At 44.8% G+C, this 120,529-nt stretch overlaps 2 protein-coding genes across 5 annotated transcripts; one reads left to right on the top strand and one right to left on the bottom strand.

The window, feature by feature from the left end:
- Nucleotides 1–36,533: 36,533 nt before the first annotated feature.
- On the top strand, nucleotides 36,534–88,976 carry Lin9 (lin-9 DREAM MuvB core complex component). 4 transcript variants are annotated; one of them, XM_037211186.1, is made up of 16 exons: nucleotides 36,717–36,780; nucleotides 37,357–37,495; nucleotides 44,016–44,048; nucleotides 47,034–47,128; nucleotides 48,016–48,120; nucleotides 56,311–56,444; nucleotides 58,182–58,307; nucleotides 62,658–62,815; nucleotides 67,168–67,301; nucleotides 68,434–68,553; nucleotides 68,803–68,904; nucleotides 74,766–74,846; nucleotides 81,491–81,616; nucleotides 86,537–86,716; nucleotides 86,841–86,938; nucleotides 87,529–88,976. In XM_037211186.1, exons 4-16 carry the CDS (start codon nucleotides 47,126–47,128, stop codon nucleotides 87,632–87,634), a joined length of 1,473 nt encoding a protein of 490 aa, XP_037067081.1. In that variant the 5' UTR covers nucleotides 36,717–36,780; nucleotides 37,357–37,495; nucleotides 44,016–44,048; nucleotides 47,034–47,125; the 3' UTR covers nucleotides 87,635–88,976. The 4 variants fall into 4 exon arrangements, with proteins under 4 accessions (XP_028721276.1, XP_037067081.1, XP_037067082.1 ...); XM_028865443.1 differs by lacking the exon at nucleotides 37,357–37,495 and having other exon boundaries at nucleotides 36,534–36,780; XM_037211187.1 differs by lacking the exon at nucleotides 47,034–47,128.
- A 5,263-nt stretch (nucleotides 88,977–94,239) lies between these two features.
- On the bottom strand, nucleotides 94,240–97,284 carry Mixl1 (Mix paired-like homeobox). Its single transcript, XM_028865601.2, has 2 exons — nucleotides 96,892–97,284; nucleotides 94,240–94,965 (listed from the first exon to the last, which is right to left on the bottom strand). Exons 1-2 carry the CDS (start codon nucleotides 97,282–97,284, stop codon nucleotides 94,660–94,662), a joined length of 699 nt encoding a protein of 232 aa, XP_028721434.1. The 3' UTR covers nucleotides 94,240–94,659.
- Nucleotides 97,285–120,529: the final 23,245 nt, after the last annotated feature.

The following is a 120,529-nucleotide window of genomic DNA, read 5'->3' as shown; positions in this document are numbered from 1 at the left end:
TCATACAGATAAAAAGTTTAAAAATCAAGTATGAGCTGTACCATGAAAGAGGAGGTGTAAGTACCAATTACAGAGGTAAGGCTGGGGCACCCACTCGGGGGCGTCGACTGCGGTTCTTAGTCAAAGAGCAAACTACCTGAGGAGGCGTCCTGGTGACCAGTGACTAGTGAGTATATATATATATATACAACTCTGCAGGATCCCGCTCCTCTCTGGTGGCAGAAATGGTCATCGGAACCAGAGGCTCCGACATGAACGTTAGTCTTCTAAGTCAGCCAGATCTGGCATCCATCTGAGTTGTCTTGAGAATATGATCACTGATCCCTGTGAAGTGTTCAGCTCCTCATCTATGGCAAGGACTGAACACTTAAAGACCATTACTGCTGAGGCCCAGAGAATGGTATTGTCCGTGTCTGAATGCAAACAGGAAGCTCCAGGTAAGAAAGAAACTAGAAAATAGGACCTGGATCTAGCTGCACATTTCCAGTCTCCATGAACCCCACCATGACCCTGGCTTTCCTTCCAGAATTGCTGTCTGTTCTGTCTCCCCTCTTGACCACGAAGCAGCAGGCCTCTGGCTCTTCCCCTGAGAGGCCCAGCCCCACATCCAGGCAGGCTCTCTGGGGCTTAGAATAGCCCAGCTGCTGTTTCAGCAGATGGCCAGGCTAATTTTAGCCATGTGCTGCTACTCACCCAGGGACCAGGCTGGGCTGTCTAGATTTGAATAAGCCAGCATGCAACTTTGGTTTACAGCCAGTAATAGAGCTTTGAGTTGTGATCTGTCTGCCTAGCAGTTGATAGGAATTTCAGAAACATCATTTTTCAGGATTTTGTTCTGAACTAAGAGTTCAAGCTATGAAGCCAGCAGATGGTCAGATCAGTAGAGTGCTAACGGATGGTAAGCAGCGGTGACCGCCTGGTGCTGCCTTCCTGGTGGTATCAACATCCCAAGGACACCCGGTGCTCGTTGCTCTCTTGATGAAAATGAAAAAGGAGCCAGCCATCCTGAACTGTCCCCTGGGCGGCTTCTGGATGAGCCACATCTGGAAGCTTCGGAAAGACTGCCTTCCCATAAGACATTGGAGCTCTCACAGGTGGTGCTTGGTGGCAACCTAACATGGAGTTGGCAGATCCAGACGTTTAGACTTGGTAACAGGCTGGATCGGAAGAGTTAGTTGAGAACTTGTATTTCCCAAAGTGCTTTTTTTTTTTTTTTTTTTTTTTTTTTTTTTTTTTTCATTCTTGTCACTATTTATCTTAGGGCTTCTGTTGCTGTGAAGAGACATTATAACCATGGCAACTTGGTTTTGTTGGGGTTTTTTTGTTTGAGTTTTTTCTTTGTGTGTTTGTTTTCAAGACAGAGTTTCTCTATGTAACTGCCCTGGTTGTCCTGGAACTAGCTCTGTAGACCAGGCTGGCCTCAAACTCAGAAACCCACCTGCCTCTGCCTCCTGAGTGCTTGAGATGAAAGGCCTATGCCACAGTGCTCTGTAACGGCAACTCTTACAAAGGAAAATATTTAATTGTGGCTCACTTACAGTTCAGAGGTTCAGTCCATTATCGTCATAGTGGGAAGCAAGGCAGTGTACAGGCAGACACGGTGCTGGAGAAGGAACTGAGAGTTTTACATCTTGACCTGCAGGCAACAGGAAGTGATCTAAGTAACACACTGAGCGAAGCTTGAGCAAAGGAGATCTCCAAGTCCACCCCACCCCCACCCCCGTGACACACTTCCTCCAACAAGGCCACACCTACCCAACAACAAGGCCACACCTCCTAATAGTGCACTCCCTTTAGGGGACATTTTCTTTCAAACCACCACACCCCTGTCTTAGTTACTTTTCTCTTTACTGTGACAAAACATGCTGATACCAGCAACTGGAGCGGGCCACGGGTGGGGAGTGAGTCAAACTTGGTTCCTCCACAAGAACAAGGACTCTGGTCTTGAACCATCTCGGCAGCCCCAGAAAGGGTTTATTTTAAGGTTCAGTCTGTCAAGGCAGCAGGAGCCTGAAGCAGCTGGTCACATTGCATCTGCAATCAGGAAGAAGAGGTCAGTGAGTGCCTGTGCTCAGCTCAGTTTTTGTACAGTTCAGGATCTTAGCCCAGGGAATGGTGCCATCCACGGTATTCTTCCCAGCTCAGTTAACTTGTCAGGATAATCCCTAACAGGCATAACCAGAGGTCTGTCTTCTCCGTTATTCCAGATCAGTGGTTCTCGGTGTGTGAGTCGCAACCCACTGAGGTTGAAAGATCATTTCACAGGGGTCGCCTAAGACCACCAGAAAATAGATATTTATATTATGATTCATAACAGCAAAATTAGATGAAGCAGCAATGATAATTTTCTGGGGGGTCACCACAACCTGAGGAACTGTATTAAAGGGTCTCAGCATTATGAAGGTTGAGAACCACAGGTCTACATCTATCTCATTAATTGTGGAGGCCCAAATTACTCAGGGTTCGAGAATCTGAGCTTGCTTTACCCAGCAGGGCTGCATAAGGGGATGATTTGACCATGGGCATGGTTACCAGGTGTTTGGAAGGGTCTACACGTGGCTGTGCAGTATGCTTTGATCTAGCAAGGGGGAGGTCTTTTGCCCCTCCCCCTTAGCATTGCTATAAAAAAAAAGCCCTTTTGAATAGACAGAAGAGGCTGTTGGGTATTGACTTGGACTGTTATATAGACTTCAGGGTAGCTAACAAGCCAGGCCCTGATCTTGGGCTGTCAGTTGAACTTTGGGACTGGTATTAGAACTGACTTTTTGAACTTTTGCAAACCTCAGAAATGGGACAGTTTTGATTTCACCTATGTATTCTATCAACTGTGATGAATTGTTTTGTATATGCATATATGCTTTATTAACTGTTGTGGTTCATGAATTGTTTTGTGTAAAAAATGGGCCGGGTGGTGGTGGCACATGCCTTTAATCCCAGCACTCGGGAGGCAGAGGCAGGTGGATCTCTGTGAGTTTGAGGCCAGCCTGGTCTACGGAGTGAATTCCAGGAAAGGCGCAAAGCTACACAGAGAAACCGTGTCTTGAAAAAAAAAAAATGGAACTGTTTTGTGTAGAAATGGAGAAGTTTGGGCTTTTTCTAACCAGGCTCAAGATGAACCTTAAAAAAATTATAAAGAATGGGGCTGGAGAGATGGCTCAGAGGTTAAGGGCACTGACTGCTCTTCCAGAGGTTCTGAGTTCAATTCCCAGCAACCACATGGTGGCTCACAACCATCTGTAACAAGATCTAGTGCCTTCTTCTGGCCTGCAGTCACATATGCTGTATACATAATAAATAAATAAATCTTAAAAAAAATTATAAAGAAAAGGGAGAATTAATATTCATGTCTCTTTAAATTCTTTAAAAAGAAATATATTTTCTTGTCCCTTGAGTGGATTAATGTTAACTTGTGATAATGTACCTTAGGTTTTGTTAGTAAGAAATGCAAAAAGTTCTATTAAGAAATTGCTTTTGGATATTTGTTGAAGTTTATAAAGTGAAAATAGTTCTATTGAGAGTTTGCTTTGGGATGTAAGTTTATAAGAATTGTAATTGTGTATAATAATATTCATGCTAAAATTATGTTAACCTGATGATATTGATAAACCATGGTTTGGTGATACTAAGGGAGTTTTTAGGTTTGATGCGGTTGCATCAGGAGTTTACTGATTTATTTGATGCAGTTGCATCAAGAGTTTATTGATTTAAAAAATAGCTTGGCACAGCTGAGGCTGCTATAGACATCTTAGACCCATTCAAAAAGGACATTCCATCTTGGTCATCCTCTATTCCTTTACTGGGGGGTGTGACAGCCATAGAGATTGCTGTGCTTGTTCCAGCTACTTGCAAGCTGATTCAGAGCTGCAGAAAGTTAAGCTCTGTACTCCTACTTGAGATTTATATTATTAAGAAGGGGGAATTTGTGGAGGCCCAAATTATTCAGGGTCTGAGGATCTGAGCTTGCTTTACCCAGCAGGGCGGTATAAGGGGGTGATTTGACCACGGGCATGGTTACCAGGTGTTTGGAAGGGTCCTCACTTGGGCTGTATGGTGTGCTTTGATCTTGCAAGGGGAGGTCTTTTGTCCCACCCCTTGGCATTGTTATAAAAAGCCCTTTTGAATAAACGGAAGAGACCTTGGTCCAGGTCCTCCTAAAGCTATCCCATGTTTCTTTCTTCTCATCGGCTAGATCCCTCTTTCTATCTAATACTGCCTTATCCCCTCTTTCCTCCTCCTGAGAACCCTAAAAAATGGGGGAAAGGTAGGAGCTGGACTCCCACAGTCCCCCATAATCAAGTTGACAACTGAGATTAGCTCTCACACCCCCTGATCCATAACTTTTCCTGGGAAGGGTGTGAACAGACACCTATTCGTCCCAGATAGGGTACCATCAATAGACCAAAGAAACCACCCACGCCTCGCTTAGTGAACAGCCTGGGTCACTCACAGTAGTATAAGGGGTTACTAAGGAGAAAAGGCAGCTGCATCACCAACCCCGCCCCCCAGCATGGGCGATAGCCCATGACAGCTGCATCCCAGAAGCTCTGCTCACAGCTTGCAGGCTGTTGGCCCTCAGAGCAATAAATTGCCACTTATAACCCTGGGGGCGGAAGGGGACTGGTGAATCTGACCACTTTCAGGAAGTCCTAGGTGTCATATGTTTCATTGCCTGAGTCTTATGGGCCTGCCTCCAGGAAGGAATCTTTCAATTCAGAGGAAATAGCTATACAACATCACACACACACACACACACACACACACACACACACACACTTTCAATTCAGAGAAATAGCTATACAACATCACACACACACACACACACTTTCAATTCAGAGGAAATAGCTATACAACATCACACACACACACACACACACACTTTCAATTCAGAGGAAATAGCTATACAACATATACAACATCACACACACACACACACACACACACACACACACACTAAAAGAAGACAGCAATTCACACAGTCCCTTCGCAGAAAAAGGGTAGCCCATCTTGGTCTGACCTGCTATTGGCATTTCTTTGCATTGATTGGTCATGAAGAGAAGCTCAGGACCAGAGAGAAGGCACAGTAAGGTACTTAGGCTTCCTAAAAAGAGTCTGTGAACCTTAGATGGTGCCTGTGTGGCCTTCAGAGAGCCAACCTGTTAACTCTGCTACTTTCTGCTGCTGTCAGGAAGCCCAGCTAACACCTGCTTTAGCAGGACACATAGCCTCCCTCTGTCAAGGAGACAACTGCAGGACTTGTTAATGATGCTTCTCTGTGTTCCTCCCATCATGGCTGCAGACTCCCAGCACCACCATCCCGCGGCAGGTAGCGCCTCCCCATGCTATCTACTAATCCACACACACCTCCTTGACTAAGGTTGGGACCACATGCCGTGCTCCATCTATAGAGAGTGCCTAGCATTTCCAGCCTGATTAGAGGAGGTGGCTGTCTCAGCAAAAAGCCAGACGTGGAGAGGGGCAGTCTGTGCCACGCTCCGGGGAGAATGCAGAAGTTGAGCAATGCAGGGCTCTTCCCATGGGATCCTTAGCGCTCTGCCCGACCCTTGGTGTCCATGAGCTCAAGGACTTGATGGCCACAGCTGCAGATCATTGCTAAGCCTCCTTAGCTGCTCCACTCTTCTGTGACTTTGTGGAGAAAGATGTAAACCAGTACTGAAATAGAAGCTGTTGCCCAGAATAGTTTAAATGGCAGCTCTTAGTGCTAATCTCACAGGCCCGGTCACGCCTCCGTGACTGCAGAGGTCACGTTGGGCACACAGGACAGCCGAGCTTCTGCCTTCCTCTTCCTCTTGTGTTTCCACTGTGGATTTGTGTCTTTGTCCAAAGGTCGGTTCTAACCTTGCTTCTCTGGGGATAAACGATTTGTCTGAGCAGTTACAGGACTTCATTGATCCTGGCAGTGGCCCCATGGCTTCTTCACGTCAGCAGCCACAGTGGCACTCAGGACCTGAGGACCTGCCACAACTGGTAGTGACTATCTGTGACGTGATTTCCCCACAGACAACAGCCAAGGTCATCTCTCAACGGTTCTGGTTAGTGGAAATACATAAAATATCTCAACCAAAGAGACAGAGACCTGACAACATGTCCTGTCTGCATTGTATTGAATAAGCACACATCTCACACCAGTCTTTAGAATTAGCAATTAAACTTTGTCCTGCCACCAGAAGGAAACTAAAGCCTTTAATTCTTCCCCTTGGTTCCCCGTGGTGACCCTTCTAAGACTCAACTCAAGCCCAGTGTTCACCCCCTCAACAATTTAAATGTTCATTCCAGAGAGCTTATCTATTTAATGGCTGTTGTGGTGGGAGTGAGCAGGATTTGATTGGTTGGATGGTTGGTTGGTTGGTTGGTTAGTTGGTTAGTTGGTTTGAGAAAGGGTCTAATACAGTGCTTCTCAACCTTCCTAATGCTGCTACTGTTTAATACAGCTCATGTTGTGGTGATTCCCCCCAGCATAAAATTATTTCATTGCTACTTCAGAACTGTAGTGTTGCTATTGTTATGAATTGTGATACCAATGTCTGACAGGCAGGATATCTGATATGTGACCCCAGGTTTAGAACCACGAGTCTAATGTGTCCCAGGATGACCCCAAACTCATTGTGCAGCTAATGACGACCTGAGGCCCCTGCTCCTCCTGCCTGTACCTCCCAAGTGCTGGGATTTCAGACCCATTTGTGCCACGCTGGGAGTCAAACCCAGGGCCTCGTGCATGTGAGGCAGCCACTCGACACCCCATCTTCAGCACTCTGATTGGCATTGCCATCTCTCCCTTCACAGGCTAGATGCCAGAGTCACTGGCTTACCCAGGGTCCTGCTCTTCCCCACTGTTGGAAAAAGAGACAGTTTCCTTCTTTATTTCTCAGCCTCTCTTCCCATGGTATTCAGCTTTCCATCCCCGTGACAAATTCCTGTGGCATAAAACCAAAATATTTTGCCTCACAGTTTTAAGAGTCTCAGACCCAATTTGAGTGACCTGTTTTTCTGAGCCTCTGGTGAGGGCCATCACGGTCACGGCGTGTGGCACACTGCTTACCACATGGGCCCCAGAAAGCAAGAAAATGACAATGGGAAGAGCAAGAGCAGAGGCCTGCGGCCCCATGAAGGGCACGTCTTGCCATGACCTAAGGAACTCCCACTGTGCCACCACGCCTGGTGGAACCCACCTCTTAAGGATCCACAAGCTCCCAGCATCACCAGCTGGCGAGTGGGTCTTCCCTCTGGGAGCCTTTGGAGACGGGGTCCAGGCTCTCACCATAGCACTAAGGCTGGAGAGCGGGCTCAGTGGTTGGGAGCACTGGCTGCTCTCCAGAAGACCTGGTGTGATTCCCAGCACTGACTTGGCAGTTCTCAACTGTCTTAGTTAGGGCTTCTATTGCTTCGATGAAACGCCATGACCAAAGAGCAAGTTGGGGAGGAAAGGGCTTATTAGACTTATACTTCAGCATTTCTGTTCACCACTGAAGGAGTCAGGACAGGAACTCAAAACAGGGCAGGATCCTGGAGGCAGGAGCTGATGCAGAGGCCATGAATGGCTGGCTTGCTGGCTCATGGCTTGCTTTTTTTTTTTTTTTTTTTTTTTTTTTTTGGTTTTTTGAGACAGGGCTTCTCTGTGTAGCTTTGTGCCTTTCCTGGAACTCACTCTGTAGACCAGGCTGGCCTCGAACTCACAGAGATCCACCTGCCTCTGCCTCCCGAGTGCTGCTCAGCCTGCTTTCTTATAAAACCCAGGACCAGCAGCCCAGAAATGGTACCACTCACAATGGGCTGGGCCCTCCCCCATTGATCACTAATTGAGAAATTGCCTTACAGCTGGATCTCATGGAGGCATTTCCTCACCTGAAGCTCCTTCCTCTGATGACTCTAGCTTGTGTCAAGTTGACACACAGAACCAGCCAGTACAACAAACATCTGTAACTCTAGTTCCACGAGACCCAGTTCCCTTCCGTCGTCAGCAGGCACCAGACACGCATGTGGTTCAGATATACATGTAGGCAAAACACTCATATCCATAAAATAACAAATATTTTTAAAGGATTAAGGAAAAGCAGAAGAATGAGGTGTGTGGACAGCAGAGGGTGAACAAACAGAGGACTCTGCGTGGGGAAAACAACCAGGTCAGGCTAGAGGTCACCACAGAGGAACCGCAAGCCCAAACGGGAAGAAGAAAAGGTCCAGGCCTCTCAGTGATCCCAGCTGGAAGGTTGCTGGAGCGTGTTACAGTTTGAGGCCCAAGGAGGCCCTGGGAGGCCAGCTGGAAGCAGTTCTTCCTGGAATGAGTATGGAGAGAGCAGGTCTCAGAAGCTGTGGGGCCCCGAGAACTCAATCCCTGAGTGAGAACAAATTCTACCTGCAGCCAGAGCTTGGAGCCCTGTGCTGGGCCCTCACTCGACCCCTCTCTACTCTCCTGCGGCTCGCTCACAGCTCACAGCGGTCTATAGGAGTGCTGTGGTTCTCGTGAGTGTGCCCAGTGGGGGCACACTCATTACTGTGCACTTTGAGATGGCATGCCCTTTAAGGGTAAGGTAAAGCCTTGTGGCACTTTGAATGACCCCCATAGGCTCATAGATTTAAATACTTGGTCACCAGGGAGTGGCACTATTTGAAAGGATTAGGGGGTGTGGCTTTGTTTGGAGGAAGGATGTCACTAGGGGTGGGTTTTGAAGTTTCAAAAACTCCATTCCGGGCTGGAGAGGTGGCTCAGAGGTTAAGAGCACTGGCTGTTCTTCCAGAGGTCCTGAGTTCAATTCCCAGCAACCACATGGTGGCTCACAGCCATCTGTAATGAGATCTGGTGCCCTCTTCTGGCCTGCAGTCATACATGCTGCATACATAATAAATAAATAAATCTTAAAAAACACAAAAAAACAAAAACTCCATTCCAAGCCCAGTCTCTGCCAGGCAGTGGTGGCACACACCTTTAATCCCAGCACTTGGGAGGCAGAGGCAGGCGGATCTCGGTGAGTTTGAAGCCAGCCTGAGCTACAGAGTGAGTTCCAGAACAGCCATAGCTACACAGAGAAACCTTGTTAAAAGAACAAACAAACCAAGCCCAGACTCCTTCCCTTCCTGCTGCCTGGGGATCTGGCTGTAGAACTCTTAGCTCCTCCTCCAGCACCATGGCTGCCTGCATGCCGCCATTTTCCCTGCTATGATGACAGTGGACTAAACCTCTAAACTGTAAGGCAGCCCTAATGAAATGCTTTCCTTTATAAGAGTTGCCATGGTCATGGTGTCTCTTCACAGTACTAGAACACAGACCAAGACAAGCCTAGATGAGAGAATTTAGACCACTGGAGACATGTCCTAGAAAGGCTATTGGGCCTTTTGCTACTACTCCCCAGAAACCCCAGCTTTCTCTCCATCTCTGCCACCCCAAGGTGAGCAGCTCCATGGCCACATTCTCCCACAGCAATACCCTGTTTTATCGCAGACCAAAAAACAATGAGGCCAATGGACTGAAACCAACGGCCAAAATAAACCTTTCTCTTTTTTTAGCATTTATTTTTGTGTCTGTGTCTGTGTGGGGGCATATGCATACGTTTACGTGGGTGCCTGCAGAATCTAGAAGAGGGCATTGCATCCACTGGAGCTGAAGTTAAAGGCAGTTATGAGCTGTCTGATGTGGCTTCTGGGAATTGAACCCAGGTCCTCTGGAAGAGCCATAAGTGCTCTTAACTGCTGAGCCACCTCTCCAGCCCTGAAATTTCCTGATTATACTCCATTTCAGATATCTTGGTAATGGAAAGCTGGCTAGCACGTCTCTTGTCCTGGCCATCTCCGGGAGTTGCCATACCAGCGTGGCTCTGCTCTAATTCCTCCTTACAAAGCATGTTGACTGCCATGCCTTTGCAAGGGCCCCTTCATCACCAGCTGAGGTATCAAATGAATTGAATTAAATGTTTTAGATAGATGCAGCTTATTGAACAAATTATACTTCGATTAAGTTCATTAGGAGTGGGGGTAGGGGTACAACCCAAGACCTCACACATGCTAAACACTTTCTACCAAGCTACATCTTGGCCTCAGTAAAGTGGTCTGGAGATAATACCTAAGCAAGGCTCTTCACATGCTAGGGAGGTGCTCTGCCCCTGAGCTACACCCCAGCTCCGAATGAAGTTAATTTTAAATGCCAATCAAAGCAGGAAGGAAGGGAGGGAGGGAGGAAGGAAGGAAGGAAGGAAGGAAGGAGGGAAGGAGGGAGGGAGGGAAGGAAGGAAGGAAGGAAGGAAAGAAGGAAGGAAAGAAGGAAGGAAGGAAGAAGGAAGGAAGGAAGGAAGGAAGAAAGAAAGAAAGAAAGAAAGAAAGAAAGAAAGAAAGAAAGAAAGAAAGAAAGAAAGAAAGAAAGAAAGAAAAAGAAAGAAAGAAAGAAACTTGCCTCTCGGTGATAAAAGCCAGAGCTACAATGTCCTGGAGACTGAGTTGGATTCTGAAAAGTGAGTTAAGAGAAGTCAGTCATTAAAAGAAAGGAACCCAGCAGGTTTCCAGGGAAGCCAAGAGAAGACTCTGCATGCCCTACTCCCTTCCAGGAAGAACAGGACAGATACTTTATCGCCTGCCTTTTAGTTTGTTTACTTTTTCAAAATTACATTTGTTTGTGTGTGTGTGTGTGATGGGCACGCATGCCATGGCACACAAGTGGAGGTCAGAGGTAACTTGCTGGAGTCCGTTCTCCCCTTCCACTGTGCGAGTGGAGGATCGGATTCAGGTCAGGACAGGCAGCAAGTGCCTTCACCTGCTGAGCCACCCACAAACCCCAGCACTGACCTTTCTGCTTCCACAGATCTGGCCTTTCCTGTTTCTTGTCTTTGGATTCCCAACATGTCTACAAGTTGGTCCTAAAACTCCCAGTCGCAGGGTGGTCTGATAACCAATCAAGAGCCCGTCACAGCACGTGCGGCCTGAGGACCCACGTCATGCTCTCCATCTGAAATCCTGTCCCATTTCTGCTGGGTAGGAAGAAGGATGTGCTGCTGGACCTTTGGGGACCCTGTGTATATGAGGGATCACTTGACAAGCTCACCTTCCACCCCTACTCGCTGGCTCCAGGAAAGGGACAGTGACCGATGGAATTTATGATGACCGTCTGAGATCAGACCACAGCCTCTGCAGATAGGCAACTGCCTAGAGAAAAGCAATGGAGTACTCACAGATGAGCCTGAAGTGAGCACCTGATTCCGCTCTGTGAATCCAGGCAAGTAGGACGGCCCCAGATGCCTCTGCCAAGCAAGCCCAGGGCTGGCACAAACTAAGAAGATCGCAGTGACTCTCCTTACTCCTTGCTGTAATTTGGGTCCAGAGTGGTCCCCAAAGGCCCATATGCCAAAGATGTGAGGTGTAATCCCCTATTGGTGGGGCCGTGGGGGTGGGGGTGGAGCCTTAAGGAACTGGGACCTGCTGAAAGGAAGTATGTCACTGCAGGCACCCTTGAAAGAGGATCATGGTCCTTGGCATGCCTTGTGCACCCTCATGCTCTCTCTGTCTCTGTCTCTATGTCTCTGACTCTCTGTCTCTGTCTCTCTGTCTCTGTCTCTGTGTGTGTTAGTTTGAATGAGAATAACCCCCATAGGCTCATATGTTTGAATGATTGGTCCTCAGTTGGTGGAACTGTTTGGGAAGATTTCAGAGGTATGGCCTTGTTGGAAGAGGTGTGTCATTGGTAGTGGTGGGCTGTTGTGGAATATTATTTTAACTAGGCAAAGATCTGTTCCATTTGTTTCTGCTGCATTTGTTTAATTATATAAAGATGTGCTGCATCTGTTTCATCTTGCCTGCCTAAGGCACCTGATTGGTCTAATAAAAAACTGAATGGCCAATAGCTGGGCAGAGAAAGGATGGGCAGGGCTGGCAAGGAGAGAGGATAAATAGGAGGAGAAAGTTAGGGTCGGGAGAAGAAAGGAGGAGGAGAAAGAGAGAAAGAGGAGGAGGAGAGGAGGAGGAGAGGAGGAGAGAAGGAGGAGGAGAAGAAAGGAGGAGGAGAGAGAGGAGGAGGAGGAGGAGGAGGAGAGGAGGAGGAGGAGAGAGGAGGAGAGGAGGAGGAGGAGAGGAGGAGGAGGAGGAGAGAGGAGGAGGAGAGGAGGAGGAGAGGAGGAGGAGGAGAGGAGGAGGAGGAGAGGAGGAGGGAGATGCCCAGGGCCAGAAGCCAGGCAGCTGCCAGCCAACCAGATATAGAGACAGCAAGAAAGTAAGAAAAGGTAAAAAGCCCTGAGGCAAAAGGTAGATAAAGAGAAACAGGTTAATTTAAGTTAAAAGAGCTAGCCAGAAACGTGCCTAAGCTAGGCCAAGCATTCATAATTACTAAGTCTCCGTGTCATGATTTGGGAGCTGGCTGGTGGCCTAAAGAAAAAGCCTGGCACAGTGGGCTCTGAGGTTAAAAACTCACCATTTCCAGTTATCTTGCTCCTTCTCTGCCACATGCTTGTGAATCAGATGTGAGCTCTCGGCGACTGCTTCAGTCCCGTGCCCGCCTGCTGCCACGGCCCGCACCACGATCACCAACCCCCTGAAACGGTAAGCCAAGCCCCCAATCAACACTCTCTTCTCTAAGTTATGTGAAGAGACACCACCTCGGTTATGGTATTTCTTCACAGCAGCAGGAAAGTAACTCAGGCCCTCACGCTCTCCTTCCTGGCTGCCATGAAGTGAACCAGTGTCTGCTACATTCCCCAAGTACAGTTTCTCTGTCAGGGCTGAAAGCCTGAGGTATCTGGGAAGAGGGAACCCAAAAATGGTTGACAAAACATTTGACTTCCCTTAGACTGGCCTGTGGGGGTCTGTGGAGCGTTTTCCTGGTTAATGATTGATGGAGGAGGGCCCCGGCCACTGTGGGTGGTGTAAAGAAGCAGGCCAGGTGAGCCATGGAGAGCAAGCCAATAGGCAGTGTTATTCTCTGGTTCTGCTCCAGTTCCTGCCTCCAGGCTCTGCCTTGAGTTCCTGCCTTGGCTTTCTTCAAGATGAAATAAACCTTTCTTCCTCCAGCTGATTTTGGTCAACGTTTTGTCAAAGCAACAGAAAGCAAACTAGGACCTTGCCTGTCGTTACTTTTACAGCAGCTGTGAGGAGAAAGACAGAGGGAAAGAAGGAAAAAGGAGGAGGGAAAGGAAGAAAGATGTCGCCACAATAGTGGGAGGAAGTGCCAACAAACTCTTTCTCAACTCCTCTTCTCCCTCTTCTCCTCCCCTCCCAATCAAACTGCTCTCTTCCTCCTCCTCTCTCCTCCTTCTCCTCCTCCTCCTCCTCTTCCTCCTCCTCTTCTTCCTCCTCCTCTTCCTCCTCTTCTTCTCTCTTCCTCCTCCTCTTCTTCCTCCTCCTCTCTCTCCTCCTCTTCCTCCCTCTCCTCTTCCTCCTCTGCCCTCCTCCCCACCTCCTCCATTTTCTTCTTCATTTTCTTTTTTTTCTGAGACAGGGCTTCTCTGTGTAGCCCTGGCTGTCCTGGAACTCATTCTGTAGATCAGGCTGGCCTCGAAATCAGAGATCCACCTGCCTCTGCCTCTCAAGTGCTGGGATTAAAGGCATGTGCCACCATGCCCAGCTCAAACTTTTCTTCTTTTTCAGTTGACTGCCTCAGGTATTTTGTTACAGTAACAACAACAAAACCCTGTTTAATTTTCTCCCTTATACTTTGAAGTTCAGGGACCCTGCATGGCTAGGAAAGTGAACAGGAGCCGGACTGTAGGGACATGCATAATGGCTTTTCCAGTTGTGAAGCCCTGGACATCTTGCTGGACCTCTCTGTGTTTCATAGTCTCCATCTGTAAAATGGGAACAACAAATGGTACCTGATTCGTAAGCAGCTCTGAATACTTAAAAGATAGAGTTTATCTTGGTGGGTTTCTTTTTTTCTTATTTAATAGATGTGAAGTACTTAGATTAGTTACTAACTTATTCTACCACAATGGCAAGGGTTCGTGCCTTGGAAAGTCCGACCAGCAGCACTAAGATGTCCTCTGCCCCTTCCCAAACATTCAGCTTGTGCTGCTGTCCTGGCCAGCCTGACAAGCTCTCCCCTGAGCTGCCTCAAACTGGTTTAACCTTTAAGCTTTTATATTTATTTATTTTGAAGCACTTGGAATTAAATCTAGAGTCTCACACATGAGTATTTTACTGCTGAGCTACACACCCAACCCCTTTTAAAGATTTATTTTTATTTCATATGTATGAGAGTGATTTGCTTGTGTGTGTGTGTGTGTGTGTGTATATATATATACATATATATATATATATACATATATATATATTCCACATGCATGCAGTGCCCAAGGAGGCCAGAAGAGGGCATCAGATACCTTGGAATTGGAATTACTGACAGTTATGAGCCACCATGTAGGTGCTGAGGACAGACCATGAAGAACAGCCACTAAGCAGCCATTCTCCAGCCCCAACTCCCAGGTCACTTGGTTGCTGCTGTTTCACATGCATTCCAAGACAGACTCTCACTAAGTGCACAGGCTGGCCTCGAAGTAACCTTCTAGCTCAGGCTGCCCTACCCTTTCAAACACTGCACTTAACAGTTAACAAACACTGTTACACAAACTGACCTGATTAAAATTGAAGGTTTAGAATCAGTTTAATAGAGTGTATTCTAAGAAAGTCTGGCACTGAGGAAGTGGCTCGGTGGTTAAAAGTATGTACTGTTCCTCAAAGGACACATGTGAGTTCAGTTTCCAGCATCCACATCAGGCGGTTCACAACTGCCTGTAACTCCAGCTCCTGGGGGACCTCTCTCCTCTGGTCTCTGAGGGTACCTGCACTCATATGCACAGATCTACACACACTTAAAACTAATCAAAATCATAAAAAAAAAAAAACCTGGAGCTAGGTAGAATGATACACATGTATAATCTTAGCACATAGAAGGCTGAGACAAGGGGATTGCTATGAGGTCCAGGGCAGCCTGTCTAAAAAATAAGTAACTAAATAGGTAGATAAATAAATAAATAGACAGACAGACAGATAGATAGATAAATCCTGGGACCAGCAAGATGTCTCAGGTGCTTACCCACAAGTCTGGCAAGATGAGTTCAATCCCCAGGACCACATGGGAGAGGGAGGGAATGAACTCCAGAGAGTTGTTCTCAAACCTCTCTCTGTCTCTCTCTCTCTCTCTCTCTCTCTCTCTCTCTCTCTCTCTCTCTCTCTCTCTCTCTCTCTCACACACACACACACACACACACACACACACAGAGTGACTAGATAGCTAGATAGAATTTTTAATTCTTGGGCTGGAAAGATTGATCAGTAGTTAAGAGCATGTACTTTTTTTTTCCCAGAGGACCTGAGTTTGGTTTCTAGCACCCACACTGGGTGTCTCCAAACTGCCTAGAACTCCAGCTCCAGGAGGTGTGATGCCATCTTCTAGACTCCATCTGTGCTCACAGGTGCACAGACACTCCACCCCTGTGCCACATATATACAGAGCTAAAAAGAAAGCAAATCTTGGTTTTGTTTTGTTAAAAAAAAAAAAAAAAAAAAAAGAGTCTATATTGGTACTGGGGATGTGGCTCGGTGCCGAGTGCTTTCCTAGCACGTGTGACACCCTGGTTTTTAATCCCAGTACAAAAAAACAAAACAAAACAAAACACCACCTCATCCATAATCCCAGCATTGGGGAGGCTGAGGTAGAAAGATCTATTCAAAACCAATCTAGGCTACATAATGGGAAAAAAACCTGTATTATATAGCACAATAAAAATCTGTGAGGAAAAGAAATTAAATATAAATGCACAAAAAGGAAGCCCCAAAATGTATGGCTGCAATCTCATCTCTAGGTTAACTGAAAAGGGATTATTCTTTTTTGTTTGTTTTTGAGACAGGGTCTTACTATGTAGCCCTGGCTATCCTGGAACTCCCTATGTAGACCAGGCTGGCCTCGAGTTCACAGAAATCCACTTGCCTCTGCCTCCCGAATGCTGGGATTAAAGGTGTGCACCACTAAGCCTGGCCAAGAACGTTATTGTTTAGATGCTGGGACGAGGTCCACAGCCTTGGACTTGAAGGACACATACTTCCTCTCTGAGCTCCCCTCCCCCCACCCCACCCCCATCTTCTGAGTAATTCTCATTCTTTGGGTTTTCGTATTTTTCCACAATAAGCCCAAATAAGTGGGTGATGAAACAATAAATCTCTGTAGTACAACCGAGAGGCGTTTCCTGCCACGCTCCCTGTGCTGGCACTACAGAAAAGCATCGGTCTTGGGTTCCTTCACTGCTTCCTTACTCTTGCCCGGTTACTCCCAGGAATAGGTACGTGTTGGGGAAAGGCTCCTCGGTCAGGGCTGAGGTGGGCAAGCCTGGTGGGCCCCAATCATCCCCAGGAAGTTCAGAGGCTCTACGCAGAGACGTAGAACTCTTTGCCTGAGAGGATCCTGTTGGCTTCAGTTTCTAAGGACATTGCGTGTGCCTTGTTCCTGATCTGGTATAGTTACTTTTGTCGAGATAAAGGGATACTCGCTCTTCTGCCTGAATCACTTGCAGAAGACAGTATCCTTCCCGACTGGGAAGTTGTGTTTTATGGGGCGAAGTCCAGTTGGCCGGAGGCGGACTGCTAGGGCGGGACGGTGAGTCCTGTGGCTGATTAGAGATGAGGGTGGAGGAATCATGAAGGGCTGAAGAGGCTGCTGTGGCTTCTGGAATGCACAGGGAATGTTTGCTCCGACCTGGCTGCCTGCTCTCTGTGACAATTAGTGGGAAAACCTATTGATTTGCTTTTCATAGCAGAAAGAAAGCGGGAAGGGGGTGGGGGGAGCTGGACCTATTCCTCCATCTTCCAGGGGCAGCAGAGAAGGGCGGCCAGGCTCAGAAGCCGCTGCAGTACACAGAGGACTCGGCCTGAGCAGAGAAGCAGTCAGGAGAGTGCCCTTAGCACCACCTACTCATATTACAAATCTTTCATCTTACATGAGCCCTGAGATGGCTCCCTTACGGCCCAGATCTTCCCTGGAGGCTGTTGTTAAACCCTGTTCACCTACCCTGGCCTGGCGCATGGCCCTGCCATCCCAGCCCTGGCCTTTTTCCAGAAGAAAACTGCAAGATGCCAGTAGGGTAAAAGGTCTGAACCCACCTCTGGGTTTGAAAACCTACCGGAAACACCCACCAACCCCTGAGCTCGAAATACCACCGATCCCTGTGCTTGGCTTGAAATCTCACCAATCTTCACCTTGGAACACACGCACACGCACACGCACACGCACACGCACACGCGCACACACACACACACACACCGCCCCAAGAAACTCTACATAAGCCTGTCAGGGCTTAGTTCCATGCTGCTTGTCACCCAAGCAGAGGTAGCCACCCTCTTATCTTGACCAAATAAATCTCTCGTGTGAGGTTGTTCTGCAGTTTGACTGTTTATGTGTTATTCCTTGGCTTTTTTTTTTTTTTTTTTGGAGCTGAGGCTCGAACCCAGGGCCTTGCTAGGCAAGCGCTCTACCACTGAGCTAAATCCCCAGCCTTCCTTGGCTCTCTAATGCCAGGATACCTTTCCTCTCAGAGCTGTAACCCTTACAGTGCCTGCGCTGCATTTCAGGATTGGGGTGGGGAGGGGCTCACAGTTAATTCTCCACAGCGCCTTCCCGCCACAGGCACGGGCATCACCCCTTCTGAGACGTGGAAGCCACTTCACATGCAGAAGCCTTCCATGCGTTTCCTCATCTCTGTTGCCCAGGCTGGCCGCCAATTACAGTTCTTCCGATTCTGCCTCCTGAATGCTGTGACTGAAGTCATAGACCGCCATGCCTGATCTCTCACTGTGTTTGTTTGTTTGTTTTCCTCGAGCTGTGCACCAAACCCAGGGCCTTGTTCTCACTAGGCAAGCTTTATATCTGTGAACTAATCCTTCATCCTTCATCCTTCTTTTCTTTTTTTTTTTTTTTTTGAGACAGGGTTTCTCTGTGTAGCTTTGCACCTTTCCTGGGACTCACTTGGTAGTCCAGGCTGGCCTCGAACTCACAGAGATCCGCCTGCCTCTGCCTCCCGAGTGCTGGGATTAAAGGCGTGCGCCACCACTGCCCGGCCCTTTTTTTTTTTTTTTTTTTTTTTTTTTTTTTTTAAGTTTTGATTTGGTTTGGTTTTTTGAGACAGGGTTTCTATGTAACGACCCTGGCTGTCCTAGAACTGGCTCTGTGGCCTCTGTAGACCAGGCTGGCCTCTAACTCACAGAGATCCTCCTGCCTCTGCCTTCTGAGGGCTAGGATTAAAGGTGTGGGCCACCACAACCTACTTTGTTTTGCATGTGTTTGTGCATGGTGAGCTGCAGGTAGGTGCTGGGAACTGAACCCAGATCTTCTGCAAGAGCAGTAGTACTCTTAAGCGTTGAGCCATGTCTTTCAGCCCCTAGTTTTTCTTTTATATTTTATTTTTATTTATTTATTTTTAATATGCTTTGGTGTTTTGCCCCTGGAACTGGAGTTACAGTCAGTTGTGAGCTGCTCTGTGGATGCTGGGAACTGAACTCAGGACCTCTGGAAGAACAGTCAGTGCTCTTAACCTCTGAGCCATCTCTCCAGCCCTGTTTTTGTTTTGTTTTGAGACAGGATCTCATTATGTAGTTGTGGCTGTCCTGGAACTCACTATGTAGATCAGCCTGGCCTCAAACTCACTATGTAGATCAGGCTGGCCTCAAACTCACAGAGATCTACCTGCTTCTGCTGGAATTAAAGGCATGTACCATTATACCCTGCCTGGACCCTCTCTTTTGTTTTATTTTATTTAGATTTATTTATGTGTATGAATGTGTGTGTGTGTGTGTGTGTGTGTGTGTGTGTGTGTGTGTGCCATATATGTGCCCCGTGTCAAGTGAAGGTCAGAAGAGGCCATCAAGTTGGGAGGTGGTGGCGCACACCTTTAATCCCAGTACTTGGGAGGCAGAGGCAGGCGGACCTCTGAGAGTTTGAGGCCAGCCTGGTCTACAGAGTGAGTTTCAGGACAGCCAGGGCTACATAGAGAAACCCTGTCTCAGAGGGAAAAAAAAAATCTTGGGCCCAATGTCACTGACAAACAAAAACCCAGCTTCTCCTTTCCTTTCTTTCTTTCTTTCTTTCTTCCTTCCTTCCTTCCTTCCTTCCTTCCTTCCTTCCTTCCTTCCTTCCTTCCTTCCTTCCTTCCTTTCTTTCTTTCTTTCTTTCTTTCTTTCTCTTTGGTTCTTGGCAAGGTCTTGTGTAGTCCAGGCCGGCTGCAAACTTGTTATGTAGCTGAAAATGACCTTAAGCTCCTGATCCTCTCAGCTCCACCTCCCAAGTTCAGGGTTTACAGGTGTGCTCCACCACACCGAGGTTTTCATTGCTAGTGACTGAACCCAGGGACTCATGCGTGCTAGGCAGGAGCCCTGCTCACGGAGTTAGTCCCTGGCCCTCAGTGTACTTTCCTTGACCCCACCCCACCCCCATGTGTCTGTTTCCACAAGTACTAAACAGAACATCACTGTATTTCACTAGCTGACACTTTCAGAGCATCTGACAATCAGCTCTGTCAGGCCCCAGCTCTCGCTCACCCCTCTCTCCCCAAATTCTCAGAGGCCACGAACATGCTTGAAAAGAGTTCTACCTAGTGGTGTTATTGGGAGGTACTGGGCCCTTCAGGGGGATCCAAAGCCCAATTCTACTGCACAAACATACATGCAGGCAATAAACTCAAACACATAAAAGATTTTTTTTTTTTCTGAGACAGGGTTTCTCTGTGTAGCCCTGGCTGTCCTGAACTCACTCTGTAGACCAGGGTGGCCCCAAACTCAGATCTGCCTGCTTCTCTCTCCCTAGTGCTAAGATTAAACCATATCTGGTTTCAAACACATAATTAAAAAAAAAAAAAGTTTGGGAGCCTCTGGGGCCAGAGAGATGGTTCAGCGGTTAAGAGCACTGGCTGCTCTTCCGGAGAACCTGGGTTCAATTCCCAGCAATCACATGACCACTCACAACTGTAACTCCAGTTCCAGGGGATCTGACACCCTCACACAGACATACATACAGGCAAAACACCAATGCACATAAAATAAATTATATTTTTAGGAAGGATGAAAAAGAGGAAGAGAAGCAGAAGAGAAGAAGTTGCTTTAGTAGTGGGACCTCCTGAAAGGCTCTTAGACCACCGAGGGACATGCCCAGAGAGGATCTGGGACCCTGGTCTTTCTGCTCTGGTTTGAGTTGTGAACAGTGTGCTCTGATACTTTCCCATTGTGCCATTGCAACCCTCGGCAGGAACCCAAACTAACAGAACCATCTGACCTTGGATTCGAACCTCTGAACTATGAGCCCAGTGATGATCTCTTCACTTCCTGAACAGCCTTTGTCAGGTATTTTGTTATAGTAACAGAAAGCCAACACACTGAGGCTAAAGAAATGTTTAGGATTTCCTTCGTGGAGTTAGAGGAGTTCCACCCATCCTCGTGGACCAGTTCCTTGAAAGGCTCTTCCGTCCCTGCTAAAATCCAGCATCTTTTCATTGTTTCTGGAAACAGGCCCAGCTGTGTTCCTTCTAAAGCTAGCCATTGTAGGTCATAACTACTTGCCAGAAACAAATTTTAAAAAATGCAAAAGGAGGGCCACAAAGTGTGGAACCGTCGTCTTTGGCAGAACTTCGCCAAGGAACATGAACGAAATACTGAATGGCTGTGAAGTCTGTCCCATAGGAGACCCTTGTGTGCCCATTGACTGGATAGCATTGCTGCTCTTGTTTGCTGAGGATGTGTGTACTAGCTGCACTGTGAGAAGGGGGTAAAGAAAGTTCTTTAACTACTATGAAGAATTAACTGTATATTTAAATTGTTCTTTAATTTTTTTTAAGATTTATTTATTTATTGTGTATACAATGTTCTGGCATGTATGCCTGCAGGCCAGAAGAGGGCACCAGATCTCATTACAGATGGTTGTGAGCCACCATATGGTTGGTGGTAATTGAACTCAGGAACCTGAAGAGCAGCCGATCTCTTAACCTCTGAGCCATCTCTCCAGCCCTTAAATTTTTCTTGAATTATATTTGTGTGTATGTGCCACAGCATGTAGAAATGGTTCTCTATTAGGTGGGTCTCTGGGACCAAGCAGGTCATCAGGCTTGACAGGCAGCGGGAGCTTTTACCCACCAAGTCATCTCACTGGCCAAAAAAAAAAAAAAAAAAAATTGTGTAATTTCTTAAAATATATGTTTAGAAGCTGGGAGGTGGTGGCGCACGCCTTTAATTCCAGCACTTGGGAGGCAGAGGCAGGTGGAGCTCTGTGAGTTCAAGGCCAGTCTGGTCTACCAAGTGAGTTCCAGGAAAGGCTCAAAAGCTACACAGAGAAACCCTGTCTTGAAAAAACAAAAAGTTTAGAAACAACCTTATAGATCATCACTATGCTGAATGCCAATATATGAGTGTGTGTATATAATTTGCTCATTTGGTTCGAACATAACTACCAAAATAAAACTATTTGGTTTTTGTTTTCTAAAAAGTGATAAAAATGTAGTTTTCACAGTTAGGTTTCTATTTCTGTGATAAAACTCCATGACCAAAAGCACCTTGGGGAGGAAAGGGTTTATTTGCCTTACATATCCCAGTCATAGTCTGCTGAAGGAAGTAATTTGGGAACTGAAGCAGAGCCATGGAGGAACGCTGCTTGCTGGCTGGCCCCCATGGGCTTCCACAGCCTGGTTTATGCATGCCATGCAGGACCACCTGCTCATGGGTGGCACCACTTACAGGAGGCTGGGCTCTTACATCAATCGTTAACCAACGAACTGCCCTACAGGCTTGCCTATAGGCCAATCTGATAGAGGCGTTTTCTCAGTTAATGTTCCCTCTTCCCAGCTATGTCTAGGCTGTGTCAAGGTGACCAAGACCAACCAGGACAGTAATCTAGTGATATAACTTGTCTGTGAGTGTCACCCTTACAACGGGTTTTAAACATCCAAAAATAGTTGTGCAGTTCTTTGTCATTCTTTTGTCCTTTGTTCAGAGTATAGCATCCTGACAGGCACAATCCTGTCTATTTTTAAATTCCTCCAGCTTCTGTGTCCACTTAATGAATTTGTGCATTGCAAAATAATGTCCAGCCAAGGGCCAAAATCTGGCCTGCCCCTCCCAAGTCATGCCCTGGGCCTGGCTGCAGTATGGACTTTCCCTATTTTATCTCAACTATGAAGCTTCGTTTCCCTCTTGTTCCCATCTGGACACTGTGGAACCCCACACATTTTTTTTTTCAAGGCACCGTTTCTCTGCATAGTCTTGACTATCCTGGAACTTGCTCTGGAGCCCAGGCTGGCCTCAGACTCAGAGATCTGCCTGCCTCTGCCTCCTGAGTGCTGGGATTGAAGGTGTGCACCCCAGAATAATGTTCTGATTTTATCTCTGTTGCTGGGATAAAATATCCTGACATGCCCACAGGCCAACTTGATCTAGATAATACTTTTACAGAGACCTCTTCAAGGAGATTCTAGGTTGTGTTAAGTTGATGATTAAAACTAACCAACCTGGGGCTGGAGAGATGGCTCAGTGGTTGGGAGTGCTGGCTGCTCTTTCACAGGATCCGGGTTCAAGTCCCAGCACCCACATGGCAGCTCACGACTGTCTATAATTCCTGTTTCTGGGGATCTGATACCCTCCCATAGCCATACATGCAGGTAGAACACCATCGTACATAAAATACAAATAAATAATTTTAAAAAGTTAGAAAACAGACTAACCAACACAAATACGTGTGACTGATTGCATGATTTTACAAGTGATAAGAAACTTGTGTATATAGCTAGGCGGTGGTGACACATGCCTTTAGTCCCAGCCCTCCAGAGGCAGAGGCAGGCAGATCTCTGCATCCCCATGCTCAGCTCTTGCTCTTTGTGTGTGTCTCTGGGGACAAAGGAAAGTTCCAGTGACTTCATTTGCCCTTTAACCTTCTTATAATCGCTCTAACCCACAGGCCCTTGAAGGAAATTACTCCAACTGCTGAGTTCCACCTGAGGGAATCAGGAAGTGGCCAGCAAGTGTGTCAACAGACCCACAGTGAACCAGACTTTGGTCAAGATTCGAATCATTGTCTTCCTCCTCCACTCCACTCACCCCAGAGCTAATGGGAACTTGTGATGGCTCCAGGTTCATGACTCTTGGTGTCAACTCAGACCTGTGTCTCAGCAGTTCTTGAAACATCTTAGGTTTCCCTTTGCTCTAAGTGGGTCCCTCTGGGGAATAACCAGGAATCATTCCAGTGTGTGCTGTCACAATGTCACAGTCGTCCTTCTTGGGTCCTGGCTAGCTCTTCAGTGAGTTCCAGATCTGAAAGTTGGCTCAGGTCCCAGAACTGGACATGGGATCATGACTTTTTATTGGGGTGACTGCCCTCGGCCTACTGTTTCTCCACTTTTGCCTCCCCTTGGCGACAGATGTGACAACAGCCTTGCGGCTTCTCCTGTTTCCCCCAGAGACGTCCTGTTCTACTAACCATTTCTGTCTTCAAATGTTTCTGTGAATCAATTTCCACTGGCTTTCTCTAAAAGCCTGCAGGCAGATCTCTGTGAGTTCGAGGCCAGCCTCATCTACATAGTAAGTTCCAGGACAGCCAGAGCTACGTAGTGAGACCCTGTCTCAAAAAACAACATTATTGTTGTTGTTATTATCATGGTTATGTTTCTGCTGTGCCATACAAGCAGAAGTCAGAGCAGAATCTTTGTGACATCCAAATAGCATATCTTGTGATCCTCCACAGGTAACAAGTTAGCACCCTCTCCTTTAGGAAATCTTCTGCATTACAGAATATGTCCACAACAGCCTGTCCATCTCCCAGAGGCTTTTTATCTTTTCCTTTATCACCTGCACAGAAATTCAAGAATTTCCACTTAGCTTAGCACTGTGGCTCCCACCTGTGATTTTAGCACTTGGGAGTCTGAGGCAGGAGAACTGCCTCAAGTTCAAGGCTAACCTTGAAACCTTGTCTTAAATTTTTTTTCCCCAACTTTATCCATTGGCTGTGACTTCTTCCAAGCTTTTGCGGATTCCCTTGAGATCCTTGTCGGGGCACAGACTTCTATACCCCAAAGAAAGAATGCAAGCCGGGGGATTCATCCAGTGTTATACTCTTGTCTTTTTGATCAAGAGCCCTGAAGATCTAATCCCAAGTGTACTCTCCTGGTCCTGCCAGTGTTGGCTAGGGGTGTGTTTGTGTGTGTGTGTGCGCGCGCGTGCGCGCATGTGTACACTTGTGTAGGGGCAGAGGCCAACCTAGAGCATTGTTCCTCACGTCCTTAGGTGCTTTCTACCTTTCTTTTGAGACAGGGTCTCTCCTGGCCTGGAGTTCACCACCTGGGGAAGGTGGGCTGGCCAGTGAGCCCAGGAATTCACTCATCTCTGCCTCCATTGTGCTAGGACTCTGTGGGCACTGGGGTTGGACTCAGGTTCCCATACTTGCATGGGAAACATTTTTATCAGCCGAGCAATCTCCTTAGCCCTCCTAGGGAATTCATTTTATATATCCATTTATTTTTAATTATAGTAAGTGTGCATGTTTATGGTGTACCTGGTGACATTTCAATGCATGGGATACAGTGTGCAATGGTTGACTCAGGGTCCTTGGCATATCTGTCACCTCAGATATTATCATTTCTTTGTGTTAGGAATTGTTAACTCTCCTAGTGCTGTGATAAAATACCATGACCCATGAAGCTTCTAGAAGGAAAGGCTTGTGAGGGGCTTACAGTCCTCGAGGAACGGGAGTCCATCACCATCATGGGGGGGGCGGAGCGTGCCAGCAGGCAGGCATGGCTCTGGAACAGCCACTGAGAGCTCACAAGCAGGAGGCCAAGAGAGTGCACTGGGGATGGTGGGGGGCTTTTGAAGCCTCAAAGCCCACCCCTGTGATTCACTTCCCCTAATAAGGCCACGCCTCCTAATCCTTCCCAGGCAGTTCTTCTCATGGGGACCAAGTATTTAAAAATAGGACCCTACGAGGGGACATTTTCATTTAAACCACCATAGGAATGTTTGAGATCCCCTCTACTAGTCAACTGTTATCAACCACAGATACCGCCTATGGATCTGCACCCCTGAACCCATTAGCCAACCCCCTTCCTCCTGCTTTTCCTTGAACCCTTCCTTAACTTTGATGACAACTATTCTCTTCTATGAGACCAACTTTTTGTTCTTACATATAAGTGAGAACATGTGGCATTTATCTGTTTGTGCCCAACTACTTCATGTAACGCCAAGTCCAATTCTTTTTGTTTTGCTTTGAGATGGTGTCTTGTTTTGTAGCTTGGGCTATCCTGGAGCTCTTTGTGTGGCCTCAAATTCAACTGAGATTACATGTATGCTTCGCATCACTAGGCTATAAGGTAATTCTTGAAGCTGCAGGTCTGATTTATCAGGCCCAACACATCTTCCAGGCAGGTCATGCTGGGATGTAATCCTGGCCATCAGTCTAGTAGCCAAGAGAAGAAGGAGGAGATGCTCCTGAAGGGGACCCCAGCCGTTTGTCAGAGCCCCCTTGCAGGGGAAAATATTGGATATTACACCAACCTCCAGTTCTGCAGGGCTGGATCTATCGGGGGATTTCCCACCCCATGACACTTCCCTCTTCATGAGTCAAGGTCGTAGGGCTTCTAAGCAGGACTCAGCATAGCACACTTGTCTTGACTGAGTACTTACTCAGTTTCTAGATCTCAGTCCTGAGTTTGCTGCTCAGTGGGGACCACTCTTCATGGAGGCGTCAAGGGCCTCCTCATAAAGCTAACAAAGGGATCTTGGCTCTGCGCTCAGCTTTTAGGTGCCTTCCTTGTTTCCACATAGGATGCAGATGCTGCTCAGAATGACCTGCTCACCCCTCTGTCCTTTCATTATTATCGTTGTTATTATTATTATTATTATTATTATTTTAGGAAAGGATTTCTCTGTGTAATCCTGGAACTCACCCTGTAGACCAGGCTGGCCTTGAATTCAGGGATCTGCCTGCCCCTCCTCCCAGCCCCCAGTGCTGGATTAAAGGCGTGTGTCACTGGGCCCTGCTACTTTTCTTAATTTCTTCTTCTTTTTTTTTTTTTTTTGGTTTTTCAAGACAGGGTTTCTCTGTGTAGCTTTGCGCCTTTCCTGGAACTCACTTTGGAGAACAGGCTGGCCTCGAACTCACGGAGATCCGCCTGCCTCTGCCTCCCGAGTGCTGGGATTAAAGGCGTGCGCCACCACCGCCCGGCCTTAATCTCTTAATCTTATTATTTTAATGTATATAAATGTCCTGCCTTGCATGTCTGCCTGTGCACCATGTGCATGGCTGGTACCTATGGAGGTCAGAAGAAAGTGTTAGATCCTCCTCGACTAGAGTTACAGACGATCATGAGCCTCCCTGTGGGTGCTGGGAATCAAACCCAGGCCCTCTACAAGAGCAGCAAGTGCTTTTAACCACAGACTAAGCTCTCCAGCCCTCTCCATTGTCCCTTGAAGCACTGTTTCTCTATCTTGCAATGCCTTCCCCTCCCAGGACACCACTATGGAGTATTAGGCAGTCTGTACCAAGCATCCTCGGTCCCCATGTCCTTGCTGGCCAGATATAGGAGGTATCAGTCCTTTTGGGTCAGTTTCTCTGAGGTGCAGACGGTGAAGGAAACAGACATGTAGACAAGTGGAGGTAATACTTCTGAAGGACAGAGCAGAGGACAGTCAGACTAGGAAGCAGGCCTGACACCCGCAGAGGCAATAGGAAGAGGGGCAGAGGGCACCGGCAATGAGGTGGCTTCCTAAGGAAGTCCTGCCAGGCAGCCGAGGCTGTTAATCACGCCTTACTCACCTTTTGCGTTATGCCGAAAAAGCTCACTGATTTAAATTCCCAGTTCACCTCTTACAGGCGGAGAATCCAGCAGTGCTAGCAGAGATTCAGTAATAAAGAGACTGAGGTCTCGGGTACAGGCTCCGCAGTCTCCCTGTGACTGGGTTCCACAGGGAGCATAGTAGTTGCAGGTCTTGAACCATCATGGGTGCACATTTGATACCTGTTTGTCTCCCTTAGGCTGAGCTATGGAATGCATGGGCATATTCCATCTCCTGAGAGAAGCCTTGCTTGTTGACTGCTTCTGGGCGTCACCAAAGAAACATGTGTTAAACAGTGCTAACAGGCAGATTCATCCTGACCCCAAATGATCCACAGAGTGATGGCCATAGAGCATCATTTGATGTATTCCATAGGGATGGCCCAGGGAGCCATAGATTAGTGTGCAGCCGGTCCAGGTCATGTCGTACAGAAGTCCCGGAGCACAGACTGCCTATCACAACTGTCACGAGAGGCAGGCCTGACTCTACTAGCGCGCTGCTCAGTTACTGGCTCCAGGCAGCCAGGAAGAGCATGGCAGGGAGCAGACGGACACTGTGGCAGATTTGACCAGGGTGGGGCATTGGGAGGTGGGCAGCAGTTGGAAGCTAGCAGCTAAATGCATCCCTCACAGCTGGAAATCTCCATGGCTATGGAAACCTATTTCAGCAAAAGCTTTTTAAAAGACCTGCCTCCCATGCTGGGCATGGTGGTGGCTCATGCCTGGTAATCCCAGCTCTTGGAGGAGTAGAAGAGGAGGCTCAGGCATTCAAGGCCACGCCTGAGCTACCTGAGACCCTGCCTCAGAAACAAATAAATATACAGCCCGGGGAGAGGGCCTGTCACTTACGTGCCTGCTTCACAAGCATAAGGACCTAAGTTTGATTCCCGGAACCCACTGTAAAAAGAAAAAAAAGATGGGTTCGAGAGACAGCTCAGCTTAAGAGCACTGGCTGCTCTTCCAGAGGTCCTGAGTTCAATTCCCAGCAACCACATGGTGGCTCACAGCCATTTCTAGTGGGATCTGATGTCCTCTTCTGACATGCAGGCAGAGCAAAAGAAAAAGAAAGAAAGAGAGAAGGGAGGAAGGAAGGAAGAAAGGAAGGAAGGAAAGAAGGAAGGAAAGAAAGAAAGAGAAGAAAGAGAGAAAGAGAAGAAAAGAAAGAAAGAAAGAAAAAAAGCTGGGCATAGTGCCACTCACTTATTCCTGGGGACCTGTGGCCAGCCAGTCTGGCCTAATCATTGAGGTGCAGTCCAATGAGAGGCCGTCTCAAAAAAGAAAAATCCACCAAGGTAGATGGCGCCCATGAAGAAAGGACATCACAAGTGGTCCTCCACACACACACATGCATATAAGAACATGCACATATGTGTGTACACACACACACACATAAAACACCCTATGGACTTGTGTGGATCTTGTTGCTCCTTCTCGTCTTACCTCTTGCCATTCCTCGTTTTCAGCTCTCTAGCCACACTCAAGCACTTAAAGTGTCTGGAATGGAAGCCATGGCCTTCTCACTGCTGGGCCTTGGCATTTGACCCTCTGCCAGTAACATTTCTCTGTCTGCTTCCTCCTGGTCCTTTCTACTTGTCCTTTGTGGTTCAGTTTGAGACCGCTCTCTGGAAAGTCTCACTTCCCCTTCCCCACCACTAATGGAGGTCAGGCCATGCTACCCTCAAATAGGACACCTTTGGCATTGGAGAGCATCGCAGAAACCCTCCCACCTCTCCCAGCCCTTCACCCCGAAGCAGATGACAAGACTTCCATTCTCGAAAGGCTTTTGCTGTCCTCACAGGAAAGGTGTATTCTCATCTCTGAGGACAGGGGACCCAGATGGGAGTCAGAACAGGTGGCTTCTTCGAGAGTCCCCTGCCTAGAATACCACTGGGTCCTGACTGCTTAATCCAATCTTATTTCTCTTCTCCATCAAACCTCACTTAAAATCCACACGGCTACCTGTTTCCTTGGGTCTTCATTTCCTTATGAAGACTTCTATTTATATAAACTTCAGTGAATTTCTCTTTTGTCTTATTATTCTATTCTTCTCATAGAAGGGACTCTTGTGTTACAGAAGGCCTCGGCCAGGAACCCTGAGAAGTGTGAGAAGAAGTTCTTATTTCCACTCCCTGGTGACCGGACTTGAAATACCACTTTGTACATGCCAAGCACATACTCTACTGCTGAGCCATGCTTACAGACCCAGAGAAATACGTTTTCTTCCCTTACATCACCCATTCTATGCTAGAACGCATCTTGTCCTCAGCCCGGGGCAGTACTGCAATTGCCTGTAGAGTGTGCCTGTCTCAATTGGGCTACGAAGGGCAGGCACTATTTCACACGGGATTCTACAGCCCTAGTACCTGCTGCATGATAGGTTTTTAACGAGCACTTGCCAACCAACTACTGGGTAATTACGTTGAATACTGGGGCTAAAAAGGGACTAAAATTCATGGCTATCCAACTCTTTTTTTATTACTTCTGTGAATGTGTACATGTGTGGATAGCATAGCACACATGTGGAGGTCAGAGGACAACTTTGGAAGTCATTTCTCTTCTTCTTCCATGTGGGTCCCAGGGATTGAACTCGCGTCATCAGGATTGGTAGCAAGCACCTTTACAGGCTGAATCTTCTTGTTGGCCCCATGACTGTCCAACTTTCTTTTTCTGTTTTTGTTTGTTTTAAGGTTTGAGCTTTACATTCCTACCCCTCTTCCCGCCCAGTTGCTCCCTCTGTCTCCTGGTCCATCAAGGTGTGAGACGTCTGAAGCCACACACTCCTGCTGCCATGATTGGCAAGAATTTTGCCATGACTTACCAGCCACGATGGCCTGTACCCTCAAATCCTTCCTGCCTTAGGTTTTATGTGGCCCTGGCTATCCTGGGACTCACTCTGTAGACCAGGCTAGCCTCAACTCACAGAGATCCTCCTGCCTCTGCCTCCAGAGTGCTGGGATCAAAGGTCTGCACCACTATGTGCAGAGATTATCCAGCTCTTAACGATATCTTCTAGGATACTTTCCTCATTGTTGTGACCAAATTTCTGGCAAGGAGCAGCTTAAGCAGGAAGGCGTTGAGGGTACAGTCCACACTGGCTGGGAAGCCATGGCAAAATTCTTGCCAGTCATAGCAGCAGGAGCAGTGTGTGGCTTCAGATGTCCCACGTCTTGGTGGACCAGGAGACCGAGGGAGAGACTGGGCTGGAAGTGAAGCAGGAATGTGAGAACAAAGACCGTTCTTTGGGAATCCACTTCCTCCAGCTCAGCCTTACCTCCTGAAGGTTCCAGTCATCCAGGGCCATGTGTTCAAATACATGAGCCTTACATATCCTGAAGGGAATACCTTGGTGGGTTCAAGTCTACTGTGCTGAACTGTCCAGTCTTTCATTTGGATGAAGACTCTGCCTTGGGTATCTCTCCTGGTATGCTGTCTTCATTGATATACTTTTTTCCTTTTCTTTCTTTCTTTTTTTTTTTCTGAGACAGGTTTTCTCAGTGTAGTTTTGGTGCCTGTCCTGGATCTCGCTTTGTAGACCAGCCTGGCCTCGAACTCAGAGATCCACCTGGCTCTGCCTCCTGAGTGCTGAGATTAAAGGTATGTGACACCACCACCCGGCTCACTGAAATTCTTTGATGCATTTAGAAATTGACTCAGTGTTGTTTGTGTGTGGCAAGGCTGTCCCTCTACATTCTTTCAAACAGAATACCTATCTAACTTTTCACAGTCTATTTATTACCCAGAGTGTATTACCCTGAAGAAAGAGGTTGTGGCCACTCCATGTCTTGGATCCATCATGAAGACAGAAAAACATCCATAATTAACCAAGATGCACCAATGCTAAGAATAATGTTTTTAGAAGCAGTGTCTTGGAAAATAGTACTTCGTCCCTTCTGGGCGCAAGTTAAGAAAGCAGGACATAGGAAAGAGTGGGAGGGAGCTGGGTTGTGAGCCAAGAGTTTTAGATCTCATTTAATTCTCACTCTAGCCCTAGGAGATAGGCTAACACACACTCTCTCTCCGTGTGTGTGTGTGTGTGTGTGTGTGTGTGTGTGTGTGTGTGTATGTATGTATGTGTGTACACACACACATATATATTTGATGATCTAGAGTCACTTTTTAAATGACATGAATTCCTATAAACCTGTGCTCCTGTGCCATAGCATTCCATGGGGATGAGAGGACAACTTGTGGGATTTGGTTCTCGCCTCCCACCATATGGGTCCTAGGGATTGACTTTGGTTACCAGGTTTGGAGGCAAGTGCCTTTACCTGATGAGTCATCTCACCAGCATTCCTGGAGTCCCAATCATTAAAAAAAAATAGATGTTACGAATCCAGTTTGCCTTCTCCTGTAGCCACTTGGGTCCAACAGGAAAAGCAGCGTCTCATTCCAGCGGGGTTTCCAGACGAGGAAGTGAGGTGTGTGACAGGAGAGACAGGCGGAAGGGAGCAGTTCGATGTCAGCCTTCTGCTGAGCCGTCATCCCACACGGCCCTGGGGAGCATCTCTTTCGTCTATTATCTTTGGTTTTGGAGAAGAAATTTGGTACAACTGACTACCAGAGATTTGAAATTGAGATGCATCCTAAGTTCTGGGCCACTGGATCTTGAGTATTTCCCAAAGAAAGGACCATTTTGTTAAAGGCTTGATCCTCAGAATTGCAATACAGCAGTGGTTCTCAATCTGTGGGTTGTGACTCCTTGGCATGTCAAATGACAGAAAGCTGATTAACATGGGGGGGGGGAAGTTTTCCAGGAACAGTTTCATTACTATATAATTCACATAGCATACAATTCACCTACTTAAATAGTCTACCAAATGGTTTTTAGTAGATGTGTGGTTCTGCAGCCATTACAATTTTGGAACTTTTCATCACCTCCAAAGAAATCCTATACCTTTTACTGGTTACTCATTTCCAACTCAGCCCTAGCAGCTGCTGGCCTCTTCTAATCTGCTTTTCTCTTTTTATAGATTTGCCTATTCTGGACATTTCCCACTGATAGAACCACACAATTCGTTCTTTTGAGACAGGCTTCTTTCGTTTAGTATATTTTTGATGTTCATGCACATTGTGGTATTTATCAGTACGTTTCTTTTATAGCTGAACATTATTCCATTTTATAGATATACTGTTGGGGATTTAGCTCAGTGGTAGAGCGCTTGCCTAGCAAGTGCAAGGTCCTGGGTTCAGTCCTCAGCTCCGACAAAAGAAAAAAAAAAAAAAAAAAAAAAAAAAAAAAAGCCTTTCTTCATAGTTATACTTTTTTTTTGAGATAGATTTTTTTTGGGGGGGTCTTATTATGTAGCCCTGGCTTGCCTGGAGCTTACTATGTAGACCAGGCTATCCTAAAACTCAAGAGGTCTGCCTGCCTCTGCCTCCACTCCCATTCCCAATGCTGGGAAGGTGTGAACTACAATGCCCAGCATTGTTGCCTTTTTAAAAATGGTTTTTATTTTTAATTATGTGTATGTGTGAGGGGAAGGATGTGCATGAGTACAGTTGCCCTTGAGGTTAGGAGAGTGTCAAAGTCTCCATAACTGGAGGTACAGGTGATTGTGAGTTGATCGGGGTGCTGGGACATGAACTCAGGTTTTCTGCAAGGGTTCTATGTACTTTTTAACCTTGGAGCTATTTCTCTGGCCCCTTTTGTTCTTGTTCCAGAGGGTCTCAAGTAGCCCAGTAACCTTGAACTTGCTGTGAAGATTGGCCTTGAGCTCTTGATACACTTTCAAGTGTTAGGATTACAGGTGTATGCCACCACCCCTCACCAAGAGACTGTCATCATGCTTGCTTATATTTTAAAGCTTTTTTTTTTATGTAGAAAGGCTGCATATACAGACATAAAGAAAATAAAAACTACTCTCTAAAGGTAGCTACTATCTAGAAGCAGCCACTATTATTAACACGCGTGTCTCTTCATTCTGGATATAATCTATGCATATATGCTTGGCAAATGGAATTTTACTTTGTGTGAAGGATAGAGGACAATTTGTGGGGGTCAGTTCTCTTTTCCACCATGTGGGTTCTAGGGAACTGATTCAAGTCATTAGTTTTGGCAGCAAGCATGTTTACCTGATGAGCCATCCTGTCAGTTCTATGGTATATTCTTGTGTGTGTGAGTGAGTATGTGTTCATGTTTGTTTTTTTGTAATGCTGGGGATAGAAGCCAGGGACTCACCTATAATTCCCCAGCTTTATCTCGGTGTTTTTGTTTTTTAACAATTTAGTGTGTCACCCCCCCCACCCCCCGCCACATGGGATTTATAAAGGCATGCACCACCACCACCCGGCCGATTTAGTGTTCTTATCCAAACTTTACTGGTTTTGTTGTTGTTTGAGACAGGGTCTCACTATGTAGTCATGGCTGGCCTGGAACTCACTATATAGTCCAGATTGGCCTCAAACTCACAAAGATCTGCCTGCCTTTGCCTCCCAAGTGTTGGTGGCAGACTTCTGGGAAGACATGAACAAATCTCTCTTCACCCTAAATAGGGAATAAATGACAGACCAAAGCATGATACCACCAAAGTCCAACTTGGTGAACAACTATGTTTCATTGGAGTTACTTACAGGGCTTAAATGACTCAAAGACAACTGCACACTGTTGTGGAATATTCCTTTACACTATGTGAAGATGTGTCACTGTGGTTGGTTTAATAAAAAGCTAAATGGTCAATAGCTAGGCAGGAGGTATAGACAAGACTTCTGGACAGACAGAGCTCTGGGAAGAAAAAAGCGGTGTCACCAGCCAGACGTTGAGGAAGCAGGATGGGCAGTGCCGAGTAAAGGTAACTGAGCCACGTAAAAGAATGTAGATGAAAAGATATGGGTTAATTCAAGTTATAGGAGCTAACGGGACAAACCTAAGCTAAATCCAAGCTTTCATAATTAATCTGTGTCATTTTTTTTGTGTGAGCTGGTGGCCCAAAGAAAAGTCCATATATAGCACACTGCTGTCTGCAGGCAACCCAACAGGTTGCAGAATCCTTTCCGAGTGGCTCAGTTGGTCTGAGCCTCTTCCAGGCAGCTCAGCTGTCTTTGTTCCTTCTATGCAGTTCTTGGCTCTCTTCTTCCAGGCTGCTCTGGCGGCTCTGTGTCTGCTGAACTTGACTCTGCTTCTTTAAGGCAGCTGGGCTTAGCTGAAAGTGACTCTCAGAAGTCTTTACTCTTCAGATGCTTTGCGGGAGGGATCGGTCTAGTGAAGCTAGTCAGTTTCAGGGACTTCCTGAAACTTGTTTTGTTTTTTCCAGACAAGGTTTCTCTCTGTAGCCTTGGCTGTCCTGGAACTCTGCAGACCAGGCGGGCCTGAAACTCAGAGATCCATCTACCTCTGCCTCTCTAGTGCTGGGATTAAAGGTGTGCGCCACCAACATTCAGCTCTGGAACTATTTTGAGTTGGTAACTTCCTTAAGGAGCTTTCCTGCAGTATTTCATCTCCCTGTGGAATCTCCTGTTGTTTCACCTCCCTGAAGACATCTTAAGACATTTCCCTCTAAAATGGAAGGTTTTACTCTCAGGTAACTGCTACACACAGTGGAGTGTTGGGATTAAAGGAGTACACAATCAAGCCCAACGTGTGTGTGTTTTAAAGTAAACAACTTATAAAGTCATGTTATTTAAGTTGTAATACACAATTGAAGGCAATTTATCATATGGTTCATGTTCTATGGGTAGAATGATGGGTGTCCCCTTCAAAACTCATATCAAAATCTAATCCCTCATGCAACACTATTAAGAAGCTCTGGCCCAAAAATGAGATTTGCACCCTTACAGAGTTCGGTGTTGAAGGGGTACACTTGTTCTCCTGTTTCAGAAAGAGAACACATCCTGCCCTCCTGGAGATGTAACAGTAAGGTGGGCATCCTGGAAGGAGAAAGCAGCCCTCACCAATATTAGTACAACCACCTTGAAATTTCCAGAATCCAGAACCACGAGAAATGAATTTCCTTTTTTTTTTTTTTTTTGGTTTCTGAGACAGGGTTTCTCTGTGTAGTTTTGGTGCCTGTCCTGGATCTCACTCTGTAGACCTGGCTAGCCTCAAACTCAGAGATCTGCCTGGCTCTGCCTCCTGAGTGCTGGGATTAAAGGCATGGGCCACCACTGCCCAGCTGTGAAATAAATTTCTGTTGTTAGAAATTACCAAGTCACAGCCAGGACTGCTTCACAGAGAAGCCCTGTCTCAAAAAAACAAAAAACAAAACAAAAAAAAGTTACCAAGTCACAGGCACTTTGTCATAGCAGCATAAACGGATTAAGCTTGACCTCATTTTTAAATTGATGAAGACACCCATGTCCCAAGAAGGACCGGTTTATTCCACCTGTTAGAAACCGACATTCAGAAGGTCAGGTGGGGTCAGACGACCTAGAAGGCAAGGCTACTTTGTTAAAGCTGGTCTTTTACTTTCTGCCCACCTCCTCTCTCAGTCACCCATGATGCTTCCTCTTCCCAAGTCTTCTTTTCCCTCACCTCTTGAGAGCCGGATTCCATCCTGCCCCTCCCTCCACCCTACATTTGGCAGTTGGTACCATCTAAAGTGGTGGCCGTAGCAGCTAGCTTAACTGTTGGGTGAAGGAGCCCTTGTAAGGTCTTTCGACTCATTAAGACAGTTGTTTTTGCCCGCATCTTACAGCGAAGAATTTGAAGCACAAGAAGTAAGCTTGCCTGGGAGGATACACACAGCAGCCCGAGTTCCACCCTCAACTTCCACAGCCAGTAGAGCAGACACCTGCTGCCCTTTTCCTGACCCAGAACTCTCCTCTCCATTGGTTCTCGTCTTTCTCCAGCCTGCCTCTCACGTTTTTGTTCTAGAACAGAAATGAAAACCTGCCATCCCTACTCCCTAAAACCCCACTTTCTGGCTCTTGCCAAGTCCAACTGAGCCTGGGCAGGCCTGTCTAGATCTGTTCTCACCTCACAGCACCGCACCATCCTGTAACTTTTCAGTCCTTGGAATTCACCCATCCACCCGGTTTTCCTTGAAATGCTTGCCTGCTCCCTTCTCCGAGCACCCCCACCCCTCCTCAGAAAGTCGTGGAGAGCAGCCCCGGGAGCTCGACCACGCTCGTTAAAGGAACTGTCGGGAAAGCGGCCGTGGTTTTAATACTGTCAAAGTGTTACAGATGGGAACCGTGGCGTCTGAGCCCCGGGCGTCTCCCAGGATGGGAGGAATTCTCCACTTTCATTACATGTGGCTAGTGTCACTCGGATCTTCCCCAAGCATCCTTAGTCACCGTGAGGCTCCCGGCTCGCTCCCGGTCCCGGGGGTGGACAGGCACCCAAGAGAGGATGCAGGACACTTGGCTAGCCGTCACTTGGCCTACACCAACTTGGTGACCTCTCAAGGTCTCCTCCCGGCCGCTCGCGGCTCGAGGTTCCCGCAAGGATCGCCCGGGACCCCGCGCGGGTCCGGGAGCGGCAGGCGAAGGAAGAAGCGGGCGCCGCGGCCTGGGCGCTTGCGGGGTGGGGTAGGGACGGCGGGCGGGCGGGACGGAGGCGCCCGAGAAACGGCGGTCCGGGGAGCCGCGTGCACACGTTACTTCGGGCAGAGCCCCCTCCGTGCACAGCCACCAGGAAACCCGGGTCCCGTCCGCTCGCCCGCCCGCCCGCCGTCCGGGCCTCCCTCCCGCTCCCCCCAGGAAACAAAAACAGCCTGCAGTTCCCGCAGCCGCAGCGCGGGCCGCGCGCCGGGAGCGAGCGCCGGCGAGCGCATCGGGGCTGGCGCCGCGCCCCCCGCGCTCGGCCCTCCGGGGCCTCTCGGCGCGGCCTCCCCTGCCCTCGTCGCAGCCCGGTCCCGGGTGGAGGAGCCGCCCCGGAGGGCCCCCCTCCGGGGCAGGCTCGGGCGGAGCCGGGGCGGCCTGGCGGGAGCAGGCGCCGCGGGCCGCGAGCTCCTCATTCGAACCTCCCTCGCAGACAGTCTCCGCCCCACAATGCACCGGGGCGGGCAGCCTTTGAAAAAGCGGCGCGGCTCGTTCAAGATGGCGGAGCTCGACCAGTTGCCTGACGAGAGTAAGTAGCGCCGCGGAGCAGCCCTCCTTCCCGCCGGCGGCCCGTCCCGAGGTCGCGCCGGCCGCCGGCTCCGGTGGCCGGGCAGGTGGGGTGGTGGATGCCAGCCCACCGCGGTCCCCCCCTCCACCCCACCCCCCTCCACGGTCTTCCTCCTCGGGCGCTGCTGCTGCTGCCGCCGCGTCGCCGCCTTTGTTATGGTGTCTGTTTCTGGGGTTGTGCGAGCGCCAGCGCCGGAAACCGAAAGCCCGGGAGTCCAGCCTGTCCCGACGGAGTCGGCGGCTGCTCGCCCGGAGCGACTGCGGTCCCCGGCTGAGGTGGGCGAAGAGCGGGCCCCCCGGTTGCGGGGCGCCGTCCTCACTGCCCGCCCGGTTATGTAACTCGCCGGTCGGGGGCCGGGAGGGCTCGGGCTGGGCACCTCGGACACAGCCCCTCTCCGTGCCCGGGCCTCTGGTCGGATCCTGTGACAGCTCCTGCTTCTGCTGGCACTTGGTGATCGCTCCCCGCACCCCCCGGGTCCATCCTGGAAGTGTTTCCTTCCGTGTCACACTGGGTTGGCCCCTTCCCTTGGGACTACAGGTGGCCGTGGACCTTTCCGGAGATGATCCAGCTTGGCTCCAGGCTTGAGGTCGCTCCGTTCCCAGACTTGCTTCTTAGTGGATGTGTCTTAAGAGTGTGGGCTGTCTTGACGCGAGGATGTGAGCACCGCGGCATACATGTATGTTCCTCTGCCTGATGATCCTCACTCTTGTGCTTTGCCTCACTTAACCTTCTTTACTCCACCCCGAAAACAGGATGTTCACCTGTGTGCAGTCAGCAAAAAGCACCAGTTCTGCAACCTAAGGTCAAGGGGAACAATTTTGTAATTTTCATATTGCACAAACTATTAAAAAGACAGATGTTTTATTTACAAAATGGTCTCGAATCAACACGCTCTATGTAGTGTGTATTTGTAGCACTTGGTCAGAGTATACGACAAAAGATTTGCGGGCAGGGTGGTGCACACCTTTGATCCCAGCATCAGGAGGCAGAGGCAGGTGGATCTCCGAGTTCGAGGCTGGCCTGATTTAGAGAGCTAGTTCCAGGACAGCCAGAGCTACACAGAGAACCCTCCTCAGAAAAGCAAAACAAAAACAAAACTGAGCAGTCTGTATTTAGAATGACTGTATTATTTTTATAACATAGGATTATTTTGTTTTTAACCATTTGGAGTTCCCCAACAGGAAGTCAGGCCAGAGAAACCCTATCTCAAAAAGCCAAGTAAAAGCTCTATCTCTGTTCAGCGTATCTGTGCACAAGGCAAATGCACTTTTAAAGGAGGATCCAAGGTACTCCTAATTCTGTTTTCTTTGAGCTCATGCCTTCCTTAGTATACTGTTGTCAAAAGTTGAGGTTGCCAAGCTGATGAAGACTTGTATTCAAAGTGTTTCTGTTTTAACTTTGGTTTGGACCAGTGCTAAGTCTCAAAAGAACTTTCTCAGTGATGGAATACTCACACTCCTGGTGTCCAGCAGGGTAACCACTGGTCACATGTAGCTATGGCACACTCCACATGTGACCAGAGTGGCAGAGGTGCTGGGTTTTATTTTTACTTAATCTTGACTTATATTCAAATAGCTAGTGATTACTGTGTTGATAGGCCATATCTATAGACCATCTAGGAGTTTTATTGTTCTTGTTTGGAGAATATGGTTAATTGTTACTTAGGATGCTTGCAAATCAAGATAAGCCTAATAAGCAGAATGTCACCTTCCATCTGAAGAAATGTTTCTAAGCTGGGCACAGTGACATGTGTGTTACTCTCACACATGTGTGCTGAGACAAAAGGATAGCTCCAAGTTGGGGGCCAGCCTGGGCTGTATTGTCAGGTTTTTCATCTTCAGTGACAAGTGTGATTCCATACCACTGTGTACCTTCTCAGGGGCTGTCTCACTTGCAGTCACACATTTGTTGGTGTGATTATTTGGTCAGCAGCCCACCGGAGCAGAGCCACTTAGGTTTTTGTCTCAGGCCTGCTGCGATGGTTAATTTTGATAGCTTGACTGGATTGAGAAATACCTTGGAGACTAGTAAAGCACACTCTAGGTGTGTCTGTGCGCATACCTTCAGGAGAAAAGTTTTTCCTATTGTTGTTCTTTGTGCACACTTGAGGCTTATATCGAGGTTCAGATATCAGCTACACAGTTAGACTAGACTATGTATAACCTAATCGTTTATAGTACCATATAATGTCTCTGGTACTTCGTTGGGGGAGGTGTGTGCGCATGTGTCTTCTTTAGCTAAGCTACAGCTTTGTCAAAAGCAGGAATTGCATATTTGATTTGTTATACAATGACACAAACAGACTTAAAGACTTGGCTAAAATGGAACTGAATGAGGAATAATATTATTAACTAAAATAGAGCATGATCTTGGAAAGTGAAAGTAATTTCAGTTTGCTATGAAAAACACAAAGTTATTTTTTTTTAAATCCAATTTAGTTAAGAGAGCTATATAGTACATTAGTTAATAGCCCCAGTAACATCATAGCATCAATAATAAAAACTATCATTTTCTGAGTACTTACTGTGACCAGGTGTTTAAAAAAAAAAACCTCTAGCGCTCCTTCTCTCCCTCCCTTCCTCCCTCCCTCTCTTTCCCTCTCCTTCTCTCCCTCTCATATATATGTGTGTGTGTGTGTGTGTGTGTGTGTGTATTTGTTTTTGCTTTCTGCTCATTTGATCTTTCTTTCAGTTGATGTAAGTACATGATTTTTACATGTGGGCACAATCCTTGCTCGAAGCTTCTGTTCTTGAACTCTTGCTATTTCACATCTCCTCTTAGATGTTGCAGAGGGATCATGAGACTTAAAGAGATTCAAAATGTATCTCAGAATTCCACCCTAGCACATAGGTGCTTCCGGTAGCTCCTGTCTTAGAGGATGGTTACTCATGGTTACATTGTGTATTCGTTCCTGTGACTGAGCAGAAACCTAGTTATCTTTTCACTTTTCTTCTCACTTCCCATATTTAAGCATTTACCAAGTCTTGGAGCTTTTACCTCCTGTATGTGTCTCAATTGTTACTTTTTGCCATCGCCTAGCCCAGGCTGTCACCATTTCAGTAACCCACTCCCTCCCCATATATGGAGGTCAGAGGGATCCTTTCAGAGCAGAAGCCTCTTTCTCCTATTATCTTGCATTTTAATCCTGAGGCAGAGTCTCTGTATATATTATCCAGGCTGGCCTGATTCAGTTTGTAGACCATGCTGATCTTGAACTTGGAGCAGTCCTACTTCTGTGTCCTGATTGCTAGGATTGCAGGTGTGTGCCATCATTCCTAGCCATCCTGTTGTTTAAAACTTTTTAGTGGCCAGCTCTAAGACCCCATGTTTCCTGGCTGCTTCCACTTCCCCGTGTATTTTGTGCCTCTTATTCTATCTCTGAGTTAGTTGGGCTGTTTTCATCCCTGTGCCACCAAGCTCCCTTTTCCCTGGGTCTTTGCATGTGCCCTTCTCCAGGCTGCTCCCCTCCCTCCACTCCCAGTTAATTTCTGCTTACTCTTTAGAATGCCTTGTTGAGATTTTAAACATATATTTATTTTTGTTATTTTTTATTATGTGTATATGTGTGTCTGCATGAGGGTATGTGCACGTGTATGGGATGCGTGTAGAAACCAGAGGCATTGGATGCCCCTAGAGTTGGAGTTTATAAGCATTTGTGGGCCGCCCAACGTGGTTGCTAGGAACCAAACTCCAGTCTTCTGAAGAGCAGAAATTACTCTTAACTGCTGAGCCATCACCTCTGCAGCCCCCAATTTAAGATTTTGTGGTTATTTTTTGTCGTCTGTGGCAAGTATGTCTTCTTGAAGTGTTTCCATACCACTGTGTAACTTCTCAGGCTCGCTCACTTGTAGTCACACATTTGTTGGTGTGATTATTATTTGGTCAGCAGCCCACCGAGCAGAACCACTTAATGCTTTTCCCTCATGCCTGCTGTGATGGTTAATTTTGATAGCTTGATTGGATTGAGAAATACCTAGGAGCTCAGTAAAGCACACCTGTGTGTCTGTGCGCATACCTTCAAAACCAATTAGATCATGAGGCTCTGACCTAATAAATGGACTCATCTCTTGGTGGAGTCATATGATAGCATTATTGTAGGTGGGGAAAGGTAGGAGGTGGGGCCTAGTTGGAGAAAGTAGGTGTGTGTGGGGGTCTGCCTTTGGTAGTTATGTGTTACCCTGGCATCTTCCTGTCTTCCCTTTTCTTCCTGGCCATCACATCAGTCCTCTGCTTTTCCATACCCTCTGTACTATGATGAAGTGAACGAACCTTCCGGAACCTTGAGCAAAATCAACCTTCCCAACTTGAAGTCGTTTAGTCAGATATTGCTGTCACAGTAATTGAGAATAACTAGGAATACACCTGCACCCCCCCCTAAGCAAACCCCTGCTTTCCTCTTTCTATTCAACTCCCCTCCCCCAGCACAGTGGCCATTTTCTTCATCAGATACTCAATCTAAACTCATTTCTCTGGGCCTTTTTTTTTGGGGGGGGGGCTAGGTTTCTTCTGCTTGGCCTCCCATGTTGTGACCTGCTTTTTGGGGTGGTGTGGGGGTTCTTCCTGATTTTATGGCTAGTTCTTTTCAGATGTTGTCTCCCTGGAAGCTTTCCCTAACTCCTGTTTCAATTCTTTATAGTAACTGTCCTGAAGTATAATTTTTGTTCTATGTAGTTACTTGTTGTGTGTCTCTCTCTACCAGAATTCAGACTCGTGCGAGTGGAGGCTTTCGGTGGTGGCCTCAGCTCTCAAACTGCCTATGGCAAGCATTCAGTAAATACTGGTTGAACGTTGAATAAATGGAACTGGTTAGAGCAGGATTCTAACAACCACATTCACCTGTAAAATTCATGTTTTTAAACTGATGAGTAATTTGGTCAGTTAATGTAATGTGAGCCCATATGTTGTATACATTGTCCTAAGCACTTTTGCTTATATTTACTTATTTTCTCTCTGAAGAAACAACAGCACAGTGAGCTGAGAACCTTTTGGAAAATAATATAGCATGGGAATAGCAGAGTTAAGATCTACACAGTAGTCAGACTCAATGTTCTAGACTTAGGCTCTCTGCTTAAAAGATTATTTTTACTTATCTATCTATCGTTCGCTCGTTCATTTGTTTTCTGAAACAGGGATTCTCTGTGTAGCCCTGGCTGTCCTGGAACTCAGTCTGTAGATCAGGCTGGCCTCGAATTCACAGAGATCCTCCTGCCTCTGCCTCCTGAGTGCTGGGATTGAAGGCGCGCACCACCATGCCCGGCAAAAGATTTATTTTTAAGCGTGGGTTGGGGGAGTATGTGCATGTGAATGTAGGTGCTCACAGAAGCCGGAGGCTTCAGATCCCCTGGAGCTGGAGTCACAGATGACTATGAGCTGCCCAACCCAGGTGCGGAAACTGAACTCGGTTCCTGTGCAAGAGCAGCACAGACAGACTCTTAGCTGCACAGCCATCTGCTGTTGCTATCATACCGCCTCTTAGAACAGTGTAGAGGAAGTCAGAATCCTCAAGGTAGGGTTCCCACTTTTGGGGACAGAAATGGGTGCCCGTGTGACTTAGACCTCCTTCTCAGGACCTGTTCAAACCCTTTCAGAGGAGCTAGTTCATACAGAGTTTGTCCTCCCACGCTCCTCCTCCTGTCATCTGCTTCCCTTTGTCTGTAGCTCATTGTCTCCTGGCTGTACTTGTTTGTCCCCTAACTTCCAGAAGGCGGGGACTTTGACTTAGTTCCTTGCTGTGGTGTCTACTGCCTGAGCAGGAGCTACCGCTCAGCACGTACTATCTATATCTATATCTATATCTATCTATCTATCTATATCTATCTATCTATCTATCTATCTATCTATCTATCTATCTATCTATCTATCTATATACCCATGTTTTCCTGGCATGGACTGTATTTTCCTTGATGTCTGTCCACCTTACTGTTTCTTGGGTGTATTTCATTTGAAGCTTGCTAGTAAAATTTGTATTTGTTTATTTGTGTTACTAGGGATTGAACGTAGTAGGCAAGTACTCTCCCCAGCTGTGTCCCCAGCACTTCTAGCAAAGTTTTATGGCTTTCTCCCTCTACTCCCTTACCCATGATTAATGGCCTTTGAATATAAAACCTCAAAACTCTTCTCCCTATTGAATCTACTACTTCTACCACTCATAGAACCTGCCTTCACTGTCACAGAAGCTGTAGCTCTGTGATCTCCTAAAGAGTTTTCTTAATAATAGATTCTGCGTGTAGGAGGAGCTCCCTAGTTATTCTATTATAATTTCATCTAGTGACTCCCTCACATTTATGCTAGTCCCCCTTGGGTGTTCAGAATTCCATTGTCCTGTATAGACTTTTAAGTATTGTATATACCTGCATTCTAGACTTTCAAGGGACTCGTTTTTGGCTATGACAGTCTCTGGATCATGTTTATTTTCCGTTTTCTCTGTTCTATTACCTCTTCTGATTTTTGTTCTGATAATGTGAGTGTTCTTTCTCCTTTCCTCTAGTGCTAGAGCACTTTTGAATGAGGATGCAAAACTACGCCTGCTCCTACTCATTTCTTCCTTCCTTTCTTTCTTCCTTCCTTCCTTCTTCCTTTCTTCCTTTCCCTTTCTTCCTTTCCCTTCCTTCCTTCCTTTCCCTTCCTTCCTTTCTTTTTTCCCCAGAGCTGGGGACTGAACCCAGGGCCTTGTGCTTGCTAGGCAAGCGCTCTACCACTGAGCTAAATCCCCAACCCCTTTTTTCTTCTTTTTCTACATTTTTCTCTCATAGAATGACTTCCAGTCATTGACACAGTTTCCGCAGGCTGGCCGAGTCTCTGAAGCTCTTAGCTGGAGTGCCAGACTCCTTACTCCTTTCCTTTCCCAGACAGGGCCAGGCTGTCCTCTGCCCTCATGGGCTGGGATTTCAGACCTGAACTCACCCCCAGGCCGGCTCGGCTGCTGGCTTTGCATATCCAGCCATCATGTCGAGCTCAAGATTGCTCAGACCAAGTGGAACACTCTTATACCTAAACCAAGTTCTTCAACTTTGATTATGAAATATTTATTAATTTAGTTTAGTTTGCTTGTTTTATTGTTGAGACAAGGTCTCACTGTGTAGCCTTGGCTGGCCTGGAACTCACCATATAGACCAGGGTGGCCTGAAATTCACAGAGTTCTACCTTTGAAGGATACATCACCATGCCCAGCTGATTTGTTTTATTTTTAATTTCAGGCTCTTCAGCAAAAGCCCTTGTCAGTTTAAAAGGTAAGAACTATGCTTTTTCTAGATATGTATAACAATTTGGATATATTTTTCTTTTCCTTCTGTTATATGTGACTCATTGCATACACTTAAGTATTAACTTTTCGGTGATAATTTTAAATTCATTTGCTTTTAGAAAATTTATCTTTATTTGCTAGTAATTAAGAAAAATTTTCTACCCGGGCAGTGGTGGTGCAAGCCTTTAATCTCAGCACTCAGGAGGCAGAGCCAGGCGGATCTCTGTGAGTTCGAGGCCAGCCTGGGCTACCAAGTGAGTTCCAGGAAAGGCTGTCTTGGGGGGGGAAAAAAAAGAAAAAAAAGAAAGCAAAGAAAAATTTCCTAAAATTTTAATTTCCTAAAATTATTGCTTAAAGAATATCATTTGTGTGTGTGGTTTTTTTTGTTTGTTTTTGTTTTTAGATGCCTTGGCACTCACTATGTAGACCAGGCTGGCCTAGAACTCACAGAGATCCACCTGCCTCTTCTTACTTTTTAAAGTGACTTGCTTAAAGAATCTCTTAATTAGAGCTGGGTGAAGCTCAGCTGTAGGGTGCTTGTCTGAGCTCTTTGGTATCACTACTGTAAAAACATTCAAGAAAACTGTGCTGAGCTTACATGAATGTTGATTCCCCCTCCCCCCCTTTCCTTCCTCCCTTTCTTTTAAGGGTGTTGCATGTTCTCTGAACTAAAAGAATGAGGTTTTCTGCAAAGGGAGGAGGAGGTGGTGCTGGCAACCTGGACCTTAAGGACCTTCTGCCTCAGCCTCCATCTGACTTACATTTTTGTGGTTTGTTTTTATTTATTTTTGTGGGTTTGTTTTTTTGAGACAGGGTCTCACTATATATAGCCCTGACCGACCTAGAGCTCAGTATATAGACCAGATTAGCCTCAAACTTGGGTAATCTTGCGTCTGCCTCTCGAGTACTAGGATTATAAGAATGTACCACAATAGCAGGCCTCCTTAGTTAATTTTGTCTTTTGAAACAGGATCTCATAGCCTAGGTTGACCTGAAGATCCTTATGTAGCTGAGGCTGGTCTTGAACTACTAATCCTCCTGCCCCAAGCTTCCTAGTGCTAGGATTACAGACCACCACCACACCTGCTCCAACTAACATATTTCTTAGGGAAAAAAATTAGAGAAGGCTGGTAAGCAACTATAGGAAAATAAGAACCATCCTATATATATTAACCTCAGTTTTATTGTATCTATATTTAAACATATGTCTGCATCTAAACCTGATTCTTTACAAAAGTTAAACTCATTCTTCTTTATTTCATATATCTAATAATTTAATTGATAGGGCTTTTCCTGATTTTTGCACAACTCTAAAGACATTTCTTTGAATTAAGATCAGCCAAGCATAGTAGCTCATGCCTGTAATCCCAGCTATTTTAGAAGCTAAGGCAGGAGGATTGCTGTGACTGAGGTCATTCTGGGCCGAGGAATGTACCATACCATACTAGATTAATTTTCCTATGTCATGTTTCACATATTGAAGCAAAAATCATTTAGAAAAGTCCCCTAGGTGTGTAGCCCATGCTGCAGTCTCAGTGTTGGGACACACAGAGCAAAAGGATCTCTGCAGATTCAAGGACAACCTCGCTCCATAGTGAATTCCAGGCCACCCAGGGAAACACAGTAAGAGCTTGTCTCAAACAAAACAAACAGAATTAGAAGGTTTTTATTCTTTATTTTCCATTATCCTACTTTTGGTTAGAATTTTACTTAGAATTTTAATTACTTAGCTGTTGAAAAATAAAATCATGAAATCTGCAGGCACATGTATAGAACTAGAAAAAAATAATCCTGAGTAAGGCATCTCAGACCCAGAGAGAAAATGATGTGCATTTGCTTATATGTGAATGTTAGCTATTAAGTCAATGATAAGCTACAATCCATAGAATCATAGGTTTAGGTATAGAGGAGTAAGGGACTGGAGGGACAGATCTAAATGAAATTGTCAAGCAATGGAGGAGACAAAGCCCCAACTGATCATCTTTTGTCACCAAATGAAGTTTCTTATAAAAAAAAAAATAAGAAATTATTCTTAACAGAGTAAAAGAATTATTAAAAACAAAGCTAAAACCAAATCCTGTATGTTTCATATAGAAATGTAATACTTTTAAGATGCATTGTTTTATCATATTGTTAAAAGAATAGACAGAAAACACAGGTGAGGTTTTTGGTATTGTTTTTTAATTTTTTTTAAAAAAATGTAATTGTATATGGCTGGAGAGATGGCTCAGTGATCAGGAGAACTGGCTGTTCTTCCAGAGGACCCCAGCTTAGCTCCTAGCACCTACATGAGAGCTCAGCAGTCGACTGTAATTCCAGGTCTGAAGGATCTGACGGCTGCCTTTGGCCTCTGCAGGCGCTAGGCATTCTTGTGGTGCACAGAAATACAGGCAGGCAAAACACCATGCACATCAAATAATAGGATTTTTTAAAAAATGTATGTGTCAGTGTGTTTGTGAGTGTGGATGTGTGCTCCAGAGTGTTTAATGGAGGTCAGAGGACAACTTTCAGGAGTCAGTTGTCTCCTTCCACTGTGGGTTCTAGGGATCGAACTCAGACTCAGGTCGTCAGGTAGCTCTCTGCAAGTGCCTTTCACCTAAGCGTCTCTCTGGCCTGAGATGTTTCTTTTGTTTCTAGTAAACCAAGATTATTACAGTCACATTGTAACTTTTTCACATTAATATATACTTCATGTAGTTAATTATTTTCTTTTATTTTATGTGCATTGTTATTTTGCTTACTTGGAGGTCTGTGTGAGGGTGTCAGATCCCCTGGAACTGGAGTTACACACAGTTGTGAGCTGCCATGTGGGTGCTGGGAATTGAACCCGGGTCTTCTAGAAGAGCAGCCAGTGCTCCATCTCTCCAGCCCCCCATATATTTACTACTACTACTACTAAAGGGTAGTGTTCATGATAGAAAGTCCTTTGAACTAACCTTAAATTTTTATTAGTATTAATTATTCATTACAGAGGGAAGTTTATCTAACACATGGAATGAAAAGTACAGTTCTTTACAGAAAACGCCTGTTTGGAAAGGCAGGAATGCGGGCCCTGCTGTAGAAATGGTAAGGAGAGCTTTCCTGTAAGCTAGAGGAATTCTCACTGAATTGTATGGTTGTGGTGTATAAGTTCACATTGTACAAAAATATTTTTGCAAGTCCTCCCCCCCAACTATAGGTATTTTCATTTTAACCTGTCATTGAGCAGTATCCGATTTGATTTAGATAAATTATCTGTAACCAGATTATCTGGCCACCGTTAAGCATTTGTAGCACACACGCATGCACACACACATTTTATTTATTATCATTATTATTATATTTTTTTTACAGACAGTCTGACTATGAGGCCCTGACTGACCCAGTACTCACTATGTAGACCAGATTGGCCTCTGACTCACAGAGAACTGCCTGCCTCTGCCCCTGGCTCCTGAATGCTGGGATAGTATTATATACTTTTGCTACTTAGGGGTTTTTAGTTCTAAAGATAGTTATCAGTTATCTCATATGTATTATGGATTTTTATTTACAGTTAGAAATCTGACAAACTTTTGACATCAGATCTAGTATGATACCAAAACCATTTAGGCATGTGCTCCTCACGTGGTTTAATGCCCTTGTCTAACCCTCTGCAGCAGACATGTAGTAGCAACTTAATATTAACCAACATAATTTGAGTTGGAATTCCAGAACATACTTTCCTGTCTTCACCATGCAAGGTTGCCAGTGTGCTACAGAGATGTGGGTTCTAGTTTTAGGTTTATCATTATTGTAGAAATATATATTTAAGTACTTTGCTAATTTAAGATGTTTATTTTAGCTTTGTATGCTTTGTGCTACTCATTTATAGTCCTATACTGCTGATAATCTATAGAGTTAGCTGTGTTTTCCAGATCTAATTTGCATTTGGAACAAAAACAAGAAGCATTCATTAAACTAAAATTTTATCATAGCCTTTCAGAAATTCAAAAAGAAGTCGACTCTTTTCTGATGAGGATGACAGACAAATAAATACAAAGTCACCTAAAAGAAACCAGAGAGTCGCAATGATTCCACAGGTATGTGTGTGTTGATATTTGTTTCATGGGAAGGATGTGAATAATTGTACAGTGTGATTAAAGTTCGTATTTATCTGTTACATTTTGAATAGCATTCTTTAAGTCAGTATTGCTGCTCAGCAATTATTTTTACTAACCTAGGAGAGTCAGTGTTTTATTGATTTACTTAAACTGGATGGGAAGCCAGTTGTGATTCTATAAACATGAAGACAGTGGACAGTAAGTAAAATAGAGTCAGTAATAGGCATTCAGTTTTGAGTTTTGTACCAAAATAAATGAGAGGGAAATGTCCAACTTTATTAAGAGAGATATGTTGAAGACTTTCCAGGAGAGGAAACAATGTATGAAATAGGATTTCCTTTTTGTATTTTTTATTTATTATTTTTGGGGAGGGGTGCTGTGGATCAAACCTAGGGTGTCTCATATGCTAGGCAAATACTCTTCCACTGAGTTATTTTATTTTGTTTTATTTATCCTGTTTTATTTTTGACTCTTAAAAAGTTCTGGCTGGTGAGATGCTCAGGGTAAAGACTCTTGCCACCAAGCCCGAGAACCTGAGTTCTGTCACTGGAGCTCAGCATAGCAGAAGAAGAGAGCCGACACCTGCAGGTTGTCCTCTGACCTCCATGTGCACAATGGCGCAGCGCACTCTCTCTCTCTCAAAAAGTAAACACATGTAATCCAAAAAATCTAAAGTCACGATGGGCATGTAATAAAGGAATGAGACTTAGCTAAGAAAATGTGACCTTTAATAGTAATGTGGTTTTTCCCAGACCAGCTTTATAACTTCTGATATAACTCCTGTTATTCTTTCATTATTTTCCCTAAAGTGTTATAAAACAAGATTTCAGTACAATGCTTAGAACTCAGCATTTAGCCTAGGCTGGCCTCAGCCTCACTCAGTCTTTTTTGCTTCAGACTCCCAAGTACTGGGATTACAGGAGTGTACCACTATGACCAACTTCGTTATGATGATTATAATGATAAAATATCTGTTTTATAGAATGAACAAAATGCATCTTGAACTTTTAAAACTTAAGGACAAATGTACATAAGTACCTGATAAGCAAATAAAACATGATTTCATTGAAAGTAAAATGCAATGTGTTGGTTTGGTAGGTGTTAGACACATGTCAATTGGATTAAAAAAAAAAAAGTTAAGGGGGCTCAGTGGTTAAGAGCACTGACTGTTCTTCCAGAGGACCGATTTCAATTCCTAGCACCCACATGGCAGCTCATACCTATCTGTAACTCCAAGATCTGAGTCTTCACACAGACATACATACAGGCAAAACACCAATGCACATAAAATAAAAATAGTTTGTGTAAAAAAATAGCTAAATATCAGTTGTTAGGCTTTGTCAAAGCTGTGTTACTGTAATGGTCTGGATGAGTCACAAATATTAACAGAAAGTTTGGTCTTTATGACGGAGCTGTCCTGACCCAGCTCTAACCATGCCTGCTTTCCAGGCACATCTTCTAGGACTGATTTACATCTTTTCCACTTCTGAGCAATTAGAACCAAGAACACTGGACAAATAAAAGATGTGACATCCTTAAATATGTAAAAAGTTTTTATGCCCAAGTTTTCTTCCTTAGTGCTAACAGCCTTAGTGTATCATTGTCATTTATGTGATATAGCTTATCTCTTTCCCTTTCTAGTCATTGCCTCTAAATCTTCATCTTGTCTGTCTGGTTTTGTTGTTGTTTGGGGCGGGGGGTCGGGGGGTGCCTTTTGTGTTTTTCTGGTGCTGAGGACTGAACCCAGCAGGGCTTTGTATTCCTAGGCAAGTGCTCTATCACCAAGCTTAGTTTGTCTATGTGTTTACTTAAAGAACACAGTCCACAGCTGAAAAAGTATTAAGATCCAACATTTATTGAGTATTTACTATGTATCAGGTGCTGTCCTAAGCGTTTCATGTATATGACTTTGATGTAATTTTTAACCTTCATGAAATAGATACAGTTATATTACTCCCCACTTTACAGATGAAGGAACAGATATGGAGAAGTTAAATTATCTTGCTCAAAGTCACAGAGCTAGTAAGTACGGCTAACACTTAAATGGTAGGCAGCCTGTCTCCAGTGTCTTGCTTTCTTGAAAAAGCAGCTTTATTGAGACATCATCTGCTTACTATGCAATTTATCTAATTAGCGTGTACATTTTAAAAGGCTGGGGGCACAGCTCAGTGGTGGGGCTCTTGCATAGTCTTCTCAAGGCCCAGGGTTGGATCCCCAGCATTATGACAACAAAATTATATACTTCATTGGTTTGTAATATTTTGTAGTTACATGTTCATCACCACAAATTTAGAACATTTTTATTGCTCCTGATTTTGTAATAAACCCTTAGAGGTATAATTGATACAACGTAAGTATTTACATATAAAATTTAGAACATGCAGCTGGGCAGTGGTGGCACATGCTTTTAATCCTAGCACTTGGGAGGCAGAGGCAGGCAGATCTCTGAGTTCAAGACCAGCCTGGTCTACAATGCGAGTTCCAGGCCAGCCTGGACTGTTACACCGAGAAACCCTGTGGAGGGTGGGGAGGAGAAATTGGAACATGCTATATAATCTGTAGGTAAGATTTGTAATAATTTATATTTCCACTAACAGTCTGAATATATTTTTCTCACACTCAAAGAGATTTGTTTTTTTAGATTTATTTTATGTATATGAGCATTCTATCTGCATGGATGCTTTCATGGTAGAAAAGGGCATCAGATCCCACTATAGATGGTTGTGAGCCACCATGTGGTTGTGGGAATTGCACTCAGGACCTCTGGAGAACAGCCAGCGCTCTTGACTTCTGAGCCACCTCTCCAGCCCAAGATCCCCACCCCCCAAAGAAACAGCAGTTTGTAGTTGGACTTTCTTTTGTGTTGGAGCCATTCGTAGTCTGGACTTTCTTTTGTGGGACCATCAGCTCCCCAATAATGACATGGAGACTTATTATTAATCATGAAAGCTTGGCCTTTAGCTTAGACTTATTCCCAACTAGCTCTTAAAACATAAATTAACCTGTTTCTATTCATCTGTGTTCTGCCACGTGGCTTTTTAACCTCTCTTCCACTCTGTCATGTCTCGCTGTCATCTTGTGCACTCATATTCTTCTCCAGTTCTCCTCTCTCCCCTGGAAGTCCTGCCCATTCTCTCCTGCCTAGGTATTGGCCATTTAGCTCTTTATTAAACCAACCAGAAGGCACCTTTCACAGTGTGGTCTAATGTCCCACAACAGCAGTTTTTATGATTATTCTTAGGCCAGTGAGATGGCTCAGCAGGTAAATAGTCCAAGTTCAGTCCTTGGATCCCACAGTGGAAAGAGAACCTGACTACTGAGAATGGCCCTCTGGCTTCCATGAACATGCTGCGGCACTCGTGCCCACGCTGACATACACAGTGAACATGCTGTGGCACACTTGCCCACGCTGACATACACTGTAGGCATGTGCACAATACAAATGAGTAAATAGCCTTTAAAACATTTTTACTTTTGCATTAAAAAATTAATTTTCTAAGGTTAGTATGCTTACATATGCCTGTAATCCCAACACTAGGGAGGCCACAGTAGGAAGATTGCCACAGGTTCAAGGCCAGCCAGGGCTTTAGAGGTAGATTACTTTCTCCCTCTCTCTTTTAAAAAAAAAAATACTAATACTAATGAAAAAACTAGTGAAATCCAAAGTCTCTGAGAACCAGTACTGTATTGATTTTGACAAATACATCTTGGATACCTAAGATGAATTCATCAGGGAAAGCTGGATGAAGAGCATTTGCATTCTTTACTATCTTTGCAACTAGTCTATGGATACATAATTTTTCTAAAATAAAGAGTTTATAGTAGTGCGGTGGCACATGTCTTTAATCTCAACACCTGGGGAGGAGAGGCAAATAGATCTCTGTGGGTTCAAGACCAGCCTCATCTACATAGCAAGTTTTAGGTTAGCCATAGTTACATTGAGACTCTCTCTCTCTTTCTCTTCTCTCTCTCTCTCTCTCTCTCTCTCTCTCTCTCTCTCTCTCACACACACACACACACACACACACACACACACACAGAATTTATAATGAAAAAATCTATTTTCACCTTAACTCACTATTCTACTTTTCTCATCCAGTTAGAAAGACACTATGATTTGTTTGATCATCCTTTTAAAATAGACTTAAAACTTGACATGTGAGATGGCCGAGGAGGTAAGACACCTGCTGCCAAGTTTGACTCCTTGAGTTCAATCCTTAGGACTGATGTAGTGGAACCAGCTCCCTCAAGGGGACTTCTGAGGGGACTTCTGATCTCTACACATGTGCCCTTCCCACACATGATAAGTGATTAAGTATAATTTTAAAAGTTAAGAAAATTAACAAATTTATATATTGCATGCCTGCTACCCAAGGACTTGGGAGGCACAGGCAGAAGGATTGCCTTAAGATCAGGGCCAGCCTGATCTCTATACACAAGTTCTAGGCCGCCTGGGACCACATAGTATGGTGATATTTTATTTGTACTGAAATGTGATTTTAATTTTATGTTAATAAATAAAGTTGCCCTGGGGTCAGAGCTATTAGAGCCATAGCAAGAGCGTGGTGGTTAGAAGAGTAGGTAGATTTCTGTGTGTTCAGGGATACAGCCAGTATTGGAGACATACGCCTTTAAGACTGGAGGGCGGTACTTACAGGCAGTGATGAGGCAGTCATGTGGTTGGGTTTACAGCCAATGAAAAGGCAGAACAGAAAGACTATTTAAACACAGACAAACAGGAAGTAGCTCTCTCTCTCGGGGAAGTTAGGAGCACTGCAGGAGGTAAGATTTTATCTCTGAGCTCTGACCTCTCGGCTTTCTCTTTTACATTGGCTCTGTGTTTCTTATTTTAATAAGACGATTGGTTACATCTACAACATAGCAAGATCCTGTCTCAGAAACAATTCAAAACAGAACTTTAAATGTCTTTATAGAAATAGATAATTTATTAGTGTGGGCTTTTTTCTTTTTACAAGTTTGTGTGTGTTGCTGGGTGGTGATGGTGCACGCCTTTAATCTCAGCACTTGAGAGGCAGAGGCAGGTGAATCTGCCAGGCCAGCCTGGGCTACAGAGTGAGATCCAGGACAGGCTCCAAAAGCTACACAGAGAAACCCTGTCTTGAAAAACCAAAAAAAGAAAAAAGAAAGTTTGTGTGTGCATGCGTGCGTGCGTGCGTGCTATTGTTACTGGCTAATTAATTTGCTGTGTGTAGTGGTGTGTGCCTTTATTCCTAGGACTCAGATTGCAGACGCAGGTGGACCTCTTGAGTTCGAGGCCAGTCTTGTCTACATAGTGAGTTCCAGGACAGCCAGAGCTACTTAAATTCCCTTATGTTTATGTTTTTCTCTGTGTCTTGTATGTGTATGTGTGTGTGTTGATCAGAGAACAGCTTGTACACATGGGTTCCCTCCTTCCACCATGTGGGTCCTAGGGATTGAACTCAGGTTGTAAGGCTTGGCAACAGGTTCCTTTACTCAGTGAGCCATCTTGCTGGTTCTTTTCTTTTCAAATAAAGGATACTTAAAGACTCAAATTGGGGGGCACGGTGAGGAGGTGGCTCAGTGGGTAAAGCATGAGGACCTCAGTTCAAATCCTCAGCACCTACATAAAAGCCTGGGTATGGCAATGTGTACCTGACCAGCCAGTCTAGCCAGTCATGGTTCCGAGTTCAGTGAGAGACCCTGCCTGAACAACAGAAGAAGAACCTGACATCCATCTCCGTGCACACAAGCATGGGTGCTGGCATATACATACAAAGCCTGTGAATTTTACCCTCAGTACTACATTAACTGTGGTTTAACTTTTAGTGGTTTTGTTTCCCTAGTCATTCATTTGTCCTTTCTCTCTATTCTGTTAAGAGTTGTGGGGGGTGGGCGGTGGGAGGGTGCTGGTCCTCCTGCTGACCAACTCAGCTACCACCAAGGACCAGATCCAGGGTTTTGAGTTGGTCCACCCTGATATCTATTCCGTCAGTGAATTCTGGAGCACAGGAAGGGGGTGGCCCTGTAGAACCAGAGCCACAAGATCTCCATAACTCTGGGCAACAGCAGGACACCTGAGAGGAGTCTTGGCAAGGGCCAGTATTGACGGTGTGACAGAAGCCAGAGCCCTTGAGCCAGACCAACGGCTGGTTGCACTCATTGCCATGAACATTTGCATGGAGAGCTGTTTGGACAAAAGGTGTACCTTGTGACGCACTGCAGCTTCCATTGACACTAAGGTGAATGAATATGTGATGGAGATGCGGGAACGATGACGAGCAGAGCGATGCATGCTCAGGACTGGAGACTCGACAGCTGTGATGGGTAGGAGAGAAGGCTGCGGCTGACGGAGGAACAGGTTGTCACCCAGTAGGGTTGACAGGATGGTGTGCAGCAGCCTGGAGCTTGGGCGGACTCGGCCACTGAACAAGCTGCCCCGCTGCATAATTGTCTGGCTCTGAACAGTTACAGGATGTCTAAGATGAAGAATGGTCCATTTACTGGATTGGACCTCCTCAAAAGACCTCCATGGTCCATAATTCTCCCAGGGGCCATGCTGGTCCATGACCCGTGTTTCAGCAGGAGGCTGTGTTGACATCCATGGGCTGTGCTCCACCAGAGACCAAGCAGAGGTCCTTGGCATGTGCTGATGCTGAAGACTGCATGGATATTCCTGATCCGTGCTGTTGCTAGAAACCATGTAGAAGCCCAGGATCCCTGCTCCCACTGACTGTAAAGGGCAAGGAAGGAACTCTTCCAGTGGCCTCGATGATAGCACACACACAGTGGAGAAAGAAGAACACAGGAGACAACCCCTGCCTCCAGCCAACCCCCCACCCCCAAAAAGAAATTAACAACCTAAAAAGGAAGCCATTAAAAAAAACTCTTAAAAATTGTGATAGGGAGCCAATCAGTGGTGGCACAGACTTTTAATCCTTGCACTCGGGAAGCAAAGGCAGGTGCATCTCTGTGAGTTCAAGGCCAGCCTGGTCTACAGATTGAGTTCCAGGACTGCTCGGGGTGTCAGAGAAACCCTGTCTCAAAAATAAATAAATATTACAATAGAGATGCTGAGGTGTGGCTCTGCACAATTGCTGCCTTCTAGCTGGGGTGCAGGAGGCCTCGGCTTTCCTTAGGGGCTAGCCACTGGGGGTGTGACCATGCTCCAGTGAGTATGTGGACAACACAAAATGAACTGGTGTTTTCTTTCCTTTTTTCCCCCTTTCTTCTTTTTCTTTGGGGGCAGGGCTCAAAAGGGATGGAGAACAGACATGGGAAATGAGCTTGTTGGGGTATAGGATGTGAAATTCTCAAATAATCAATAAAAATATTAATATTGGGGGGAAAAAGAGTTGTAGTGGTTTATGGTTTTTTTTTTGTTGTTGTTGTTGTTATTGTTGTTATTTCTGGTAGGCAGGGTATCACTATGTAACTGTGGCTGCCCTGGTACTCACTATGTTGAGAAGTCTGGCCTTGACTCATGCACCTCACCTGACTTTGTTTTGTTTTTAATGATTATTGTTCTGACTTCTTACCATCAGCAGAGGCAATCACATGACTTCCCTTGCGTTGCTGTTCTGGTCATCATGGAGTTATATTAATAGTCTCCCAACTCTGGCCCTTTTTGGCTTTCCTACTATGACTTCTGCTGTGTTGTGTTTGACTCTTCCTTCCTTCCTTCCTTCCTTCCTTCCTTCCTTCCTTCCTTCCTTCCTTCCTTCCTTCCTTCCTTTCACTTGCATCTGTTTTTCCTGCATAACTAAACTGCAATTATATTATAGTTCAAATACAGTGGAGGCAAGTATTTCACTTCCTTCTCAGAATGTAAAACTTGCGGCTTTAACTTTTTTTTTAAGTGTGTGTGTGTGTGTGTGTGTGTGTGTGTGTGTGTGTGTACGTACGTACACAACTTGTGAGAATCAGTTCTTTCCTTCCACCATGTGCTGACCCATGAGCTCAGGTCACCAGGCTTAGCAGCAAGTTTCTTAACCTGGTGAGCCTCGTTGCCAGACTGAGGTTTTAACTTTGCTATCAGGAGGTTTGCTTATTAACAGATTCCATGTTGAATATTATTGGATCTTTTTGAGTACTTAAATATGCTCTGTCTTTTTATAAATGCATTCAGTATTGCAAATGTTCATTTTTATTTAATGAAGCTATAATTCAATCTTTTTTTTTTTAATGTAGAAATTTACAGCAACAATGTCAACACCAGATAAGAAAGCATCACAGAAGATTGGTTTTCGATTACGGAACCTACTCAAGCTTCCCAAAGCACACAAATGGTGCATATATGAGTGGTTCTATTCAAATATAGACAAGTATGTATCATTGCTCATATCATAAATGTTGCTTGAACTGAAAATTAACTTCCCAGTTATAAGCTGTCACCTCTTCTGCAAGTCTACTTTGCTCTTTTTTTAAAAAAAAAATATTTTTATTTACTATGTATATGTATGCGTGCCTGCATGACTTTATGTACTTCATATGTGTATAGGTGCCCACAGAAGTCAGAGGATGTAGGATCCCCTAGAACTGGAGTAATAGGCAGTTGTGAGCAGCCATGTGTGGGAACTGAACCTAGGCCCTCTGCAAGAGCAGTACACGCTCTGAACTGCTGAGCCAGCCTCTAGCCACAGCACCCCACTACCCCTATTTCCTTCCTTTAAATCTTTTGTTATTTTAGGGATAAGGACAAGGTCTTGGGTTGTTCAGGCTTGTCTTGAACTCTCAGGTTCAAGTCTTTTTTGTTTTTTTTTTAAAGCTCTGGCTGGCCTGGGAGAGCAGGCTGGAGATCTGCCCACCTCCCATCATCCTCTTCCTCAGTCTCCCAAGTAGCTGACACAGATGTATGCCACCATACCCAATGTAGAGTCCATTTCTCTATTCCTTATTCCAGTTTAATTAATTTCTACTTTTATTACAGTTTTTCTCTCCTTTTCCTGCCCCTGTAAGAAGTTATATATTTTGTGAGTTTTAAATAAAAGCATAATTTCTATATTATAACTAGCAATTACTATAGAATGAAGATACCCTAAATCAAAGCACCACTACTTGCAGCAAATAATATTTGTTTTAAAAATCTGGAGACATAGACATATCATTTGTAGGAGAGTCATCTTTTCATTTACAGCTAGTATTTAGACACTTTATACAGGAATTTTGAATAGCACCTGGAGATCGGCTGAAATCCAGTTACTACACAATAGGCTTATTGAAGAGCATCTCTGATTCTAATCTCTTTCCTGTGCCTGGTATTGGCGGTTGCTTGGTTGGCTATTGATCCTTACTTCCCTTCTATCCTCCAAAACCAGTGGTTGCTCAGAAGCTTGTGAAGTTCATGGATATTCACATTTATGTGTTATTGTTAAAACTGGACCTTTCATTTCTCAAACTCATGAGTAGAATTTTTTGATAGTTTTAGAATTTCATGGTGTCTTGGTGTGATTATTTTGGGAGTCACCAAAACCACCTCAACCCCCTAGAGTGCTCCAGTGTTCTAAGACTTGGTTAATCCCAAGGAGGAGAGGACTCCTAGGTGATGGCTTTTCCTTTGGGGGCAAAGATACTTTGTAGCTAATATTGTTTGTCTTTATCGGATGTAATGCCAGAGCCAGAGGATAGTCCCAGATGGAGATCTGAGCTTTACATGGTCGTCTGGAGTCTCCTATCTAGACTGCTTTCCTGGGTGACTTAACATTTTAGATATTTTATCTACGTACCCTTTTCAGCCCTTGGAATTCCACCCGCACGACTTAGAAGCAGAAGTTTGGCACATTGTGACTGGTGTGATGTAAAACACGAGACTGTGTATTTGGTTTCGGAGGCAGGGTGTCGTGTAATCCGGGTTTCTCTCAGACTCGATTTGTCACTCTGTAGCCACAAATAGTGATCTGGCTGAGGCTGGCCTTGCGCTTCTGATTCTCCTGCCTCCTCTGCCCAAGTGCGGAATTACAGGCGTGGACCACTGTACCCAACTTTGAAAGATGTATTTTAGATTTGATGAGAAAGTAGCACATTAAGTATTAACCAATGAATAAAATCGTTCTGTTTTATAGGCCACTTTTTGAAGGAGATAATGACTTCTGTGTATGCCTAAAGGAATCTTTTCCTAATTTGAAAACAAGAAAATTAACAAGAGTAGAATGGGGAAAAATCAGGCGACTAATGGGAAAACCACGGAGGTAAAAATAACTTTTCTGTTTAAAGTTAATAAATAGTTGATAGTATTATTACTACTTTGACTCTTTTTTCTTTTTCTTCTTTCTTCTTTTTTTTTCTCTTTTTGAGACAGTTCTCACTATGTATCCCTGACTTGCCTGAAACTCACTATACAGACTAGACTAGCCTTTGAACATACAAAGATCCACCTGCCGTTGCCTCCCAAGTGCTGGGATTGAAAACATACTCAACCACATGCAGTACCTTAACTCTTTAAAGCTTCAAATGACTAGTACCAAAACATAACTTTTCAGAATAATTGACTATATGTTAAATATATCATATTAATGAACTGTAACGTGTGTAAGCTTTGTACACTTAGAATAAAATACACAATTTCATTTTTTCCGATCACAGATTTTTAGCATATTACTGTTATAAAGGTTTCTTTTTTTTTTTTTCTTTTGAAGATTTATTATGTATACACTGTTCTGCCTGCATGCGTGCCTGCACACCAGAAGAGGGCACCAGATCTCATTACAGATGGTTGTGAGCCACCATGTCATTGCTGGGAATTGAACTCAGGACCTCTGGAAGAGCAGCCAGTGCTCTTAACCACTGAGCCATCTTTCCAGCCTCAAGATTTCTTATTTTAATGTGTATTTTTATTTTTTCTCTCTAGCCCCAATGTTACTGTATTAAATTACCTCTTTCCTTTGTGTCTGTTCCCTCTACCAATTTTATCTATCCATCCAGCCATCCATCTTTCCATCTATTCATCCATCCATCCATCTTTCTGCAGAAAGATATCTTTCTGTATCCCACCCTGGCCTCAGACTCAAACTGGTGTGTATAAGCAAAGATGACCTTAGACTTCTCATCCTCCTGCCTCTGCCTTCCAAGTGTTGGGATTAGAGGTGTGAAATATTATGCCCAGTTTTGTTAATTCAAGAATTTGTACATGCTGGTCAGGCTCTGTACTAATCGAGCTGTGTTCCCAGTCCACCCCCAAAATACTGTTTACTTGTCCTGGAAAATATTTAAGGAAGCTATAAGGTCTTATGCATATTTTTCACATGTATTAACTTTGTGTGTGTGTGTACCCACACACAAAGGGTGCTATGGTACATTTGTGAAGGTTGGGATAATATGTGGGAGTTGGTTTCAGTTATCTCCTTCTACCATGTAGGCCCTGGGGATGAAACTCAAGTGGTCAGACTTGATGGCAAACTCCTTTATTTGCTGAGCCATCTCATCTCATATATTTTTTTTATTCTTTGAGAATTTCATACATGTATATGATAACATGAAGTTGTTGTACATAAAAGTTTGTAAGGTTTTTTTTTTTTTCCTTAAGGAAGTCAAATTATAGTACGAATTAGTAATACAGAAAACTTTCAGAAATACCCTAATTTCAAAACTCAACTGAGGGTCTGGAGAGATTGATTCAGTGTGAAGAGCATTTACACAAGACCCAGATTTGGTTCTCAGCACTAAATGGTGACTTATAACGGTCTGTAACTCCAGTTCCAGAAGACATGATACCTTCTCTTCTAGATTCCTTGGACACACACTATAATAAATGCATGCATATATGTGTTTCTACATATGTATACACACACACACACACACACTCACACTCACACTCACACTCACACTTACACTCTTAAGGAAAAAAATCAATTGGTATAAACCAGGAAGATGGCTCAGCAGGTACGGGACTTGCTGTCAATCCTGACAACCTGACTTCAGTCATGGGGACCCAGATGGTGAAATCTCGAAAATTTTTAAGGACCAGCCTTAATTCTTCTTCCCAGGGACTCAGAAGAGAGGCTACGAACAGTGAGAATTATTTTTGGGAAAAGAATCTAAGTACACCATGTTCTTTTGTCTGTCTACTTTTATTCCTCTGGGATAAAATTCTGTCTGCACAGCTTCAGTTCTGCTCTCATGCCTAGCTCCTTTCTTGCCTGATTTCTCTCTACATTCTGCTGTCCCCTCTAAATTTTATCTTAATTCTCTCATCCTAGCTCTGCCCCATCTAGGTTCTCATCCATCTAGTTCTTTCCCATATCAGCTCCTCTCCCATCTCATTCTTTCTCACCTTGTTCTTCCCCATCTGGCTCTTCCTCCTCTTCTATCTCATTCCTCTAATATTTTCTTCTAGCCCTTCAATCTAGTTCTTTCCCATGTAGTTCTTTCCTCTCCAGTTCTTACCCATCTAGTTCCTCCATTCTCTTTTCTCTTCTCTGTCTAGTCCTCCCAAGACTCTGAGGTTTACAGTTATATATACCCATGCAATAGCAATGCTCTGGTTAAAGTAAGGTCACCAGGCTTGAATTCCCTCAGAGTCAAAAAGAGGGGCAATAAGATCGACACAAAAGAGCAGTAATTGCCAGCCATGATCTGCAGCCCAAAAAGGAAGTGACTAATGGGAAATAGAATCAACTGAGAGCTAAATTCAGTTAATATCTGAGCAGAGGGGATTTTATGTGCTCAACTGTATTCTTAGAAGTGGTTAGGTAAAGTGTTAGGAGTCTATCAGTGACAAGTGAAAATAAAACTGCCTTGTTTTCCTGTGGCCCCTTATCTGTCCAAGCTATCTTGGCTGCTGCTTTCTGGCAGGGCAGGGGAGTGCTCTTGGTGGCTGGGCAGCCTGAGTCAGCTTGATGTACCTGTAAGTAGAAACCCTTTAGTTGTGAGTTAATAGTTAAAGGTGGATCTAAAACTAGAGATAAGACTTTGGAAAGGGAGAAAGTTAAGCTTAATTAGCACATCCGCTAGGCCTTCTCAAACAGTCTGGACACTTAAGTCTGTTCTGATAAGATACTTTTGTCAGTCCGGGATTGTCCTGTCTGGGATGGTCCTGGCTGGATGCTGCTAATGAAGATAATGACAGAAGGGCCTGTAATTAGGAATCCTAGCTGCATTACTGCACAGAAGGTTATCTAAATATTCCTTTAGTAGAGGGGAAATTGTGCCCAATGAACGATGGAAAGGCTACAATAGCACACGAGAAGTTCATAGCAGAAAACGGCTAGTAATCAAAAGCCAATATCACCAAGACTTCTTGAGCCTCAGCTTGACCTCTGGAAGGCCCTTGGCTTCTTCCAGGTATTAGCTTTGTCATAATCAGCTGAAATCCTACTTTGTATATTTTTGTGGCTTGCAGCAGTGAAAAGTAAGAACAGACCTCCATAAGTTATGCTCTGATTTCCACTTGCACACCATACCGTATCTGTGCGTGTGCATGTATACACACTCAAATAAATAAATGTAAACATGTTAAAAATTCCATTTGCCGGGCGGTGGTGGCGCACGCCTTTAATCCCAGCACTTGGGAGGCAGAGGCAGGCGGATCGCTGTGAGTTCGAGCCAGCCTGGCTACCAAGTGAGCTCCAGAAAGCACAAAACTACGCAGAAAACCTGTCTCGAAAAAAAAAAAAAAAAAAAAAAAAAAAAAAAAAAAAATTCCATTTAGTCACAATATAAAAAGGAAGGAAAAAAGTGAAACTATCAGGAAAGAACATGACACATGAACAAATATGAAGAAGACATGATCTTGGAAAGGAAAATTCAATATCTTAAAATAATCTATAAATTAAAACAGCACTGTAAAAGTATCAGTCACCCCTTTCAGCCTCTGTGCTGGAGATCAAACTTAGGTCTTAGAACATATCAGACAAATACAAGATGATCTGCATCAGTATACATACCAAGCCCCTCCTCATGCTTGTTTTTACAATGAGTTCATCCTAAATTTTATATTTGCATAAAGGTGTGGTGGCAGATCTCTAAGCTCCAGGCTAGCATGGGTCATATAGTGAGTCCCAGGTCAGAGAGTGACACAGTGAGAACTGTCTCCCGCCCTCTGGTCGCCTCCCCCAAGTTTTATTTGCTAGGGGGAAGTCAAGTAAAGAGAGTCTGAAAAAAACAAAGAAATGAAGGACAACATTTATCAGTATCAACTGAAGTATTAAAATAGTAAGATTGACAGTACCTGCCTTGAACCCACAGAGATCCACCTGCCTCTGCCTCAGCATGCTGGCATTAAAGGCGTGCGCCACTGCATCCAGCCTCACCTTATTCTTTGAGACTCCAGCTAGTTCGATCCCATCTCAGCCTTTCTAGGTTACAATTCAAGGCAGGCTTCCGTGCCCAACTAGCATTTACACAGGTTCTGGGGGTCCAGACTTCAGTCTTGCTTGCATAGCAAGTACCCTAACACTGAGCCTTCTCACCAGCTCCTCAAAATTCATCTGATTATACACTTAAACAGTTTATTACATTTATACACCTACTATAAATACAATAGGTGTGTACTATAACAGTTGGCCTGGCTTGGTTTATATGATGTGTGTAATTTATTCTAGATGTTCTTCTGCATTTTTTGAGGAAGAGAGATCAGCATTAAAACAGAAACGGCAGAAAATCCGGCTCTTACAACAAAGGAAAGTTGCAGATGTTTCACAATTCAAAGATCTCCCAGATGAAATTCCTCTACCCTTGGTCATTGGAACCAAAGTTACAGGTAAGTGAAAATAAGGTTATTATGAGTCACTTCCAAGTTGTAGCCAAGATTGCATCTATTAGAAATTTAGGAAGTGTAGCTCTGGTTCTCTAGCAATTCACTATAGTGAAGAAATACTAGTGGACTGAAGCGCTGGCTCAGTGGTTAAAAGCACTTGCAGCTTTTGCAGAGATCTTGGCTTCCGTTCCGAGCACCTGCACAGCAGCTTACAACCTGTTCCAGTGGGATCTGATGCCCACTTCTGGCTTCTGAGGGTACCAGTCATGCATGTGATACACATACAGGCATGTGGGCACACACTCATTTACAGAAAATAAAAGTAAGTACATTAAAGATGTGTATATTACTTCAATAGTATCTACTACAGTGTGAACTAAAGTAGCCAGGCATAGTGGCAAAGGCCCATTATCCCTGCTCCATGGAAAGCTGAGGTCACCCTGGCCTACCTACATAGCAAGACCTTGTCTCAAAATAGAAAAGGGTTAGGGATGTAGCTTACTCGAAAGTGCTTCTCTAGCACAAGTAATAATTTAATCCCCAGAACCTCAAAAAAGAAAGAAAGAAGTAAAAAATAAAGCAAACTGCTATAAAGATGAAATATAAGTTTCATTGGAATAAGTATAGCTTATATACATTTAAATTTTTAAAATTATTCTATCTTGCTTCTACACTGTCTGTTTCCTAACCAGCCTTATCTAGTTAATTCACAAGCAGCATTGTTCTTGTTATATTTGGGTCTAGAAATAATCGATTTCTAATAATTGAATAAAACTAAGTTATTCAGTAGGCTGTTTGTTCAAAACTATAAGGTGGAGGCAGTGTGTGGTGGCACACACCTGAAGACTTAGCTATGCTGGAATCCAGAGCAGGATGCTTGCATCAGTGCCAGCTAGAGGTAACATAGAGCACTACCTACCTCACTTCACACAGTTAAGCAGGTGGTGGTGACGACACACACCTGCTTTAACTCTAATACTCAGAGGCAAGCAGGTCTTGAGTTCTAAGACAGGCAGGGTTACATAGACCTTGTTTAAAAAAACAAAAAACAAAAAAACAACCCCCTCAAAATTTTTTTTGTAAGATACAAGATTTGTTGATTTTATAGGTGAGATTCTGCATACTCACTTCAGTTATAGCAAAGAGGAAAATAAAATGAAAATGTCACATTTCAGGCTGTAATATGTGGTAGAGCACTTGTCTTGCATGCATAAGGACCTAGCTTCAAAGACCAGAACTGTACCTGGCATGGTGACACACGCCTTTAATCCCAGCAGAGGCAGGCAGATCTCTGAGTTTGAGGCCAGCCTAGTCTAGATGAGTTCTAGGACAGCCACACAGAAAAGCCCCCATCTTGGGAGGAAAAAATAAGACCAGAACTGCAAATTTTATTATGTGTGTATGCATGTTTTGTCTGCATGTATGTCTGTGTCTAGTATCCTCAGAGTGCTGTGGGATAATGCGCTTGTGCACTGTAAAGATTTGTCACTGGAACTGTTTAATAAAATGCTGACTGATCAGTAGCCAGGCAGAAAGTATAGGCAGGGCAGGCAAACTAAGAATGCCAGGAAGAGGAAGGGTAGAGTCAGGAGGTGCTTTGAGCCACCACCAGGAGAAGCAAGATGTGAAAGAACCAGTAAGCCATGAAGCCAGATGGCAGTGCATAGATGAATAGAGATGGGTTAAGTTGTAAGAGCTAGCTAGCAAGAAACCTGAGCCAGTAGGCCATAGCATTTGCAATTAGTAGCAAGCCTGTGAATGATTATTCTATAAGCAGCTGCGGCCTGCAGGGATGGGCAGGACTGGAGAGATCTTCCAGCTCCATCAGCGTCTAGAAGAGAACATTGGATCACTTGAGACTAGAGTTATAGACAGTTGTTAGCCACGATGTAGGTGCTGGGAACCAAACCTGGTTCTTCTGCAAGAGCAGCAAGTGCTCTTAAGCACTGAGCCATCTCTCCAGCCCCACTATATATACACTTTTATTTTTATTCTCTGAGAATTTTATACATACGTACAGTATATTTTTATTATATTCACATATATTCACTGCTTCTTCCTTGCTATATATTTTTTCCTGAGTTAGAATCATATTTCCTAGTTAATATATCTCTTAGTTTTTGGTTGAAGACATGATACTATGGTAACTCTATTGTTGTCTTACAGTGTGGTTAAATTTGCTATAGTGGCTTGCCTTTGCGACTACTGGTCTGTCTTTTCCATTTTCTTTCTTTCATTATGATTTAATGTGTGTGATTCTTTTGCCCACATGTATGTCTGTGTACCAAGTGTGTGCGATGTCCTCAGAAGTAGAAGAGGGCATCAGATCCCCTAGAACTGGAGTGAAGGATTGGCTGTGAGCAACCACGTGGGATGCTGGCAATCAAACTTGAGTCCTCTAGAATCCGTGCTTTCAACCATTGAGCCATCTCTCTAGTATTGTGTCTTCTCCATTTTTATGCTTATTTTAATCTGGATTCCCAAGGTGTGACCCCTATGTCTATATAGTTCAGTGGTGAGCCTACAATGTGTGCAGAGATTTGAAAGACCTCACACTGATTTGTGCAAAGTTGCTGCTGGTTTTCAAGTCTTCTTTAACTTCTACTTTCTGCAGGCTCTCTAGGTTCTTTCCTGCTCATTTGCATCATTTCCCAGTTAGCTAGAGATGAATGAGAACTTATTTCAGCCTTTACATCTCCCTAGTTTCTGGGTTCTCCCTGCCACATGCTAGCTAGCTGGCCACTCATCTCCACAAGGACAACATGCTGAGCTTAGAAAACGGTGGTGTTCTCCTGTTCTTCCCTGACTGAGTCTGCCATGACTGCTAGAGTCTCATCGGGTCCTTCCCTTTCGGTACGAACCCTGATGGTTCTATGACCTGGCTGCACTAATAAACCGTTCTTTCCAGTCACTTTGATGGCAGTGGTGGGAGTGTGGGCTAGCCTCATTCATGCAGAAAGGCCGCTGACCTCCTGTCCTACTACACTCAACTCTAGAACTCTTTGAACAGCACTTTTTTTTTTGAGACAAGGCTTGCTGTGTAGCTCAGGCTGGCCTCACAAACTTTATGCCTCAGTCTCTTGGGTACAGGTATTATAGATATGTACCATAGTACTTGGCTCCAAGGCTATTTCTTTTCTGCATTTGGTCCATTTCCATCACACTGAATAGTTATTTTTGTCAGTCTTGTCCAGGTTACAGTTGTCTTATGTGGAAAAGAAATCCCAGCTTCTTTCTGCCGCCATTTCTAGAAGTCCTTCTCTGCGCATGCGTGTTAGGTTGGCTTTTCTACAGTCTCCTCTGTGTTCCTGTTTACTGTTCTCGTTATTGATCTGCCAGACAGAAGAATGTCTTTGTCTCCTGCAATTGTGTTTCTGTCAAGCAATCCTTTTTATTTTAAATAGCTTAACTTGTTTATTTATGTGTTTTATTAAATATTATATATATAAGCCAGTATAAACTTTAAATTTTGCCTACTGTAAAAACTTAAGTGCCATTGTCCTCGTGATTTTCACATATGCTAAAGAATTTATGTGGACGCCTGGTGTCATTTCAGACTGGACTTTAAGTGTCAGTGACATAAAAGTAGAGGCGGGAGGATCAGTCAAGGTTATCCTTGGCTGTCTTGTAGTTCAGTGTTGCCTGGGATATACACAAGACCCTATTTAAAGTCGAGAATAAGGGCTGGAGAGCTGGCTCAGTGGTTAAGAACACTGGCTGCTCTTCCAGAGGACCCAAGTCTCTAATTTCCAGAACCCACATGGCAGCTCACAATTGTCTGTAACCCTCACACAGACATACATGCAGGCAAAACAGCAATGTACATAAAATAAAAATAAATTATAAAATAAAGTTGAAAATAAACTACTACTAATGTGTCACTTAAAAGTTTGATATCCAGCCAGGGTGGTAGCACACATCTTTAATCCTAGCACTCCAGAAGCAGAGGCAGGTAGATATCTGTGAGTGCAAGGCCAGCCTAGTCTATAGAATGAGTTCCAGACAACCAGAGCTACATAGAGAAATCCTGTCTCAAAAAAAACAAACAAAAAGTATGATATCCAGAGTCCTTTTGTTAGTTTTTTAGGTATTCAATATTCTAAATGGTGATCTTTATTTAATCTGTTTGGTAGCTATATGATTTCATTTATATGTCAAATTAAGAATCATTTCAATTTATTTTTTTCTAAAAAGCTTTGTTAATTCTCTAATCCTAAAATAAAGTACACAGCAATGTTAAAATTAGAAGACAGTGACACTGTATTTTTAATGGTTTAAACTACATGCTTAGAACAGTTTATTTGGCAATTCTTTGCATGTACTAAATATGATAATGCCCTTGTTTCTTTTCTCAGCACGGTTACGTGGTGTTCATGATGGTCTGTTCACTGGTCAGATAGATGCTGTGGACACTCTAAATGCTACTTACAGAGTGACTTTCGATAGGACAGGGCTTGGGACTCACACCATTCCTGACTATGAAGTTCTTGTGAGTGATATTTTATTAAACTTAACTAAAATGTTTTGTAGTATATTTGTATTTTGTGCCTTTTAATTATTTTAGTATTATCTTATAAATTGTCTTTTATTAGAGAATCAAGGTTTCAATTCAAAGAGATGCTTAGGATTTCCCAACCCTGTGTACTACATGTCTGGAGGAGAACTGTATTAAGTCTCATTTCCAAAGCTAGGGTCCCTCCCTTGTGCTTTACCCACACAGTACTTTACTGTAACAGAATGATTGTTTCTGACTAAGTAATCTTGGAATTTACACATTTTCATTCTAGCCATGAAGTTAAGGTATAGTCAGTCCTAAATTTAAAATATGAAGTAACCCCTTGGACTTTCAGTATTTTTCTCCTGTTTTATTCTACATTTATGTAGAATCAATGCCTTCGCTTTTTAAAATTACATTTTTATTTATTTTGTGTGTGTGTGATGTGTGTGTGATGCTTGTGCTCGGGCTCACACATAGCACAACACTTGTTTGGAGGTCAAAGTACAACTTGTGGGAGTCAGTGATCTCCTTCCACCATTTTGGTCCCAGGAATTTAACTCAGGTCATTAGGCTTGGTGGTAGGTACCTGTACCCACTGACTAGCCCAATACCTTCACTTTTTGCATGATAAATTGCCGTAATTCATCAACTTATTCAGGGCCCTGAATCTGGGTTTTGTTTGTCAGTCAAATAAATGGAGACTAGAATCTAGGTCTTTTGATGTTCTAATACACATTAACCTGCTGAGGTACTTATCAGTCTTGATTTTGTAATGTGGAAAGTGTGTGTGTGTGTGTGTGTGTGTGTGTGTGTGTGTGTGTGTGTGTGTATTCGTGTTCACATTCTCAAGTGTACTTTGGATCGAATCCAGGGCTTAGTGATCACTATACTACTGAACTACATCCCCAGCCTTACATGCTTTTTTAATAAATAAAATAACTGCTGGAGATACAGCTCAGTGATAGTACTTGCCTAGCATGTGAAAGGCCCTAAAAACTGCTAAATAAATTAATTAATTTTAAAACTGTAACTGCAATCTGGACTGGTGAGATGCTGTATTTCAAGTTGATATACAGTGTCTACAAATTCTCCAAATTTTATGCATTATTCTCTTTTCCCAAAGAGTAATGAACCTCATGAGACAATGCCAATTGCTGCCTTTGGACAAAAACAGCGGCCTTCTCGGTTTTTTATGACTCCTCCACGGTTACATTATACCCCTCCTCTCCAGTCACCAATTACAGTAAGTAATACAGGAATGCCCTCAGTAGTGGCGACTATTGCAAATATCAACTGTGTTCTCATGAAGACACATGACAACTACTTCAGGACTTGAGCTACTGATGTCTGTATTATTTTAACTGATATTTAAATCAGTAAATAGTTGCTGGAAATATTTTCTTTGTTATTGATTTAATGTAATTTTAATTAAACAACTTTCACTTTCTCTAAAGATGCTGGCATTGATTAGATGATTCCTTCTGTCCCACAGGATAGTGATCCTTTATTAGGACAGTCACCTTGGAGAAGTAAAATCTCTGGCTCTGACACGGAGACGTTAGGAGGCTTTCCAGTAGAATTCCTCATCCAGGTGGTGAGTCAAGACTTGTCCCTTGCAACAGTCTGAAGGAAATACCCAGGAGGATGGGAGCCCAGGGAGCCCCGTGCATCCGCCCCCCATCTGCTGCACTGACGTGGTTATTGTGCTTGTGTATTGGATTTTTGTGGGTGCTTTCGTTTTGTTTTGGGGGCTTTTTCTGGGAGGGTGCAGAAAGACGTTGAGAGGACTATAAAGATTTTTCACATAATCCTCCTGCCTCACACATGTGTCATGTCCTTCACCAGAGTGGTGCGTTTGTTACAGCCAGTGAGCCTATATTATTTCAGTGTCACCCGAAACTAGAGGGTAGCAAGGTTCACTGTTGCTTTTGAGTCTTTTAGGGGTTTGGACAAACTCTGTTTGTTGTGGTTAACTGCTGACCTCTGCCTAGATTCTCTGTATTGAAAAAAGGAAAAGGAATGGACTGATGAAGGAGCACACATGGGTTTGTTTATACTTTGGGCAAACCTGGGAAAGACTCCTCCTTTCTTTGTGCCCTTTCTGAAGCGGTGGTACTGTTCTGTAGAAAAGGTGAAACTAGCTGAGCGGTAGAGCACTCAGGAGGCAGAGGCAGGGCATCTCTGTGAGTTCGAGGACAGCCAGAGATACACAGAGAAACTCTATCTTGGAAAAAAAAAAAGAAGGAAGGAAAGAAAAGAGGAAACTAAAGCCAGGGGAAATGTGTCTGGTAATGTTACTGTGAGATCAGTCATCAGAGCTGTGGAGAATTCTTCCCCTACATAGCCCACTGGCTCCGGGTCTTCTTAGGCTTTCCCTTTCTCAGCATGCTGAATCCTGTGGAAGTTTTGATTCTCCGCTGTTGTTGTTTGTTTGTTTGTTTGTTTTTTGGGGTTATTTTGTTGGTTTGTTTGTTTAGTTGGTTTGGTTTTTCAAGACAGGGTTTCTCTGTGTGCTTTTGGTGCCTATCCTGGATCTCGCTCTGTAGCCCAGGCTGGCCTCGAACTAACAGATCTACCTGGCTCTGCCTCCTGAGTGCTGAGATTAAAGGTATGTGCCACTGCCGGCTGGCTCCACTGTTTTATGGTCTCTGGTTCAGTAGTCTGGTAGGCAGAGGGAGGGTTGCAAGTATCTCCCTAGAATACTTGAACTGCCAGGGCTTCACCTCCTGGGGTCAGCACTGGAGGACAGTGATAACTCTTCTCCCCTTCTTTTTTTTTTTTTTTGTTTTTCGAACGCTTTCTCTGTATACTTTTCTTTCTGAACTCACTTGTCTGGTCTTGACTCACAGAATCCGCTGCCTCCCAGTGCTGGATTAAGTGTGCGCCACCACCGCCCGGCCCCCTCTCCCCTTCTAACAGCTCAGTCTTAAGGGATTTGGGGTGTTAGGTCATCTATTTAGTGCTGGGATTGTGTTTCATATCCTGAAATATGCCTGTGCCTGAGAGAAAGGGTGGGCAGAATATGTGCTTATGTTTCTTCCGTGTCTTCTGATGGCTTGACATCTCATCTTCTTGTAGCACTGAATAATAGTGTTATTGTGTGGATGTGCTGCCATGGATCTATCCATTCACTCACTAAAAATGTCTTGATTGCTTCCAGGTTTTGGCAATTGTAAATTCTGATTCTACCCTAAAGATGTATGTGCAGGTTTTTAGGTTTTTGTGTCTGAGTAAGTTGATAATGGAATCTAGAGGTTTGGTTAGGTTTGTGGCTCCCCCACACATACATACACCCTTTGGCTGATTTTTAGATAAATGCTGTTCTCGTTCTCTCTCTCTCTCTCTCTCTCTCTCTCTCTCTCTCTCTCTCTTTCCTTTTTTTGTTTTTTGTTTGTTTTGAGATGAAGTCCACATGTATCTTAGGCTGGGCTGGAATTTGCTATGTAGCCAAGGATGACCTTGATCTTCCTGTCTCCACTTCCAAAGTGCTGGGGTTGCAGACTACAGTGCCAGATGTATGTGATGCTGGGAATTTAACCCACAAACACTAGGAAAGCACTGTACCTGTTGAACAACATCCCCAGCTCCTGGGTGTTGTACTTTCCATAAGTCTGTGACATTTCATTGGCTGGCTGTCACTGATGAGTTATTCATTCATTCAATATATTGCTGTTAGGTCTCAAACCCCAGGACAAATGGCTGAGATGCCCATTAACATCAAAGCGAACCTGGCTATCAGGTTCTCTCAGCACCCCTCAACCCTTACCTGTTATGGGGTACACCAGCCAGAAGGACTCGGTAACATGTAGGAACTGTGGGATGCAGGGAGAACCTGGCGGCCAGTGTCCACTTTGATATGTTAAATTGGCACCTCAGCCATTTGCCCCAGGGGTTGAGACTTAACAGTTGCAAATATGGGGTCCAGAGAGAGGGTTCAGTGGTTAAGAACGCTCCTGCTTCTGCAGAGGACCACGGTGTAGCACCAATCTTAAAGGGTCTTGTTAATAATACCTCGAGAGCCGGATATTGGAGTGCATGCTGAATGATCAGAGAAACAGAACAAGCCATACTAACCTCACTTTGCCAATTCCTCATATGATCTTGTTTCCTCAGACTGAAAGCCTCTGAATCCTCATCAATTGATCTCAGCTGAACGGCTGCTAAAAGCTAAAAGCTTAACCAGGTTCTAATTCCTGGTCTTCACACCTTATACACCTTTCTGCTTCCTGCCATCACTTCCTGGGATTAAAGGCGTGTGTCACTATGCCTGGCTATTTCCAGTGTGGCTTTGAACTCATAGAGATCCAGATGGATCTTTGCCTCCAGAATGCTAGGATTAAAAGCGTGTGCTACCACTGCCTAAACCTATGTGGTTTATGCCTAAACCTATAGTGGCTGTTCTGTTTTCTGACCCCTGTGCACAGCATATTGGGGAGCACAATATCACCACACCAAGGTTCAGTACCTACATGGAGACTCATAGTCATGTGTAACTCCAGTTCCAGGGCTTCCAACATCCTCTTCTGGCCTCTGCAGGTGCTGCACACATGTGGGACATAGACATACATATAGACAAAACACTGACACACATAAAATAATAAAAAATTTAAATTAAAAATAAATCATTAGGTTTTTATTTTAAAAGGTTGTTGAGATGCTCATTTCATTCTGTTTTCTTTCTTTGCTCGTTAGCTGAAATAATTGTATAAGAAAAGCATCACCAGGCATGGAGGTGCATGCCTGCAATTCCTGGCACTCAGGAGACAGAGGCAGGAGCACCACTGAATTTTAAGCCAGTCTGGTTTACCGAACAAGTCCAGGCCAGCCTGGGCTACATGGCAAGACCATCCTTGAGGGATAGAATAAAGTGTTTCCCTAATATGTTATTTGGTTACTTAATGGTGTAAATTGCTTAGAAATACAGGATAAATGTTTGATGCTTTCTCTTTGCTTCCTGGTTCACAAACTGAGTTTGGTGACTAAAGTCATCTTGTTCCATGGGATCTGACACCCTCTTCTGACCTTCCTGGGCTCCAGGCATGCTCATGGTGCACAGACTTACATGCCAGTAGTAGAGCAACCAAAGACCATAGTACTGCTTACTTAAGCTGCTTAATGTTTTTAAAAATATCACTATGAACTTAAGGATCTTTAACTTTAGGCCAGGTGGTGGTGGCGCAGGCCTTTAATCCCAGCACTCGGGAGGCAGAGCCAGGCGGATCTCTGTGAGTTTGAGGACAGCCTGGTCTACAGAGCGAGATCCAGGACAGGCACCAAAACTACACAGAGAAACTTTGTCTTGAAAAACAAACAAACAAAAAAGGATTTTAAGAACTTTCGTGTTTCTCTTCTCAGCAGTTTTTGATCCTATTGGTCTACAAATTGTTCATTTTGAGCTGTGAACGCTATTCAGATTGATTTTTTTGTTTGTTTGTTTGTTTTTTTGGTTTTTTGAGACAGGGTTTCTCTGTGTAGTCCTGGCTGTCCTGGATCTCACTCTGTAGACCAGGCTGGCCTCAAACTCACTGAGATCCGACTGCCTCTGCCTCCCGAGTGCCGGGATTAAAGGAGTGAGCCACCACCGCCCGGCTCAGATTGACTTTTTATAAAACTGTTATACTATTTTATGTTTTCTGCCAGTGCATAAACTAGTCACTTCTGTGAAGTAGAAACCCATGCAAATACAGAGAAGTAGCAAATGTCTAGGGTTGCAGAAGTGGAGGTTGTTACAGGGAGCCTTGTACAGGCTTCGTATGCAGTTCTCTTGAATACTTTCTGGTTCAGGCAAAGAAGCTTGGGAAATGTCTGCAAGGTTTGACTGCAGAAAGAAATAGACTTTGTGTCTGAAGGGATTTGTACTTATTTACTGTTGTCCTGGAGTCATGAGAACCTTCTGCAGACCGATTATTTCAAGTCTTCATCTTGCCTGGGAAACTTGCACAGTTGAGCCTAGCAGCTGGAGTTAGTTGTTCAACTGCCTTCACTGGGGCAGGGACACTAGGGAACCAGAGAGGCACACTTCCAGAGCCTGACCCGCCGGTGGGCCTGTCCACAGAACCAGAGAGACGGGAGTATACGAGTAGGGCTCCGAACTTTGTCCCTGAGTTTCCCAGGTGGACTCCTTAATCCTTTTAATATATCCTAATTACAGTAGATTTTAAATGATTTATCATCACATTTTTATTTCATGTGGACTAGAGATGGGTAGATGAGTACACCGTGTGTCATAGTGCAAATAACTTTGGGAAGTCTGTTCTCTCATTTCAACATGTGGGTTCCGGGGATTGAACTCTGGTCCCTAGGTTTGATAGCAGGCATCTTTACCCACTGAGCCATCTCAATGACCCAATTATTTTTTATTTATTTTTTTTGTGATATATATTTTTTATTTTACAATATCATTCAGTTCTACATATCAGCCATGGGTTCCCCTATTCTCCCCCCTCCCACGCCCTCCCCTTACCCCCATGACCCAATTATTTTAACTCTGAAAGTAGCCACATGGCTATATACATGTGCAGAAGTCACTGTATGTGACAGAGCTCATCCACATTTTGTATTTGTATTTGTTTTATTAGTAGTAGTAGTAGTAGTTCTTTCTTCCCTCCCCTTTTTCCTTTAACAAAGACATTTTTGTACAAATTCATTTATTTTACTCAGGGAGTTGGCACATACACCATGTTGTGTTTTTAGGGATCAGAAGACAACTTTGGAGGGTTAGGTTTTTGTTTGTTTGTTTGTTTGTTTTTTGAGACAGGGTTTCACTGTGTGGTTTTGGTGCCTGTCCTGGATCTCACTCTGTAGGCCAGGCTGGCCTCGAACTCACAGAGATCCGCCTGTCTCTGCTTCCCGAGTGCTGGGATTAAAGGCATACGCCACTGCCCACTGAGGGGTTAGTTTTTTGTCCGGTGGTGATACACACCTTTAATCCCAGCACTCAAGAGGCAGAGCCAGGCAGATCTTTGAGTTTGAGGCCAGCCTGGTCTACATAATGAGTTCTAGGACAGCCAGGGCTACACAGAGAAACCCTGTCTTGAAAACAAAAACAAAAACGTTAGTTCTCACCTTCCCCCATGTGGGTACAGGGAATCAAACTTAGGTGGTCAGGCATGGTAACACATCTCACCACCTCTAGTTACAGTAGATGTTAAAGTAATATTTTCTTTCCCAAGTCAGCATCTCATTATGTAGACGAGGCTGTCCTGGAGCTTGTTTTATAGCCTCAGGTGGCCTAAATTTGTGGTCCTCCTCCCTCAGTATCCTGAGTATATGTTCTATGCTGAGTTTCAGCTATTACTTTTACTTACTATTCATGTGTGTAAAATAAGATGCTTTGCCATAATTATATTGAGACTAAAATGTACCATCAGAACATATTAGTGAAAACTGAAAATATATATTCAGATATACCTGAATGTCTCTATTTACTCCAAAACATTTCTCTTTTGTCTACAGACTAAATTATCAAAAATTCTCATGATTAAAAAAGAACACATCAAGAAATTAAGGGAAATGAACACAGAAGCAGAAAAACTGGTAAGGGTTTGAGGATTTGTCTCCCTTTGTTTATACTTGTCTAATTTTAAAATGGTAGGGTCTTCTAATCTCTCTCTCTCTCTCTCTTTTTTTTTTTTAATACCTTCTGGAAAAACCTTTGAGGCCTCTTTGTTTTTGTTCTGAAACCAGGTCTTGCTGTGTTTCCCTGGCTGGCCTGAAGTGTACTGTATAGAGCAGGCTGGCTTCCAGCTTCTGGAAGGCCTCCTGCATTTGCCTCCTGGTGCTGGGACTGCAGGCCTGTGCCGCCACACCTGGCTTGCAATAAATATTACTTTAAGTCATTACTTGATTTCACTTTTCCTTACTATAGTCAGTACACTCCAGTAAATCACAGTGTAATAAGTCCCTTACCCATTAGGCCAGTGGCTACCCAGTTGCATAGGGTTCATGGATGGATTAGCTTCGTGGATGATTTATATGAGTGTAGAATCATATATGCTAATCAATGCATCTTACTAAAGAAGATTTAATGACAGCTTTTTAAAGGTGCTTCAGAATAAGGTAGCTAAGTCGTCATACTTACGTTAACTTGACAAAGATTTTATTAATCAGATAAGTCCAAAACATTGAGTGAATTTTATTTGTAAGAAAGAATTAGTAGAGGTGTTGGGTTTTCTGAGATTGTCTGTATCTGTGTGAGTCTATGCCTTATGCATACTGATACCCTGGAGTCCAGCACAGGTTGTCAGATCTCCTGAGGCTGCAATCACAGGTAGTTGTGAGCTGCCCAACACAGGTGCTCAGAACTGAACTCAGGTAAACTATTTACATAAAAATACTCTTTAAAAGTAACTCTCCGACGGGGCGGTGGTGGCGCACGCCTTTAATCCCAGCACTTGGGAGGCAGAGGCAGGCGGATCTCTGTGAGTTCGAGGCCAGCCTGGGCTACCAAGTGAGTTCTAGGAAAGGCGCAAAGCTATGCAATGAAATCCTGTCTCCAAAAAAAAAAAAAAAAAGTAACTCTCCTCATAGACTAGGCTGGCCTCAAACTCACAGATATTCATCTGCCTCTGCCTTCCAAGTGCTGGAATTAAAGATATGAGCAACCACAGCCAGCAAGATATTTTCATATCAAGGCATTGAAAATAAAACCTGGGGTTGGGGTATATAGCTCAGTGAGACCTGGGTTCAAACCATAACAGAAATGAGTGGGTGGTGGGTGGGGGTGGGTGGGTGGATGGGAGGATGGGTGAGTAGATGGATGTTCAGTTACTATCATGTATACATAAATAAATAAACCCACAAACTTAGATTCAGATAAAAGAAAGCAAGAGTTATTAAATTTTTATGGAATAGTATATGTTTCCAAAAAAGAAAATCCTTATTCACCCTCATATGTAATGAAAGAGCTAACATCTGAATTGTTCAATACTCTGCTAATTGTACTGATTTTTTTTTTTTTTTAGGCAGTGCACACTAAAAGTATCAAAGGTATATTCAAGTGTTTTTCTTTCCTTTTCTGTAAAGGAACTTAAGGTAGAAAACACTAAACTAGCTGGACTGTGGTGACACAGGCCTTTAATCTCAGCTCTTGGGAGACAGAGGCAGGCAGATCTCTGAGTTCAAAGCCAGCCTGGTCTACAGTTTGAGTTCCAGGACTCCACAGAGAAACTCTGTCTCGAAAGACCAAAAACACAAACGAAACAAAACCCCACTAAATGTCAGTTATTTCTAACCAGGTGTTGTAATACTAACTAGTAGTGATTTTTATCTACCCTGTCCTCATCTAGCCTCTACAACTCACAAATATTTAATCTTTTTTCAGTAATTTAAGTTAAAAGTTGGTTTATTTTTAATTTTACCAAGTAATTTGAGTATTTCACTATTTTTCACCTCAAAAGGATTGGACATAGTACTTTGTTCAAAGTATATGTTCTTACAAAGAAAATCTGTTCAAGTTTTCTTTTCACTCAGCAAAAAAAAAAATTGTTTTGGACTGTGTGTAGGTATGTGTTGTATGTCTGTTCATGTCCACATGTATGTGCACATACATATACATGCACGTTTGAAGACCAGAGTCCAATGTGAGGTATCTTCCTCAGTCACTCTCCACAGTATTGTCTGTCTGAAGATAGGGTCTGGTCTTTCAGTGAATCTGGAGCTTATGGATTCACGTAGGCCGACTAATCCCAGGGACCTGCCTGTCTTTGCCTACCCAGTGCTGGTATTGCAAGGCAGTGTGTGTGCTGGGGATACACTTTCAGGCCCTTAGGCTTGTGCAGCAAGCCTTGTACCAACCCCCCAAAAAATTTGGTGAAGTTTTTCAGAGTATAGCTTTGAACTAGATTTTTTGGATCAAATTATATAGTAATGGTGAGTTAGTGAAAGTTTGAGCTCGTTAACTTCAATATGTCTTTTCTGTTTTAGATTATTCAAATATGTCTTAAGCATATTAAAATTATCTGGGGCTGGAGAAATTGCTCAGTGGTTAAGAGCACTGGCTGCTCTTCCAGAGGGTCTGGATTTGATTCCTGTCACCTACATGGTGCTTCAGAACCATCTGTAACTCTTCGGACCTTCCCGGACACTAGGCAGACATGGTACAGAGACGTACATGCCACGGTAGTAGAGCAAGTGGACCCCATAGTACCTGGAAAAACTGAACAACGTGACAGTACTGGAGTAACTGACCGTGACAGTGCTGGGAGACGGACAGACTGACAGACAGCATGCAGACACATGACTTCATGACAGGTGGTTGACACAGTAGGGAAAGGCGTCTTTGGAACAGTGGCAGTGAGTTAACTGGCTGTCGGAACAGGTTTGGGGGGTTGGGGGTTCAGCCATTACTGTGTCCTGGAGATGAAATGGCTGGGGGTTTAAATCTAGAAATGGAAAGTGGAGCTATGAAAATTTAAGAGACTGTAAGCAATTATATTTATGACTTTAGAGTAAGGACTCCTTAGACTAAGTCAATACAGAAAACAGTCGCCATAAAGGAAAAGATTGATAAGTTAACCTACATTGAAATTAAGTATCTTTGAACAGAAGACACAAGAACAGAAACTAAAAGGCAAACCACAGGGTCAGAGGAAACATTTACAGCTGTGCACAGTAAGAAAAAGATGTGCAGCCCAGTGGACAACAGGAGTTTTTACACAGAAAGATATTCAAACATACCTCCAGAATGTCTGTACGATACTCAACTTGGCAGCAAGGTGTGGTAGCATACACCTATAATGATAGCACAGAGGCGAAGGCAGGAGGATTGGGGTTGATAAGTGAGACTTTTTCAAAAAACTGATGCTCAACTATGTTAATGCTCAGAGTAATGGAGTACACAGACACCATTCATGCTCTTTTAAAGATTTCATTTATTTTATTTTAAAACTTTGTTTTTATTTCATGTGTATGGGTGTTTTGTCAACATGTATGTCTATTAAAGACTTAATACTAAAGATGGGTGAAAATTTGACAAGTTAAAATTTCCTAACCCACGACTCCGGATAATTTTATCCATTAAAACTAGCCATATGTATGTAAAGTGTTCACAACAGTAGTGCTGATAGTAGCTTATATTCGAAGCAGCCCAGATACAAGCAAGTAGAGCACAGCATGCTGTACTGTATAGCAGCAGATGAACTAATATGCATATTTGCAGTGGGAGATGAATCTCACCAGTGGGGGCTCAAGCCCTCTTTCTAGTGCTTAGGAGGGAGAGGGGGGAGGCTCACTGACGACCTCAGGACCCCTGCTTTCTATAATGAGCTCTGACTTCCTACAGCTGCATATCATGATGCTTTCGCAAAAAGAGCAGAAAGCAAATGATATATCCTGTTTTGCCATAGTTTATGAAATAAAGATAATACAAAACTAACTTTATGGTAATGTGGTAATGGCGGCAGAGAGAAAATGGAATAACAGCACAGGTAGGATATAGGATGTTGGTGTTCTCCTCATTGGCCTAGGTGGGTTTCCTTATCATTCGTTTCCCTAATTTTTGTTTGTTTGTTTTGTTTTTTGAGACAGTGTTTCTTTGTATAGCCTTGGCTGTCCTGGAACTCACTCTCTAGACCAGGCTGGCCTCGAACTCACAGAGATCTTCCTGCCTCTGCCTCCCGAGTGCTAGGATTAAAGGCGTGCGCCACCACTACATGGCTGTTGTGTCTAATTTTACTGAGATAGAATTGATGCTCAGTCAGCTGTACTTGCTTGAAATTACAATGTGATCATATGCCTGTGAACCCATTACCATATGCACTGCTAAAAAAGAAAATTGTTTATTGCTACTCTAAAATTTCCTTTGGTAATCTCTCCTTGATTTCTAGGCAGCCATTGATATGCTACCTGTCATCATGGGTTAAGATTAGTTTATATTTTCTAGAATTCTGTATAAATAGAATCGTGCAGTCTGCCTGAGCTCTTTCATACCTGGTTTTGGCATACAACTTTGAGATACACATACTTAGTGACGGGATTCAAAATACACAGTTGCTTTTTTCCTTCAGTGCCAATGATCAAACCTAGGGCATTACACTCGTACCACTGAGCTGCCCCTCCCAAGTTCCTGTTCTAACTACTGAGTAGCACCTCACTTCATGAGCATACCACAGTTTATCCATTCCTCTACAGAGGAGCACTTGGATTTTTTCCCATTTCTAACTTCTCTCAAATTGCTGTGGACATTTGTGTATAAGTCTTTGCATAGATAGGCGTTTTTATTTCTCTAGACATGTTTTTACACAGGTGTGATTACTTTGCAGTAATCCATTTAATTGTATATGTTTGTGCAATTTTATATTTAAACTTCAGTTAAAACAAAAACATTAAGGGCTAGAGAGATGGCTCAGGGGTTAAGAGCACTGACTGCTCTCCCAGAGGACCCAGGTTCAATTCTTAGCACCCACATGGCCACTCACAACTGTCGGTAACTCCAGTTCCAGAGGATCTGACACAGATACACATCCAGGCAAAACACCAATGCCCATGAAATTAAAAAAAAAAAAAAAAAAAAAACATTAAAAAACAAGATGATAATGTCAGGCATGGTAGCACATTCCTTTAAATCCAGCCCTCAGGAGGCAGAGGCAGGCAGATTTCTTGAGTTCAAGATCAGCCTGGAGTACGTAGCATATTCTGGGACAGCCAAAGGTACAATTCCCCCCTGTCCTGGGGATTCAGACCCACGTCCTCACATTTGCTAGCCAGAACTCTGTTGTTGAGCTGTACCCTAGCCCTATGACATTCATCTCTCCAGTGGGAAATTACGCCTGTGTGACTTCATTCTAGCACGTAGGAAGTTCATTCGTGTCTGACAGAACTCTTCCCACTCGGCGAAAGCGTGCCCGGTCAGTTGACACGTCCGTTACAGCGGAGCCCTTATTCCTTTGGTCCCCTTTTCTGGCTTCCATGGGGCCTGCCACATGTAGTGCAGAGACATGACACCACAGTCAAAACACCATACACATAAAAATAAAAGTATCTTTAGAAAATTGCAGTGTGTGAAGACTAACCAGATCACTCCATCTTCAGGTATAGCGAGCTGATTAGTGTGCAAGGAAATGTTCACACATTCTTCAGCGAGAAGACAGGCTGGCTGCTGGAAGGCTACTTGCCATATTGAGAGCCAAAATCTTACTTCTGGATTATTTGTGTTAGTGCTTTTCAGTTACTGGATAAAGCATGGTGACCAAGGAAACCTACAGAAGAAGTTGTTTATTTCAGCTTATGGTTCTGGAGGGTTAAGAGTCCTTGGTGGCTGGAGCATGAAGCCAGGAGCTCACATCCTCAACCATAAGCACAGAGTAGAGAAGGTGAACTGGAAGTGGCATGGAGTTCTGAAACTCTCAAAGCCCATCTCTAGTGTCATACTTCTTTATCGAACGTTCCTAGTCAGTGCCAACAACTAGGGCCTGTGGGGGTCATCCTCATTCAGACTGCTACATTCCTTTCTCCCCGCCCATATCATAATACAAAATGAATTTACTTCAAAAGTCCCCATAGTCTTCTCTCAACACTATTTCAAGTCCAAAGTCTCTTCTGAAACTCAAGACAATCTCTTAATTGTAACCCTTTGTAAAATCAAAAAGCAAATGACGTATTTCCAACTTAGTGTTCCTAAAGGGAAGAACTGGAATATGATATGGAAATACTGGATCAGAGCAAGACTGGAGCCGTGGGCAACCCAAATCCTGGAGCCCCGTCTCTGGTGTCAAAGGGGCGTTTGCTTCATTAAAGTTCTCTGTATATAAACTCCCTATTAAAAGAAGTAAATGGGCAGGAGAGATGGCTGAGTGGTTAAGAGTGCATACTACTCTTACAGAAGACCCGAGTGCAATTCCTGGCATTCACATTGAGCAGCTTACAACCACCCGCAACTCCAGCGCCAGGGGGATCCTATACTTCTGGCCTCTATGGGCAGTGGCATTTACATGTACAAACACACACTCACATAATTTAAACCAAATAAATATGAAAGAACAGAGTAAATGGCAAGACATCATGCATTCCTAAGGACAAGGACAGTTTCCTGATAACACTTAACACCGTTATCACGTAAGAACAGTATCACTGACTACAGGCTAATGTAATGACCTGCTGGGTGTTTTACATCTCTTTTAGATGATTGAAATTGCATTGTTAACAAGACAAAACTTTAATAAGATCTGTTTTTTTCTTCTTAGAAATCATATTCCATGCCCATTGGTATTGAATTTCAACGGAGATATGCAACAATTGTTCTAGAGCTTGAGCAGTTAAACAAGGACCTAAACAAAGTTTTGCATAAAGTTCAGCAGTATTGCTATGAGGTGAGTGGTTTGTATTGCTTTCTTTTTGTGTTTTTGAAACAGGTTCTCACTTTATAGCTATGGCTGTCCTGGAACTCTCTGTAGCCCAGGCTGGCCTCAAACACACAGAGATCCGCCTGGCTTTGCATGCCAGACTGGGATTAAAGGCGTGCGCCACCACCGCCCACCTGATATGAATTACTTTCCCTCCACGTTTTATTGTTTGAAGTTTAATGCTTTTCCCTTCACCTCTTACAGGATCTTTAAAAGGCCTTTCAGATCATTTGTTGGGCCCAGGGACTGATGGGTAGTCAGTTTCAGGTGTCATTCCTCAGGTATTCTCTACCTTGTTTTATCAAACAGGATCTCACTGGGACCCAGGCGTGCTAATCAGGCATCTCTCTGCCTCCCCAACACTGGATTACAAGCATACACTGTCACGCCTGCTTTTTACATGGGTCTGAGGATCAAACTCAGGTGTTGTGTTTGTGCTGCTAGCACGTCTGTCTCCACAGTCCCTTGCTTGTTTTTGAGACAGTATCTTACTGCCTAGTCTAGGTTAGCCTTGGACTCAGAATTGTTCTGCCTCAGCCTCCTCTAGCCAAGTGCTAGAGTTACAGACAGCACCACCATGCCTGTCAGAACAATCACTCTTAATTCCACTATCCCAGAAACCGTATTTTTGTTTACTATGATTTTTTTAAATGTGTGGGTATTTGGCCTGTGACTGTGCTTCTGCACCATGTGTGTGCCTGGTGCCGTTGGAGGCCAGAGAAGGTGTCAGATCCTCTAGAACTGGAGTTATACACTGTTTTTAGCCACCACAGGGTGCTGGGAACTGAAATTGGGTTCTCTGCAAGAGCAACAAGTGCCCTTAACCACTGAACTATCTCCCCAGCCTCCTCCCTTAGGTTTATTTATTTCCTTTATGAGTATTTTGTCTGTGTGTATATATGTGCATCACATGCATGCCCAGTGCCTCCAGAAGTCAGAAGAGGGCTTTGGATTCCCTGGAGCTGGAGTTACAGGTGGTTGTGAGTCACCGTGTGCGTGCTGGGAACCAAACCTGAAAACCTGCAAAAATAATGCTATATTTGTTTAAAAATTTTTTATTATTATTTTTATTTCTTGATTTTTCAAGGCAGGGTCTCTGTGCAGTCTTGGCTGTCCTGGAACTCTCCCTTTTTGAAACGGCATGCATCATCTCAGCAGTTGTACCCTGTATTGTTTTGTCTCCTCCTTCTCTCAACTGTCTTAGATTTCAGGGACACAGGTCACAGGAGTTTGGGGAATTTTTCATTCACATGTAATTATAAATAGTAGGGTAGTTCAATCATCACCTAAAATTTAAAGCTCTTACTATGAAGTATTAAATTATTGTGATGAATTTAGCATGTTCCTGCCTTTGCATTCTTTGAACCTGTGTTTCTAGTAAAAAGTGATAGGAGATTCTCGTCACCTTATTGGTAAGCCCCAAAAATCTGCCGTAGATGATGATGTCAAGCTGCTTGAACTGAACTGAGAGAGTGAGTCAGGGTCACCTCAGCTGTTCTTTTAGCCATGCATTCTCATTCACACCCCCACTTCCTGCCCCCCTTTGTATGTCCAGTCATGGCATAACCAGGGCTTTGCATATTCTTGGTAAGTTCTTTGCCACTCAGCTATATTCCTAGTCCCTTGGTTTTAATAATACTGTAATACTCTACAGCCCAGGCTGGACTTGAACTCCCAAACCTCCCACCTCCACTTCCTAAGTGCTAGGATCACAGCTGTATGCCACCGTGCTAGGCTGCATCGTTATTTGTTTCTAATTTTGTGATAGCTGTCTGCTACCTGTCTATCAGTGACCTCTTGGAGTAAATAGATTTCCTGCCCTCACTAGCAACTCTCCAGAAGTATAGACCGGGGTTTAAGAGACTTCTTCACAAACGGCACATAAGGATAGATGGGCTTACACCCCAGTTCTGTGACCCCCAAGGGCATTTGCGGTGGACTTCCTTCCCACTCCAGTGAGATGATTGATTTCAGAAATCACAAGCCAGAGCTCTCTGACTTGGCAGTTTTACTCCTTAGTATACACAGACAGTTGAACACGTATTTACCGAAAGGAATATACTAGAATGTTCATTCCTTATTTCCACCCAGAATCAGAAACTGGATGCCAGAATAAATAAATAAATAGATAAAATTTAAAAATCAGAAACTTGGGGCCGCAGTGATGGTTCAGTAGTTACAAGCACTCTCTGCTCTTCTAGAGGACCCAGTTTGTTTCTCCAGAACACACATGTAGGTGCACAACCATCTATAACACCAGTTCCAAGGGACCTGACACTCTGATCTGTATCAGGCACACATGTGGTGTACATAAACACATGTAGCCAAAATATGCACATAAATTACAATAGTAAATTTTTTTTGTTTGTTTTCTTTTTTGACACAGTTCTCTCTATGTAGCTTTGGAGCCTGTCCTGGAACTTGCTCTGTAGACCAGGCTGGCCTAGAACTCACAGAGATCCACCTGCCTCTGCCTCCCGAGTCTTGGGACTAAAGGCATGCGCCACCACTGCCCGGCCATAAAATAATTTAAAAAAAAAAAAAAGAAGAAGAAGAAGCTGGGTGGTGGTGGAGGAGGTAGAGGAGGTGGAGGTGGTGGTGGAGGAGGAGGAGGTGGTGGTGGAGGTGGAGGAGGAGGAGGAGGAGGAGGAGGTGGGGAGGTGGAGGAGGAGGTGGTGGGGTGGTGGTGGTGGTGATGGAGGAGGTGGGGAGGAGGTGGTGGTGGTGGGGAGGGGGGTGGTGGTGATGGAGGAGGTGGTGGAGGAGGTGGTGGTGGTGGTAGGTGGAGGAGGAGGAGTGGTGGAGGTGGTGGTGATGGAGGAGGAGGAGGAGGAGGTAGTGGTAGTGGTGGAGGTGGAGGAGGAGAGATGTGGTGGTGGTGAGGAGGAGGAGGAGGTGGTGGTGGTGGTGGTGGTGGCTGCATCATCTCATAGTGGAGTGCTGCCCGCAATGAGAATTAAAGAATTCGGTTACTGTGCAATTCTTTGAACAATGTCAGATGCAGTAGAATAAAAAAATATATGATTCCATTTTGCAGTATTCAAACACCAGCACAAGCTAGCCTATGAGGCTGGAAGTTGGGCTGGGGCTGCCCTCTGCCAGGCAGCCCTGGAAGTTGCTGGTCACCAATCACTCGTTTCTCAGGCATGTTTAACTTGGAAGAACTCAATAATTTTCATATTTTATGATTTGATACTTTTCTATATTTATATATATTTCAACTACAGATTTTTAAGGTGTTAGAGAATAGGATCATTGCAGCAATATTAGTAACTGCACACATTTTAAAAACACTTAAATTCTAACTCTTAGGAAGTTGACCAAATAATTTATGGGACCTTTCACACAGAACTATGTTGCTATGGGACCAAAGAAGAGCTGGCATGCTCCTGACTCAGTGGTTAAGTACACTTATTGCAGCCAGGCGGTTGTGGTGCACACCTTTAATCCCAGCACTGGGGAGGCAGAGGCAGGTGCATCTTTGTGAGTTTGAGGCCAGCCTGGTCTACAAAACGAGTTCCAAGATAGCCAGAGCTAAAACAGTGAAACCCTGTCTCAAAAATAAATAAATAAATAAATAAATAAATAAATAAATAAATAAATAAATAAATAAATGTAGAGAATGATCAAGAAAAGACACATGGGGCTGGAGATATGGCTTGGTGGTTAAAAGCACTTACTGCTCTTGGAGAGGATCTGGGTTCAGTGCTCAGCACCCAGCTCAGCAGCTCACAACTCCCTGTTACTCCAGGTGCAGGGAAGCTGATGCCTCTGGTCTCTTTGGGCACCTGTATGCACATGATGCATAAAACACACACGCACACACATACTCATATAGTAATGATAACAATAAATTTAAAAGTATGGGGCTGGAGAGATGGCTCAGCAGTTAAGTACACTGACTGCTCTTCCAGAGAACCTGGGTTCAGTTCCTAACACCCACATGGCAGCTCACAACTGTCTGTAACTTCAGAGTCCAACATCCTCACACAGACATAACATGCAGGCAAAATACCAATGCATGTAAAAAAATAAATTATTAAAAATAAAGAAATAAACATCAGGCAGTGGTGGTATACACCTTTAATCCTAGCACTTGGTACACAGAGGCAGGCGGGTCTCAGTGAGTTTGGGGCCAGCCTGGTCTAGAGAGTTCCAGGACAGCCAGGGCTACACAGAGAAACCCTGTCTCAAAAAAAAAAAAAAAAAAAAAAAAAACAAAATAGGACTGGAGAGATGGCTCAGAGGTTAAGAGCACTGACTTCCAGAGGACCCGGGTTCAATTCCCAGCACCCACATGGCAGCTCACAACTGTCTATAATGCCAGTTTCAGAGGACTCAACACCTATGTCAAAAACACCAATGCACATTAAAATAAAAATAAAAAATAAATAAATAAATACATAAACAAACATAACATTTGACAACAGCCATAGTAATGATTGACACAAACAAGGCTCATCATTGATGCTCAAACTGGTAAAGTGTGATGCCATATAGGAGCTTTATGTAGCCTCAAAGTCTTCATGAATATTAATTACAAAGGGGAAATCTTTACTATGTGGAGATCTGGCAGATACTTCACTACTTAACAGCAGAGAAATACATCTCACTAGTAATGAAACAGATGCACACTGGGTGCCTTCCAATAATGATGCAGAGAAGGACTGCTGCATCACACTGTGCTACTCCAGCTAGAAACGTCCAAGTCCAGTCTAAGGACAGCTCACACAGCTGTGTGGGCAGGGTTACCCGGCTCCCAGGTGGTAGGAGGAGAGAACTGAGTCCCCAGTGGTCCTTTGACCTCCATGTGTGTGCCATGCTACATCTGGGCCCCCACATGCAGTCTTGTCAGAGTGTGTCTCATGTTGACTCCTTCATGTGCAGCTTGCACCAGACCAGGGACTCCAGCCTGCTGATCAGCCAACAGACTTGAGACGCAGGTGTGAGGAAGAAGCCCAGGACATTGTTCGGCAAGCCAACTCCTCCTCAGGACAGCCCTGCGTTGAAAATGAAAACCTGACAGACTTAATCGCCAGGCTTACAGCTATTTTATTACAAATTAAGGTAAATTTCAGAGAAAATAGGTTTATGTTTTTTTATACTAAGCAAACTATATTAATTTGTTCCTATTTATGTCTGTATTTAAGGTAAAATTTAATTAAATTTTGAAACATTTTTTTCCCTGTAGTGTCTAGCAGAGGGAGGAGACCTGAATTCCTTTGAATTCAAATCACTCACAGACTCATTAAATGACATCAAGAATACAATAGATGCTTCTAATATCAGGTAATTGCTCAGGCATACGATAATCATTATATGTTATATTCATAGTGATTTCTTAGTAGAAGTTTTAAGAATTTTGCATATTTGTGTATCCTTTAAATATATTTAAAAGAGTTTTTCACTTAGGATCATTCTGTTGACAGAACAGACATTTCACACAGTGTTTGGTTTTTGGTTTGTTGTAGAGCTTCCCAGTGTCTCCTCACTGCAGTGTCCTCACCCTTTGCTCCTAAGTGTACTTTCCCATAATCACTGACACAGATCTGTGCCTTCCCTGAAGGCATCATCTTAGCTATTTTCTAAGAATGAGCTGTTTACTAACTAAAATTAAGCCTCCCTTGGAAGAAAAAAAACTTTCCTTGAGGTCATGAGATATCTCAGCAGGTCAGGGTACTTGCCTTGCTCGCCTGGCCACCTGAGTTCAATCTCCAGAACCCACATAAAGGTGGATGAAGAAAACCAGCTTAACAGAGTTGTCTGCTGATCTCGGCATGTGTACCGGTGCTTGCATGCACACACGCAATAATAATACATTTAATTTTTTTTGTTTTTCTTAATTTTGTGATAGTTAACCTTATTTCTTCTTTCTTTAGTTGTTTTCAGAACAATGTAGAAATCCATGTTGCACATATACAGAGTGGCCTGAGCCAGATGGGAAACTTACATGCCTTTGCAGCCAACAACACCAACAGAGACTGAGCACAGGAAACCTGGTACCCAACTGCACAAGACCTTGGTCTGAGGAGTCCTTTTCCTCAACCTAAGCTTCCAATACCAGATACCTACCTGCTGGGAAACAAGGGAACTGTACATCTCCAGATACAGCTTTTAATACAGTGTACTGCTTCTTCAGCCAGCATTGTGCTGACCAGCATTTATTTATTGTTCTTTTAGTATCCAGATGCAGTAGTGTTGCTTATATTTCATGTTTCTCAGCAAATATTTTTAACCTGGAACTATCTGAACATACTATTTCATGGAGGAGCGTGCTCACTGTTTTTTATACATGCATGAATTCTGCTCAGCACATGCAAACAACTCCTGTGACAGAGAAGGCAAAGAAGCATGGTCTTTTCCGTGCATGATGGAATCCGTCTGAAAATCACCAGTCCAGTGGATTTAGTTGATCCTTATATCTCAGGCTTCAGAATATACATCGTGAGTGTGGGAAGTCGTCCTAGTCTTAAGGAAGCCACTGGAATATGGATGGGAAACACAGACTTAAGTATATGTTCCATATACTGACAGTATGACATGGTTCTATAGATCAGTTTATAATAATAAATATTTTAATTTATCATAATTTATAAAAACTTCGTTGTTTATCAGTAGAAGAAAATGAAGGAGCAGGAAGAACTGTATTGTGGAATGCTGGATTTCAGCGAGTGGACTTGGCAAGCCTTTCCATGATTCAGGGCAAAAAGTGCTATTGTTAGATTTATTTTAAAAAAAGACTGATAATACACTATTTTCATATTTTTTTGTTTATTTGCACAACTTTAAACCAGATAACTGGTTAAAATCCAACAGTACACAATTTCTAAAATAAAAAGATTTTATAAGGAAAGCATATCACCGGTGTGGATTACAGAGGGAGGTATGTTTTAGGTTTTTCTTGTTTGGTTTTGTTTTTCTTTCTTTCTTTCTTTCTTTTTTTTTTTTAAGAAAAACCCTGCCTAAAATAATCTTGTAAAAAGTATGTATTTTAAAAATTTTGTTTTAATATAGAATATTATAAAGCCAAAATATAATTGTTTTCAGATTTGGAGTTTAAAATATAACTATAGAAGTGATTCTGATTCTTTGACGTCTCATAAAATGAGACCTTTTGTATATTAATGTATAATAAAACTGAAAAAGATTATTTTCCATTTGAAATTTTTGTATAGTTTAAAAGCGCTTCCGTGTTCTTGTTGGTATTGGGCCACTGCGGATCTGTAGTCCAGAGTTTATATTTAGCTAAGCTGTTATGTTAATTAAATGCATAAATCTTTTATTCTTAATATTTGTAATTCTAAATAAATCAATCTATGAAATTTAATATCTGCATCCTCATTTTATTAATACAAGTTGATAGTTAATTTTATTTAAAATGCTTCAGAGGGCTGGTGGATAGCTCAGCAGGGGAGAACGCTTGGTGCCAGCGTGTCGATCTGAGGTTCACCCCAGACCCACGTGGTGCAGGAAGAACTGACTTCTGCAGTTGTCCTCCAACTGGAGCACACACAAATAAATAAAAGGTTTTTGTTTTTTGTTTTCATATCCAGGTATGGTGCACTCTGTTAATCCGAGCACTTTGGGCCCAGCAGATTTCTGTGAGTTCAAGGCCACCCCGTTCTATATAGAGAGAAACCGTCTCAAAATACAATTTTTTTAAAAAATGTTTTCAAGAATTACAGTTTCTACTATGTTTTTAGGAGATACATTACAGAACAGTTACCAGGCCTTTTATGTTGTTGTTATTTTAAGACAAATTCTTGCTATGTTGCTCAAGCACACTTTGCAGCGGGGACTTCAGACACACACCACCATGCCCAGCTCTAATCATCGTGAAAAGATCACCACCCAGTATTGTTCTAGGGAGAGGCAGGGGGTTTGTTTTGGTTTTGATCTGTTAGTAAATCACTGTGGAAACACTAAGCAAGTAAAGTATTCCTCCTAGTGTGGACCTAGCAGAAAACTGAATTGAGCGTATTCTGCCTAGAAGTAGGTAAATGTTTTCAAATTGTTTCTTTTATTGCTTGAAGTTCACTTGTCCCGCTCAGACCTCATTTGATAGCACTGTATGTCCTTCAGCGCTGGGGCGTTGACAGCAGAGCCTGTGTGGAGAATATAGCTGAGTTCATTTTGTCCAACTCCTGTGGTGGTATTGTGTTCCCCAAAATATTGTGTACCTTAATAAACTTATCTGGGGTCAGAGAACAGAAAAGCCACTAGTTAGGCAGTGATAGCACACGCCTTTAATCCTAGCATTCCAGAGGCAGGAATCCATCTGGGATCTCTGAGTTCAAGGCCACATTGGAAACGGCCAGGCATGGTGACTCATACCTTTAATCCCAGAAAGCGAGCCTTTAATCCTAGGGAGTGATGGTAGAAAGCAGAAAGTTAAATAAGGCGTGAGGACCAGAAACTAGAAGCATTTGGCTGGTTAAGCATTCAGGCTTTTAAGCAGCAGTTCAGCTGAGAGCCATTGGGATGAGGACACAGAAGCTTTCAGTCTGAGGAAACAGGACCAGCTGAGGAATTGGCAAGGTGAGATAGCTGTGGCTTGTTCTGTCTCTCTGATCTACCAGCATTGACCCCAATAACTGGCCTCGGGTTTGATTTTATTAATAAGAACTTTTAAGATTCCTGCTACAAACTCCAGTAGTGGCTTTGAGTCAGCTGCACCTTGAATGATACTGTCCCTGCTGACACATGTTTGCAACTCTACAGAATGCTCCCAGAGCCAGAGGAATTACTCAACAATAGCTCTGAAAGTCAAACTCACCAGTCACTGAGGATGTAAAACCAGATATGCCTATTAAGTTTTCTTTATTGAGCTGGCCTGGTGAGGGTCGACCCATAATCCCAGCTGCTTGGGAGGCTAAGGCAGAAGGATCACAAGTTCATGGCCAGCCTGGGCTACAGAGTGAATTCAAGACCAGCCTGGGAACTTGGTGAGACCCTGTCTCTAAGAGTTTAAAAAGGGGCCTAGGGATCGCTTGGAGACAGCCCAGCATGTATGAGGCCCGAGGCTCAGACACAGAGTGCTTGCCTGGCATTTATGAGGCCCACAGTACCAGCACCACACATGAAACAAGTGTCTTCCTCCCTAGGTCTCATGTAGCCAGGCTGGCCCCGAAAATGGTCTTGAACTTTTTTTTTTTTTTTTTTTTTTTTTTTTTGGTTTTTTTGAGACAGGGTTTCTCTGTGTAGCTTTGCGCCTTTCCTGGAACTCACTTGGTAGCCCAGGCTGGCCTCGAACTCACAAAGATCCGCCTGGCTCTGCCTCCCGAGTGCTGGGATTACAGGCGTGCGCCACCACCGCCCGGCCGGTCTTGAACTTTTGAGCCTCCTGCTTCCACACCCCAAATGCTGGGGTACAGACATGCCTCCCACACCAGCTTTCCGTTCTCCGAATTCACCACTGCTCCTCCGCTGGCACTGTCTGCAGCCGGCACATCACAGCCACCGCTCCACTTGGCTCTCGGCACCTACTCAGCGTCCCCCAATTCAGCCAGGGTGGCATTCTTAAAATGCAGAGTTGGTCATATGACCCCTGTCTAGGAACAGCTTTAAAGCCTACGTCCCCCAGGACAAATCCAGAAGTCTGGGAAGACCTGCAAAGCGGTGCCCTGTCCACTACACTGCTTCTCCATCTGGTCCCTTAGACCACTGCCAGGGTCTGCAGTCCCCTTCTTTGTAACTTCCAACCGGTCCTGACTGATCCCACTGCAGCAGCGCTTTCCCGAGGGGGCGCTCCGTGATCACGACACATCAACACGTCCAGAGGTGCTTCCGACAACCTCCCTCTCCTATCGTGGGCTGCAGTTCTGATTTTATATCTCACAGCAGATATCTAGATACAGATATGGATATTTGCCTCTGCTCCATAGAGGGAGCACTGTTTTGGGCTTTGCTGTCCATTTGATTTCTAAGTCCTTATGAAACCATGAGTTCTTGCCTGCTCACAGGCACTAAGTAGTATTTGTGATGAATTAGTCAGTGAGTGTCTAAGCACCATTCTTGTCACTGGGATGAACATATGTTTTTCCATGATAGCTTTGAAAGATAATAGCTTGCATGTGGAAATCCTGAGTAGGGGCCTTCTTTTAAATGGGTTCCATTTCTCAGTCCTAACTAAAAGGGTCTGTGTGACAGGAGATGTGAAGGTTAACTAAGTGGACTGAAGTCATCCTACCTTTGAGTCATGGTCATTGCTGTGTCTAAGATCTGTGACCATGAACCATTCTTACATTTCCTTTTTTTTTTTTATATGTATGGGTGTTCTGCCTGTGTGTGTTCATATGTGTACCATCTGAGTGCCTGGTGCCCAGGGAGGCCAGAAGAGGACATCAGATCTGGAACTGGAATTGAGGACAGTTAGCCACCACGAGTGTGCTGGGAATTGAACCTGGGTCCTCTGCAAGAGCAACAAGTGTTCTTAACTGCTGAGCCATCTCTCCAGCCCCCAATTACATGATTTTTTTGTGACAGTGATTCTTAACGTACCATTAGCTTTAAGGTGTTCTGAGAGCTTTTCCGTCTTGTCATTGATTTGTGGCCTCTTAATCGGCCTAAACTGTCATCTAAATTGTCACCAGTTTTAAGTGTGGGGCTCTGATGGGGAGACCTCAAACTATCAGTATTTAAACAGATCTTAAGTTAACTTAGTCATTTACATATACTAGGAATGCAAACATAGAAAGAAATCTGAAGCCAGAATATTCATGAGTGTTACCTGCTTTGAACAAGCAAAGGTAAGTGTGGTGGTCTGGATGAGAATGGCCGCCATGGCTCATCTGTTTGGATACTTGGTTGGTAGAGCTGTTTGGGAAGGATTAGGAGGTGTGGTCTTGTGGAGGAGGTGTGTTACTGGCTTTGAGGCCATTCCCCCCCCCTCAACCTCCTTCCTTTCAGATGTGAGCACTTCCAGCCATCATGCCTTCCCTTCTCCATCATGGCCAAAAACCTCTGAAACAGAAAGCCCAGCTGAACACTTGGTTTCATAAGTTGCCCTGCTCGTGGTATTTTATCATAGCAATAGAAAAGTAGCTAATACTATAAGTTTTTTTAAAATGTTTCTTACAGGGGCTGGAGAGATGGCTCAGAGGTTAAGAGCACTGACTGCTCTTCCAGAGGACCCGGGTTCAATCCCCAGCACCCACATGGCAGCTCACAACTGTCTGTAACTCCAGTTCCAGGGGATCTGACATCCTCACAGAGACATACACACAGGCAAAACACCAATGCACATAAAATAAGAATACATCAATTACTTAAAAAGAAAAAAATGTTTCTTACATTTATTGATTGATTTGGCATATGTGCGTGGGGGGAACACACCACAGCACTCACATGGAAATCAGAAGCCAACTTGAAATCACTTCCCTCCATCCACCATGGGGATCCTGGGGGTCAAACTCAGGCTTGGTGGCGAACATGTTTACTGCCACTGAGCCATCTCAGCAGCCCAGCAAATAAGCTAACTCAAGTTCTCAATGCACGGTATTTGCAGAAACCTCCCTTCGAAACGTTTTCACAGCAACTGTACGCTGAGGCACGGTGATTAAGAGCCACCTAAAACCAGGACTGATTTTGGTGGGATTTGCAGGAGGACCCCAGTGGGAAACATTTAGTAATCCACTAATGTTGCACAGAAAACACAGTAACAAGTGCTAAGAAAAATGGCCATCAAAGTAATGGGTCCAAAAATTAAGGTTAGTTAGAAAAAGTTAGGTGTGGGTATCTGAGATGCTTTGAAAAAGGAACTTTTTCACTGAGTCCCAACCAGGAAGGAATGAGTGAGAAAGAGAAGCACATTGTGGATCATGATCTTAAGGTTTGCATAAGCTAAAGATGATGTCATTTATTGGGAGCATGCTTGAAAGGATTTTATAATTTGATAACTGGAGCTTAACCTCAGTTAACCACAGATTTCCAAAGGGAGTGACTTGTCTTTTGAGTAAGTGGGGAAAGAGGCATGGGGCTCCTGAAAGAACTTGAATGTAGTGTCTTTACTGACTGAGTGTAAAGATAACAGGCCAGACATAAAACCAGTCAGGTGAGGGGCAGGAGAGAGGTGGCTAGGACACATGGTTTCAGTTAGGAAAAAGAAGCTGAAGAAATCTATGGTAATGACTATAATTAATAACAACATATCATGTACTTGAAAATTACTAAAATAACAGAGTCTGAGTGTCATCACAGAAAAAAGAGACAACTATGTGAGGTCATACATGTGTTAAACAGCTTGATCTGGATATATCATATGATTTTAAACAAAAATAGTAACATCCAGTCATGGTGGCACATATTAGTAATCCCTGCACCCAGAAGATAAAGGTAGGACGACAGGAGTTCAAAGCCATCCTTAGCTACATCGCAAGGGCAAGAACAAAGCAAAAAAGACTCAGTAAAAAGAGTAACAAGCCGGGCAGTGGTGGCGCATGCCTTTAATCCCAGCACTCGGGAGGCAGAGGCAGGCAGATCTCTGAGTTCGAGGCCAGCCTGGTCTATAGAGCAAGATCCAGGAAAAGGCACCAAAACTACACAGAGAAACCCTGTCTTGAAAAAAAACAAAAACAAAAAAACAAAAAAAAATCTTGGTGATAAGGTTAGAGTTGAGGATGTGGGTTACAGCAAGTGACTAGATTGTAGGTCCTGGAGGCACCATGAGAAGACAGCAGCTGCCAAGAAAAGGGGGAAACTGAGTCAAGCTGAAGGTTTCTTAGGAAGAAAACAAATTCTCAACAATCAGTCTGAAAAATAAGAATAGTCCAAGGGGTATGGACCAGATGGAATGTGCAGACTCGGAGACTCCCAGGAACTCCTGGGTGGAAGGATGGACAGCTACAGAAAATGCCTCAGGTAAAGGCTCAGTGGCGAAGAGGAGAAACCTTCATGTGAGACATGCTCCAGGACCACCATCCCACAACAAGGCCACGGACAGTCAGGAGTCAGGGCAGTGTTCTGGTTCGCATCTCCCGGACCCCTCTGCATCCTGAACGCTCCCAGAATCCTCAAAAACTACCTAGGGCAGAAAAGATGTACTCCTCCCATGAGTCCAACTTTGAGCCGGCATCTTCGGAGAGAGGTGAATAGGTTTCAAAATTCTGACCTTGAGGACCAGATGCACAGATGCCTCCGCCAGCCCTGCTGGGATCAGGAGGGCAGTTCACACCTGCCTCCAGAGGCAGGTCGGGCTTCAAACATCTCGCTTCAGTCCCAGGAGCAGAGCGATGGAGGAAAACTTCCCGCCTTGATAAGGGCTGAAATGACTTCCCACTCTGGCGCCTGGATTTGGCCCTTCTGTTCTGGAACCACACCTGGGAGACAGGAGGAAAGCATTACTCAGCTGCTTTGAGTTCGAATTTTTGCTGTTGGCTTTTTGGGGAGTTTTACTTAGGTTGTAGCTAAGGATGACCTTGATCTTGAACTTCTGATTCTCCTTCCTCCACTTAACCAGAGCTGGGGTTACAGGCATGCACCATCATCTGGTTTATGTGGTGCTGAGATCGTACCATGCATGCTAGGCAAGTGAGCTGTATTCCCTGGAATTTTTTGCGCTATCGCTTCGATCACAGCTAACAATATAAATTAGTTATTATCAGCCACGGCTCTCTGCTTAGAGCCTGCGGTTTACGGAAAGCACTTGAGCTGGTGATTTGATGGTCAGAGAGCCAGACCTTCTCGGCCATTCTCAGATGCAAAAGCTGGAATGGTGCCTGGTTCTGTCCACACTTGCTATATTTGGTTTGTCCGTTTTTCATTTTACACATTAAAAAACAAACAAACAAACAAAAACCAGGGTCTTATGGAGCCCAGGCTAGCCTCAAACTGGATATACAGGCAAGGATAACATTTAGTCCCTTGATCCTTCTGCCTCTAGCTCCTAACTGCTGCTTGGGATTTCAGGCATGCGCTACCACACTTAGCTTCTGTCTACACTTTATATGGGACATTTGTAACAAGAGAAGAGGTCACAGAAGTGAAGCACCCAAAGCCCTTAGGCAACAAAGAAACAAGCGTCTCTGCTTTGGTGACAGACATTCGAATTATGTAGAGTCCAGTTTTGAATGTCTGGACTCCCTTATCAAAGCAAGTAGGTATTTTTCCTTAGTGAACCTCATTTCTGTGTGTAAATTTCTTCACTATTTCTCTGTGAATACTGAAGGTGTCCTGCTTAGGAAGCCTCTGGTGACAGACACAGCTGGAGATGGGTGGTGGAGATGGGTGGTGGTGGCGGGTGGCGGGCAGCACACCTTTAACCCCAGGACTCATGGGAAGCAGAGGCGGATGGATCTTTGAGAGACAGTTGAATAACCACAGTACCGAGGAAAAAAGGGGGGTGGGGAAGTCCACACTCTCCTGGGATTAAACGAGGCCTCCTACATAAAACTGCACTTGGGCACAGACTAATAATAGGAAGGCAAGCTTCTAATCTGGTGTGAAGAGGACACACCTATAATCCAAGCACCCAAGAAGCTGAGACAGGAGGATTGTGAATTCAAGTCCAGCCTACCCAGCGAGACCCTGTCTCAAATACACACACACACACACACACACACACACACACACACACACACACACACACACACAAACACGCACACATGCACGCACACGGGGAGGGGGTGGCAGCTTCTCCCAGCAACTCCAGGATTCTGATCTAAATGACTTCGGACAATAAACTCACTTTGTATTCGATTTTTCAAAGTTACAAGAAGTCCCTTGCTTGTCGTAAAGGTACCTGGTGATCCAACCCTGCTCTACGACTTAAAATCAAAGCCAGAGGAAGGCTCATGAGACAGCACCCCGTCCTTTACTTACTGGACACTGGAAAAATGCCCGACTACTTCCCATCGCCTTCCTGCGGGAACCTTTCCAGGGGGGTCAGCAAGCCTCCTAGCACGGTAACAAGGCCGTTACCGACATCCCTAATTAGTAGTCTAGAATTATGATGCTCAAAGAGAGTAACTTATCCACCACCACCACCAATAAAAAAGGAAGAAAGAAAGAAAGAAAGAAAGAAAGAAAGAAAGAAAGAAAGAAAGAAAAAAAAAAAAGAAAGAAAAGAAAAAAGAAAAAAGAAAAAAGAAAGAAAAAAGAAAGAAAGAAAGAAAGAAAGAAGGAAAGAAGGAAAGAAGGAAAGAAGGAAAGAAGGAAAGAAAGAAAAAGAGAAAAAAAAATTGACCCAACAAGCCGGTGACTTCCCAGGACTTCCACTCTAGCACGCACTTGCAAATGCGACTCACCTGGATCCTGGACTCGGGGAGCAGCGTGAGCGCTGCCAGGCGCTCCCGCAAGTGGATGTCGGGGTACATGGTCTGGCGGAAGACGAGCTCCAGCAGCTGCAGCTGCTCCGAGCTGAACGACGTGCGCTTGCGGCGCTGCGGCGCCGACGGGGCGGCCGCGCCTTTAGGGGGCCCGGGCGGATCCAGGCCAGCTGGGGTCTGAGCTGCGGGTCCAGGACTTGGGCTTGGAAAGCACGGCGTGGCCGCTGGGGCGCGGGGGTCCGGGGGCGCAGAGGGCAGCCCGGCGGCGGGGCGCGCGGCCGGGAGCAGCGGCCCTCCGGGGTGCGCGGCCGGGAAGGCGGGGAAAGCAGCGCCCTCGGCGAACTGGAGCTGCTGGGACCCTGCTGCGGCCATGGCTCCCGGACACCGCCCGCGACCCCCGCGCGCCTGCAGTTATAGCCGCCCGGGGCTGGGGAGGGGGCGGCGGCGCCATCAAAGGCATGGGCCACGTCTCCTTGGGGTGCGAGCCCGCCCCAGCCCTGCCAGACGCCGCGGGAATAATCGCTTCCGCTGACCTGGGGACGGAGGGAGGGAGGCGCGAACTTGAGCCGGACCGCTCCGTCCCTTCCCCGCCCATCCGCCGGCCAGCCGGACCACCAATCCACATACCTAGAACCGATCTGCTCCAGAGGGGCCACCCCAAGTGCGGGCCAGACTCGAGCAGAGCACCCTCTTCTGGGTCGGAAGGCCCCTCAAGAGCGCCCGGATCTCTCCAGGGGCCGGCTTCTCAGGTCCCCGCACTGAGCCTGGTCTTCTGTCCGCCTGTCACCATCAAAGGCGCTGTTTACCACCCCCGCTATGTGCTAGACCTTACTCCAGGTTGGTCAAACAGCCTAGCCCTGCCCTCCGCCAAACCACCCTGACACATCCTGAATCCGAGGGGGGTGAAGATAAAGGGACCTCAAAGGGGACAGGCACACATCCTGAGCAGGGATGATGCTCCTGCCTGGAATATCTGTGAGACGTCCGAAGGATGCTGGAGGCCGCGCGGTGGAAACTTGTGCCGGGTCAGCGCTCCTCGAGTCCCATCCGTGCTCAGAAGCAGAGGAAATCAAACCACGTCTTGAAGTTTCTGCTCCCTCTGATGCCAACACGATTTCTTTGGTCCCCTGTTCATTTGAGGTTCCCATTTTGTTTTATGCTGATTTGTAGCTGCATTGTGACTTTTGTATCTGTTTCCCCTCGTGTATACATGCATTCATTTATTCATATAAGTACCCCCCCCCGACCCCCACCCTCTGGTCCTGGGGATAGAACCTAGAACCTGGAGCACCCTACACAAGTCCTCCACGGAGCTACATCCTCTGACTTCTTTTGGCTTTTGTTTTGCTGTGTGTGTGTGTGTGTGTGTGTGTGTGTGTGTTCTGTCTGTGTTGTGTGTGTGTGTCTGTGTCTGTGTGTGTGTATCTGTCTCTGTGTGTGTGTGTGTGTGTGTGTGTGTGTGTGTGTGTGAAATGTTGCTAGGCAGTGCTCTCCCACCCTGAACATCTACCACATACAACACTCTGCAAAATCTTCGCCAGACCCTCAGTGAACATATATTGAACCAAAAACCAAGTTTCTTAGTAGAGAAATCAGAGCCCTGTATGCTATCACAGAAGGGCACACAGAGGCACCCGAGCGCTGCTTCTACAGTCTCACAGGGCTCTCTGCTGAGGGAGGAGCGTTCCACTGCCCACCCAGCTCAGGACTGTTCCTGCTGTTTCCACAATGCTAACAGGCGGTCGTGAGTGTACATCAGGTTTGCTTACATGCATGTGGTTCCCCGAGGAGGCCAAAAGAGGACGATGGGTCCACTGTAACCAACACGCTGATGTGACCTGCCTGACATGGTGCTGAGAACTGAACCCCTGTCTTCTGGAACATATCTGGGCATATCTTCAGGATGGTCGACCTGGGAGCTGCTGAAAGTTCTAGGCTTCAGTTGTCTATCAGTAGGAAAGTCTCCTGGCCTCTTGCATTCCATAGATTCTGAGAACCCATCTAGTCCAGTGGCTCTCAATCTTCTTTTTTTTAATGTTTTTTTGAGACAGGGTTTCTCTGGGTAGCCTTGGCTGTCCTGGAATACACTCAGAGATCTGCCTGCCTCTCCCTCCTGGGTGCTGAGATTAAAGGTTCATGCTATCACTGCCCTGCTGGCTCTCAGTCTTCTTAATGCTGCGACCCTTTATACAGTTCCTCATGTTGTGGTGAGCCCCAACTATAAAATTATTTTTGTTGCGACTTCATAACTGTAATTTTACTACTGATATGAATCATAATGTAAACATCTGATATTCAGGGTATCTGATATGTGACCCTTGTGAAAAAGTCATTCGACACCCAAAGTGGTTGAGATCCACAGGTTGAGAACCACTAATTTAATCCTTTCCCTCAAACACATGTATGCCCCCCTCTCTCTTTCCTTCTCTCTCTCTCTCTCTCTCTCTCTCTCTCTCTCTCTCTCTCTCTCTAACACACACACACACACACACACACACACACACGCATGAATGCTCACATACACACACGCGCGCACGCACGCGCGCACACACACACACACACACACACACACACACGCACACACACACTTCCAACACCTCTCCTTTTCTTTCCTCTTTTATTTCTTTGCCAGATTTTCAGACTCAGAGTTTGGAATGGGAAGTCAGAATTTTATTGTTCTATGCCTCCCTCTACCCCATGCGTAGATCAGGGTCTTGTGTATTCCAGGCTAGCTGGCCTGAAACTCTCCATGTAACCAAGGATGACTTTGAACTTCTGATCTCCCCACCTCCACCACTCAAAGCTTTAATTACAGGCATTCCACACAATGCCTGATTTCATGCAGTGTTGGAGATCAGACACAGGGCTGTGTGTGCCAGGCAAGCACAGTAACAACTAGGCTACATCTTCCAGCATTTGTTCATTTCTTTAGAAACTGGATCTCACTATGTAGCCTAGGCCGGCCTTGAACTTGAGATCTACCTGCCTCAACCTCCTAAACATGAAATTTCATATCTACTTTTGTTCTTTTTTTTTTTTTTTTCTGTGATGCTGAGGATCAAATCCAGGGCTTTGCACATGCCAACAAGGTCCTTACCACTGAATTACACGCCCAGCCCATCACTCACTTTTAATCCATTATTTAAAATGAATTATTTAAGAGCAAAAACGTTTATGGCTGTGCTAGGCTGTGCTTATGTGTGTTCTTATATAGTAGGCATGTGTGTTCCCATCTTACTCTTCAAGAAATACACTACAATCCAGATCAAAGCCCAGAGACCTGAAGAGATGGTGTGCCAAGCTGACCTCCAGGTGTGACTATGGTAACACTGGACCCCAGTCATCTTGGGAGGTGAGAGACACCCGGTCTCTGCCACCCAGGAGCTGCTGCCCTTCAGCCACAGTGATGACTGCACTACTGTACCTGAAGAGACCCAGAGGTTAGCCTCAAGAGAATACCAGAGGGCAGTGGCTGGTGCTCCCAGTGGGAGCTTCCCAGCAACAGCTGAGTTTTGCAAAGAGACTCAGGCTGGGTTCTGGGCAGTAGGAATTCTCCAGCCTGCTATGTGGAAATCCTCCCAGGTTCTTTGTCTGTCCCTGTCCTCCGCCACCATCTGCCCCAGAAATGAGCTGGTGGAAACAGCGGCCGGCTGAGCACCCCTGGGAGTCGGGAGTGTGCGGCTGAGCAACCCAAAGAAGTGTTCAGAAATCAGTGTGCAATTTGTGGTCTGACAATCCTCCAAACTGACCAACAGACATCATCTTCTTTCAAATTTGTCCCATATCACAATCTGTATTGAACAAGAGCTCAGCTTCTCCCATTCTCTCCAGCTCAAATCCCCCCCCCCCTGTGTGTGTGTGTGTGTGTGTGTGTGTGTGTGTGTGTGTGTGTGTGTGTGTGAATGTGCACACACATGAGTTGTCACAGGACAGTTTGTGGGAAATGGTTCTATCCTTCCTCTATGTCAATCCAGAGACTGAATTCAGCCATCAGGCTTGGTAGCAAGCACCTGGACCTGCTGAGTATCTGTCTGGCTCTGAGTTGAGTTTTTGCTTGCGTGTACCTGGATGTGCCTAGAATTTAGTCCTTAGTCCTTGTGCAGATACAGAGAAGGATCAGGCTGGACCTGGAAGTGATAAAGAGAAAAGCCCTCAGACAGGCATGATGGCGCACATCTGGAATCCCAATGCACATCTGGAATACCGACACTCAGGAGGCGGAGAGAGGAGGATTTCTGTGAGTCTGAGGCTAGCCTGGTTTACATAGCAAGTTTCAGGATAGCCAGGGCTATATCACAGAGAGACCCTATTTCAAAAAAAGGAGAGAGGAAAGAGAGAGAGAGAGAGATTTTCATATCCTTCAGCATTGCTTCAGTATTAATTAAAGCCATGTTCATAAAAGCCAGCTGTGGTGGTGAACGCCTGTTGTCCCAGTACTTGGGAGGTTGGGGCAGGAGGATCATACCAAGTCTCATCTTATCTATGTAGGGAATTCCAGGCCAGCCAGGGATACATAGCAAGACCTGTCTCAAAAACAAAAATAAGTAAATAAATCACGTTTATAAATATATTCATTTATAAATAAATAAAGCACAGGTGTTTTGGAGTGTATTTTTAAGCCTTTTGGGACTTCTTGTTTTACTGTAATTTTTTGAGACAGGGTCTCACCATGCTATCTAGGCTGGCCTGGAATTTTTGATCCTCCTGATTTGCCTTTCTTGTGCTGGGAATAGTCATGAACAAAGGCAGCCACTCTGATGATTTTGTTGCTGATGAATAAACTGTGAAGTGCTACAATTAAATGCGTATTTGGGTGATTGTCACCCTGGCATACCTGGAAAAAGAGAAATCCAAGGCTTATCAAAAATGAATGAAACAAATGGAATAAAATTTGGTGATTTTAACAAGAGACACAACACCGATTTAGCATGGTGTCCAAGGCCCTGGATTCCCTGTAAGAAGCAAAACAAAAACCAACAAACAAAGCTGAAGCAAAGGACGCAGTGTGGTGTGTCTGCACAGAGACATGTGGGTTCTCCCTTGTCCGTGGACGAGGGCTGGGAGATGGGAGGCACTGCAGAGGATCTGCAGAACTCCCCTCTGGACGATCTGCGTGCAATGAAAGTTGCACCTACTGCGTTTTTGTCTGCGGACTTCTCACGAATACTCTGTATGGGGGCAGACGAAACGGCCCGGTGGGCAGAGGCACTTGCCGCTAAGGCTAACGACCTGAGACTGACCCCGGCACCCACAGCAGGGTTAGAGGAGAGAAGCAGCTTCACGAAGTTGTCCCCTGGCCTCCACATAAGCACCATGGCACAAAGAGCCCCCCAAAATTAATAAACACTTTGTGTGTATGTGGTGAATGTGTATGTACATGTTTGCATATGTGTACGTGTGTGTGTGTGTGTGTGTGTGTGTGTGTGTGTGTGTGTGTGCATGTGTGTGCCTATGTATGGAGGTCAGGGATGATGTAAGGTGTCTTTCTCAATTGCTCTTTATCTTACTTTTTAAATTTTATTTATTTATTTGTGTGTGTGTGTGTGTGCGCGTGCGTGCGCATATGCATGTGAGTGTAGTGCTGACAGACACCAGAAGATACCATGGAACCCCTGAAGCTGGAATTAGAGGCAGTTGTGCTCTGCCCAGCACGGATGCTAGGAACCAAACTTGTACCCTCTGCAAGAGCAGCAAGTACTCTTAACCACTGAGCCGTCTCTCTGGCCCCTTCCGCTTAGCTCTTTGCTATGGGGTCTGTTGCTGAGCGGGGAGTTCACGGATTTGGCTAGAGGGGCTGGCAGCAAGCTCCTGGGTCTAATTGTTTCTTGTCTCCCAGGACTGGGACTCCAGGCATGTTGTCTTGTGCTTGGTTCTTACGTTTATGGTGATGATCCAAACTCAGGTCCCCATGCTTGAACAGAAAGCACTTTGGCCACCAAACTAAGAACAGAAACAAAATTTATATTCTGATGGATGCTTCTCATCTATAAACATATATTAAATAGTAATTCTTTCATATTAATTTCTCCATAGGAAATATAAAGAGTCCTTCTTCTTAATAAATATCTTTAAATTAGCTGGGCACACACCTTTAATCTTAGCAAGGGGGCCAGAAGCAGGCAGGTCTCTGTGAATTCAAGGCCAGCCTGGTCTGCAGAGTGGGTTCCAGGACAGTCAAGGCTACATAGTAAGACCGTGTCTCAAAACAAAAACCAACAAAATAATCTTTAAATTACATAGAGAGAGAGAGAGAGAGAGAGAGAGAGAGAGAGAGAGGAGAGAGAGAGAGGGAGAGAGAGTCGTTTCATAAATAGAGACATCATGAAGTTTAAAGCTCCATAAAGGACCGTGTTAGGAAGACACAGGCTGGTACCCTGGTTACCCAATAGCAAATTGAAGTCCAAGGCTAGCTCAGACAGCCATAGCTAGGATTAGGGTCTAGGTTTGCCCTCTCCAACCCCAGGGCCAACTCATATGACGAGATGTGCTAAATGTTTTGGGTCACTATTCATATTTAGTGTTGATAACATCTGTTGAAACAGACACAGGTAAGGACTAGGTCATATAGAAAGCGATCCTCAGACCCGCCTGTGCCATGGGGGAAGACCTGGCTACCCAGAGCCACAGCCAGGCTGGGACAGACAAGACCACTTGTTGCAACCTCTTCTGCATCTTCCGTGTTTCCCCTGACCTTTTCCATCCCCAACACCCAAATATCAGAGGCCTGTGTTTCCTCCCCAAGTGCTAAGTGCCCTCTCCCCGGCTGGCTCTTTGTTGTTGAAGTTGGGCCCTCTTCCTGGGCTGCCCAGGACCTGGTGGAGGAGCCCCCGGTGTTTATTAAAGGGGAAACCAGGAAAAGGCAGCCCAGGGGAGCCGATGGCTCGACCTCCCCCTCCAGATCTCAGGGGCTCTTTGTCCCTTTGATCCTGGCCTCACTGTGATTTCCTCTGCTCTGCTCCCCACCTTCAGTTTCTGAAGTTTATTTCACAGTCAGTGGTTACAATAGACAGAGACAGTGCCCTTCCGAAAGGCTGACGCGGCAAGCCATTAGAAGCCTTTCTGTGTTCTCCGGGAGGGAGGCATGAATTCACACGACTGACTGACGCAGCATCACTTTTGATCCTGGCATGGGGAATCTTCAAAAAGAATGGCACCTTTTCTTCTTGCAGGTATTTGTGCCAGTGCTTCTGGGTAGGAAGGGCTCCTCTGGGGAAGTCTTTTATGAACTGTGATTTATGCAGCCCACCAATAAGGTGGAAAACAGCAGAGAAAGGAAACACTGGAAATGAAGATCTGAAAGAACTGTCAGGATGCTTGAAGCCAGGCGTGGTAGGGCACATCTCAGCAAGACCCTGCGTCGAAGTTTCAACAAGAAAGAATATTTGGTTCTCGAATCCATCGTCTGACATCAAGATGTAACTCTCTGGAACACGCCTACCGAGCCCTCGAGCGGCTGGATGGCTTACACCACACCTGCGCAGCTCACGTGACTCACCTCCTCCTTGGAGATCTCCCCTAACTCTGACTCAACCCGCTCCTATTAAGAGTCCCAAATATACTTTCACTTTGTCTCATTACTTTTACAAACAGTGCCACTTGTTTGTTTGGGAGTTAATTAAGCTCATTAGCACTGAGTCTTTGGTTGCTAGCTACCATTTCCCATTAAAAGGGGGGGGAAACACTCCTTGGAAAAACAGCCCCTTCTAAGGTTGAAACAGCAAATATTTTAGATACAGATGAAAATGAGAAAGAGTAGCAAGCTATGGAGGCGCAGGTACTCTAAAGAAATAATCTGGGCATGGGGCAGGTAAAAGGACTTTGCTACCGAGGAGAAAGCTGGTTCCTGAAAACTGTCCTCTACAGATGGGATGCACACACACACACACACACACACACACACACACACACACACACACACGAAATGCAATAACAACAAAAAAAATTTTTTTAGAGAATTAGCTGGTTTGGCCTGGAATCGCTTGCCTAGCCTATATGAGACCCTGGCCTAAGTCCTCAGAGCCATAAAGAGGAGGAGGAAGCAGAGAAGGAGGAAGAGGGAGAAGGGGAGAGGAAGAAGAGGAGGGGGCAGCAGTGCTGGGTTGTGACACAGGAGTAGAGCACTTACCCACTTGTGTTGGGGACATGGGCTCTATCCCCAAGGATTACAGCAACAACAAAAGTCAGTGCATTTGAAGTAAGTGGAGACAAGGAGACCGAAATGGCTCAGACAGAGCAGGTTTTATTGAGCTTGATTTGCTGCGTCCAGAGGAGCACCACTCCCAAGAGCACTGGTTGCTGGTAGGGGGCAGCTCTGACTGTGGAGGGAAGGCTCCAGGAGACGGGGAGGACAGGGGCTGAGTCTGGTGCCTGGGCAGGCGGGGTGTGAGGAACAACAGCAGACGGACACACACCAAGGTGCAGAGGCATGCGTGCCAGGCCTGTGCCGACACACCTGTGAGGAGCTGACGCGGCCCCGGACAGAGACCGGGGACCAGGGCTCTGCATCCTGAGGATGTAGAAGGAGTAAGTTGCTTACCTGCAGAAAGGACAGCGGGTGGGCTCTTCTTCCACTGCCCCAGAGATGCTTGTCTCTCCAGGAAACCATTTTCCCCACCTCGGCTGTCCGGTACAAGTACCGGGGACTCTGAGCGGACATCTGGGCTATCGCTAGGGACTTCCTGTATTGTTACATTTCCCTCATGAGAATTAGCTCGGAAGGCCCAGCAGAGGACCAGATCAGAACTGTTCAGTGTGTGTGTGTGTGTGTGTGTGTGTGTGTGTGTGTGTGTGTGTACATGTGGTGTACCACAGTGTGCAAATCAAGCTCAGAGGCCAACAGCTTGCCAGAATTGGTTCTCGCCTTCCTTCCATCACGTGGACCAAAGGGATCAAACTCAGTTCGTCAAGCTTTGAGGCATCCACATGTACCTGCTGAGTTATCTCACTGGCCCTTTTTTGAGTTTTTGAGATAGGGTCTTACAATGTTGCCTAGGCTGTTGGTGACTTTTGTTTTGTTTTTTAAAACACAGTTCAGTGTCCAGAACATGAGCAGGCCTGTCTGTCTCTCTGTTTCTTGCTGCACTAGGCATTGAACCCAGGACTTCAGCACTGCTAGACAAATCCTCTGCCACTGAACTGTATCCCTAGCCTCACAGCAAATCATATTCAAGCAGCAACATACCATGTCCCCAATGTGCCTAGGATACTATAAAATCTGTAATAAGACTCTCAATGTTTATTTGATTTGTTAATTGAAAATTTTTCTGAGCCAGGAGGTGGTGGTGAATGCGTTTAATCCCAGCACACAGGAGGCAGAGGCAGGTGGATCTCTGAGTTCCAGCCCAGCCTGGTCTAAAGAACAAGTTCTAGGACAGCCAGGACTACATGAAACATACACACAGAAAGAAAGAAAGAAAGAAAAAAAAAGAAAAAAGAAAGAAAGAAAAAAGAAAGAAAAAAAGAAGGAAGAAGGAAGAAGGAAGAAAGGAAGGAAGGAAGGAAGGAAGGAAGGAAGGAAGGAAAGAAAGAAAGAAAAAGGAAAAAATTCTGAGTGCACAATACACCGTCTGTATGTTTGCAGATCTTCAGGGGAGAAGGGGCCTGAGTGAGGGCAGGCATATTCCTAACTTTACTTACTTTACTTTTGAAGTACTGAAGACAGAAATTGTCCCTGAAACTCTTATGATCTTTGGTGTATTCTAGATTTGAAAGGACTGGGATATGCCAGTGAAATGGACCTGGACCAGGAGGTATTTGGGAAGACCCTGCATTACCAAGGCAAGTCCTGCTTTGGAATTGTCAGCCACTGAATCAGGTGGGAGAGCAGTGTGAGTTCACTCCAGCAGGTCTGTAGGCAAGGCTTGTCTGGGCTGTGGCCCTTGGGGCCACCTGTCTTGATCCAATGATACAACCTGGGAAATCTAGGATGAGAATTAGGTTGAAAGAAGCACATGGTGCCGGGCAGTGGCAGCATATGCCTTTAATCCCAGCACTCGGGAGCCTGGCACTCAGGAGGCAGAGGCAGTGGATCTGAGTTCGAGGCCAGCCTGGTCTATAGAGTGAGTTCCAGGACAGCCAGGGTTACACAGAGAAACCTTGTCTGGAAAAAACAAACAAACAAACAAAGAAATGCATGGCTTGGGGACAGGTGTGTGTTGGTTTCTTGGTGCTCTTTGAGAACTGGAGGAGTCCAAGGACTGAGGGGCAGGGACAGGCAGGGTCCAGGCCAGTCTACTGGGAACCTCCACCCCACTCTTAGGTTTCTCCCCGCTATCAGCCTGCAGCTCCACCTCCCTGTGTGTAGGTGTCCTTTCCCAGTCTGGAACCTGCTCCATCCCAGTGATTTCCCCCCCCCCACCTTCTATACAGTCACTCACCAGAGTTCTTGACCTTGCTTGGGATTCTGCCCCAAAGAAAGTGAAGGCGTGTGAACTCTCAAAAGAAACCCTTTTCCCAAGAGCAGGTCATTGTTCTCTGCCGGTACTTGGTCTTCGACCTATACTGGTGTCACTAGGGTAGGATTCCATGTTCATGGAACCCACCAGAATCTGCGCCTGACTTGTTCACTGTACCTCAAGGTTAGCCTGGAATGTGCTGGTCCACAGTAAAGGTTCAGTCAGTGTCAGAAAGGGACATTTGAAGGGGTCAGGTGCCACTGCTGCTGGCCTATAAATGACCCCAGACACTCCCGTGCCTCCAGATCAGGACTCCATAACGTGAGCATCACAGAGATTGCAATTGGTCTTCGCGTAGTTCCTTATCGGTTGACAGCCCTGGAGCAAGTCCCTTGACCTCTGCCAGCTTTGCTTTCCCTGGGTATACCGGCACAGTACACCCTGGAGGAGCAGAGAAGCTTACCTTTGGCACTTTTTAAGCTCTCTGACTTCCCGGGCCTTCATCCTGGTGCAAGGCGTCGCTCGCATGTTCCAACATCCAGCTTACGGTGTTCCTTGTTGCCCTCTGCATGTGAGAGCCGGTCCTGGTACAGAGTGAGGCTGCAGACTGAGGGACCCCGGGGGAGTGGTTCACATTTACTTTAGCTCTGCCTTCAGCCCCGCCACCTACCCTGACTGCCACCTGGCCAGGCCCCTGGCAAGGCACCCACCCAGCCCACCCAAGTCTGTCACATCTCATGTAGGAAGCCCACTACTTTGCAAAGTAGGTGTTTTTCTCACGTGTGCTGGGTTTGGCTTCCGTCTGGTCTGTGAGATCCTGGTGGGCAGGCCTGAGGGGATCTCCGGCCAGCTCTGGTGGTGGATGTTGAGACGGTGTTTCTATGAGGCTCTGGGGCCTCAAACTCATGAGGAAGGGACTCAAGCACCCACTTGCCTGCTACAGCACACGGGGTGTCGACAGAGCTCATCCGAAAATGAGACTCTGGACGGGCAGTGGTGGCGCATGCCTTTAATCCCAGCACTCTGCCCAGGAGGCAGAGGCTGGGGGATTTCTGGTCTACAGAGCGAATTCCAGGACAGCCAAGGCTATCACAAAGAATGAGACTCTGGTTTGTCATTTTCCTAGAAGGCACAGAGGGCTTCTCTCGGTCTTGCAGATGTCTCTCAACTAGTCCGCCTCCAGAGGAACTAGACACCCAGCTAAGGGTTGTCAACTCTGTAGCTTGCCTCACTGGACAGCGCAATGGACAGCGACTCTTAAAGTCATGGGGCAAGTATCCCTGTTTCCCTCTCTTCTTCGCTGGGAGCTTTGGTAGCTGAAACTTTTCCCTTTCTTTAAAAGGCTCAGATGAAAGGTTGTGTTGGGATGAAAGGCTCTCGGGGCCCTGACAGAGGATGTGCTCAGCTGACGGGTAGTTGCGAAGCCACCTGGAGAGGTGCCGGTGGAGAATTAGCATGCCATCAGCCACACCTAGGGTGTGAGGGCGCTGAAGCCCGGAGGGGCCCTTATCAAGAATGAAATCTGTCATTTCCCTGAGAAGGGGGCCTGAGTCCAAGGCTTGGGGACCAGAAAGGTGGTCCTGAGTGAGCCCCACATTCATCCATGAGCTTTGGTTTCCAGACACAGGAGAGACTGAACACAGCTGTCCCCAAACTCAGAGGCATGTTGAGGTCCTGAAACACGTGTGTGTGTGTGTGTGTGTGTGTGTGTGTGTGTCATGATGGACAAAGTTTTTACTACAGAACCACACACCCAGCCCTAGAGCACAGTGATTATTTCCATCCATCTCTAAACCACGCTTTAGAAGGCAAAGCAAGACAGACCTGAAAGTCATGGGTGTCAGCTTCCTACTCGTTCTTAGTCTGGATTCATTCATCTCCTTTGCTCAGCTATTAAACAACCACAGAGCTTGGCCAAGGAGATGGCTCACTGGGTAAAGTCCTTGCGTTGCCATCCACCCTGACAACCTGAGTTAGATTTATGCAATCCGTGTGCAAACCTGGATAACAATAACCTCGGCACTCCCAGGTGAGAAACAGAGAGAGGAAAACTACCTCATGGATGTTAGCCTAAAGCATCTGCCCAAGCAGCAGAAACAAGAGAGACCCTGCCTCAAACAAGATAGGAGGGGAGAGCTAACTCCTGAAAGTTGTCCTCTGACCTCCATACATACTCCCTGGCACCACTGAGTAGTCTGAGCTACTGTAAGGCTGAGACATGAGGGTCAATGGAGCTGGGGGTTCAAGACTAGCCTGGGCACATAGTGAAAACCTGTCTGGAAAAAAAGAATAGCAAGTAGATGATCTCATCACACTGTTTTCCAGGAGTGGCAAAGCTTGTCCACAGAGTCTCAGATTGTCTCAAATGGAGAGGTTTAAGGCCTGAAAGGCTGGCCCCTCTCCTCCCATCACCCTCCCTCCCTCAGCTCTATCAGTAAGGGACTGGAACAAGCCTGCTTTCAGATCTCATCAAGACCTGTGAGGAGGCTCTCAATCTGCCCTGGGGACCCAGGTGGCGAGAAGGGACCTACAGACACATAGACTCCTCCAGAAAAGAGATGACCATCAAGCCCATAGATTTGGCTGGTGCAGTGTTCAAAGTTGCTGGGACGGAGGGTTCAGACGGCCAAACTCCTATTGGGTTTTCAGCAATATCAAGTTCCTTGGTACTCAGCCTCTCCTTTTGTTAGGATGGATGCTTGTCCTCCTCCACAGTGTTCTAGGGCTTTGGGGAGACCCTGAGTTCTCCCCTGGTTGAATGTCCTATCATGTGCAGTAGGAAGTAGCCCTCAGCTGCCCAGGCAGCACTGTTCTTGCTCTCTGTTGAGAGATACAGGCTTATTGTTCTCTAATCCTTTCCACGGAGTCTGGCCAACCACCACTTCACATGGACCCAGGCACAGCTGTAGGCAGAGTTTTCTGTCCCACCAGCCAGTTCCCAAATAACCACACAAAGGCTTATTATTAATTATAAATGTTCGGCCTATAGCTTATACTTGTTTTTAACTAGCTCTTATAACTGAAATCAACTCCTCTGACTTTGCCCCCTTCTTCCCAACATTCTTTCTGCCCTGAAGATCCTGCCTAGCTATCAACCAATCGGCTTTTTATTAACAATGAGAGCAACACATCTTCAGAGTGTGCAAAAGGATTATTTCACAGCATACAACTATGCTTAAGGGTCTTAGCTCTCTCTCTCTCTCTCTCTCTCTCTCTCTCTCTCTCTCTCTCACACACACACACACACACACACACACACACACACACACACACACACAGAAACAGGTGGTGACTGGAGACAGCTCCTGACAGAGCCCACAGACTGAACCTGTTGAAAGGAGGAAGCAGGGCAGTGCTGAACACGTTTCTTAAGAGGCTGTGTGCCTGGCCAGCCACAGACCGCTCTCATCACGTGCCATTCCTCCCAATGATCTGTGGGGAGGATCCACTCACACTTCCAAACTCTACTCAGTCTTTGGACTCCAATGTCTCGGGATGGGGGAGGGATGGGTTAAAGCCAGAGCGCCGACCTGTCGAGCACTTCCTAAACACAGACCTCTCCCCCCCCCCCCCCCGCCCTCTCCCAGCACTCCTAAACAAGACCTCACTCCCCATTAAAAACTTCATGTTTTATTATTATTGTGTACGTGATGTACGTGGAGGGGGCCCGCCATGCCACGGCTTGCGTGAGGATGTCCAAGGATCACTTTGTGGAGATGATTCTCTCCTAAAGGGGACCTCCACTAGCCAGTGACTCCCCACTCCTCCCAGGAACCACCAATTAGTACGTCCTGTCTCTACAGGGGGTATCACTATTTTTCAAATGAAGATATTGATACACTGGGGATGGGACTAAATAGTTGACCTCAGACTTGATTATCTAAGCTGTTTAGTGTACAAGGCTGGACTTGAGCTCAGGTCTGCCTTAGACTACACTATCGTCTAATTTCTCTGTCACAATACCCCAATGCTCTTTGTGTGTGTGTGTGTGTGTGTGTGTGTGTGTGTGTGTGTGTGTGTGTGACATTGTATGCCACATGTGTACAGGTATCCTTGGAGCCCAGAAGAGGATTTCGGATCCCCTCAAGCTGGAGTGACAGACCGTTATGAACCATCTACTGAAAGTGCTGGGAACTAAACTCAGGTACCCTAAGAGCAACAAGCACTCTTAACGGCCAAGCTCTCCCCGGCCCCCTTACCAAGGCGTCCAGGGATCTCCTTTTCACCTGCGTTTTAGAGCATTTTCGTAGGCCCTTCCGTGCGCTTCCTTGTAAAATCCCCTTTGCAGAACACTGTAAAAGTCGCTTTAATAAAAACCTCCGACCCTTGATGTCTGAACTTCTTGGATATTTGTTTTGGTGTGGATCTGAAATGACCCCTAGGGGCTTGTGTGTTGACAGCCTGGGCCCCTGGTTCAGCAATGTCCAGAGGTGAGTCTCCTGGGAAGTGGATGAATCACAAGAGCTCTCACCTCGACAATGGTGAATCCTTTGACTGGTTTGTAACTTGGTGGGTGGTTAGGAAGCGATGGAAACTTGGAAGCAGATGGAGCTGAGTTAAGGGAGGAGGGCTAGAGGGGCATGCCCTCAGGAGTGACTCTTGTTCTCTCTCTCCTCCACCCTCTTTTCTGTTTTTCTCTCCCACACCCCAAAATGGCCAGGAGGGAAGTAGCTTTGCCCCGTCACACTCTTACATCATGAGGCCCTGCTTCACCAGAGTTCTAGAAGCAAGGGAGCCCACGGGGAGAGATGGCTCAGTGGTTAGGAGCACTGGGTGTTCCTCTAGAGAACCTAGGTTCAATTCCCAGTACTCACATGGTGACTCACAACTGTCTGTACTCAGTTGTTGTCACAACTGTCTGTAACTCCAGTTCCAGCCGATCCACGGCACCAGGCATGCACATGGTGTACATATATATGCATGCAGGCAAAGTATCCATATATATAAAATAAAATATCTTTTAAAAAAAGAAAAGAAAAAACAAAAAAACCCAAGGGATCCAGTGATTATGAACTGTAAGTGAAACTTTGATTTTTTTTTTTTTTTTTCCTTTGAGACAGGGTCCTTCTACATGGCCTTGGCTGTCCTGGAACTCACTATGTAGGCCAGGTTGACCTCAAACTCAGAGATCTGTAGTGAGTCCCTTTCTGTCCCACCAACCAGCTCCCAAATAATGACATGGAGACTTATTATTAATTATGAAAGCTTGGCCATTAGCTTAGGCTTGTCTCAACTAGCTCTTATAACTTCAATTAACCCATTTTTTTTTTTTTTTGGTTTTTCGAGACAGGGTTTCTCTGTGTAGCTTTGTGCCTCCTGAACTCACTTGGTAGCCAGCTGGCTCGAACTCACAGATCCGCCTGCTCTGCCTCCCGAGTGCTGGATTAAAGGCGTGCGCCACCACCGCCCGGCTAACCCATATTTTTAAATCTATGTTCTACCACATGGCGTTACCTCCCTTTCATCTTGCACCTCCCGTTTCTTCTCTGTGTCTGGCTGGTACCTGTGGTATTGTATTCCCCCAAATATTGTGCATGCTAATAAAATTATCTGGGGTCAGAGACAGAGCAGCCACAATATTAAATATAAAGGATAGGCAGTGGTAGCACACGCCTTTAATCCTAGCATTCCAGAGGCAGAAATCCATGTGTTCAAGGATACAGACAGGCATGGTGACTCATCACGCCTTTAATCCCAGGGAGTGGTGGTAGAAAGCAGAAAGGTATATAAGGCGTGAGGACCAGAAACTAGAAGCATTTGGCTGGTTAAGCATTTGGCTGGTTAAGCTTTCAGGCTTCTAGCAGCAATTCAGCTGAGACCCATTCTGGATGAGGACTCAGAGGCCTCCACTCTGAGGAGACGAGACCAGCTGAGAAGTTGGCCAGGTGAGGTTAGCTGTAGCTTGTTCTGGTTCTCTGATTTTCCAGCATTCACCCCAATACCTGCCTGGATTTGATTTTTATTAATAAAACTCTCTAAGATTCATGCTACAGGTACCTCCTTCTTTCTTCCCAGAATCTTCCTCTATATTTCTAGAAGTCCCATCCAACCTCTTCCTGCCTAGCTATTGGCCACTCCGCTCTTTATTAAACCAATCAGAAGGTGCCTTGGCAAAGAAACATCTTCACAGTGTAAACAAATATTCCACAACACTTCCCCCTTTTTGTCTAAATAAAAAGGAAAGGGTTTAACTCTAACACAGTAAAATATAGTAAGAACAGTTATCAGGTAAGAATTACATTTACAATGTCCAGTTCATTTGTATTTGGCAATTTTGGGAAAAAAACACTCTATTAACCATTCTATCTTGATGAATCCAAAGTTTTATACCTAAACCATTGTCTATCATAACTTGTATTACCATCCCAAAACTATCTTTTAGACCTTAAAACATTTTCCTAGATAAACAATTTAAGCTTTATGTTGCTCAACCTTATACACTTCATACCTCTTTTGTGAATTTCTTTTCTGAATTTGGTAACAAGGAAAACTGTAACTGTAACTATTTTGTCTTTAGCTCCATCAAAGACCCGAGAAGACTATGGTACCTGAGTGAACAGGAAGTCCAGAGAAAACAACTTCCAAAACCATAGAAATAACATAGACATCTGACTGTCTGGATAGTTACCCAAGGTTCCTCTGCAATGTTGGAGCATTCATCTTCAGCCTACAGGCCTAGACTATCTGACAGACTTTTCTGTGAAGCAGGAATTTTGAAGGACTGTCCCTCCTTGTCTTGGCAAAGTTTGGCAGTCTTTTTCCTTTGTGTCCTGCTTGTCCAGTTTATACAGTATACAAGGGTAGTTTCCTTCCCAAATGGCTAGCTTTGTCACAATGAAAGCAAACTCCATGTGGAGATTCGTCAATGCCCATCATCCTTTTATGAAGTAGCTTGGTGCTGCCAGGAGCAGATGTGTCTCACTGTCATGAAAAGCCTTAGGTTGTTAAACAGCTTAAATGCCATGTTCTGTAGTTCTCTGAAGCATTTGGATATCACCTATCTATCTAAAATATATCTGTGTTTAACTTTGAAAATATACCTAACATAACTACAAGTTTAATTATTATAAATGACTAACTACTAACCTGTATTTCTTAATTATTCATTACATTTTTAAATGAGCTGCACAGGTAAAATACCTTAAACAAGAGTAGAAACATACATACAGTATAACAAAAATAACCTTAAATTTCTATCAGTATACCAAAATAACTTAAAGAAGAGTAGAAATATATAGAGAGTATGCTCTTACAAAAATAACCTTAAATTTGGATCAATATACAAAAATGCCTTAAACAAGAGTAGGAACATATATAGAGTATGTTTTAACAAAAACAAGCTTAAATTTGTTTCAATATACAAAAATCCATACCAATGTAAAATATTCTAGATTAATAGTTGCTTTTTAGTTTAAAGTAGATTCAGTAATCTACCCTTTATCCCATCCTTTCCATATCCTCCTTTTTCTTTTCAGAAAGAGATCCTTGAATCCAAACTCCTTGCTTAGTTTCCTCCCTTACCATGACCAGTAACAATTTGCAACCAACCCCCCCAAAAAATGATGACAAACATCTATAATCCAACAAATGACCAAAAACTACCCACCCCACCTCTTGGGAATATGGTTGTTGTATTCTTAAAATTACTTCCTGTTGTCTGGGGGCAATGCCATCTTTAGAGGACCTTGAGAAAATTGAGATAATGGTCAAGTCCTGGGAAAACTAGCTGTAACATTGGTTGTCCAGGCTCTGTGTAATGGGAAAGTGCAGGAGTCTTGGCTGGATAATCTGTGAGACTGGCCCATCTAGGCTAGCAGCTTTGAAGCTGTTCTGGATGCAGAATTTTGAGGAAACTGCAAAGAGGCATTTTGGGAGGCTGGATCATCTGGGCTACTTATCTTTATTGGTGTCTGGTCCTTTTGTTCTTAAAACATGAACTTTTAAGGTAACATATATATCTGCATTGACACAGGTATGAAATGTGTGATGTGCACAAGTCAGCTAAAGATGATTTTTTGTTTTATGTTTGAGCAGATAAAAGACATTTGTCAACTTTATAAGTCCGTTTGAACTGCATAATAAAACTGTCATAAGGACTCCGTAGCCAACAAGATTTATCATGTCTCATCCAGTCTCAGAGCTATTCCCACAGTAGAGGGATCAGCATACATGTCACTGTCTGTAGTCTTTCTTGTTTCTTTTCTTCATGTCTGTAGTCAAGATTTTAAGGAGGTCTCCCCCAGTCAAATCTGATCTTTATTCATTTTGAAGAGAACCATAATTTTTTTGTTTCCTATGGTAACAAAAGCATAACCTCTCCCCCAATGCAACATTTTTTTTTTTTTACTTTCATTCTGAAGTTAAGACAAAGATGGCTCAGAGGTTAAAAGCACTGACTGCTCTTCCAGAGGTCCTGAGTTCAATTCCCAGCAACCACATGGTGGCTCACAGCCATCTGTGATGAGATCTGGTGCCCTCATCTGGCCTGTAGTCATACATGCTGTAGACATTCTTAAAATATATAGGTTGGTTTATCAGTTTCCATCATCCAATGTCTCTCAGCAGCTATTATTTTTTATTAGCATTAAAAAAATCAAGTCAACAAAGCACCATACAGGATCCAGATGCCCTCTGTATTTCCTGTCCTTACATGGCTTATTCTTTTTTGTTGTAGAATATTAGTTAAAGATGTGTTACATTTGTTTATGCTGTGGAACATTTGTTTAATGATGTAAATATGTGTTGCATTGTTTAACTCTGTGAAGCTGTGTTACTTTGCCTGTCTAAAACACCTGAATGGTCTAATAAAGAGTTTAACAGCCACCAGGTGACGGTGGCGCACGCCTTTAATCCCAGCACTGGGGAGGCAGAGCCAGGCGAATCTCTGTGAGTTTGAGGCCAGCCTGGTCTACAGAGTGAGATCCAGAACAGGCACCAAAACTACACAGAGAAACCCTGTCTCGAAAAACTAAGGGGAAAAAAAAAAAAGAAAAAGAGTTGAACAGCCAATAGCTAGGCAGGAGAAAGGATAGGTGGAGCTGGTGGGCAGAGAGAATAAGTAGGAGGAGGAGTAGAAGAGGAGGACTAGGGGCCAGCCACCCAGCTACACAGCAAGCCACGGAGTAAGAACTAAAGAAAAGTATATAGAATAGAGAAAGATAAAAGCCCAGAGGCAAAAGACAAACGGGATAATTTAAGGAAAGCTGGCCGGGCATTCATAAGAAAGAATAAACCTCCGAGTGATTTATCTGGGAACTGGGTGGAGGGCCCCTCAAAGAGCCCAAAGAATAAAGAGCAAAATAGTAAAGAGTAAAAAACAACCAACTACACTTTTCATATTACTTTACTCTTTCTTTAAAGACTTAATTATTTTTAAACTTTTTTTTCTGTGACTGTCTATACCCATTTTTTAAAACTGTATCTGTTATTTAAAGGGTTTTTCTGTTTTGTTTTGTTTTTTTGGTTTTTTTCCGGTTGGGACCACTTACTGCATGTCTGCAACCTTCTCTTACTCCTTGAGCTAAGCCTTGAATCTGCCACATAGATCTGCACATGGCACTGGCTGGCTCAAGCCTGCAGATAGCCTGCCTGGTAGACTGCAACACTAGGAAGCTGTGTTTGGCTCCATGTTTGTGTGTTTGGAACTTCTTTTTAAGCTTTCTCAGGTCCTGTGTGGAAATACATGCCTCTACATTGGACGCCATGTTATGAATCTTTCTCTGTTTGGCCAGCCAGCTCCCAAATAATGACGCAGATCTGGACTTTCATAAATTATAAAAGCTCAGCCTATAGCTTAGGCTTGTTCCTAACTAGCTCTTATATCTTAAATTAACCCCTATTTTTACATCTATGTTCTACCACATGGCTTTTTATCTTTCTTTAATTCTGTACCTCCGACTTGTTCTGCATCTCCTGGCATTTCCTGTGCACCTAGATTCACCCAGAAGTCCCACCTACACCTCCTGCCTAGCTATTGGTCATTCAGCTCTTTACTAAACCAATCAGAAGGTGCCTTGGCAAAGACACATCTTCACAGTGTAAGCAAATATTCCACAACAGAGATCTGCCTGCCTCTGCCTCCTGAGCACTGGCACTAAGGGTATGCACCACCATGCCTGGCTAAAAGGTCACTTTCTTTAATAAACTGATTTTTTTTTAGGCATTTTGTCACAGCAGAAGAAAATGATACTCAGTTCTCTCCATCCACCAGATGGTGCCTGTTCATCCTGATCCATCTCCAGCAAGAACCCAGTTTGGTCAGTTTAATCAGAATCCCCCTTGCTCCCTCTGGTAGTGCTCCACCCACTGCCTCCATTCTGCTCCACAGCTGTCCATTCACACTTGGCCCTGGTTATTTGGCATTAAGCCCTAAGGAGACCCCATAGCAGTCTTCTTAACTTCACGATGGGTCCCCTGCCCTAACAGGCATCACTGAACGTTTTAAAAAACCATCCAGCACAACCACCTTTTGCGACATGGCCTGTGCCCATTCCCAGGTGTGTCTGGGAGTCCTCTCTGCTTAGGTGAGTCCATATGCTTGTCTGTTGTTGGCCAGGATATTTCACAGGGTGTAAGCGCCCTCTTGGAAACTTGGTGAAATAAACTGGCCTATGTTAATTCAAAAAGTATTTATACTCCACAAAGAGACTGTGCTTTTTATTTTATTTTATTTTATTTATTTATTTATTTTTTTTTTTTTTGGTTTTTCGAGACAGGGTTTCTCTGTGTAGCTTTGCGCCTTTCCTGGAACTCACTTGGTAGCCCAGGCTGGCCTCGAACTCACAAAGATCCACCTGCCTCTGCCTCCTGAGTGCTGGGATTAAAGGCATGTGCCACTACTGCCCGGCCTCTTTTCTTTCTTTCTTTTTTTTTTTTTAAATAAATCATGTTTTATTAGGTGTTCCACCTGTATGTATGCCTGCACACCAGAAGAGGGCAATAGATCTCATTATAGATGGTTGTGAGCTATCGTGTGGTTGCTGGGAATTGAACTCAGGACCTCTGGAAGAGCAGCCAGTGCTCTTAACTGAGCACTCCAGCTGAGCCACCTCTCCAGCCCAAGACTGTGCTTTTCAATGTCCTATTCCAAGAAGTGAGATGAAGAGTGAGCTGCCACGCAGGGTAGACAGTGCCTTTGTGGGGCTGGAGAGACAGCTTAGTGGTTAAGAAGACTTGAGCTCATTCCTAGCACTCACATCAGACACCTGACAACTAATTCTCCAGTTCCAGGAATCCCATGCCCTCTTCTGACCTCGGCAGGGACTACATTCACACACACACACACACACACACACACACACACACACTCACACACACACAAGTCCATACTCTCTCATATACACATAATTAAAAACTGAAACTTGGGGTTGGGGATTTAGCTCAGTGGTAGAGCACTTGCCTAGCAAGTGCAAGGCCCTGGGTTCAGTCCTCAGCTCCAGAAGAAAAAAACAAAACAAAACAAAACAAAACAAAAAAAACTGAAACTAAAAATAAACTTTTTAAAGGCATAAGTGGGGAGAAAGTCCATTGATATGCTCTAAGAAAAGAGTTTAAACTAGGTGTGGTGGTGCATGCCTCTAACCTCAGACACTGAGGAGGCTGAAGAAAAGGGATTCGGATTTGGGGTCCAGTCTGAGCTACCTTAGGAGACTTCGTCTCAAAAGCTGAGTAAGAGACGGATAAGATGTAGGGGAGGATGTATAAGGAAGAAGATTCCTTGGGCCCAGGGGTCGGAGGCCAGGCTGAGTAATCTAATGAGACTCTATTTATAGAAAAGAATGAGGATGGAGAAGAGGAAGAGGAGGGAGGGGAGGGAGAAGAAGGGGAGAGAAGATGAAAGCAGCAGGGCATGATGGCTTATGCCTCTGATCCTAGCACTCGAGAAGCTGAGGCAGGAGGATTGCTATGAGTTTGAGGCCAGGCTGGCTATGTAGAGAGCACCAGGTCCACCAAAGCTACGTAGCAGACCCTGCCTCACAACTGCAAATGCCTGGGCTGGCTGGGGATGTAGGTAGAATGCTTGCCCAGCACATGTGAGGTCCTGAGCTGGGTCATACGGCACCATATACAACCAGGCCTGGGGACACACGCCTATAATCTGGGTACTTGGGAGGTAGATGGAGGAAGAGCAGAAGTTTGAGGAATGTATAAAATTGTCAAAGAAAAAATTTAAGTAATAAAATATTAAATTAGAAAAAATTGAAGTATGAGGTCATCTTTGGCTTCATAGTCAGTTCAAGGCCAGCCTGGTGAGACCTTGTCTAAAATAAAATGAAAGAAAAGAAAATGGAAAGAAAGAAGAAGGAAATTACAAAAACAATATCACTTTTTAAAACATGAATAGATGCAACTTGACAGGCAAGACTGTGCCCTGGGGAAGCCCGGTGGCCTGTGCCTTCAGTCCTTGCTATAAGGTCTTTTATACCGGAGGCTCTGTTAGCGCCTCCGTATCTGCCTCAGCCGGAATCCTGCTGTCTGACACCTGGGAGGCCGACATGCTGGCCTGGCTTCAGCTTGCACACCACATTTCCCTGATGTCTGACTCCTGCTGCTAGGAGATATGCAGGGAGACAGCAGCCAGACCAGCCGCAACCTCCCGCTCTCCCCCGCTCCCCTAGCATAATCAGGGAGTGTTCCCTAGAGGGAGAAGCCTCTGTGGTGGCTCAGTCCTGGGGGTGCACCGGCCGGCTCACCCACCATGCTCTGAATGTTCACTAAAATTTCCAGTGAAGGGTCAACCATACAAACTAATTTTTTTTTTTTTTTTTCGAGACAGGGTTTCTCTGTGTAGCTTTGGAGCCTGTCCTGGAACTCACTCTGTAGCCCAGGCCGGCCTCGAACTCACAGAGATCCGCCTGGCTCTGCCTCCCCAGTGCTGGGATTAAAGGCGTGCGCCACCACCGCCCGGCATAAACTAATTTTTTTTCTTAGAATTTGTTTATAATTTAAAAGATCGTATCTCTGGGCTAGGGTACAGTGGTACAGCACTTGCCGAGCGTGGGTGAAGCTGGGTTTCATTCCTAGCACCACAGAATCCAAACAGAGAAACAAAACTCAAGCGACACCCACAAACACACCACTCACTGCTATCCGGATACATCCGTGGCAGAGGTTTCTTCGATGCTTCCACGGAGAAAGGCAAGTATCTCTCCTCTTCACTGTACTCGAGAGGTCATGCTCCAATATTCACAGTTCTATTAGGCGCTTCCCCATGTTTCTCTTTT

The sequence above is a fragment of the Peromyscus leucopus genome, chromosome 15, assembly GCF_004664715.2.
Source record: "Peromyscus leucopus breed LL Stock chromosome 15, UCI_PerLeu_2.1, whole genome shotgun sequence".
Taxonomy (NCBI): domain Eukaryota; kingdom Metazoa; phylum Chordata; class Mammalia; order Rodentia; family Cricetidae; genus Peromyscus; species Peromyscus leucopus.
This window is presented reverse-complemented; position numbering and strand designations above follow the sequence as displayed.

Coding starts and splice junctions, on each gene's coding strand:
- Mixl1 (XM_028865601.2), bottom strand. CDS start 97,284: ATGGCCGCAGCAGGGTCCCAGCAGCTCCAGTTCGCCGAGGGCGCTGCT. Junction 94,966..96,891: donor TCCCCGAGTCCAGGATCCAG/GTGAGTCGCATT, acceptor CCTGTCTCCCAG/GTGTGGTTCCAGAACAGAAG.
- Lin9 (XM_028865443.1), top strand. CDS start 36,702: ATGCACCGGGGCGGGCAGCCTTTGAAAAAGCGGCGCGGCTCGTTCAAG. Junction 67,302..68,433: donor TTCCTGACTATGAAGTTCTT/GTGAGTGATATT, acceptor CTTTTCCCAAAG/AGTAATGAACCTCATGAGAC. Junction 86,717..86,840: donor CTATTTTATTACAAATTAAG/GTAAATTTCAGA, acceptor TTTTCCCTGTAG/TGTCTAGCAGAGGGAGGAGA.